General features: G+C 47.3%; 4 protein-coding genes, 1 long non-coding RNA gene and 1 pseudogene across 11 annotated transcripts in view; 1 reads left to right on the top strand and 5 right to left on the bottom strand.

The window, feature by feature from the left end:
- LOC122463409 overlaps positions 1 to 9,094 on the bottom strand; it is a 9,343-nt gene extending 249 nt beyond the window's left edge. The window contains exons 1-3 of the long non-coding RNA XR_006286768.1: positions 8,959 to 9,094; positions 7,604 to 8,264; positions 1 to 118 (exon numbers count right to left, since the gene is read on the bottom strand). The exon at positions 1 to 118 is cut by the window's left edge and continues 249 nt beyond it. This is a non-coding gene — a long non-coding RNA (uncharacterized LOC122463409). The remainder of the gene's footprint in view (positions 119 to 7,603; positions 8,265 to 8,958) is intronic.
- Positions 9,095 to 17,594: 8,500 nt separating this feature from the next.
- On the bottom strand, positions 17,595 to 30,822 carry LOC119564313 (chymotrypsin-like elastase family member 1). 2 transcript variants are annotated; one of them, XM_043533097.1, is made up of 7 exons: positions 29,369 to 30,211; positions 27,331 to 27,431; positions 25,427 to 25,552; positions 23,557 to 23,693; positions 22,213 to 22,358; positions 20,708 to 20,857; positions 17,595 to 18,597 (listed from the first exon to the last, which is right to left on the bottom strand). In XM_043533097.1, exons 1-7 carry the CDS (start codon positions 29,657 to 29,659, stop codon positions 18,586 to 18,588), a joined length of 963 nt encoding a protein of 320 aa, XP_043389032.1. In that variant the 5' UTR covers positions 29,660 to 30,211; the 3' UTR covers positions 17,595 to 18,585. The 2 variants fall into 2 exon arrangements, with proteins under 2 accessions (XP_043389032.1, XP_037740107.1); XM_037884179.2 differs by lacking the exon at positions 17,595 to 18,597 and having other exon boundaries at positions 20,388 to 20,857; positions 29,369 to 29,451; positions 30,206 to 30,822.
- Positions 30,823 to 44,922: 14,100 nt separating this feature from the next.
- Positions 44,923 to 56,604, bottom strand: LOC119564329 (polypeptide N-acetylgalactosaminyltransferase 6-like). Its single transcript, XM_043533160.1, has 4 exons — positions 56,596 to 56,604; positions 48,629 to 48,730; positions 46,052 to 46,204; positions 44,923 to 45,359 (listed from the first exon to the last, which is right to left on the bottom strand). The coding sequence occupies exons 1-4, from the start codon at positions 56,602 to 56,604 to the stop codon at positions 45,237 to 45,239; spliced, it is 387 nt and encodes a 128-aa protein (XP_043389095.1). The 3' UTR covers positions 44,923 to 45,236.
- A 958-nt stretch (positions 56,605 to 57,562) lies between these two features.
- Positions 57,563 to 72,094, bottom strand: LOC119564316 (chymotrypsin-like elastase family member 1). 3 transcript variants are annotated; one of them, XM_043533098.1, is made up of 8 exons: positions 71,274 to 72,094; positions 70,011 to 71,138; positions 68,119 to 68,219; positions 65,767 to 65,892; positions 63,866 to 64,002; positions 62,248 to 62,393; positions 60,743 to 60,892; positions 57,563 to 58,639 (listed from the first exon to the last, which is right to left on the bottom strand). In XM_043533098.1, exons 2-8 carry the CDS (start codon positions 70,299 to 70,301, stop codon positions 58,628 to 58,630), a joined length of 963 nt encoding a protein of 320 aa, XP_043389033.1. In that variant the 5' UTR covers positions 70,302 to 71,138; positions 71,274 to 72,094; the 3' UTR covers positions 57,563 to 58,627. The 3 variants fall into 3 exon arrangements, with proteins under 3 accessions (XP_043389033.1, XP_037740115.1, XP_037740113.1); XM_037884187.1 differs by having other exon boundaries at positions 70,011 to 70,093; positions 70,849 to 72,094; XM_037884185.1 differs by having other exon boundaries at positions 70,011 to 72,094.
- Positions 72,095 to 76,633: 4,539 nt separating this feature from the next.
- LOC102943232 (polypeptide N-acetylgalactosaminyltransferase 6) lies at positions 76,634 to 119,478 on the bottom strand. Of its 4 annotated transcripts, none has more exons than XM_037883935.2 (11): positions 119,295 to 119,478; positions 106,308 to 106,898; positions 101,185 to 101,357; positions 94,578 to 94,727; positions 92,890 to 93,124; positions 86,717 to 86,834; positions 85,950 to 86,150; positions 84,706 to 84,837; positions 81,639 to 81,740; positions 79,053 to 79,205; positions 76,634 to 78,357 (listed from the first exon to the last, which is right to left on the bottom strand). In XM_037883935.2, exons 2-11 carry the CDS (start codon positions 106,793 to 106,795, stop codon positions 78,235 to 78,237), a joined length of 1,875 nt encoding a protein of 624 aa, XP_037739863.1. In that variant the 5' UTR covers positions 106,796 to 106,898; positions 119,295 to 119,478; the 3' UTR covers positions 76,634 to 78,234. The 4 variants fall into 4 exon arrangements, with proteins under 4 accessions (XP_037739863.1, XP_043389019.1, XP_043389021.1 ...); XM_043533084.1 differs by lacking the exon at positions 119,295 to 119,478 and adding an exon at positions 113,410 to 113,497; XM_043533086.1 differs by lacking the exon at positions 119,295 to 119,478 and adding an exon at positions 112,901 to 113,001.
- Positions 101,998 to 104,700, top strand: LOC102943004 (annotated as a pseudogene).
- Positions 119,479 to 121,896: the final 2,418 nt, after the last annotated feature.

The following is a 121,896-nucleotide window of genomic DNA, read 5'->3' on the forward strand; positions in this document are numbered from 1 at the left end:
CTGGATTTCACAAAACAATGCACCCTGGTGTTATGTTTTAAATGCACACATCTATTCTCCTCCTTCAAGGTTAAAAATCTCATTAAACAAGAGCCTGTGCTAGAGAGCATGGATATCGCTCTTGTTGCCGGCACCCAGTGCCGGGAGGCTGAACAACAGCTTGAGTTGGTTCGTTACCCGGTGTGCTACACCCAATAATCACCAACGGGGTGGAGAAGCAGAAACGTTTATTTGAAGCTTCAAATATGTACAGTCTGACTCTGCAGCATATTGTTGCAGATCCTCAGCATACAACTGCTGTGAGTGCCTCCAGGCGGGGGGCCAAGGAACTTGGGCCTAGTACGCAGAGCTGCTGCGAGTGCCTCCAGGCGGGAGGGGGGGCCAAGGACACCTGGGCCTAGGTGTGAGGGGCTTCATCGACACTCGGTGGTCTTCCATCCCCTCGAGTTACCTAGTGGCCATGCCCCAGTGTCCCCAACAACTCCCTCCTTTGAGAACACTCAACAACCTTGGCTCTGAGTTTTCTCACTTGGGCTACTTATTTCTTTACAATAGGACTTTGCATAAGCACTCTGTGATAGCCCTGAAGAGAATGACTTATTAACTTCTGCAAAAGGGCCCTGACACATGATACTGCACAGCATAATACCAGTAATACAAGCAATACAGGAAAGAGAAGTTTCAATAACAGGCTAAATAAACCACCAAGCCAAGATGACAAACCCCAGCCTGAAAACAAGCTTTGCAACCAATCGCTCTCAGGGCAGTATAGGCAACCTGTGCTCCGGCTCGGGCATGGGCCTCAGCCTGTACACCTTTTCATAGATCTCATAACTGCTATCATTTACATATACACAACATCGGGGCCCGACGAGGGCACAAACCCCTCCTTGGGGTGCCAGAGAAAGATAGTCCAAAGCCAGCCTGTTTTGGAGGGAAAGGTCCTGAGCTGCTGTACCTCTTTATTTAATGTTTTTACTGCTGATCCTAAATCACTAACCGAGTCCTCTAACTCTAGGGCCACTTTCTCAAGTACCATCTGCAGCCTTATAGTATAGCGGCCTGTGCATGCCATGGCTGGTCCGGAAACCAGTGGCGCTATTCCCAGTACAGAGCACCCTACAAGCTTCTCGGTTGTGAGGTGAATTCTACATATTGCCCTCCAATGCCGTAGTCAGTCGCCGCAGGTCTTTTCTCGTGACTCAACAGAGGTGTCTCGGGCATTTCTAATCTTTCCTTTGGGCAGTGTGGCAGTTATGGAAAGATGAGGAACTCCATGAGCTATATAACAGCTACCTGTCCAGTTGGCTGGCAGCACCTTGTAAGCCTTTCAGCCACATACAAAATAGTGACCCTGTAGGGCCCAGTAAGGACTGTTTCTTAGGGGATTCCTGGGATATTTAAGGCTACTTTTCCAAACAGTTCATATGCCCCTAGGGGGGCATCCCATCCTCCTGACTGGGTAGAAGTGGGGCATTTCTAATTGTGCCGTTCAAATTACACTCGCCATAGGGACCACTACAAACCCACCATTGGCTTGCTACATTGGAGATGTTAACTGGACGGCAAGTTACATTTCCAAACCCTTTTTTTGTGGTAAGATTATTTGTAAGAGTTTCCCTAAAAGGGGAGGAACCATTACACCCACACTGTTGGTCTCCCCTGTTGGTCTTTATCCAATACCCATCAGCCCACTGTGTAATAACAGAGGAGCTTTTTCCCACAGGACGCCCATAGTGATCAGATTGGTTTTGGGTAAAACATAACACTCCCTCAGTGAGTACTGCAACTGAATACTCCTGTCCTGCTAGCTGCCTGCTGTAAAGAGGTCTTATTCCAGAACGGCGAGTCCATTCTTTCCTGCTCTTTGGTGGTGGCTAATTCTGCTAGGTCAGGGGCAGCATGTCAAGGGGCATTCCCGTTTGGGGGGACAGTGGAGTCGGAGCACATACCCAGCAATCAGTCTGGTTTGTTAAAGTAGCAACATGGTGCGCAAGCGAAACAAAGGAGTTATGCTCCCGATATGCACAGTTTGGAAATACCAATACAGAGAATAACAATGTTACCCAATTAATTATCACCAGAGTCTTCCCAACCCAGGGTCTCCAGTACCTGGGTGGGCCCATTTTAGCATTAAGGTGCCCGCTATTTGTGTCTTTTAAACAGTAGCTTTAGCCCGAGATCGTCACTAGATGAGAAGTCAGCAGGTTGATGGTCCACTGTTCTGCTGACGAGGGGGCGGGTACTGCCTTCAGACGAGAGTGATGGATCCAGTTCTTGTGTCCCTCGATCTTTGCCGCTGTATGGGAGATCAGCAGGATGGTATAGGGTCCTTTCCACTTTTCCTGGAGAGGCTCGTCTTTCCAGGTGCGAACAAGCACAGAGGCTGTAAGGAGTGGACGGGAGTGTCCAAGGGGAGAGGCTGGGAATCCTTGGTATACCTGTGAAGAGACAAGAGAACAGCAGACAGGGAACACATACACTGTGACAAAAACCATTACCCAATTCCCATTCCCCTGACAGAACCGGGGTGCCATTCATAGGCCATGCCCTTCCAAACATAATTTCAAAGGGACTGAGCCCTAATCTACCCTTTGGAGAACGCGGATACGGAGTAGGACGAGGGGCAAAGCATCAGGCCATCGCAGTGAGGCTTCTTGGCACACTTTTGAGAGATGCCGTTTAAGGGTCTGATTGGTATGCTCCACTACCCCACTGGCTTGCGGTCTCCAGGGTGTATGGAGTTTCCAGGGGATCTGTAAGGCATGTGAGATGCTTTGGATGATTTTTGACGTGAAATGTGTCCCGTTGTCAGATTCCATCCACTGGGGGAGTCCAAAGCGAGGACTGATCTCCTTAACAAACTTGAGGGCCACTGTTCTGGCAGTGCAATTACGGCATGGGAAGGCTTCTGGCCATCCGCTGAACCGATCCACTATGACAAGGAGATATTTGAACCCTTGGGTCCGGGGAAACTCAGTAAAGTCTATTTGCCACACTGTCCGGGGCCCGGAGTGGGTTCTAGGGCAGCTGGTGGCACAGGATGTCCCGGTCGGGGGTTATTCTTTTGGCAGACTAAGCTGTCCGCCTGTACCTGGGCAGCCAGGGGTCAGAGTCCGGAAGTGATAAAGTATTTTCCCATTAGTTGGATAAGTGCTCCCTGCCAGCATGAGTGGTTTGATGTAGTTTCTGCCGGATTAGGCCCTTTATAAGAGGACCTCCCTTCCGGGGAATGGAGCCATCCCTCCTTTTCCCAGAGACCGAGTTTGTCAGTTAGCTGTCTCTCCTCCCAGAGTACTGAGGGGTTGGAAGCTCCCCTACTGATGGGATAAGGGCATGCATATGGGCGTTCTCAGCCTGAGGGGATGGCAGGATGGCAGCATGCTTAGCCTCTCTATCTGCCAGGCATTACCTCTGGCCACATCTTGATCCTCCCTTTGATGGGCTTTACAGTGTACCACCGCCACTTCCGAGGGAAGTTGTATGGCTTCTAGGAGCCAGAGGATTTGGGGCCCGTACTTGACTGGGGAGCCTTGGGCTGTCAGCATTCCCCTTTGCTTCCATAGGCCAGCATGAGCATGCAGCACACCAAAAGCATACTTTGAATCAGTAAAAATGTTGACCCGCTTTCCTTTTGACAGTTCAAGTGCACGGGTCAGGGCTATCAGTTCGGCAAGCTGGGCAGAGGTCCCAGCAGGCAAACCTTCAGCTTCCACAGTGTCATGGAGGGTCACAACAGCATAACCCGCCCTCCTTTGCCCATCTTTTACAGTACTGCTACCATCAGTGTACCACTCATAATCTGCAATTGGGAGGGGTACATCCTTTAAATCCGGATGGCTGGAGTACTGGACATCTATGATGTCTAAACAGTCATGTTTCTGTTCCTCTGTTTTCTGGCAAGAGAGAGGCTGGGTTAAGGGAGGGGCAAGGCTGTAAGGTGACTTCAGAGTTCTCTAACAGCTTAGCCTGGTACCGAGCAATCCGAGCCTGGGTGAGCCAAAGCCCTCCCTTTGCATCCAATAAGGCTCGGACCATATGGGGAGTATAGATTTGCATAACCCCTCCCAATGTTAGCTTCTTGCCTTCCTCAAGCACTAGGGCAGTAGCTGCGACCGCCTGTAAACATGCCGGCCAGCCCTTTGCAACCTGATCCAATTGCTTAGAAAAATAAGCCACGGGATGTCTCCATGCTCCTAACAGCTGTGTGAGCACTCCTAGGGCCACCCCCCTTCATTCATGTACATACAACTGAAACGGCTTAGAGAGATCCGGCAGGCCCAGAGCCGGGGCTTCCATCAATTTCTTTTCAGGATTTTAAATGCCCTGTCAGCCTCTGGGGTCCAGTAGAAGGGGTCATGATCTGCTCCTTTTACACAGTCGTACAGGGGTTTAGCCCACAGTCCAAACTCTGGGATCCATATCCTGCAAAAGCCTGCCATACCCAGAAATGCCCTGAGCCGCTTACGGTTTACTTGGGGTAGGAACTTGACAGATAGCTTCCTTTCTTTCCCTTGAAAGCTGACGCTCCCCTTGCCGTATGTGAAACCCTAGGTACCGTACCTCTGGGAGGGCAATTTGAGCCTTCCTCCGTGCTACCCGATATCCCCGGAGTCCAATAAAATTCAGGAGGCTCATGGTGGCTTTAAGGCAGGGGGTTTGGCCCACAGTGGTAATTAACAAATCATCTACATACTGCAGAAGGAGGGCCTCCTCATTATCCCACTCCTCTAGGTTCCCTGGCCAGAGCCTGGCCAAAGAGGGTGGGGGAGTTTTTAAATCCCTGGGCCAACACTGTCCAGCAAAGTTGCTTTTTAACCCTGTTTCGGTCCTCCCACTCGAAGGAGAAGATCTCCTGTGACGGGGTGGCAACTGGATGGTAAAGAAAGCATCTTTCAGATCAAGGACTGAAAAATGGGTATACTGTCCCCCTATAGAAGCCAATGAGGTATACGGGTTAGGGACAAGAGGGTGCAGAGTCTTAACCCGTTCATTGACTGCCCTTAGGTCCTGTACCAGCCGATACGTGCCATCAGGCTTCTGTCCGGGTAGAATGGGAGTGTTCCAGGCTGACTGACATTCCCGGAGAATACCATACATTAGGAATCGATCTATAGTTTCCTGTAAACCTTCTCTGGCTTCCCTCTTGATTGGATACTGTTTTACTTGCACTGGGCCTTTCCCTGGTATGAGCTGAATAGTAATGGGGGTCTGGTGGGTGTCCTTTCCTGGAATCCCTGATGCCCACACGAGGGGGTACACCTGGTCTTCCCCCGGGCTCCATTCTGGGGCTTGCAATGGCTGAGGGCTCAACTGCAAGGGTCATGATCCATGCACTCTCAGGGGGTAAGGTAAGGGTTATTTCGTCCTCAGTAAAATGCAGGGTGGCACCGAGGCGACAAAGTAGATCCCGTCCCAGCAGAGGTGTTGGACACTCAGGGAGGTATACCAGCTTGTGGGATATAGTCCTGTTTCCCAAAGCGCATTCCACTGGGGCATACACTGGGCACTTGGTGTCCCTGCCTGTGGCTCCCACCACAGTAAGGGAATCTGCTACCGGCAACTGAAGGGGCTGATTTACGGCAGTTCGGGCCGCTCCAGAGTCCACTAAAAAATCTATTTCTGAGCTTCCCACCCGCATCTTTACTCAGGGTTCCGGGGGTAGAGTGGTCCGTCTCCCCTGACACCCCTATTCCTGCTCCACCATCGCCATCATAGGGGAACCCCCCTTTTCTTTCCTCTTTGGGCACTCATTTTTCCAGCGTCTCTCCTGTCAACACAGGGCACACTGGTTGCGACCCAGTCATCTCTCCTGCGGGCCCGGACGGTCGCGTCCACGGCCCCTTCTTCCCCGGCCACTTCTCTTAGTGCCGGCCTATACCGCTGTTACCATCAATCTCACTTGCTTTCTCTCCTTCTCTGTCTCTCTCAGACTATAAGCTCGGTTTGCAGTCTCTAAGATTTGTGCCATGGTCATGCCCATAAATCCTCCTTTTTTTGTAACTTTCTCTTAATATCAGGGGCTGCTCTGCTCGTAAAAATTCCCTTAATAATTGACTCAGTTGCCTGATCATCGGGGTCTGCATTAGTGTTCTGTAGAATGGTGTCCTGAATACGCTGTAGAAAGGCCCCTGGGATTTCTTTTAAATCCTGCATTACTTCATATGGCTTTGCCCAATTATTATGTCGGACAGCCGAGTGACGGAGTCCATGCAAAAGCAACTCCTTATAGGAGGTAAGGCGGGTCATATCCCTTTCATCATTTGGATCCCACCTGGGGTCTGCTCGGGGGACTTACAAGGTGTGGGTGTAGGGGCCGAAGGGGACACCGGCTCTGCCATTACAGTGGGGGTGGCGGTCTGGGGACTAACATTATCTGCTACCGAACAGTCGGCGTCAGATTACAGTGCTGTAAATATCTAGTCGAGTACATAAAGTCAGAAACAAATGCACATACAAATGTTCATTCCATTTACCCATTCACTGACAAAACAAAACTAATTGGAGGATCGTGTTGTAATTAATTGACCCTCCTGGTGGCCACCACTCCTGGTCCTCTAGTTGATATTGAGGCCAGTCAACTGTACAGAATCGTTTTAATTGGCTCTTAGTCATGGGATCCGCACCAAATACCTTCCAGTTTGCTAGAATGCACTCTAGGGGCGTACACCGTGCCCTAACCCCTGAGCTCTGTCCCTGTCCCAGACCTAAATGGTAACTCTGGGCATCCCCAGGTTCCAACAGAGCATACAATCCGGATTTCAAAAGGTTCCTACCTCATCCAAGGGACCAGTTCTTCACCGTTGTCCACCACAACTGCTTCTCCACTATATGAGTGCGTTGCACCATTGTGCCCTCCGGGGTCGATCAAATCGCGTCTCCTCCGAGGCCCCGGTGAACTCACCGGTGCGCACTGGGCTTCGGTTCTCGCCGCAATCCTCGACCTCCAGGAGGGGTCCGGGCAAGGCTAAATTGCAGCCTCTGGCCCACCCAGGGACGCCAAAAGCTGTTGCCGGCACCCGGTGCCGAGAGGCTGAACAACAGCTTGAGTTGGTTCGTTACCCGGTGTGCTACATCCAGTAATCACAACGGGGTGGAGAAGCAGAAAAGTTTATTTGAAGCTTCAAATAGGTACAGGGAGATTTGAATCTCAAATCCTGTACACAGAGCAGGAAGTTACACAGGCTTTTATACATCCTTTTTCCCAGCATACTTATCCAATAGCAAGCTGCCCCAAGTATCCATATAGCCAGCCAATCCAGTTCCCAGCTAATTCCCTGGTTCTCTGTATCATTTGTTAAACTATACATAAAGCTGCTTTATTCAGCACTGTTCTTCCATATCTGCCCTGTGTGGCCTTGCTTAGTTTCAGGCAGTCTGACTCTGCAGCATATTGTTGCAGATTCTCAGCATAACTGCTGTGAGTGCCTCCAGGCTGGGGGGCCAAGGACACTTGGGCCTAGTAGGCAGAGCTGCTGCGAGTGCCTCCAGGCGGGAGGGGGGGCCAAGGACACCTGGGCCTAGTGCGAGGGGGCTTCATCGACACTCGTGGTCTTCCATCCCCTCGAGTTACCTTGTGGCCATGCCCCAGTGTCCCCAACACTCTCCTGACCGTGACACTGCAATTTCTTCTTGCAGCATCCTGATCTGCCTTTGCGTGCAAGCCTATGTGATAACTAGAGGACACTGGGTACTATCTTTGGCATGGGACATATTCAAAGGCCAGCTGGCACCGCTTCTTAGTTGTATTCAGTCTCATCCCTTGCATTCTGACTGGTTGTGGTCCAATTTTCCGGGGCTTAGGAAGTGGGATTGATCATTCATGCAGTTATCGATGTAGTTGGTCCCATGTTATTTATCTTTGGATATGTTACAATATGACACTCACGTAATCTGCAAACAAGAAGTTTGCTTAGTCTCTTAGAAAAAGTGGTACAACAATCTCCACGTATTACACAGTCTTATCCCAAAGGCACAGAGTAGAATTAAAGGCAACTGTGAAATGCAGCATATTTAAGACGTTAGCTTCTTTTAAATAAAGGAGAGAGTCTTAGCTTCTGTTTTCCTGAGTGCAGTTTGGAATCAAGGTCTCAAAGTGAGATGGGCTGGCACATTTCTTGCTGACCCTGGTTTTGTCTTCACTATGTTGCTTGGGTAAAGAACCACTGTTGATAAGAATCTGAGGGGTTACAGGAAGTCATAGATGGATGCTCATCTCTTGCAGATAAACACATGTTAGAGGCTATGATTTTAATCAGACGATCCTAAAAAACAGAGATACCTTGTTCACATCATCCACCGATCTCAAAGTGCTTTACAAAGGACCACTGTTATCCCCATTGTACAGAAGGGGAAACTGAGGCACAGGGAGGCGACGTGACTTGCCCAAGGTCACCCAGCGAACCGAGGAATAAAAACCAGGTCTCCGGAGTAGATCTGGGCCAGATTTTTCAGCCAAGACTTTTTTTGGTGGGGAAAAAAAAAATACAGATTTGGATCGACTGAAACACTTCACAAATTTGTGTCAGTTTTGGCTCAATTATTTCAGTCGGAAAAATTCAAAAGTTTTGTTTTGACATTTTCAGAACAAAATGTTTAAATTTTCCAATCCAAAATGACTTTTCACTTAAAAAAAATTAAAATTGAAGGAAATTTTTTTTTTTTTTGTTAAAAAACTGCAAATTGCAACAAAACTGTTTGACCCAAATCAAAATTTTTTGATTTTTTGGAACTGCCAGAGATCCAAAATAAGGTTGGTTACTTGCATGGCTCCACTCCTGCGGCCCAGTCCAGTCCTCTCCCCAGTAGGTCCCACTGCCTCCCGAAGGAACCCTCCCAGTTTGACAGCAAAGCACAAGACAGGCTTCTGCAAGGCACCTACGAAACTCTCGTCAGAGGTGAGGAAGAGGGAAAGACACTGCTGCTTCTGAGTGCATTGAGCCCGTGTTCTTTACTTACGTGGGTCAGCTCCCATTCTTCATTTCCTGGAACACGCGAGTTCTTTCCTGTGAAGTGACAGTCTCCCAGCTCCACCGGCCCAAAGCCGGATCGGAGGCAGAGCTGCTTGCCGATATTGTGCCGCAGGTCCTTCTGGACGTGTATTCAAATACTGAGAACCAAGACCAGACAGGGGAGATTAGGCTGCTGCTATCCAACGGTCACCCATGCTACACGGAAACAGCCTGCCTTCTTCACTAATGAAGGCAGCACCAAAATTAACTCAAGGTGCTAGGAGAATTCGCTCTTATGCCAGTTGATAATCAAGCGCACACCAATGCCAGTGGGTCCCCACAAGTCTGAAGGAGCCACCCCCTGCCCTTGAGATATCTAATCCCCCAATAAGTTGCGCAGTGAGCAGCATGGATACCGGATGGACAAGGGGCAGCCCGCTCACACCACCAGTGGAGTGAATCCCATCTCCAATTGTGATGTAATGCCGACGGTCCTGTCATTGTCTTCAGCAGTCGGGACTGAAACGGAGACCTCTGAATCTTAATGCAAGAGCCTCTACCACTCAACCCGAAGATCCAGCTGTTAGACAAGGCTGTAGCAGGCTCATTGATTTCTGGGCAGTCTAGCCACCACCAGAGAGGGACAGAGTACCACACCAAGTTGAGCTGCCAGGGGACACCAAAAAAAAAAAGAAAGTGCAATTTAGTGGAGCATATTCGAAAGCAAAACGGTCAGGCACCCAATGGAGCTGGCAGAGTGGGGTGACAGATTTAGTGGTTGGAGCAGAAGACTAGAAGTCAGGTCTCCTGAGCTTAGATCAGCCACTGCTGGGCTGCGTGAACTGGGCCAGAATTATTTCCCTGTCTCACTCCTTCCCCATCCTCTACCATCAAGGTAGTTAAGACCAAAGCAAACTGTGAAGAACTTCAAAAAGATCTCACAAAACTTAGTGATTGGGCAACAAAATGGCAAATGAAATTTAATTTGCGGATAAATGTAAAGTAATGCACATTGGAAAAAATAACCCCAACTATACATACAATATGATGGGGGCTAATTTAGCTACAACTAATCAGAAGAAAGATCTTGGAGTCATCGTGGATAGTTCTCTGAAGACATCCACGCAGTGTGCAGCAGCAGTCAAAAAAGCAATCGGGATGTTAGGAATCATGAAAAAAGGGATAGAGAATAAGACGGAGAATATCTTACTGCCCATATATAAATCCATGGTATGCCCACATCTTGAATACTGCGTACAGATGTGGTCCTCTCATCTCAAAAAAGATATACAGGCATTAGAAAAGGTTCAGAAAAGGGCAACTAAAATGATTAGGGGTTTGGAATAGGTCCCTTATGAGAAGAGATTACAGAGGCTAGGACTTTTCAGCTTGGAAAAGAGGAGACTAAGCAGGGATATGATAGAAGTATATAAAATCATGAGTGGTGTGGAGAAAGTGAATAAGGAAAAGTTATTTACTTGTTCCCACAATATAAGAACTAGGGGCCACCAAATGAAATTAATGGGTAGCAGGTTTAAAACAAATAAAAGGAAGTTCGTCTTCACCCAGGCCACAGTCAACCTGTGGAACTCCTTGCCTGAGGAGGTTGTGAAGGCTAGGACTATAATAGGGTTTAAAAGAGAACTGGATAAATTCATGGAGGTTAAGTCCATTAATGGCTATTAGCCAGGATGGGTAAGGAATGGTGTCTCTAGCCTCTGTTTGTCAGAGGGTGAAGATGGATAGCAGGAGAGAGATCACTAGATCATTACCTGTTAGGTTCACTCCCTCTGGGGCACCTGGCATTGGCCACTGTCGGTAGGAGGATACTGGGCTGAATGGACCTTTGGTCTGACCCAGTATGGCCATTCTTATGTTCCCCATCCTCTACCATCGGTAGGGATAAGAACCTACTTCATGATGGAAAAAGGGAGTAGAGCTAAGGTGAATTTTTTGGATGACATTTTTACTGCCAACAATGAAGATTCAGACAGACCAAAATATTTCACGAATTCACCAAATTCTTTCGGTAAAAAAACAAAACAGAGAATCAGGAAAAAAATCTTAACGTTTGTTTCAACACTTCTAACATGCTTTTGGGATAGAATTTTACATTAAAACTGCTAAAAGTCAAACATAACATTTTGTTTCAGTTTGAATGAATTGGTTTGTTTGATCCAAAACAATTTTTTCTTCTTCAGTGGTTTGGTTCAGCCCGGAAACAAACAGAAAATTGAGACGGTTCTGAAAGGGGGCTTTAATTCACACTGTAAAGTGTTTAGAAATCCTCAGATGAAAGGCAGAGAGGCACAGTGTGTTGCTGAAGCGCCATGGACTTCAGCTGTTTGGGGCGGAGACCATTCAGGCTCAGGACTTGAATGGAGGTTATTGTCCTTACTGAAATAAAATAACTTGTTTAAATAAGAAGAGGTATGAAGGAGGGAGAATTGCCCATGTTCCGTGCATGATTCAAATCTTAACTGTGAATATGGAAAGGCTGGGTTTTCTTCCTTTTCCCAGCTCTGGGCTTTCCTATTTCAGTGGGGGTGGGATAGGGTGAAAGCAGGTGGGACACACTCGCACAGATTGCATACCTGATTGCCTCCCATCCCATGGCAAGGGTACATGATCAGCAGCTTCCCTCCGTGATTGTTCTTGCCAACATCCAGGCAATTCTTTGACCCTTCATTTTTAATCTGAAAGCAAAGAACAAAACAAAGCAAGCAAGCAGCTCAGGTTGGAGGGGACTTTGCTGCGTTTGGGTGCTCAGACAGACACAGACCCGACCCAAGCCTGTGCGCTTGGCCAGGGATTCAGGATCCACTTTTCAGCTGAAAACACAGCCCAGCAAATCCTATTACATCCTGTCGGGATCCTTGGTCAGTTTTGTTTTGTTTTTTAAATCAGGGCTTTGCTGTGGTTTGGGATCCTACCTATTTCTATTCTTTCAGCAGCGTTCAACAGTGATAATCTGTGATAATCTGGAGTGGCATCCATCATTGTGGATGCCACTCCAGATTGTTCTCACAAGGAACAGACTACTATGGTTATTTGATACGTTAAGATTGTAGACAGCTCAAAATTTTCAATTGAAGAAAGGTTTATTTTGTTTGATAGTTTCACGAGAAAAACTGGAAAAGAAATTGCTGCTCGAGTACTAGCAATTCTAGAAGGTTTTAAGTTCGATTTTCAAGTCTGCATTGGTCAAGCCTATGACAAGGGATCCAATGTGGCTGGGATATACAAAGGTGGACAAGCAGTTCTGCTTGAGCGTAATTCAAACTGTGTTTTCTCCAGCTGTGGAAACCACACACTAAACCTTGTAGGTGTTGACTGTGCTGAATCATGCAAGGAGGCAATTACTTACTTTGGAACTGTTCAGCAAACATACAATCTCTTCAGTAGCAGTCCACAGAGGTGGGAAAATTCTGAAGCAATATCTTCCTGTTTCACTGCATGGGATGTCCAAAACTAGATGGTCTGCACGGATTGACGGTGTTCAGCCAGTTGCGCAGCATTTGAATTAAGTGAAAAAGGGTTTAAATGAGCTTGAATCTCTCAATCTCACTGCACAGGCTCGAACGGAACTTCGGTCTGTTCGGAAGCACATGTCCAAATTTGAATGCATTCTGATGTCATCTTTGTGGTGGAAGCTACTTACAATGATCCATCAAACTAATCTAGCAATTGAAGCACACAATGCTACACTTGATGTTGAGAGGGATAACACTGAAAGTCTTATAAATGACATTCAACGGATTCGTGAACAATGGGATGCAATCCCGACTGAGTCCAAATTAGTAGCACAGAATATTGGCATTTCATCTGAGCTCTCCACCAATTGCAACTTACTTACAGAATCTGATGCCGAGCAACGTTATAGGGTCAATGTCTTCCTTGTCGTCATTGACTCTATTCAATCAGATCTCACATGTCGATTTGAGTCACTGCGACTAATTTATACTAATTTATTCCTTGGCAGCTCAACAGACTGAGTAATCAAGATGTGCAGCTGAACAATTTCAGCAACAGTACAACAAAGAAATCTCAAAAGAGCTCAGTAACGAGGTCATCTTCCTCAAACGAATATATTCCACAAATTTTAAATTGGATTGCAAGCCAAAGGGATTGCTTCAAGAAATACTCAAACTTGGACTCTCTGGGGTGTTTCCTAATATCAAAATTGCATTGCGTATTTTTGACAGTTTGTCTGCATCAGCGGCTTCAGGTGAACGCACCTCCAACGTGTTTTGAAGAAGGTAAAGAACTATCATCATTCAGCTATGGGAAAGAGCGTTTGAACGGGCTCGCCATGCTTAATATCAACTGTGACGCTGCATGAAAGCTAGATTTTTTTCCTCAATAATTAGTGCATTTGCACAGAAAAAGGCTAGAAAAGCATTTGTTAAATAAAAAAAAAATATTCAAATTATGTCTCACTCTTTTTTTGGTGCCTTATTTTGTTTTCATGTGTCGTCATTTATTTTTATTTTTATTATGGCTAGGGGCCTCAAAAGCTGGAAGCGGCCCTGGCCTCTCTGGACCTCTGGGAGGGCCTGTGTAGATCCACTGACTTTGCTTTAGAAAGACCCAGTGTGGATAGCTTTGAAAAGGTTTCAAATGAAATAAAAACAATTAGAGAATTTAAACAGCCCTATAAGCTTAACCAGCTTGTTGGGGAGACGATGTTGTTGGAACATTAGTGTCTCCATGTTGATTCTTTAAGTAAGCAGTCTGTGACTCAGGAACTGAGGAGAGATTGGGTTACTGGGTTACAAGGATGCAGGGGAGAGCAGGCAAACTCTCATCTCTAGATATTTTGGATCTGTCTTGTCGTCTCTTAGTGGACTTGACATTTGATTCCATGTGGAAGCAGAGGTTGGTAAGGGAAGGACAAAAGAACCTTGAGTCTAACATGCTTGTGAAAATGGATGGAATCTCTTTAAGGCAGAGTCCAGCCTTCAAATTGGTAAAGCTTGAGGATCTGAAAACTAGTAAACAAGCTAGTGTCTGTGTTGATGCAAATTACCTGACTGACTGGGGGGAGAAATACTTGCCTGTAGCTGTAACAAAAAGGACACACCGAGCCAGCCAATGAATTCTGTTAAGCAAGAGAGTTCGGATTTTGACCCTACTGGACAGGGAGGAAGGAAAGGATTAAACCTTGCAAATAAAAGCCACAGGTTAACCCTAAAATACCAAAACCGCAAGGAATTGGTTAAACTGAAAGCCTATGTTAAGGAAGACTCTGAGATCAAGAAAAAGCTACAAAGATTCAAAAGGGACGTTGAACAAGTTGACCTAAAGACTGATTTGTCTAAACCAAAGGCTTGGTGTGACAAAAACAATTGTAAATGTACACTTGTGATAGAACTGATGTTATTGCTAATGATTGTAACTAACTTGTTGCTGATACCAAGAACTGTAAAAATGTACAATGTGCAGGGTTTTTTGGAAACATGTTAGGGGGTGATACATAAGAAATCATCATGGTGTAAAAGCCTTCATGGTTAGACTGTTTCATTAAATGATAACACACACTATATGAAAAGGCCTGGTGATACGGATATTTCTCAGTTAGTGCCTGTATCTAATCTTGAAACTATACACAGCAGAAAAACCACTGCAAGCTTGAACTGCTGTGCACAAAGGGAAACTGAGGTACAACACCTCACAGCCTTCATGGCTGAATGCCAGAATAAGTGCTCTTTAAAAAACACCAGTAGCTATGTTAAGTTAACACATAGTGATTCCAGGGTTTGGTCTAAAGTGTTTCACAAAGTATGCGCTAAGTTTTTGGCTGGGGCCAAAGCATGCATCAATAATTTGGCCTTAAAAAAAATTAAATGGGAACACAGCTCATATCAACATTGGAAGGTCCTTAAGGTATATCCAGGAGCTCTAATTTCGCCCTTCCACACCAGTCTCATGTTGGGGGTATGATGCTTGGCTAGAAAGGGTTAAACATCCCACAAAATAAGTAACCCACAGAAGACATGTGGGGAGATAATGTTTGTGTTTTTGTGTATTTACATATGTCTGAGTAGGGTGGACAATGTAATCAACAGTCCCTGTCTGTGCTGTATTCTGATAATTCAGAGGTCAAAAGAACAGCTTAACATGTAAATGAATTGTAAACACGGGACATCTCAGTATTCATCTCTCTTTGAAATATATTGTGAATGGTGGAGGAACAAGCAAATGGCCTTATGTTAATTCGTATTGCTAAGTAGCAGTGATGGACCTCCTTCAAAGTCATCCTAATTACCTTTTGTTCCCTGAGAAATTCCAACTTGTCAAAAGACATGACATTGTATAAAGGAGCCTCAAGTCCTGATTCTGTCATCTCAGATCCGCTTAAACTTCATTAGGGGAAGTTTGAGTCACAAGACCGAGGTCCCAGTTATGCTGGTATGCCCTGAATATGAGATTTGGACATTGGACTGTGACCTATGAACTGAATTCTAAAGGTACTCTTTGCAGCTATGAAGCGCACCATCTCTGCTATGAATCTGCACCTCAATGAATTGAACTTATGTCTGTCTGTATATTGATCTTTTAACCATATTCTCTCTCTCTTGTTTTTTAATACATTTTAGTTTATAAGAATTGGCTGTAGCGTGTATTTGGGTAAGATCTGAAACATTCATTAACATGGGAGGTAATGTGTCTGATCCTTTGGGATTGGTAGACCCTTTTCTTTTGTATGATGAAATAAGATTTACAGAAGTGTTCATCATATTTGATGTGGGTACCTGGATGGAGGCCTGAGGCTGGATCACTTTAAAGGAACTGTGTTGTTTGGACTTCTGAGCAACCAGTAAGGTAATAAAGAAGCTGTTTCATGCTTCATGTTTCATTTCATTCTTTGCAGTTCGCCCTAATTGATTGACCACAGCTGGCTCCCCACTAGGGCCCCGGTCACAGTGGGCATTAAATTAAAGACTATAAAATGTTACCCCTGAATGAAGTTGTTTGGGTTAGATGTACTGAAGGTGGTGGGTGAAATAGTCACTAAAATGCCTGGGGGAAAAGACTTTGTTAAAAGGACAGTGAAGGCCTAAGGTGAGCTCCAATTTCCAAATTTTCATGAGGTTCTATTGTTCCCGTCACGTATGAAGTCCTACATGAACCGTGTACATTTCAAAGCCTGGTAGGTTTTGTTATCGGCATGGCTCATGTGACTTTTTAGGGTTGGTTTTCCCTCTTACAGGCCACATCTTCTATGGGTGTAAATTGGCATAACTCCATCACTCCATTGGTGCTCGGGCGATTCACACCAGCTGGGAATCCAGCCTCGTATCTGTATGACTGTACTGACCCTTGGGAAAAATAATTTTCTGAAAATTCCTTCCCTAGTTGTATTATCGTAGTGCCTGGGAGCCGCAGTCGCAGACCTGGACCTCACTGTGTGACGTGCTTCATGAAGAGAACAAAAACAGTCCCTGCCCCAAAGAGTTTGCCATTGAAGTAATCTCTTTCCCTCTTTTTTCCCCCCATCCCAGCACCTCTCCTTGCTTTTTGACAGCTATTGCAGAGTGAACCATCCACAGAGATGCTCAGAACTTTCTTGTGAGAGGTGGCAGCTAATTCAAAATCTGTGCCTCTCCGTGAGTCGTTTAGTCTCTTCCCGTGTGTGTTCGTTTCCTTCAACTTGTGCACATTCCATCTACCATTGCGCTGTCCAATTGCCAGGTTTTAAACAGGAACACAGGAAATGCCAAGTTAGATCATACCCAACGGTCCAGCTCAGGCCAATACCAGACACTTCAGAATTCGGTGCTAGAATATTTATAAATGGACAGTTACGGAATAATCTGCCCAGGTAGGAGAAGTCTTTCTAACCCCGGACTGTTATTGGCTAATTTATGCCCTGAAGCATGTGGGTTTATAACCTTACATTCCAGCCCATTTAATGTAATGAGAGATATTTGCTTTACTCATACATCTCACACCACCACCTAGCTCTAAGATAGCTCTTTTCATCCACAGATCTCAGAGTACTTCACAAAGGAGGTCAGCACTGGTATCCTGATTGCACAGAGCAGGGGCGATGGAAGCTCCCACAATGTGGAGGGGGCCACAAGCACCTGAACTGTGGCCCCGCCTCCCCTTCCCTCCCCGAGGCCCCGCCCCCTGCTCGCTCCTCTCCACTGCCTCCCTCCCATCGCTCTCCCTTACAGCCAGTAAAAAGTGGGAGGGCATAGCTCTCCCACTTTTAAAAGTGATGGGGCCATGGACCCCTAGCCACCCCTGTTCCAGCACACAGCGCGGGACACAGAGTTACAGAGAGGGGAAGTGACTTGCCCAAGCAGGCCAGTGACAAAGCCAGGAATAGACCCCAGGTCTCCTGAGTTCTAATTCTGTGCACGATTCTCTAAGATAAATGGGAGCTGAGCCCCTCTGGCCCCCATAATAACTTCATCCTCCTACTCCAACCCCCATTTTAAAGTCTTATGGATTCCATATTACAGCAAATGATAACCAAGCCTGGGCGGATATAGAAGGGAGTTAGGCAGGAAGGATTCCTGACCTGGGATTCTTTCACACCCCTCCCTATTATCTTTATGGAAGAAGTGAGGAAATCTTGGGAGCTTCCTGGCTCATTCAAAGCTTTTACATTCTGGAGGAAGTTGGCCGGCACTTTCCAGCTATGCCTGTAAGGTGGATTTTTCTGCAAGATCTTGAGGCTCAATGCTCAGGGATCTTTCCTGGTAGTTACTGTAGCAGTGAGCTGCTTGGAAAGGCCTCAAGACTAGAGCTGGGCTGGTAACTGATTTTGGGTGGCAGTTCCAAAAACGTAAATTTGGTTCAGGTCAAGCTGAAATCAGATTTTGTTTTGGTTTTTTTTGAATTTTTGGTAAATTGAACGAGTCTGTTTCAGGTCTGTTCCAGAGCAGGAATTTGAACCTGGTTCTCCTCCATCCTAGGTGAGCATCCTAACCACTGGGCTGAAGGTTACAGGGGGGAAGAGAGAAAGAAAGTTACCTCTGTCACCCATCATTCCTCCTCTTTCCCCTGTTTTTGTGAATGGTCAAAACAGCGTGTGTCAAATTTATGGAGCTCGGTTCCTGCCCTTCTCCCAACAAGCTGTTCCTTGAGGCTGGAGGTGCTTTGATACTTCAGTTAACGGGAGCCATAGAAGTAGCTATGATAGATGATTTGATTGATTTCCATGGTGCGGGAAAGCCCTCGTAAATCGCTACACAAAAGGACTTCTCATTATCACTGTAGAACGTCATTAATGCTTCAAATCAAACCGCTCCAGGGAGCGGGGACCGTTCAAAGGAGGCATCACTGCCACAACACAAACCAACACACTACACTAATCTTTGCCATAATGTTGGTGTCAGGTACAGGAGGGGAAAACGTTCCATCATGCATGTCCAAAGGAACCCTCACTGGGGACTGGAGAAGAAAGGGACTTTGTATGTGGTTTCATCACTACTGAACAGAGAAGAGAGTAATTTTAACATAGGTTTATTGGCACTAGAGTTACAGGTACAATGCTACAGAGCAAATGGGATAATTGAGCAGATGGGCAGTAGAGAAGATGAAGACGGACAGCGTGAGAGTGTATTCCGATTAGGAAAAGGGATTGTTCTTTGACCTTGAGTCCATCCTCTCAGCCTGTTCAGCTAGTTATCTGAAAGGAGGAAAAAAAATTCACATCAGGCTGTTTCTCAAGAGTTTTCAACAGAGTGGCATCAATTGAAGGCATGGAAGCGTGAATGAAATTTATACATTCTTAAATCTTTAAGCCGGAAAGGCTCCAGGTGGCCAACGCTAAAACTTCAGCTCCTGATAAAAGGTTCCAGCACATACATTCTTATGTGCAGAATTGGGAACTGGCACAGACCGGCTGGAACAGCTGCCAGTAACCTCACTGCCTCTGCAACTTTTCATCTCTTCTGATGGACTTCAAGGCCAGAAAGACCATGAGATCATTTAGTCTGACCTCCTGTATAACACAGGCTTTAGAATCTCACCGTTACCCTGACACTGAGCTCAACTTGTGTTTGGCTAAAGCACATTTACCAGAAAGGCATCCAGTCTTGATCTGAAGGCATCAAGGGATGGAGCATCCGCCACTTCTCTTGGCATTTTATTCCAATGATTTATCACCCTCACAGTTAAAAATGGGCCTTCATCTCACTCAAGTTCTTTTCTCCCTTGCAAATGCTTCCTGCTCAGCTTCCCCTATTACATACTGTATTTTGGGTATGATATATTTCTTTAACGATCAGCTATTTAATTCCATAACTATATTATTTATCTCATAAAGCCTGTGTGATACTTCTGTTAGACACGATCCAAACCATACATTGGAGAGGGTTCAGAGAAGCAAAACTCCCAACTCTAACGGTTCAACGTAGATCCCACGGCTGGAAGTTGAAACTAAACAAATTCAGACCAGAAATAAGGTGTAAATTTATGATGGAGGGTAATTAGCTGTTGGAACAATTTACCAAGGGTCATGGTGGATTCTCCATCATTGACAATTTTTAAATCAAGACTGGATGTTTTCCTAATAGATCTGCCCTAGGAATTATTCTGGGGAGGTTCTATGGCCTGTGTTATCCAGCAGGTCAGACCAGATGAACACAATGGTCCATTTTGATTCACAGATTCCAAGGCCAGAAAGAAGTATTACTCTGGCATTGCATGACCTCAGATTCATAGATTTTTAAGGGACCACTGTGATCATCTCATGCCAGTGGTTTTCAACCTGTGGCCCAATCAGCACAGCGCTCCAGTCCAGAGGACATCTTCAGGGCCATACAGGTAGTATTGGATGCAACTCACAATGGTAAATAGGTTGAAACCACATTCTTGTCGGACCTCCTGCATAACCCAGGCCAGAAAGAATCTCGTTCAGTGATTCTTGCTTCCTAGTTCAAACAGTTGAAACAGAGCATCTCTTTTACACCAAGACATTCAATTTTTGATTTAAAACACTTCATGCAATGAAGAATTCATCACATCCCTTGATGAGCTGTTCTAATGGCGAGTTGCCCTCCCTGTTAAAATATGCATTTTGATTGGTCTAGCTTCGTATTCCAGCCACTGGATTTCGTTATGCCTTTGTCTGCTAGATTAAAGAATCCTCCAGCCTCAGATATGATCTTCCTGTGTAAATATGTCTAGACCGTGATCAAGTTGCTTCCTAACTTTCTCCCTTCCTTGCTGTTTTCCATCAATGCTAGCGGGTGTGTGTGTGTGTGTGTAAGAACATCACATGGGGGAGAATTGAGAGAAGACACGGTTAGGATCCCTTCGCATTAAGGTGAGATTATACTCTCATGCAGGGTAATGATCAGATCTGGTAACCAACACCCAGATGGAAACACCTGAACATAAATGATAGCAATTCCGTAGGGATGATAATACTGCAAACTGAATCCCGAGTGGAAGAATGCTGAATGGCAATCAGTCCCACAGAGATCCCCTGAAGCAATGCCCTTAGGAGAATAGCTCTTGGCAAGTTCAGCCTCATAGAAGAGATCGTTTTGGAAAAAAACACATGCTTACTGTCATCTATCCGCCCGCTCCCATGCTGCAGCCACCATGCATGGGGAGGGTTTCTAGCCACGCTCTTCGGCATGACTGCAGAGGCCGCATTTAAGAGACACGTGTCCTGCAGCTGGCTCAGAACAGCTGATATAATTAGAACCAAACAACTACAAGCAAGAGGCCTTTGTCTGCAGCGGGGTGTTTCCTCAGTGCAGCTTCCCTTCCGTGCAAAGCCAACTTACGCTATTGATCCAGGAAATGTAGGCAGACACCCTGGTGAACACCGAGGGCTTCCGGTAGACGTTACAGCCCGAGGAGGAACCAAAACTGGTCACTCCACAGACGTAGTACTTGCTATTCACCAGGCAGTTCAGAGGGCCTCCAGAATCACCCTGCAGAGCAAAGCCAAAGGGCAACAAAACTTGGCACATATTGCAACGAACAGCAATGTTTGGCTTTCTTAGCACTTTCCAACAGACAACCTCAAAGTGCCTTCAAGACTCCACGTCTCCCCTTCCCCAGTGAAGTAGACTATCTCTGAGTGAGGTGACTGAACAGAATAGCCAGCATTAGAATACAGGCATCCTGACCTGTGGAACTCATTGCCAGGGGATGTTGGGAAGGCCAAAACTGTAACAGGGTTCATAAAAGAACTAGCTAAGTTCATGGAGGATAGATCCATCGATGGCTATTAGCCAAGATAGTCAGGGATGCAACCCCATTGCTCTGGGTGGCCCTAGCCTTTGACTGCCAGAAGCTGGGAGTGGATGACACGGGACGGATTACTCGATTGCCTGTTCTGTTCCTGCTGAAGCATCTGGCATTGGTCACCATTAGAAGGCAGGATAGTGGGCTAGATGGACCCTTGGTCTGACTCAGTATGGCTGCTCTTATGACAACTCCTCCTGGGCCATCCACTGGTCCCTACAACTCCTCTTCCCACAATATATAGGGCAATGTCCGGTGAATTCATTTCCTATCAGCACTTATAAAACCCCCGGGCGAGCGTGGTGTCTCCCTTTGTGCCCGTCCACAGAGGAGACGAGTCTGTTATATCCCCAGCTGTCACACGCTGGCTCTTCAGCGTCTGCTGCAGCACCCTGTCCCTTTAGTTCTGGAGGTTCCCCGTTCAGCTCCCAGAGTGTTGATCAAGGTGGTGGCCAGACTTGCAGCACTGCAGCCGCACATCTACCATTCATAGCCTCGTAAGGGGTTACTGCAAACTAACGCAGCAGCTGGCGAAGCACCAACGGCAGCCTGACTTCCAAAGACAGAAGGTCGAGCTGGAAAGTCAGCACAGGAGAAGAGAATGGAAAAGCGAGCGGTCACTTGGAAAATCATTTTTTTCAGCCCTAACCCCCTGGGAAGGGGACACAGCCAAGTGAACCTTGTGAGTGTATGATCTCCAGCTTCGACCCACCAACCCAAATAACATACAATACCCAAGCTTAACCCCTACACAGCACCTCCCTTCCAGGAGGTGGAGAGCCCTTCTAAAGGGCTATTCATCTGAAAGTGCTTTGGCAAGGAATTGACTGATGGGCGACACAGAGAGGGGAAATGACCGGACTGAGATCACACAGCAGCTAGGTAGCAGAGCCAGGAACAAAACCCAGGTGCCACCGGACCACAATTCGGAACAATACCCAAGTGTAAACCTTGTATAGAACACCCCCGTCCAAGGAGGCGACAAGAGCGGCTGAGATCCTGGGAATGCTCTTGCTTGGTTCACTCGCTTGGCAGTTACCTGGCACGAAGAGTGCACACCGTCACCTCCAGCACACACCATGGTGTCCTTGACCGTGGAGCCCCAGTAACTGGAACTGGAGCAGATACTGTAGGATACGATGGGAAGCGAAGCTTGCTGCAGGATTTCAGCCAGCTTCCCATTAGCTGCGCAAAATACATCAGAGACCCGGGGTTAGTTTAAAAGGAAAATGGCCCGTTTTTTCCCCAGACACCTGGGGTGAAGTTCTGAGCTGCAGGATCAAACACAACCAACTTCGGGATCTAGAATTCCTTTATATTTTCTTACTCGTTGGCCAACTTCTTATCCAATATATGAGCTTTGCTATGCTAATCTCTCCCCTGTTATGGAGTTACGGCCATAAAACTTGGCTGGGAATTTGCTTTCAATACGCTCGAAAGCAAGGGATTGGAGTCAGTCTGGACTGTTACGGGCACGTCTCGGGATCCCCAAATTATAGGTCATTGACTGGGCCTGATTCTGAGCTCATTTTTATGAGTGTAAATTACAGCTTCAACAGAGTTAGGCCCAGTGTTAAGATCAGAACGAGGCCCAGCAGTTCGTAAATTTGTTTTAGTCTAGAGCATTTTCTGGAAAAAAAAGGGAGCTTCTAAAGGCTGCACTGGTGCTGGCCACCACAGCAAAGGGAGAGGGCCGGATGACCCCACATTTCCCCGAGGTGTTCTCAGGGCTCGTGTGAATCAGTGAGCAGATCTCCAAAGGGCAGCTGACTGCAGCTCTGACGTTCCTCCGTAGCGTCTCCTCACTTAGCTGGTGCGGCCGGGAACGGCATGGTCTTGCATGTCAGGTCGTGTTGCAAAACCATCCAGGGGCAGCCGCGTAGCCAGGTGGAGGGAACAGGGGGTAGCGATCCAAAAGAAAAAAGGCACCGCCCACCCACTGCGGCGCTTTCACTCACCCAGCAGCGCTCCGGCGGCCAGCCCTCACTCGCTCCGGAGGTGCCGCCGAAGACCCGGAGCGAGCGAAGGTCCCGCCGCCGAAGACCCGGAGCGCCGCCGGGTGAGTAAAAGTGCTGAGGCAGGTGCCTTTTTCTTTTTGGATCTCTCCCCCCTGTTCCCTCAACAGGGGAAAATTTAAAAAGGTGGCAAGACATTGACAAGGCGCCACTTCTGCTCAGCGCGGGAGCGGCCTCTCCTCCCCTTAGCTGCGCCACTGTCCAGGAGGAATGAAGTGAGGCCAAGCTCCCTCTGGAAGCTCTCAGGAAGTGTGGGGCAAAGTGGGGATGCTAGTCACATCCAAGCCTCACCCACCTCCAAGTCTGTGCCCTCAATCACTGGGCCATCCCATGCCCCCTCTGGAATGTTCCTAAATTCCGGCACTTACTTTGGGTCAAGCCCCAGCCAGTGACGTAGCAAGGATTGTTGTTTGGCAGAATCTGGCCTGAACTGGGCAGCGCGGCCAGCTGCACGTTGCTGTTCAGAGATGCGCTCTGGGAGAGACGGAGCAGAGCGATGTCGTAGCTGCAGAAGAACAAAGGAAACTGCGTCAAACGGCCTTTCACGGGCAAAGGGGTTGCATTTAAGTGACCCCCGCTGTCGCCGATGGTAAAACCGAGGCTGGGGCTTTCAAAGGAGCCCCAATCAATTGAAAGCAGGGAGTGGGACCACCGTGTTGCGCGACGGTCACTTGACAAAATAACCGTACTTGGTGATGGACACTGGGGGGGGGGGGGGGGGTTATGTCATTCAATTTTTTTACCATGGGCATGTTGCTGACCCCTGATTGAAAGCCGATTGGAGCTAAGCACTGAACTCTTCGCTCTTTTGAGCTACCGAGCCCTAATGTCCCCTAAAGAAGGCACAGAAGAAGGGCCTCAGAAGTCAGCTCTCTCAGGCACATTCCCACCGAAGAACAGCACAGAGGACTGGACGAGGACCCAGCACTGGGCCTTGTATTATTAAGCAGATGCTTGATAAGGTAGAAAAATACCTGAGCCCACTGCCAGCCCAACCCAGAAGCACCCAGTACCATCAGAAACCCAGCTCCCCAGCAGCTAGTCCAGAGGTGGGCAAACTATGGCCCGGGGGCCGAATCCGGCCCTTCAGACTTTTTAATCCAGCCCTCAAGCTTCTGCTGGGGAGCAGGGTCTGGGGCTTGCCCCACTCCACGTGTGCCATGGCTCTGTGCGGCTCCCGGAAGCAGCAGCATGTCCCCCTTCCGGCTCCTACACATGGGGCAGCCAGGGGGCTCCGCACGCTGCCCCCGTCCCAAGCGCTGCCCCCGCAGCTCCCATTGGCCGGCAACCATGGCCAATGGGAGCTGCAGGGGTGATGCCTGCAGATGGGCAGCATGCAGAGCCGCCTGGCCGCACCTCCGCATAGGAGCTGGAGGGGGGACATGCCGCTGCTTCTGGGAGCTGCTTGACGTAAGTGCCCCCCGGAGCCTGCACCCCTGACCCCCTCCAGAGCCCCAACCTCCTGCCCCATCCCCGATCCCCTCCCTTCTTCCAAACCCCTCAGTCCCACCCTCCTGCACCCCAGAGCTCACACCTCCAGCTGAAGGCCTCACCCCCCCCCCCGCACCCCAATCCCTTGCCCCAGCCCAGAGCCCCCTCCCGCACCCTGAACTCCTCATTTCTGGCCCCACCCCAGAGCCCACACCCCCAGCCGGAGCCCTCACCCCCTCCTGCACCCCAACCTCCAATTTCATGAGCATTCATGGCCCGCCATACAATTTTCATACTCAGATGCGGCCCTCTCGTCAAAAAGTTTGCCCACTCCTGAGCTAGTCGGCCGGAGGATCCTGGTGGTTACCCAGGACAGTCTGTATGGAAAAAGTATGCAGACCCAAGTGCTACCCTGGTACCCATTAGAGCTGTAGGAAGACACTGGCCAAACTGGAGTCTGCTTTCCTCATTTCCAAACACTGTTTGTTCTGCCTGTGCAACTCTACCTCCTTAGGCCCTGGACCATCCGGCTCTGGTCTGAACCGATCTGTCGTACCAGCGAAGAACACTATTGAGTGAGACCTTCTCCAAGATATCCATTTGGGTTCTGGTTCCACCCAAGGGTTTTGAAAACTGTCTATACTGGGGGCCAACTCAGGCTGTACGTCACTGAGTAGCTCAGACGAAGGGAGCTCCAAGTGCAGCGCATTCTTATTTCTCCAGCGTGTAAGGAGCTCGGACTTTGTGACCTTTCACGTGAAATCCCTTATCCGAAGCCACGCAGGTGTGAAACAGGAGGTGCCTTACCCAGCAGCAACAGAGTTGCTGTTCCATTTAGGATGGATGACCTTACTCTCCACGCTCAAATACTGCTCCGTGCCATCGTTCTTATTCAGGTTGTACTCTCCGGCGACCACCCGGAAAGTCAAGGATCTGTGGAGAAGAGGAACAAGCTGTGATGTGTTGTAAGGTGCCAAGTTGGCATCAATCCCCCTTCGCCCCCAAGTCCTGACGGCATCGTGATGCGATTGGAATATGAGCCAGTTCCCCCTTTCTCTACTTCTGAGGGGAAGGGTGCTGAACATAATGTTAATAACTAACTCATCTACAGCTCTTTCTTACCAGATCTTCACAATCTTTATCCTTGCAACATCTCTGGGGGGGGGGGGGGGGTAGGCAACTGTTACTGACCCCATTTTACAGATGGGGAACGGAGACCTAGAGAGGCTAAATGATTTGCCTAACATCACACAAGAAGTCTGTGCAGAGCAGGTAACCAAACCCTGATCTCCCAAGTCCTAGACTAGTGCCTTAGCCACTTGTCCATCCTTTCCCCGAGTAGGAATCACATAGGAATCGCCATAGTGGATCAGATCCAGGAATTCACTGAAGGTTGAGTACAGGCCTCAGGACTGGGCCTTGAATTATTAAATAGCCGCATGATAAAAAGGAACCAAGTCCTGTTTGAGAAGCCAGAGCCCAGCTGCTCCAGAGGAAAATTCAAGAAACCCTATAATGGGCAATTAGTGAAATAAACTGCACAATGGACAGGTTTCTGCCTAACTCTAGAGCTGGCTGAAATTTTTCCATTGAAACATAATCTCAGAAATATCACAAAAATGTCCGGTTAAAGAGGTCATCTAGTCCAGCAGTTCTCAAACTGTGGGAGACAACCCAGTTTTCATGGGGTCACCAGGGCCGGTGTTCGACTTGCTGGGGCTCAGGCTTCACTAGCCTTAGGAGTCAAAGTCTTCCCCAATATCCCTTTGGATGAAAGGTGGCTTTTTTTGTGTGTGCCGAAAACTAAAATTTGAGGTGAACAAGGTTTCCCCAGTGAAAACCCAAGAATTTTCACTGAAAATGTGGGAAATTCTGACAAAATACGGGGGGGGGGGGGGAGAACAAGAACGGTATACATTTATTGGGAAAATAATTAGCATTTTCAGCCAGCTGTAGCTAGCACCCGCCCCGGAAACATTCAGTGGCTGGATTCTGCCCTGCGGTGGGGTGAGAGAGAGAGGAAGTGCGTGTTTTGGCACACCTAGGCCCCGCCAGGAAGGAGGGTGAGCTACTTAAGTCATGTTCGGATCTGACATGTTGAAGACTAACAACACTGCATTGTTGGTCGTTTCAGATGCTACTTGGAATGGGCAGAATTACACACAGGAGGGTGCGTATATAACACGCTGTGTCATTGTGTGCTACAGGCATAGACAGGCACTGGCTAGGGCTAGAGGAGGCTTAGGCCCCCCCCCCGCATCGCCGAAATTTCTCTGTCCAGCCATGCCAGGCAAAGGCATAGCAGGGGGAGGGCCCTGCCTACACACTAGGTGATTCCCAGCAAGTGGAGCTAGATTCCTCAGTCCCAGCAGGGATTGCCGGCTCCTGAGCAGCGCTCCCTGGGAATGGGAAAGGGGATCCTGAGGTGATTGTGGGGGAGAAAGGGAGTCCCAAAGGCAGGGGGAATCCTGAGACCCTGCATCCAACGGCGCCAGGGCCAGGAAAGGGGAGGGATGTTGTGGGGGGAGGGCCCCACCTGCGTGTGAACCCACGCCTCATGCGATGCTGGGGTGGGCTCTGAATTTGTGAGGATTGAGAGCCAACGAGTCAGAGCGGGGAGCCGGGCCCGCTCCTGCTTTAGACCCTGACCCGCATCTGATTAAAAAGTCTCTTTAATGGGTAGATAAACCAACCACTGGGGCCTCCATTACCTGTCCACGCAGTGAGCTGCAGTCATCACCCAGTTCTTCTTCACCAACGACCCACCGCAGGTGTGATACCATTTTCCACCAGAGCTATACTGGAGGGAAATCTAGATTTGGGGTGACGAAAGGGAAAGAGAGAGATAATAAGACAGCAAATATCATAATGCCACTATATAAATGCATGGTACACATCCACACCTTGAATATCGTGTGCAGTTCTGGTCGCCCCATCTCAAAAAAAGATACATTCAAAATGGAAAAGGTCCAGAGAAGGGGTAACAAAAATGATTAGGGGTACGAAACAGCTTCCACATGAGGAAAGAATAGAAAGACTGGGACTGTTCATCTTAGACAAGAGACGACTAAGGGGTGATATGACAGAGGTCTGTAAAATCACGACTGGTGTGGAGAAAGTGAAAGTGTTATTTACCCCTTCACAAAACACAAGAACTTGGGGTCACCCAATGAAATGAATAGCTGGCAGGCTTAAAAACAAACAAAAGGAAGCACTTCTTCACACAAGGCACAGTCAACCTGTGGAACTCACTGCCGGGGATGTTGTGCAGACCAAAACTATAACTGGATTTAAGAAAGAATTAGATAAAGTCATGGAGGATATTAGCCAAGATGGTCAGGGATGCAACCCCATGCTCTGGGTTTCCACTCAGTCTCACTGCCAGATGGTGGGACTGGACGACAGGAGATGGATCACTCAATAATTGCCATTCTGTTCATTCCTCTTGAAGCATCTGGCATTGGCTACTGTCAGAAGACAGGTTTCAGAGTAGCAGCCGTGTCAGTCTGTATTCGCAAAAAGAAAAGGAGGACTTGTGGCACCTTAGAGACTAACCAATTTATTTGAGCATAAGCTTTCGTGAGCTACAGCTCACTTCATCGGATGCATTCAGTGGAAAACACAGTGAGGAGATTTATATACACACAGAACATGAAAAAATGGGTGTTATCAAACACATTGTAAGGAGAGCGATCACTTAAGATGAGAACCAATTTATTTGAGCATAAGCTTTCGTGTAAGCTCATCTTAAGTGATCACTCTCGTTACAGTGTGTATGATAGAACATGAAAAAATGGGTGTTATCACACACACTGTAAGGAGAATGATCACTTAAGATGAGCTTACACGAAAGCTTATGCTCAAATAAATTGGTTAGTCTCTAAGGTGGCACAAGTCCTCCTTTTCTTTCTGTCAGCAGACAGGATACCTGGCCAGATGGACCATTGGTTTGGCACAGCATGGCCATTCTGATGTTCTCCTGGTGGAAGAGAAGAGCTGCATTTTAAAGAGGAAATATCTCACACAAAGGAGCAACAACCTCTCACCAGCCCAAAGTGAACGTGCATGAGGTGAGTGAAGAAACAGTCTTGCTTCTATATGCACCAGGCACATCACATTAGCTGGTTCGAGAATTGGGCCATGGTTTATGGACTTGGTCTGTGCAGGGTGTGCCCTATGGATAGTGGGGCTGAAGTAGCTGGTTGGCTGGGGCTCCAGACACTACCTAGTGAAACAACAAAACCACCACCACCAAACAAGAAGCTAAGGACTGACTGGTCAGGGCTGGGGTCCGCAGGGAGGCATTCTTCACAAAGCTAAACTGGCAACGTGGCCTTATGCCAAGGCAGTAACAGCAAAGAATAGAGATGCCCACTTCAGGTGCCCATCATCCCAGACAGGCACACCCCTCTCTTCCCCCACCAGGACAGGCTCAGGTGGGAGACGGGTCCAAGCCTGGAAGTTCAGATCGGTCTCCGGATTTCCCCAGGTTGGGAATTCCAGTTTGAGTCAATCCTTCCTCTTTGTTAGATGCTAAATGCTTCTCTTACAGGCAGCTTTGGTGTCGACATGCACGTTGTACAACACAGCTGGGGCTTTGGAACGGGCAAAGGCAAATCCCCCTTGGGAGCGGCTAATCTGCACTCACAGATATTCTGTAAGCCATCCTATCTCTGCGCACCCTCCGTGGGTCGTTACTGGGAGGAGAGTTAGATGGAGAAGGGACTTAGAAGTAGACATTGTACCCACCTGCGATGGCCATGCACCTTGCTTTGCATTACTCCCTCCGACAACGCGCCCATTGTCTTCCAGCGACTCTTCCAAGCAGTGTCCTTCAGGAGTAAAGAAGGAACAACATCTGGAATAGCCTCTGCGTATTGCAGGAGGAACCCCAAATCCCATCGCCTCTCTGCTGTTTCCGTTACAGGATGGGAATCTAGACTTGTTTTTACTCCCTTGCTCGCCGAGAACATTTTCCTGCTCCAACTCCTCCGAGATAGAGTGTGAGAAGGGAAATGAAGCACTCTGAGTGCCAGGCATCCCAGCTTTAATGATGAGGGGGCAGATGTTCAACCTTACTTGGCATCCACAGTGGGGGGCCAGTTTTCCAGGAGAGCTGGATACACATTGCGTGTGGACCTCTTGAAAGTCTGAAGGACCCAATGGCAAATGTTGGGAGCAGAGCAACTTTGAAACCTGTGAGGCCCAGGGGGACTAGGGAAGAGATTAAACTTCTGGAGGCAAGATGGACACAGCCTCTCTTCTGAGGTGATGGAGGATTTTCTCATGTAGATCAGTGCACAGTGGGGCAAAACCAGGCACTGCAAAGCCCATTTCCATGAAGACTTCAGTCCTAGCTTAGACTTTGGTGGATTTGCCCCTGCTAATACCTATTCTGATGTGCCCCTCCAGCTACCTCTTTGGGGTGGGGATTTTTATTTTCTATGTTCGTACAGGGCCAAGCACAACAGGTCCCTAGCCTGGCTGAAGCCTCTAAATGCTACTGCAACGTGGGTGGTAACCAATAAGTTTCTTAGCACCAGAATGCAAGACATGACCGCGTCAGAAAACCAAAAACCCACTTACCACAGAGGACAAAGACAGCGAGGAGGAGTAGTTTCAGCATCATGAGCGAATGGTAGGGACAATCTCAGTCACTCCACTTCCTATATGCTTCAGGGTCTTGTCTTTCATACCATGGCTGGTGTTAAATAGATACATGTGGGGAGGAGGGCATGGGAAGAAATGCAGGTGATTTAGAAATACAAACAGAGTCTTGGCTCCATTTCTAACAAAACACACACATTTCATTCTTGGTTCCGGCGAAGGTCAAGGCTGAGACCTGGCATTGAGGGCACCGGATACCAATAAATGCTCTGGAGAGTTTAAAAAAAAAAAAAGAAAAAAGAAAGATTGTTTTACCAATATAGAACACGCTCTGAGAAACTGGAAGTGCAGAATCAAGTGAGTTACGGGTAGGTGTGGCTGAACAAACTTGGGACCAGTTTTTCCATACCTGGACCTCCTCTTGACCTCAGCTGAAATTGTGGGTGCTCAGGATTAGGGCAAGAATTCTGTTTGCAAAAAAAAAAAAAAAAAAAGAAAAAAAATGAAGTTTTGAAATTTGTTTTTGCTCTGCATCAGGACAAAAACGAGACCTTTTGAAATTTTTCATGGAAAACAACATGAAGGCCGCCTCCTTGACTAGCCAATAGCCCAGTGGTCAGGACACGCACCTGGGATGTGGGAGACTCAGCTTTAAGCCCTTGTTCTGCCTGATTTGGATAAGCTGGGATTTTCAGAAGATTGAAGGGAGTTTGGTGCCACTTGAAATCCAGTAGGCGATGGGTGTTTTTCTCCCTTAAGATACTTTGAAAAATTCTCAGTAGTAGACCTAGGGGGAGGCATCTTCAGGGCTTGGAGAACCAGAGAGACATATACATGATCGAGCAAAAGATCAGTTGAAGAAGTCTACAAGGGGCACTTAGGAATTCTTGTCCCTTATCCCACATACCCCAACACAGAGCATACATGACTAACAAGATTCAATATATTTATTCTCTCCCTTGCTCTATTATACCCGATCTTCACGTTTCCCTTTAATAGCCAGATCTTCACTTAAAACTGTTAGAGCAGATCCTCGCAACCCAAGCGTTCCCTGACCACTTACAATATGGTCGAAGTTTCTACTGTGGATTGGCCCTATGCGTATTGACATCAAGTCACGTAACTGAGTCCGCACCTTTAACATGGACGAGGCTTTGGCCCCGTTACATAAACCCCAACTAAGATCCTGTCTATATTACACATTATACTTGTGTTATGACTGGCCTTGTGAAAGTTGTATTTGTACCACACTGGGCCTCAGAGCCTTGTTTGGCCGTTACATGAGTTATAAATATATCGTGACCGGATAACCACTTTACATGTTTCCTATTGATATGACCACCATGCTGTTTTCCTGCTATGTGTATTTATAGCCTTAAAACTTCCAGCTTCCTGTGTGTTTGGGGAGCTGTTGTGATAAACACATGTGATTGTGGCCATTGGAAAGCAGCTGTAATTGGGTCACAAAGCGTGCTGTTGGCAAAACATGTTTATGCGGCCCACTGGAGAGCATACATGACGCATCCCCAGCTATACAGGAGGGCCCTTTCGCGCCAAGCTACAGAGGCTTTCAGCTCTGGAGATCCCCGACATCAGCCACCCCACTGAGACGCCTTCCTAAAGGCGCCCAAATTCATGGTAAGTGCCTCCCAGAACAGATGAGGTCAACCCTGCTTCTGAGCGATCATGGGAAGATAATTTAGACACAACGTTTCTTCAGTATAGTTTCCATTGGATTTGGTTCTGCATAGTGGTTGGAACACACTTTCTAAATCGATAGCTTCCCGCCTGTGTCGATGTGTCTCAGTATAGTATGGGTCTCAGGCAACGTAACTCATGAGCACCCACCACTGTCTGTCTTAGGCACTTCCATAATAATAAATTAATACCTAGCTCTTCTCATCAGTAGATCTCCAAGTGTTTACCAAGGTGGTCAGTATCGTTATTACAGATGGGGAAATGGAGGCACAGAGGTGGAGCAACTTGCCCAAGGTCACCCAGCAGGCCAGTGGCAGAACCAGGAACACAACCCAGGGCTCCCGAGTCTCAGTCCCGCGTTATAGCTACTTACAGCCAACTGCCACTGTACGCCCACCACCATAGGACATATGCCTTTGCAGGCTTTGCCTACACACAAGTTGTACAATGCATGAACTATAGTTAAGCAGTACCAACCCACCAGTGTGGACACAGTTATACCAGTTTAAGTGGTGCCTTGTACTTATAACTTATTCCCATACAGCAAAGGGAAAAAGCTATGATCAATATAAGGCAAGTTCATACCGGTATAACTGCATCCATGGTAGAGATTTGTTACTGAAACAGTTCTAGATTTTGTACTTATATTTTCAGTAAAAAAATCTAGAATAGGCATTTGTTTCTTTAGGTCCAAGATGTGAGACCCCTACCATTTTCTCTAAGCTTATTTACTACCTACAAGAGGAATCTAACAAATTCCTCCTACCTATCAAATGTCCTGGTTCTTGTGAGCAGTGCTAACACATTTCATTACTACGCAGGTGCATGCTAGCGACACCGTAGTTCAGGTTGGATCTTGGTTTCTCCCATTTGACATGACGTTAATGAGAGCCGTTCAGCTCTGTTTTTAAGTAACCAATGTTTGTTCTGGAATAAGAACGGGCTCCATGGTCCCACAGCACAAATTATCCCACAGAGTGATCACTGTGTAAACTAGTTTGAGATACAGACATTCCGAATCAGCGGCTACCCAAAAATAGCAACAGGCACTTGGGTAAAATCCCAACACCCTTAGCACCTGTTGGATTTCTGCTTTTTATCTTTGTTGAAGTACAACATGCCAGGAAGTAAGGATAAGATAAAGGGGTAAGGAACTGACTGCAGAAAAGCAAGAAACCTATAGACCTGTAAGAATAGCTTAAGCAGTTAGCATAAGTACAAGGCCTGCCAGCCTGCACAGGAGTACTTGCTTAATAAGTTAGCATAAGTAAGTGAACGAATAGTAACGCTAAGTCACAAGATGACATCAGGCTTTGTTTGCTGTTTTGTAATGATCACAGGTGTTGAAAACTGCTGACAGGTAACTGCAAGAAGGCAGTTTGTAGCAGTTCAGGGTATTTTGGGAGGGGAATATCAGCAGATGCCTAACCGCAGGTAACCATATTAATCCAATTGATGTCTATGTGAATGGCTTTCATCGAATTAATAGACTAATCTCTAGGAGGACACCCCAACATTATGAGGGTACGGAAGTTAAGATATTATAGAGGGAGGAGGTAGTCATACATATGCCTGAAGGACATGGGGCTTATTCAACATTTGGCCTTAGGTAAAGCCCTTGGAGTTCTTCATTGGCACGCCCGGGTCAGACTAGGATCTGTCTCAGTCCTTAGAGCTCTCCCCAGGACAGAGTGAGTATATACATGTCATGGTCCAGGTCACCCTTACAGTGTTCTATTATCTCACTTTACTTGTTTGGATGGTTTTACTTATTGGACTAATCATGGTAGTAATAAAATTTTTACAATTGCAGGTGGTCTTTCCCGCCGCGTGCGAATGGTGTCATTGCTGGGCTCCCAAAGCAGTAACTCTGATAAATCTTGGGTCTGATCCTGGGACAAAAACATATCAAATTACAGAATGCAAATTGGGGAACCTAAACCGGTAATCTAATCAATAGACCTTCAGTAGATCAGGCAACAGAAAACTCTCTATGCAATAACTAATAAGTTGATATTTAAACCCATCACACCCAGTAGGCAGCATTATTCAGACGAAATGGGCTGTGAATATCTGTCCGTCTTCAGAGTAATTCATCAGACTCTCAAAAAGAAAAGGAGTACTTGTGGCACCTTAGAGACTAAGGTGCCACAAGTACTCCTTTTTTTTTTGCAAATACAGACTGACACGGCTGTTACTCTGAAACCTGTCATCAGACTCTGAAATTGAGAAGAAACTCAGGACGGTTGATACTGAACTTTGTGACAACAATCGAGTAGCATTTCCAGCACCATTCGATTGCATTGGTAGGTGGGGAGTTTTAATCAGAGGAAGGGACTTTATGAACAAGGATGAGATGGGATAAGCCAAACCAGTGTATGTCTGGGGTACGCCTGGGAGGGGAAACAGAATGTGGTAGGACTGCAATAACTGAAAATAGTGCACTGATTATGCAAATTGTCTCAGCCGTGCAACTTTTCTCTGACTCCGCTTCAGTGCAAAACTCATGCGATCCAAGGATGCCTCCCTCACCAACTCCAAATCAAATAGCTCAGGGCAGGTATAATCGTGCTTTGCATCTTCTACCGCTCGCTATCAAAGCTTTCGACCAACATTAGTTGAGCTCTATTACTCTGTGTAAGACCCGTTCTCCAGAGGGGAAATCTAAACCACACAGTGCAGCAAAGCGAGTTGACCAAGGCCTCAAAGCTGATCAATGGCAGAGTCCCGACAAGAACCTAACTCTCTCGACTCTCAGTTGCCTGCAACAGCCACAAAGCTAACTTCCCCATCTGTGCGATGGGGGAAAAGAGCACTGCCCAGCTCCACAGGTATTGGGAAGGTAAGTACATTTACAAATTCTGAAGTGCTCAGAGACTATGGGAATGGGTGCCATGTAAGTACATAAGATAGAGATCCATCAAATTAAGTCTGCTGGCCACTCAAACAGGACAAGGACGTGGGGACTTGCGACACCCACCGAAGACACTTGGGACAAAGGGAAACTGACAGGGCACTGGTGCCCCACTAAAATACATCCACAGTATAAAGAGGCTCCAACAGAGGACAGCTGAGCTGGCGTGGTCGAGTCAGCAATCCAGGCTGTTTTTCTAGGACACATTGAATTGGCTGGCATTTTCATGCTGAACTCAGGCCCTTTAATACTCTCAGCAGCCTCTAGGAACTACAAAGCAAGACTGCTTCCAGGAGACTGTTCTGGAGCCATCAGGGACGGAGGGGAGGCCTTCCCCAACCTGCTCCAACATGAAGGGTAGGGGCTCGTGTCTGATCCTGTTTTCCTTGCGGGACGGTGAACCTATCGAGCAGCAAAGAGGACACCCGAGTCCTTTGGAGGCAGTCACGACTCTGTAGTTTGTCTGAGACCGAGGGCTAAAGAGGTTGATGGGGTAAGAGTGCCACCTAAAGGGGCCATACCAGAGTGACAGCTCTTGCATCAGCTTTTAGAGCTGGGAGGTTTTCCTTCCCAACTGGGAAAGATCCCTCCGACTCATCAAGGTGCTCCAAAGGGCCTAGGGAGCCTGAATGTGCCGGAACGGACCCCGCCCGTCCAAATCAAGCGCCTCGCAAAGCATCTGAGCGCACCAGAGCGAACGCTTTGAGAGTCTGCCATGCCTAGAAACAAGCTGCGCCATGGGGCGACGTTGTGACTTGCCCCTGGCATCCAGGAAGGGACGGCGTTGAGGAAATGGACACAGGAGCTCAAACCCCAGAAGGCAGCCTGTAGCCCTGTCCTCCTGGGTGGACATTACCGGCAGGGCCTGGGAGTTTGCTTCCCCACCCCCGGCACTATTTTAGCAACACGTGCCTAGGGTATCATGCCGACAAAGTCTCGTTTAGATCTAACCCTTCCCCACCCCAAACCTAAAAGAAATTAAATAAATTGTGGAACTAATACGATATTTACCACCATTGCATTATTCACTCTGCTAGTGTGTTCTATCCCCTTCCTCCCCCCTCCCTGCGTCCGTCTTTTCTATTTCAATGGAGTTCTCATGGGCAGGGACGGTCTAGTACCGTGTGCAGTGCCGGCACAACCATAATGCGTGGGGTTAATAACTGAACTGAAAGGTGTGCCAACTCAGAAACAGCTGGGTGAAGTGTTTGTGCCTCTAGGGCCTGTTGCAGCAAGCTGGGAACATCTGCTCCAAAGGACCAAATCTAGACTGGATTCTTTTGTAAAATAGAACATCTCTTTATTTTTGGTTCAGGTCATATGTCCAAAGGTAGGTCTCCTCCCCCATTTCCAGGAAGATTTTTCAATTAAAATGGAAATGGAATCGATTAGAAACTAATGTAAACTACAGTATTCATGTCTCAAAGAAAGGGCTTACATTCAATCTCCTACTAGGCCATCTTTCCACAAGATGCTAAAATTTTAGAGAAACTAGCTGCACGGTTTAGTTCGGGAGGCAGGGGGATCCAACAGGGGGAACAGAATCAGAGTTTAAACTACGCCCTCCAGTAAAGAACTCCCCTCTGCCCCCCGCCCCAGATTCTGGAGTGCGCGCGTCCTGGGATTTGCACCAGTGTATCCCGTAAAAACCAGTTGCTCTGCTTGTGCACGTCCTAATTTAAACGGTCTATGGGTGGGGATGAGTCATCGGAGGTGTTCCTTGGATGCAGATTTTTATAAAGGACCAAAACCCAAGCAGGAAATTGAAGCAGACAGCCCGGGATAAAAGTGGCACTACCTATTTCCTCCGACTGGCACACGCTGTAAGTTATAGACGGTAATATTGCTTCATTGCACAAGGAAATCAAAAGCCATGAGCTTGCTGGATCTCAGGATCTGTGTTTCGTATGCACTGATCCACTGATTCAAGAACAAACAAACAATCTCCTCCTCCCATACCCTGCATGCTATTCCATAACCTTCATTCCAGCCACCAACATGATCTCGCAGGCTCATATGGTACCCGTCTCTCAGCCATAACAGGCTTTCCCCTGCTAGTCTATGCTCAGCAGCACCATCACCAGGCCACTTCCCTGCATGGGCCAAGTAAATGATGATTCATCTCTCCTTTGGGGATTAACTGCACAGAAAGTCCTTTTCATTTGCAACACAATTAGTACTACTATCTCCTTGTGCTGGCAAGAGCTCCCAAGGTAACGCACAGGTTTCATTTGGTGCAACAGGCTGGGATTTCACACAACAATGCACCCTGGTGTTATGTTTTAAATGCACACATCTATCTCCTCCTTCAAGGTTAAAAATCTCATTAAACAAGAGCCTGTGCTAGAGAGCATGGATATGCTCTTGTTGCCGGCACCCAGTGCCGGGAGGCTGAACAACAGCTTGAGTTGGTTCGTTACCCGGTGTGCTACACCCAATAATCACAACGGGGTGGAGAAGCAGAAAAGTTTATTTGAAGCTTCAAATATGTACAGTCTGACTCTGCAGCATATTGTTGCAGATCCTCAGCATAACTGCTGTGAGTGCCTCCAGGCGGGGGGGCCAAGGACACTTGGGCCTAGTACGCAGAGCTGCTGCGAGTGCCTCCAGGCGGGAGGGGGGGCCAAGGACACCTGGGCCTAGTGTGAGGGGGCTTCATCGACACTCGTGGTCTTCCATCCCCTCGAGTTACCTAGTGGCCATGCCCCAGTGTCCCCAACAACTCCCTCCTTTTGAGAACACTCAACAGCCTTGGCTCTGAGTTTTCTCACTTGGGCTACTTATTTCTTTACAATAGGACTTTGCATAAGCACTTTGTGATAGCCCTGAAGAGAATGACTTATTAACTTTTGCAAAAGGGCCCTGACACATGATACTGCACAGCATAATACCAGTAATACAAGCAATACAGGAAAGAGAAGTTTCAATAACAGGCTAAATAAACCACCAAGCCAAGATGACAAACCCCAGCCTGAAAACAAGCTTTGCAACCAATCGCTCTCAGGGGCAGTATAGGCAACCTGTGCTCCGGCTCGGGCATGGGCCTCAGCCTGTACCACCTTTTCATAGATCTCATAACTGCTATCATTTACATATACACAACATCGGGGCCCGACGAGGGCACAAACCCCTCCTTGGGGTGCCAAGAGATAGTCCAAAGCCAGCCTGTTTTGGAGGGAAAAGGTCCTGAGCTGCTGTACCTCTTTATTTAATGTTTTTACTGCTGATCCTAAATCACTAACCGAGTCCTCTAACTCTAGGGCCACTTTCTCAAGTACCATCTGCAGCCTTATAGTATAGCGGCCTGTGCATGCCATGGCTGGTCCGGAAACCAGTGGCGCTATTCCCAGTACAGAGCACCCTACAAGCTTCTCGGTTGTGAGGGAATTCTACATATTGCCCTCCAATGCCGTAGTCAGTCGCCGCAGGGTCTTTTCTCGTGACTCAACAGAGGTGTCTCGGGCATTTCTAATCTTTCCTTTGGGCAGTGTGGCAGTTATGGAAAGATGAGGAACTCCATGAGCTATATAACAGCTACCTGTCCAGTTGGCTGGCAGCACCTTGTAAGCCTTTCAGCCACATACAAAATAGTGACCCTGTAGGGCCCAGTAAGGACTGTTTCTTAAGGGGATTCCTGGGTTATTTAAGGCTACTTTTCCAAACAGTTCATATGCCCCTAGGGGGGCATCCCATCCTCCTGACTGGGTAGAAGTGGGGGCATTTCTAATTGTGCCGTTCAAATTACACTCGCCATAGGGACCACTACAAACCCACCATTGGCTTGCTACATTGGAGATGTTAACTGGACGGCAAGTTACATTTCCAAACCCTTTTTTTGTGGTAAGATTATTTGTAAGAGTTTCCCTAAAAGGGGAGGAACCATTACACCCACACTGTTGGTCTCCCCTGTTGGTCTTTATCCAATACCCATCAGCCCACTGTGTAATAACAGAGGAGCTTTTTCCCACAGGACGCCCATAGTGATCAGATTGGTTTTGGGTAAAACATAACACTCCCTCAGTGAGTACTGCAACTGAATACTCCTGGTCCTGCTAGCTGGCCTGCTGTAAAGAGGTCTTATTCCAGAACGGCGAGTCCATTCTTTCCTGCTCTTTGGTGGTGGCTAATTCTGCTAGGGTCAGGGGCAGCATGTCAAGGGGCATTCCCGTTTGGGGGGACAGTGGAGTCGGAGCACATACCCAGCAATCAGTCTGGTTTGTTAAAGTAGCAACATGGTGCGCAAGCGAAACAAAGGAGTTATGCTCCCGATATGCACAGTTTGGAAATACCAATACAGAGAATAACAATGTTACCCAATTAATTATCACCAGAGTCTTCCCAACCCAGGGTCTCCAGTACCTGGGTGGGCCCATTTTAGCATTAAGGTGCCCGCTATTTGTGTCTTTTACACAGTAGCTTTAGCCCGAGATCGTCACTAGATGAGAAGTCAGCAGGTTGGATGGTCCACTGTTCTGCTGACGAGGGGGCGGGTACTGCCTTCAGACGAGAGTGATGGATCCAGTTCTTGTGTCCCTCGATCTTTGCCGCTGTATGGGAGATCAGCAGGACGGTATAGGGTCCTTTCCACTTTTCCTGGAGAGGCTCGTCTTTCCAGGTGCGAACAAGCACAGAGGCTGTAAGGAGTGGACGGGAGTGTCCAAGGGGAGAGGCTGGGAATCCTTGGTATACCTGTGAAGAGACAAGAGAACAGCAGACAGGGAACACATACACTGTGACAAAAAACCATTACCCAATTCCCATTCCCCTGACAGAACCGGGGTGCCATTCATAGGCCATGCCCTTCCAAACATAATTTCAAAGGGACTGAGCCCTAATCTACCCTTTGGGAGAACGCGGATACGGAGTAGGACGAGGGGCAAAGCATCAGGCCATCGCAGTGAGGCTTCTTGGCACACTTTTGAGAGATGCCGTTTAAGGGTCTGATTGGTATGCTCCACTACCCCACTGGCTTGCGGTCTCCAGGGTGTATGGAGTTTCCAGGGGATCTGTAAGGCATGTGAGATGCTTTGGATGATTTTTGACGTGAAATGTGTCCCGTTGTCAGATTCCATCCACTGGGGGAGTCCAAAGCGAGGACTGATCTCCTTAACAAACTTGAGGGCCACTGTTCTGGCAGTGCAATTACGGCATGGGAAGGCTTCTGGCCATCCGCTGAACCGATCCACTATGACAAGGAGATATTTGAACCCTTGGGTCCAGGGAAACTCAGTAAAGTCTATTTGCCACACTTGTCCGGGGCCCGGAGTGGGTTCTAGGGCAGCTGGTGGCACAGGATGTCCCGGTCGGGGGTTATTCTTTTGGCAGACTAAGCTGTCCGCCTGTACCTGGGCAGCCAGGGGTCAGAGTCCGGAAGTGATAAAGTATTTTCCCATTAGTTGGATAAGTGCTTCCCTGCCAGCATGAGTGGTTTGATGTAGTTTCTGCCGGATTAGGCCCTTTATAAGAGGACCTTCCCTTCCGGGGAATGGAGCCATCCCTCCTTTTCCCGGAGACCGAGTTTGTCAGTTAGCTGTCTCTCCTCCCCAGAGTACTGAGGGGTTGGAAGCTCCCCTACTGATGGGATAAGGGCAGCATATGGGCGTTCTCAGCCTGAGGGGATGGCAGGATGGCAGCATGCTTAGCCTCTCTATCTGCCCGGGCATTACCTCTGGCCACATCTTGATCCTCCCTTTGATGGGCTTTACAGTGTACCACCGCCACTTCCGAGGGAAGTTGTATGGCTTCTAGGAGCCAGAGGATTTGGGGCCCGTACATGACTGGGGAGCCTTGGGCTGTCAGCATTCCCCTTTGCTTCCATAGGCCAGCATGAGCATGCAGAACACCAAAAGCATACTTTGAATCAGTAAAAATGTTGACCCGCTTTCCTTTTGACAGTTCAAGTGCACGGGTCAGGGCTATTAGTTCGGCAAGCTGGGCAGAGGTCCCAGCAGGAAAACCTTCAGCTTCCACAGTGTCATGGAGGGTCACAACAGCATAACCCGCCCTCCTTTGCCCATCTTTTACAGTACTGCTACCATCAGTGTACCACTCATAATCTGCAATTGGGAGGGGTACATCCTTTAAATCCGGACGGCTGGAGTACTGGACATCTATGATGTCTAAACAGTCATGTTTCTGTTCCTCTGTTTCTGGCAAGAGAGAGGCTGGGTTAAGGGAGGGGCAAGGCTATAAGGTGACTTCAGAGTTCTCTAACAGCTTAGCCTGGTACCGAGCAATCCGAGCCTGGGTGAGCCAAAGCCCTCCCTTTGCATCCAATAAGGCTCGGACCATATGGGGAGTATAGATTTGCATAACCCCTCCCAATGTTAGCTTCTTGCCTTCCTCAAGCACTAGGGCAGTAGCTGCGACCGCCTGTAAACATGCCGGCCAACCCTTTGCAACCTGATCCAGTTGCTTAGAAAAATAAGCCACAGGACGTCTCCATGCTCCTAACAGCTGTGTGAGCACTCCTAGGGCCACCCCCCTTCATTCATGTACATACAACTGAAACGGCTTAGAGAGATCCGGCAGGCCCAGAGCCGGGGCTTCCATCAATTTTCTTTTCAGGATTTTAAATGCCCTGTCAGCCTCTGGGGTCCAGTAGAAGGGGTCATGATCTGCTCCTTTTACACAGTCGTACAGGGGTTTAGCCCACAGTCCAAACTCTGGGATCCATATCCTGCAAAAGCCTGCCATACCCAGAAATGCCCTGAGCCGCTTACGGTTACTTGGGGTAGGAACTTGACAGATAGCTTCCTTTCTTTCCCTTGAAAGCTGACGCTCCCCTTGCCGTATGTGAAACCCTAGGTACCGTACCTCTGGGAGGGCAATTTGAGCCTTCCTCCGTGCTACCCGATATCCCCGGAGTCCAATAAAATTCAGGAGGCTCATGGTGGCTTTAAGGCAGGGGGTTTGGCCCACAGTGGTAATTAACAAATCATCTACATACTGCAGAAGGAGGGCCTCCTCATTATCCCACTCCTCTAGGTCCCTGGCCAGAGCCTGGCCAAAGAGGGTGGGGGAGTTTTTAAATCCCTGGGCCAACACTGTCCAGCAAAGTTGCTTTTTAACCCTGTTTCGGTCCTCCCACTCGAAGGAGAAGATCTCCTGTGATGGGGTGGCAACTGGGATGGTAAAGAAAGCATCTTTCAGATCAAGGACTGAAAAATGGGTATACTGTCCCCCTATAGAAGCCAATGAGGTATACGGGTTAGGGACAAGAGGGTGCAGAGTCTTAACCCGTTCATTGACTGCCCTTAGGTCCTGTACCAGCCGATACGTGCCATCAGGCTTCTGTCCGGGTAGAATGGGAGTGTTCCAGGCTGACTGACATTCCCGGAGAATACCATACATTAGGAATCGATCTATAGTTTCCTGTAAACCTTCTCTGGCTTCCCTCTTGATTGGATACTGTTTTACTTGCACTGGGCCTTTCCCTGGTATGAGCTGAATAGTAATGGGGGTCTGGTGGGTGTCCTTTCCTGGAATCCCTGATGCCCACACGAGGGGGTACACCTGGTCTTCCCCCGGGCTCCATTCTGGGGCTTGCAATGGCTGAGGGCTCAACTGCAAGGGTCATGATCCATGCACTCTCAGGGGGTAAGGTAAGGGTTATTTCGTCCTCAGTAAAATGCAGGGTGGCACCGAGGCGACAAAGTAGATCCCGTCCCAGCAGAGGTGTTGGACACTCAGGGAGGTATACCAGCTTGTGGGATATAGTCCTGTTTCCCAAAGCGCATTCCACTGGGGCATACACTGGGCACTTGGTGTCCCTGCCTGTGGCTCCCACCACAGTAAGGGAATCTGCTACTGGCAACTGAAGAGGCTGATTTACGGCAGTTCGGGCCGCTCCAGAGTCCACTAAAAAATCTATTTCTGAGCTTCCCACCCGCATCTTTACTCGGGGTTCCGGGGGTAGAGTGGTCCGTCTCCCCTGACACCCCTATTCCTGCTCCACCATCGCCATCATAGGGGAACCCCCCTTTTCTTTCCTCTTTGGGCACTCATTTTTCCAGCGTCTCTCCTGTCAACACAGGGCACACTGGTTGCGACCCAGTCGTCTCTCCTGCGGGCCCGGACGGTCGCGTCCACGGCCCCTTCTTCCCCGGCCACTTCTCTTAGTGCCGGCCTATACCGCTGTTACCATCAATCTCACTTGCTTTCTCTCCTTCTCTGTCTCTCTCAGACTATAAGCTCGGTTTGCAGTCTCTAAGATTTGTGCCATGGTCATGCCCATTAAATCCTCCTTTTTTTGTAACTTTCTCTTAATATCAGGGGCTGCTCTGCTCGTAAAAATTCCCTTAATAATTGACTCAGTTGCCTGATCATCGGGGTCTGCATTAGTGTTCTGTAGAATGGTGTCCTGAATACGCTGTAGAAAGGCCCCTGGGATTTCTTTTAAATCCTGCATTACTTCATATGGCTTTGCCCAATTATTATGTCGGACAGCCGAGTGACGGAGTCCATGCAAAAGCAACTCCTTATAGGAGGTAAGGCGGGTCATATCCCTTTCATCATTTGGATCCCACCTGGGGTCTGCTCGGGGGACTTACAAGGTGTGGGTGTAGGGGCCGAAGGGGACACCGGCTCTGCCATTACAGTGGGGGTGGCGGTCTGGGGACTAACATTATCTGCTACCGAACCAGTCGGCGTCAGATTACAGTGCTGTAAAATATCTGGTCGAGTACATAAAGTCAGAAACAAATGCACATACAAATGTTCATTCCATTTACCCATTCACTGACAAAACAAAACTAATTGGAGGATCGTGTTGTAATTAATTGACCCTCCTGGTGGCCACCACTCCTGGTCCTCTAGTTGATATTGAGGCCAGTCAACTGTACAGAATCGTTTTAATTGGCTCTTAGTCATCGGATCCGCACCAAATACCTTCCAGTTTGCTAGAATGCACTCTAGGGGCGTACACCGTGCCCTAACCCCCGAGCTCTGTCCCTGTCCCAGACCTACAGGGTAACTCTGGGCGTCCCCAGGTTCCAACAGAGCATACAATCCGGATTTCAAAAGGTTCCTACCTCATCCAAGGGACCAGTTCTTCACCGTTTTCCACCACAACTGCTTCTCCACTATATGAGTGCGTTGCACCATTGTGCCCTCCGGGGTCGATCAAATCGCGTCTCCTCCGAGGCCCCGGTGAACTCACCGGTGCGCACTGGGCGTCGGTTCTCGCCGCAATCCTCGACCTCCAGGAGGGGTCCGGGCAAGGCTAAATTGCAGCCTCTGGCCCACCCAGGGACGCCAAAAGCTGTTGCCGGCACCCGGTGCCGAGAGGCTGAACAACAGCTTGAGTTGGTTCGTTACCCGGTGTGCTACACCCAATAATCACAACGGGGTGGAGAAGCAGAAAAGTTTATTTGAAGCTTCAAATAGGTACAGGGAGATTTGAATCTCAAATCCTGTACACAGAGCAGGAAGTTACACAGGCTTTTATACATCCTTTTTCCCAGCATACTTATCCAATAGCAAGCTGCCCCAAGTATCCATATAGCCAGCCAATCCAGTTCCCAGCTAATTCCCTGGTTCTCTGTATCATTTGTTAAACTATACATAAAGCTGCTTTATTCAGCACTGTTCTTCCATATCTGCCCTGTGTGGCCTTGCTTAGTTTCAGGCAGTCTGACTCTGCAGCATATTGTTGCAGATTCTCAGCATAACTGCTGTGAGTGCCTCCAGGCCGGGGGGCCAAGGACACTTGGGCCTAGTAGGCAGAGCTGCTGCGAGTGCCTCCAGGCGGGAGGGGGGGCCAAGGACACCTGGGCCTAGTGCGAGGGGGCTTCATCGACACTCGTGGTCTTCCATCCCCTCGAGTTACCTTGTGGCCATGCCCCAGTGTCCCCAACACTCTCCTGACCGTGACACTGCAATTTCTTCTTGCAGCATCCTGATCTGCCTTTGCGTGCAAGCCTATGTGATAACTAGAGGACACTGGGTACTATCTTTGGCATGGGACATATTCAAAGGCCAGCTGGCACCGCTTCTTAGTTGTATTCAGTCTCATCCCTTGCATTCTGACTGGTTGTGGTCCAATTTTCCGGGGCTTAGGAAGTGGGATTGATCATTCATGCAGTTATCGATGTAGTTGGTCCCATGTTATTTATCTTTGGATATGTTACAATATGACACTCACGTAATCTGCAAACAAGAAGTTTGCTTAGTCTCTTAGAAAAAGTGGTACAACAATCTCCACGTATTACACAGTCTTATCCCAAAGGCACAGAGTAGAATTAAAGGCAACTGTGAAATGCAGCATATTTAAGACGTTAGCTTCTTTTAAATAAAAGGAGAGAGTCTTAGCTTCTGTTTTCCTGAGTGCAGTTTGGAATCAAGGTCTCAAAGTGAGATGGGCTGGCACATTTCTTGCTGACACTGGTTTTGTCTTCACTATGTTGCTTGGGTAAAGAACCACTGTTGGTAAGAATCTGAGGGGTTACAGGAAGTCATAGATGGATGCTCATCTCTTGCAGATAAACACATGTTAGAGGCTATGATTTTAATCAGACGATCCTAAAAAACAGAGATACCTTGTTCACATCATCCACCGATCTCAAAGTGCTTTACAAAGGACCACTGTTATCCCCATTGTACAGAAGGGGAAACTGAGGCACAGGGAGGCGACGTGACTTGCCCAAGGTCACCCAGCGAACCGAGGAATAAAAACCAGGTCTCCGGAGTAGATCTGGGCCCGATTTTTCAGCCAAGACTTTTTTTGGTGGGGAAAAAAAAATACAGATTTGGATCGACTGAAACACTTCACAAATTTGTGTCAGTTTTGGCTCAATTATTTCAGTCGGAAAAATTCAAAAGTTTTGTTTTGACATTTTCAGAACAAAATGTTTAAATTTTCCAATCCAAAATGACTTTTCACTTAAAAAAAATTAAAATTGAAGGAATTTTTTTTTTTTTTGTTAAAAAACTGCAAATTGCAACAAAACTGTTTGACCCAAATCAAAATTTTTTGATTTTTTGGAACTGCCAGAGATCCAAAATAAGGTTGGTTACTTGCATGGCTCCACTCCTGCGGCCCAGTCCAGTCCTCTCCCCAGTAGGTCCCACTGCCTCCCGAAGGAACCCTCCCAGTTTGACAGCAAAGCACAAGACAGGCTTCTGCAAGGCACCTACGAAACTCTCGTCAGAGGTGAGGAAGAGGGAAAGACACTGCTGCTTCTGAGTGCATTGAGCCCGTGTTCTTTACTTACGTGGGTCAGCTCCCATTCTTCATTTCCTGGAACACGCGAGTTCTTTCCTGTGAAGTGACAGTCTCCCAGCTCCACCGGCCCAAAGCCGGATCGGAGGCAGAGCTGCTTGCCGATATTGTGCCGCAGGTCCTTCTGGGACGTGTATTCAAAATACTGAGAACCAAGACCAGACAGGGGAGATTAGGCTGCTGCTATCCAACGGTCACCCATGCTACACGGAAACAGCCTGCCTTCTTCACTAATGAAGGCAGCACCAAAATTAACTCAAGGTGCTAGGAGAATTCGCTCTTATGCCAGTTGATAATCAAGCGCACACCAATGCCAGTGGGTCCCCACAAGTCTGAAGGAGCCACCCCCTGCCCTTGAGATATCTAATCCCCCAATAAGTTGCGCAGTGAGCAGCATGGATACTGGATGGACAAGGGGCAGCCTGCTCACACCACCAGTGGAGTGAATCCCATCTCCAATTGTGATGTAATGCCGACGGTCCTGTCATTGTCTTCAGCAGTCGGGACTGAAACGGAGACCTCTGAATCTTAATGCAAGAGCCTCTACCACTCAACCCGAAAGATCCAGCTGTTAGACAAGGCTGTAGCAGGCTCATTGATTTCTGGGCAGTCTAGCCACCACCAGAGAGGGACAGAGTACCACACCAAGTTGAGCTGCCAGGGGACACCAAAAAAAAAAAGTGCAATTTAGTGGAGCATATTCGAAAGCAAAACGGTCAGGCACCCAATGGAGCTGGCAGAGTGGGGTGACAGATTTAGTGGTTGGAGCAGAAGACTAGAAGACAGTTCTCCTGAGCTTAGATCAGCCACTGCTGGGCTGCGTGAACTGGGCCAGAATTATTTTCCCTGTCTCACTCCTTCCCCCTCCTCTACCATCAAGATAGTTAAGACCAAAGCAGACTGTGAAGAACTTCAAAAAGATCTCACAAAACTTAGTGATTGGGCAACAAAATGGCAAATGAAATTTAATTTGTGGATAAATGTAAAGTAATGCACATTGGAAAAAATAACCCCAACTATACATACAATATGATGGGGGCTAATTTAGCTACAACTAATCAGAAGAAAGATCTTGGAGTCATCGTGGATAGTTCTCTGAAGACATCCACGCAGTGTGCAGCAGCAGTCAAAAAAGCAATCAGGATGTTAGGAATCATGAAAAAAGGGATAGAGAATAAGACGGAGAATATCTTACTGCCCATATATAAGTTCATGGTATGCCCACATCTTGAATACTGCGTACAGATGTGGTCCTCTCATCTCAAAAAAGATATACTGGCATTAGAAAAGGTTCAGAAAAGGGCAACTAAAATGATTAGGGGTTTGGAATAATGAGGAGAGATTACAGAGGCTAGGACTTTTCAGCTTGGACAAGAGGAGACTAAGCGGGGATATGATAGAAGTATATAAAATCATGAGTGGTGTGGAGAAAGTGAATAAGGAAAAGTTATTTACTTGTTCCCACAATATAAGAACTAGGGGCCACCAAATGAAATTAATGGGTAGCAGGTTTAAAACAAATAAAAGGAAGTTTGTCTTCACTCAGCCCACAGTCAATCTGTGCAACTCCTTGCCTGAGGAGGTTGTGAAGGCTAGGACTATGACAGGGTTTAAAAGAGAACTGGATAAATTCATGGAGGTTAAGTCCATTAATGGCTATTAGCCAGGATGGGTAAGGAATAGTGTCTCTAGCCTCTGTTTGTCAGAGGGTGAAGATGGATAGCAGGAGAGAGATCACTAGATCATTACCTGTTAGGTTCACTCCCTCTGGGGCACCTGGCATTGGCCACTGTCAGTAGACAGGATACTGGGCTGAATGGACCTTTGGTCTGACCCCGTATGGCCATTCTTATGTTCCCCATCCTCTACCATCGGTAGGGATAACCTACTTCATGATGGAAAAAGGGAGTAGAGCTAAAGTGAATTTTTTGGATGACATTTTTACTGCCAACAATGAAGATTCAGACAGACCAAAATATTTCACGAATTCACCATATTCTTTCGGTAAAAAAACAAAACAGAGAATCAGGAAAAAAATCTTAACGTTTGTTTCAACACTTCTAACATGCTTTTGGGATAGAATTTTACATTAAAACTGCTAAAAGTCAAACATAACATTTTGTTTCAGTTTGAATGAATTGGTTTGTTTGATCCAAAACAATCTTTTTTTCTTCAGTGGTTTGGTTCAGCCCGGAAACAAACAGAAAATTGAGACGGTTCTGAAAGGGGGCTTTAATTCACACTGTAAAGTGTTTAGAAATCCTCAGATGAAAGGCAGAGAGGCACAGTGTGTCGCTGGAGCGCCATGGACTTCAGCTGTTTGGGGCGGAGACCATTCAGGCTCAGGACTTGAATGGAGGTTATTGTCCTTACTGAAATAAAATAACTTGTTTAAATAAGAAGAGGTATGAAGGAGGGAGAATTGCCCATGTTCCGTGCATGATTCAAATCTTAACTGTGAATATGGAAAGGCTGGGTTTTCTTCCTTCTCCCAGCTCTGGGCTTTCCTATTTCAGTGGGGGTGGGATAGGGTGAAAGCAGGTGGGACACACTCGCACAGATTGCATACCTGATTGCCTCCCATCCCATGGAAAGGGTACATGATCAGCGGCTTCCCTCCGTGATTGTTCTCGCCAACATCCAGGCAATTCTTTGACCCTTCATTTTTAATCTGAAAGCAAAGAACAAAACTGTCATAAATAGAAAGGGAAGGGTAAACCCCTTTAAAATCCCTCCTGGCCAGAGGAAATCTCCTCTCACCTGTAAAGGGTTAAGAAGCTAAAGGTAACCTCGCTGGCACCTGACCAAAATGACCAATGAGGAGACAAGATAATTTCAAAAGCTGGGAGGAGGGAGAGAAACAAAGGGTATGTGTGTCTGTCTATATTTTGTCTTTGCCGGGGATAGACCAGGAATGAAGCCTTAGAACTTTTAGTAAGTAATCTAGCTAGGTACGTGTTAGATTATGATTTCTTTAAATGGCTGAGAAAAGAATTGTGCTGAATAGAATAACTATTTCTGTCTGTGTATCTTTTTTGTAACTTAAGGTTTTTGCCTAGAGGGGTTCTCTATGTTTTGAATCTAATTACCCTGTAAGGTATCTACCATCCTGACTTTACAAGGGGGATCTTTTTTTTATTTCTATTTACTTCTATTTCTATTAAAAGTCTTTTTGTAAGAAAACTGAATGCTTTTTCATTGTTCTCAGATCCAAGGGTTTGGGTCTGTGGTCACCTATGCAAATTGGTGAGGCTTTTTACCAAACCTTGTCCAGGAAGTGGGTGCAAGGTTTTGGGAAGTATTTTGGGGGGAAAGACGTGTCCAAACAGCTCTTCCCCAGTAACCAGTATTTGTTTGGTGGTGGTAGCGGCCAATCCAAGGACAAAAGGGTGGAATATTTTGTACCTTGGGGAAGTTTTGACCTAAGCTGGTAAAGATAAGCTTAGGAGGTTTTTCATGCAGGTCCCCACATCTGTACCCTAGAGTTCAGAGTGGGGGAGGAACCTTGACATGGTGGCATAGTGGTGGGATTAACCTGAAATCATTTTGAGATCCAGTTGAGATTTTGTTGAACTAGAAATACAGATTTTTAAAAAGGAAGTCCAGAAGCAGCTGAAACTGAAAGCAGCTTGTTTTTTTCTCTGCTTTGTGGCCAAGCAGAGACAAAAGGGGATTATCTTTGTGAATTGCAGGTTTTCTTTGCCTGGAGGCAGGGTACTTAACTCCTGCAGGGAAATTCACAGTCTTCCAACCCAGAGTTTTTTTTTCCCTAAAAGTAAATAGAAGGGGGGGTGTTCTACCCATTTGCCTGGAGACAAAAGGGGCAGGGTTGTTTTTTTTTTTGGATTTTGATTTTTTACAAGGAGCACAAGTTTAAAAAGGAAACTTGGTTTTTCTTTGGGCTGGGTAAACAGGTTTCAAAGTAGCTGGAAGTTTTTGCTTTGATTTGAGCCCAGAGCAGAGACAAGGGAATTGTCTTTTTTTTTTTGTAGGCTGACAATCACTATCAGAGAATAGGTATTCTATTCCAGCACAGCAAAATTTTACAGCCAAGTTTTGTTTGTTTATTTCTAAACCTCGGGTGTAAAGTTAGTTAAAAACAGAGAGTTTAGGATGACAGAATCCACGGCACAACAAAAGATGGAATTAGCCAGATTTCAGGCTGAGGAAAAACAAAAGGAACATGAAAGACAGATAGAACTCATGCGGCTGGAGAAGGAGGTACAGGAGGCTGCCCACAGGAGGGAAATGGAGGCAAGGAAGCATGAGGAGGAGGAGAAGGAAAAAGAGAGGAAGCATGAGGAGGAGGAGAAGGAAAAAGAGAGGAAGCATGTGGAGGAGGAGAAGGAAAAAGAGAGGAAGCATGTGGAGGAGGAGAAGGAAAAAGAGAGGAAGCATGCACTGGAGATGGAGAAGATAAAGGCTCAGCAGAATATCCCAACAAACCCTAGCAATCCTTCTCCAAGTACCACTTCCCATCCCAGAAAGTTCCCCACCTACAAGGCAGGCGATGATACTGAGGCCTTCCTAGAAAACTTCGAAAGGGCCTGCCTTGGGTACAACATCTCTACTGACCAATACATGGTAGAGCTGAGGCCGCAGCTCAGTGGACCCTTAGCTGAGGTGGCAGCTGAAATGCCTAAAGAACACATGAACAAGTATGAACTGTTTAAATCCAAGGCAAGAGTCAGAATGGGGATAACACCCGAGCAGTCTCGTCGGAGGTTCAGAGCCCTAAGGTGGAAACCAGATGTGTCATTTACCCGACATGCCTACCACATTGTGAAGCATTGGGAGGCCTGGATATCCGGAGCAAGTGTTGAATCTCCAGTAAATTTGCCCTTCCTAATGCAAATGGAACAATTCTTAGAGGGTGTTCCTGAGGAAATAGAAAGATACATCCTAGATGGGAAGCCCAAAACTGTAATCGAGGCAGGAGAGATTGGAGCCAGATGGGTGGAGGTGGCAGAGAAGAAGAAAACTGGTCGCAGTTGGAGCGGAGACCAGAAGGGACAACCCCAGACCACACCCTATTACCGGGGGCCGCCCAAAGCCCCACCTACCTCCCAAAGAACCCTCCAGACCCCTTATCGTCCCTCCACCCCGTTCTCCAGCAACCCTCCTCGCCCCAGTGACCAGTCAGCTGGACGATGTTTTAAATGTAACGAGCTGGGGCATGTAAAGGCCAACTGCCCCAAGAACCCCAACAGATTACAGTTCATTGCACCGGAATCGCACCAGAGGTCCACAGGCCCAGATACCTCCCAGATACCCTTGGAGCGGAGGGAAACTGTGAGTGTGGGCGGGAAGAAGGTCACCGCGTGGAGGGACACCGGAGCACAAGTGTCAGCTATCCATGCTTCCTTAGTGGACCCCAATTTAATCAACCCAGAGATCCAAGTGACGATTCAACCCTTCAAGTCCAACTCTTTCGATTTGCCTACAGCCAAGTTGCCTGTCCAGTACAAGGGCTGGTCAGGAATGTGGACTTTTGCAGTCTATGATGATTATCCCATCCCCATGCTGTTGGGGGAAGACTTGGCCAATCATGTGAAGCAGGCCAAGAGGGTGGCAACGGTCACCCGCAGCCAGGCTAAACAAGCCGTGAGGCCTAGCTCTGTTCCGGAAACTTCTATCAGGACCCGGTCAGAGGTGATGGACCTGGACCCCAGACCAATGTCTGCAACAGCAGTAGTGGATCCAGTCCCAGAGACCCAGATGGAACCAGTCCCAGAACCGGAACCAGCTGAACAACCAACACCAGACCCATTGTCAGCCCTGAATCCAGTACTTGCAACCTCAACACTAGAGGGCCCCACCGACCCTGAACCGGCAGCAGCCGATAACCCGACACAAGAGGCTCAGCCGGAGCCTGAATCCCAACATAGTGCACCAGCAGAGAGCGGTTCACAGTCAACAGAAACAGCTCCATCCCCTATATCGCTTCCAGAGGGACCAAGCCTAGGTCCACAATCCAATGAGGAACTGATGTCTCCAGCATCAAGGGAACAGTTCCAGACCGAACAGGAAGCAGATGAAAGCCTCCAGAGAGCTTGGACGGCGGCACGGAGCAACCCACCGCCTCTCAGCTCTTCTAATCGATCCAGGTTTGTTGTAGAAAGAGGACTTTTATACAAGGAAACTCTTTCTGGTGGACACCAGGAAGACTGGCATCCTCAGAGACAGTTGGTAGTTCCAACTAAATACCGGGCCAAGCTCTTGAGCTTAGCCCATGATCACCCTAGTGGCCATGCTGGGGTGAACAGGACCAAAGACCGTTTGTGGGGGTCATTCCACTGGGAGGGAATGGGCAAGGATGTTTCTACCTATGTCCAGTCTTGTGAGGTGTGCCAAAGAGTGGGAAAGCCCCAAGACCAGGTCAAAGCCCCTCTCCAGCCACTCCCCATCATTGAAGTTCCATTTCAGCGAGTAGCTGTGGATATTCTGGGTCCTTTTCCGAAAAAGACACCCAGAGGAAAGCAGTACATACTGACTTTCATGGATTTTGCCACCCGATGGCCGGAAGCAGTAGCTCTAAGCAACACCAGGGCTAAAAGTGTGTGCCAGGCACTAGCAGACATTTTTGCCAGGGTAGGTTGGCCCTCCGACATCCTCACAGATGCAGGGACTAATTTCCTGGCAGGAACTATGAAAAACCTTTGGGAAGCTCATGGGGTAAATCACTTGGTTGCCACTCCTTACCACCATCAAACAAATGGCATGGTGGAGAAGTTTAATGGAACTTTGGGGGCCATGATACGTAAATTCGTAAATGAGCACTCCAATGATTGGGACCTAGTGTTGCAGCAGTTGCTCTTTGCCTACAGAGCTGTACCACACCCCAGTTTAGGGTTTTCCCCATTTGAACTTGTATATGGCCGTGAGGTTAAGGGGCCATTGCAGTTGGTGAAGCAGCAATGGGAGGGATTTACACCTTCTCCAGGAACTAACATTCTGGACTTTGTAACCAACCTACAAAACACCCTCCGAACCTCTTTAGCCCTTGCTAAAGAAAACTTACAGGATACTCAAAAAGAACAAAAAGCCTGGTATGATAAACATGCCAGAGAGCGTTCCTTCAAAGTAGGGGACCAGGTCATGGTCTTAAAGGCGCTCCAGGCCCATAAAATGGAAGCATCGTGGGAAGGGCCATTCACGGTCCAGGAGCGCCTGGGAGCTGTTAATTATCTCATAGCATTCCCCACCTCCAATCGAAAGCCTAAGGTGTACCATATTAATTCTCTAAAGCCCTTTTATTCCAGAGAATTAAAGGTTTGTCAGTTTACAGCCCAGGGAGGAGACGACGCTGAGTGGCCTGAAGGTGTCTACTACGAAGGGAAATGTGCTGGTGGTGTGGAAGAGGTGAACCTCTCCATGACCCTTGGGCGTATGCAGCGACAGCAGATCCAGGAGCTGTGCACTAGCTACGCGCCAACGTTCTCAGCCACCCCAGGACTGACTGAACGGGCATACCACTCCATTGACACAGGTAATGCTCGCCCAATTAGAGTCCAACCTTACCGGGTGTCTCCTCAAGCTAAAACTGCTATAGAACGGGAGATCCAGGATATGTTACAGATGGGTGTAATCCGCCCCTCTGAAAGTGCATGGGCATCTCCAGTGGTTCTAGTTCCCAAACCAGATGGGGAAATACGTTTTTGCGTGGACTACCGTAAGCTAAATGCTGTAACTCGCCCAGACAACTATCCAATGCCACGCACAGATGAACTATTAGAGAAACTGGGACGGGCCCAGTTCATCTCTACCTTGGACTTAACCAAGGGGTACTGGCAGGTACCGCTAGATGAATCTGCCAAGGAAAGGTCAGCCTTCACCACACATCTCGGGCTGTATGAATTTAATGTACTCCCTTTCGGGCTGCGAAATGCACCCGCCACCTTCCAAAGACTTGTAGATGGTCTCCTAGCGGGATTAGGAGAATATGCAGTCGCCTACCTTGACGATGTGGCCATATTTTCGGACTCCTGGGCAGACCACCTGGAACATCTACAAAAAGTCCTTGAGCGCATAAGGGAGGCAGGACTAACTGTTAAGGCTAAGAAGTGTCAAATAGGCCTAAACAGAGTGACTTACCTTGGACACCAGGTGGGTCAAGGAACTATCAGCCCCCTACAGGCCAAAGTGGATGCTATCCAAAAGTGGCCTGTCCCAAAGTCAAAGAAACAGGTTCAATCCTTCTTAGGCTTGGCCGGTTATTACAGACGATTTGTACCGCACTACAGCCAAATCGCCGCCCCACTGACAGACCTAACCAAAAAGAAACAGCCAAATGCTGTTCAGTGGACCGAAAAGTGTCAGAAGGCCTTTAACAAGCTTAAAGCGACACTCATGTCTGACCCTGTACTAAGGGCCCCAGACTTTGACAAACCGTTCCTAGTAACCACAGATGCGTCCGAGCGTGGTGTGGGAGCAGTTTTAATGCAGAAAGGACCTGATCAAGAATTCCACCCTGTAGTGTTCCTCAGCAAAAAACTGTCTGAGAGGGAAAGCAACTGGTCAATCACTGAAAAAGAATGTTACGCCATTGTCTACGCTCTGGAAAAGCTACGCCCATATGTTTGGGGACGGCGTTTCCACCTGCAAACCGACCATGCTGCACTGAAGTGGCTTCACACCGTCAAAGAAAATAACAAAAAACTTCTTCGGTGGAGTTTAGCTCTCCAAGATTTTGATTTCGACATCCAACACATCTCAGGAGCTTCTAACAAAGTGGCTGATGCACTCTCACGTGAAAGTTTCCCAGACTCAACTGGTTAAAATCGTCCTTGAGATGTGGAAAATATTGTTAGTCTTTATGTACTTGGTAGCATATTTAGAGATGCATGTGTCTTATTAACTCTGTTTTCCTAGAGCTCCAGGAAGAAATCCCAGCCAGTGTTTCACCCTAGCTGAGATTTGGGGGGCGTGTCATAAATAGAAAGGGAAGGGTAAACCCCTTTAAAATCCCTCCTGGCCAGAGGAAATCTCCTCTCACCTGTAAAGGGTTAAGAAGCTAAAGGTAACCTCGCTGGCACCTGACCAAAATGACCAATGAGGAGACAAGATAATTTCAAAAGCTGGGAGGAGGGAGAGAAACAAAGGGTATGTGTGTCTGTCTATATTTTGTCTTTGCCGGGGATAGACCAGGAATGAAGCCTTAGAACTTTTAGTAAGTAATCTAGCTAGGTACGTGTTAGATTATGATTTCTTTAAATGGCTGAGAAAAGAATTGTGCTGAATAGAATAACTATTTCTGTCTGTGTATCTTTTTTGTAACTTAAGGTTTTTGCCTAGAGGGGTTCTCTATGTTTTGAATCTAATTACCCTGTAAGGTATCTACCATCCTGACTTTACAAGGGGGATCTTTTTTTTTATTTCTATTTACTTCTATTTCTATTAAAAGTCTTTTTGTAAGAAAACTGAATGCTTTTTCATTGTTCTCAGATCCAAGGGTTTGGGTCTGTGGTCACCTATGCAAATTGGTGAGGCTTTTTACCAAACCTTGTCCAGGAAGTGGGTGCAAGGTTTTGGGAAGTATTTTGGGGGGAAAGACGTGTCCAAACAGCTCTTCCCCAGTAACCAGTATTTGTTTGGTGGTGGTAGCGGCCAATCCAAGGACAAAAGGGTGGAATATTTTGTACCTTGGGGAAGTTTTGACCTAAGCTGGTAAAGATAAGCTTAGGAGGTTTTTCATGCAGGTCCCCACATCTGTACCCTAGAGTTCAGAGTGGGGGAGGAACCTTGACAAAAACAAAGCAAGCAAGCAGCTCAGGTTGGAGGGGACTTTGCTGCGTTTGGGTGCTCAGACAGACACAGACCCGACCCAAGCCTGTGCACTTGGCCAGGGATTCAGGATCCACTTTTCAGCTGAAAACACAGCCCAGCAAATCCTATTACATCCTGTCGGGATCCTTGGCCAGTTTTGTTTTTTTTTTTAAAAATCAGGGCTTTGCTGTGGTTTGGGATTGGTAGACCCTTTTCTTTTGTATGGTGAAATAAGATTTACAGAAGTGTTCATCATATGTGATGTGGGTACCTGGATGGAGGCCTGAGGCTGGATCACTTTAAGGGAACTGTGTTGTTTGGACTTCTGAGCAACCAGTAAGGTAATAAAGAAGCTGTTTCATGCTGGCTTGGTAAATGTAAGTACTGGAATATCCACCAGCTTTATGGGGATTGTCTGCCCCATTCTTTGCAGTTCGCCCTAATTGATTGACCACAGCTGGCTCCCCACTATGGCCCCGGTCACAGTGGGCATTAAAATTAAAGACTATAAAATGTTACCCCTGAATGAAGTTGTTTGGGTTAGATGTACTGAAGGTGGTGGGTGAAACAGTCACTAAAATGCCTGGGGGAAAAGACTTTGTTAAAAGGACAGTGAAGGCCTAAGGTGAGCTCCAATTTCCAAATTTTCATGAGGTTCTATTGTTCCCGTCACGTATGAAGTCCTACATGAACCGTGTACATTTCAAAGCCTGGTAGGTTTTGTTATCGGCATGGCTCATGTGACTTTTTAGGGTTGGTTTTCCCTCTTACAGGCCACATCTTCTAGGGGTATAAATTGGCATAACTCCATCACTCCATTGGTGCTCGGGCGATTCACACCAGCTGGGAATCCAGCCTCGTATCTGTATGACTGTACTGACCCTTGGGAAAAATAATTTTCTGAAAATTCCTTCCCTAGTTGTATTATCGTAGTGCCTGGGAGCCGCAGTCGCAGACCTGGACCTCACTGTGTGACGTGCTTCATGAAGAGAACAAAAACAGTCCCTGCCCCAAAGAGTTTGCCATTGAAGTAATCTCTTTCCCTCTTTTTTCCCCCCATCCCAGCACCTCTCCTTGCTTTTTGACAGCTATTGCAGAGCGAACCATCCACAGAGATGCTCAGAACTTTCTTGTGAGAGGTGGCAGCTAATTCAAAATCTCTGCCTCTCCATGAGTCGTTTAGTCTCTTCCCGTGTGTGTTCGTTTCCTTCGACTTGTGCACATTCCATCTACCATTGCGCTGTCCAATTGCCAGGTTTTAAACAGGAACACAGGAAATGCCAAGTTAGATCATACCCAACGGTCCAGCTCAGGCCAATACCAGACACTTCAGAATTCGGTGCTAGAACATTTATAAATGGACAGTTACGGAATAATCTGCCCAGGTAGAAGTCTTTCTAACCCCGACTGTTATTGGCTAATTTATGCCCTGAAGCATGTGGGTTTATAACCTTACATTCCAGCCCATTTAATGTAATGAGAGATATTTGCTTTACTCATACATCTCACACCACCACCTAGCTCTAAGATAGCTCTTTTCATCCACAGATCTCAGAGTACTTCACAAAGGAGGTCAGCACTGGTATCCTGATTGCACAGAGCAGGGGCGATGGAAGCTCCCACAATGTGGAGGGGGCCACAAGCACCTGAACTGTGGCCCCGCCTCCCCTTCCCTCCCCGAGGCCCCGCCCCCTGCTCGCTCCTCTCCACTGCCTCCCTCCCATCACTCTCCCTTACAGCCAGTAAAAAGTGGGAGGGCATAGCTTCCTGGCTCCTTCAAAGCTTTTACATTCTGGAGGAAGTTGGCCGGCACTTTCCAGCTATGCCTGTAAGGTGGATTTTTCTGCAAGATCTTGAGGCTCAATGCTCAGGGATCTTTCCTGGTAGTTACTGTAGCAGTGAGCTGCTTGGAAAGGCCTCAAGACTAGAGCTGGGCTGGTAACTGATTTTGGGTGGCAGTTCCAAAAACGTAAATTTGGTTCAGGTCAAGCTGAAATCAGATTTGGTTTTGTTTTTTTTTGAATTTTTGGTAAATTGAACGAGTCCGTTTCAGGTCTGTTCCAGAGCAGGAATTTGAACCTGGTTCTCCTCCATCCTAGGTGAGCATCCTAACCATTGGGCTGAAGGTTACAGGGGGGAAGAGAGGAAGAAAGTTACATCTGTCACCCATCATTCCTCCTCTTTCCCCTGTTTTTGTGAATGGTCAAAACAGCGTGTGTCAAATTTATGGAGCTCGGTTCCTGCCCTTCTCCCAACAAGCTGTTCCTTGAGGCTGGAGGTGCTTTGATACTTCAGTTAACGGGAGCCATAGAAGTAGCTATGATAGATGATTTGATTGATTTCCATGGTGCGGGAAAGCCCTCGTAAATCGCTACACAAAAGGACTTCTCATTATCACTGTAGAACGTCATTAATGCTTCAAATCAAACCGCTCCAGGGTGCGGGGACCGTTCAAAGGAGGCATCACTGCCACAACACAAACCAACACACTACACTAATCTTTGCCATAATGTTGGTGTCAGGTACAGGAGGGGAAAACGTTCCATCATGCATGTCCAAAGGAACCCTCATTGGGGACTGGAGAAGAAAGGGACTTTGTATGTGGTTTCGTCACTACTGAACAGAGAAGAGAGTAATTTTAACATAGGTTTATTGGCACTAGAGTTACAGGTAAAATGCTGCAGAGCAAATGGGATAATTGAGCAGATGGGCAGTAGAGAAGATGAAGACGGACAGCGTGAGAGTGTATTCCGATTAGGAAAAGGGATTGTTCTTCGACCTTGAGTCCATCCTCTCAGCCTGTTCAGCTAGTTATCTGAAAGGAGGAAAAAAAATTCACATCAGGCTGTTTCTCAAGAGTTTTCAACAGAGTGGCATCAATTGAAGGCATGAAAGCGTGAATGAAATTTATACATTATTAAATCTTTAAGCCGGAAAGGCTCCAGGTGGCCAACGCTAAAACTTCAGCTCCTGATAAAAGGTTCCAGCACATACATTCTTACGTGCAGAATTGGGAACTGGCACAGACCGGCTGGAACAGCTGCCAGTAACCTCACTGCCTCTGCAACTTTTAATCTCTTCTGATGGACTTCAAGGCCAGAAAGACCATGAGATCATTTAGTCTGACCTCCTGTATAACACAGGCTTTAGAATCTCACCGTTACCCTGACACTGAGCTCAACTTGTGTTTGGCTAAAGCACATTTACCAGAAAGGCATCCAGTCTTGATCTGAAGGCATCAAGGGATGGAGCATCCACCACTTCTCTTGGCATTTTATTCCAATGATTTATCACCCTCACAGTTAAAAATGGGCCTTCATCTCACTCAAGTTCTTTTCTCCCTTGCAAATGCTTCCTGCTCAGCTTCCCCTATTACATACTGTATTTTGGGTATGATATATTTCTTTAACGATCAGCTATTTAATTCCATAACTATATTATTTATCTCATAAAGCCTGTGTGATACTTCTGTTAGACACGATCCAAACCATACATTGGAGAGGGTTCAGAGAAGCAAAACTCCCAACTCTAACGGTTCAACGTAGATCCCACGGCTGGAAGTTGAAACTAAACAAATTCAGACCAGAAATAAGGTGTAAATTTATGATGGAGGGTAATTAGCTGTTGGAACAATTTACCAAGGGTCATGGTGGATTCTCCATCATTGACAATTTTTAAATCAAGACTGGATGTTTTCCTAATAGATCTGCCCTAGGAATTATTCTGGGGAGGTTCTATGGCCTGTGTTATCCAGCAGGTCAGACCAGATGAACACAATGGTCCATTTTGATTCATAGATTCCAAGGCCAGAAAGAAGTATTACTCTGGCATTGCATGACCTCAGATTCATAGATTTTTAAGGGACCACTGTGATCATCTCATGCCAGTGGTTTTCAACCTGTGGCCCAATCAGCACAGCGCTCCAGTCCAGAGGACATCTTCAGGGCCATACATGGATGCGACCCACAATGGGAAATAGGTTGAGAACCACATTCTTGTCGGACCTCCTGCATAACCCAGGCCAGAAAGAATCTCGTTCAGTGATTCTTGCTTCCTAGTTCAAACAGTTGAAACAGAGCATCTCTTTTATACCAAGACATTCAATTTTTGATTTAAAACACTTCATGCAATGAAGAATTCACCACATCCCTTGATGAGCTGTTCTAATGGCGAGTTGCCCTCCCTGTTAAAATATGCATTTTGATTGGTCTAGCTTCGTATTCCAGCCACTGGATTTCGTTATGCCTTTGTCTGCTAGATTAAAGAATCCTCCAGCCTCAGATATGATCTTCCTGTGTAAATATGTCTAGACCGTGATCAAGTTGCTTCCTAACTTTCTCCCTTCCTTGCTGTTTTCCATCAATGCTAGCGGGTGTGTGTGTGTGTGTGTAAGAACATCACATGGGGGAGAATTGAGAGAAGACACGGTTAGGATCCCTTCGCATTAAGGTGAGATTATACTCTCATGCAGGGTAATGATCAGATCTGGTAACCAACACCCAGATGGAAACACCTGAACATAAACGATAGCAATTCCGTAGGGATGATAATACTGCAAACTGAATCCCGAGTGGAAGAATGCTGAATGGCAATCAGTCCCACAGAGATCCCCTGAAGCAATGCCCTTAGGAGAATAGCTCTTGGCAAGTTCAGCCTCATAGAAGAGATCGTTTTGGAAAAAAACACATGCTTACTGTCATCTATCCGCCGGCTCCCATGCTGCAGCCACCATGCATGGGGAGGGTTTCTAGCCACGCTCTTCGGCATGACTGCAGAGGCCGCATTTAAGAGACACGTGTCCTGCAGCTGGCTCAGAACAGCTGATATAATTAGAACCAAACAACTACAAGCAAGAGGCCTTTGTCTGCAGCGGGGTGTTTCCTCAGTGCAGCTTCCCTTCCGTGCAAAGCCAACTTACGCTATTGATCCAGGAAATGTAGGCAGACACCCTGGTGAACACCGTGGGCTTCCGGTAGACGTTACAGCCCGAGGAGGAAACAAAACTGGTCACTCCACAGACGTAGTACTTGCTATTCACCAGGCAGTTCAGAGGGCCTCCAGAATCACCCTGCAGAGCAAAGCCAAAGGGCAACAAAACTTGGCACATATTGCAACGAACAGCAATGTTTGGCTTTCTTAGCTCTTTCCAACAGACAACCTCAAAGTGCCTTCAAGACTCCATGTCTCCCCTTCCCCAGTGAAGTAGACTATCTCTGAGTGAGGTGACTGAACAGAATAGCCAGCATTAGAATACAGGCATCCTGACCTGTGGAACTCATTGCCAGGGGATGTTGGGAAGGCCAAAACTGTAACAGGGTTCATAAAAGAACTAGCTAAGTTCATGGAGGATAGATCCATTGATGGCTATTAGCCAAGATAGTCAGGGATGCAACCCCATTGCTCTGGGTGGCCCTAGCCTTTGACTGCCAGAAGCTGGGAGTGGATGACACGGGACGGATTACTCGATTGCCTGTTCTGTTCCTGCTGAAGCATCTGGCATTGGTCACCATTAGAAGGCAGGATAGTGGGCTAGATGGACCCTTGGTCTGACTCAGTATGGCTGCTCTTATGACAACTCCTCCTGGGCCATCCACTGGTCCCTACAACTCCTCTTCCCACAATATATAGGGCAATGTCCGGTGAATTCATTTCCTATCAGCACTTATAAAACCCCCGGGCGAGCGTGGTGTCTCCCTTTGTGCCCGTCCACAGAGGAGACGAGTCTGTTATATCCCCAGCTGTCACACGCTGGCTCTTCAGCGTCTGCTGCAGCACCCTATCCCTTTAGTTCTGGAGGTTCCCCGTTCAGTTCCCAGAGTGTTGATCAAGGTGGTGGCCAGACTTGCAGCACTGCAGCCGCACATCTACCATTCATAGCCTCGTAAGGGGTTACTGCAAACTAACGCAGCAGCTGGCGAAGCACCAACGGCAGCCTGACTTCCAAAGACAGAAGGTCGAGCTGGAAAGTCAGCACAGGAGAAGAGAATGGAAAAGCGAGCGGTCACTTGGAAAATCATTTTTTTCAGCCCTAACCCCCTGGGAAGGGGACACAGCCAAGTGAACCTTGTGAGTGTATGATCTCCAGCTTTGACCCACCAACCCAAATAACATACAATACCCAAGCTTAACCCCTACACAGCACCTCCCTTCCAGGAGGTGGAGAGCCCTTCTAAAGGGCTATTCATCTGAAAGTGCTTTGGCAAGGAATTGACTGATGGGCGACACAGAGAGGGGAAATGACCGGACTGAGATCACACAACAGCTAGGTAGCAGAGCCAGGAACAAAACCCAGGTGCCACCGGACCACAATTCGGAACAATACCCAAGTGTAAACCTTCTATAGAACACCCCCGTCCAAGGAGGCGACAAGAGCGGCTGAGATCCTGGGAATGCTCTTGCTTGGTTCACTCGCTCGGCAGTTACCTGGCACCCAGAGCGCACACCGTCACCTCCAGCACACACCATGGTGTCCTTGACCGTGGAGCCCCAGTAACTGGAACTGGAGCAGATACTGTAGGATACGATGGGAAGCGAAGCTTGCTGCAGGATTTCAGCCAGCTTCCCATTAGCTGCGCAAAATACATCAGAGACCTGGGGTTAGTTTAAAAGGAAAATGGCCCGTTTTTCCCCAGACACCTGGGGTGAAGTTCTGAGCTGCAGGATCAAACACAACCAACTTCGGGATCTAGAATTCCTTTATATTTTCTTACTCGTTGGCCAACTTCTTATCCAATATATGAGCTTTGCTATGCTAATCTCTCCCCTGTTATGGAGTTACGGCCATAAAACTTGGCTGGGAATTTGCTTTCAATACGCTCGAAAGCAAGGGATTGGAGTCAGTCTGGACTGTTACGGGCACGTCTCGGGATCCCCAAATTATAGGTCATTGACTGGGCCTGATTCTGAGCTCATTTTTATGAGTGTAAATTACAACTTCAATAGAGTTACGCCCAGTGTTAAGATCAGAACGAGGCCCAGCAGTTCGTAAATTTGTTTTAGTCTAGAGCATTTTCTGGAAAAAAAAAAGGGAGCTTCTAAAGGCTGCACTGGTGCTGGCCACCACAGCAAAGGGAGAGTGCCGGATGACCCCACATTTCCCCGAGGTGTTCTCAGGGCTCGTGTGAATCAGTGAGCAGATCTCCAAAGGGCAGCTGACTGCAGCTCTGACGTTCCTCCGTAGCGTCTCCTCACTTAGCTGGTGCGGCCGGGAGCGGCATGGTCTTGCATGTCAGGTCGTGTTGCAAAACCATCCAGGGGCAGCCGCGTAGCCAGGTGGAGGGAACAGGGGGGAGCGATCCAAAAGAAAAAAGGCACCGCCCACCCACTGCGGCGCTTTCACTCACCCAGCAGCGCTCCGGCGGCCGGCCCTCACTCGCTCCGGAGGTGCCGCCGAAGACCCGGAGCGAGCGAAGGTCCCGCCGCCGAAGACCCGGAGCGTCGCCAGGTGAGTAAAAGTGCTGAGGCAGGTGCCTTTTTCTTTTTGGATCTCTCCCCCTGTTCCCTCAACAGGGGAAAATTTAAAAAGGCGGCAAGACATTGACAAGGCGCCACTTCTGCTCAGCGCGGGAGCGGCCTCTCCTCCCCTTAGCTGCGCCACTGTCCAGGAGGAATGAAGTGAGGCCAAGCTCCCTCTGGAGGGGGAGCAAACAGGGTTTAGATCTTATGCACCAAACTACAGACCAGGGTGGAATCCTGATCCCGTCGAATGGCAAAAGTCCCAATAGGGCCGGAATTTCCCACAGGTCTTGTGTAACAAGTGATACGTTGGCTCTTCTATAGCACATTCATTGGGAGGGTTTTAAAGGGCTTTGCAAACCATTAACAAAGCCATGGGTCGCAACAAGTCTGAGTGATCACCACTGTTTTATACAGGGGGAAACTGAGGCACGGAACGGTCCGGGGTTTGTTCAAACTCTCAGGAAGTGTGGGGCAAAGTGGGGATGCTAGTCACATCCAAGCCTCACCCACCTCCAAGTCTGTGCCCTCAATCACTGGGCCATCCCATGCCCCCTCTGGAATGTTCCTAAATTCCGGCACTTACTTTGGGTCAAGCCCCAGCCAGTGATGTAGCAAGGATTGTCGTTTGGCAGAATCTGGCCTGAACTGGGCAGCGCGGCCAGCTGCACATTGCTGTTCAGAGATGCGCTCTGGGAGAGACGGAGCAGAGCGATGTCGTAGCTGCAGAAGAACAAAGGAAACCGCGTCAAACGGCCTTTCACGGGCAAAGGGGTTGCATTTAAGTGACCTCCGCTGTCGCCGATGGTAAAACCGAGGCTGGGGCTTTCAAAGGAGCCCCAATCAATTGAAAGCAGGGGGTGGGACCACCGTGTTGCGCGACGGTCACTTGACAAAATGACCGTACTTGGTGATGGACACTGGGGGCGGGGGTGGTGGTTATGTCATTCAATTTTTTGAAAAATTACCATGGACCTCAAAATTTTTTACCATGGGCATGTTGCTGACCCCTGATTGAAAGCCGATTGGAGCTAAGCACTGAACTCTTCGCTCTTTTGAGCAACCGAGCCGTAATGTCCCCTAAAGAAGGCACAGAAGAAGGGCCTCAGAAGTCAGCTCTCTCAGGCACATTCCCACCGAAGGACAGCACAGAGGACTGGACGAGGACCCAGCACTGGGCCTTGTATTATTAAGCAGATGCTTGATAAGGTAGAAAAATACCTGGGCCCACTGCCAGCCCAACCCAGAAGCACCCAGTACCATCAGAAACCCAGCTCCCCAGCAGCTAGTCCAGAGGTGGGCAAACTATGGCCCGGGGGCCGAATCCGGCCCTTCAGACTTTTTAATCCAGCCCTCAAGCTTCTGCTGGGGAGCAGGGTCCGGGGCTTGCCCCACTCCACGTGTGCCATGGCTCTGTGCGGCTCCCGGAAGCAGCAGCGTGTCCCCCTTCCAGCTCCTACACATGGGGCAGCCAGGGGGCTCCGCACGCTGCCCCCGTCCCAAGCGCTGCCCTCGCAGCTCCCATTGGCCGGCAAGCATGGCCAATGGGAGCTGCAGGGGTGATGCCTGTGGATGGGCAGCATGCAGAGCCGCCTGGCCGTACCTCCACATAGGAGCTGGAGGGGGGACATGCCGCTGCTTCTGGGAGCTGCTTGACGTAAGTGCCACCCGGAGCCTGCACCCCTGACCCCCTCCAGAGCCCCAACCCCCTGCCCCATCCCCGATCCCCTCCCTTCTTCCAAACCCCTCAGTCCCACCCTCCTGCACCCCAGAGCTCACACCTCCAGCTGAAGGCCTCACCCCCACCCCCCCGCACCCCAATCCCTTGCCCCAGCCCAGAGCCCCCTCCCGCACCCTGAACTCCTCATTTCTGGCCCCACCCCAGAGCCCACACCCCCAGCCGGAGCCCTCACCCCCTCCTGCACCCCAACCTCCAATTTCATGAGCATTCATGGCCCGCCATAAAATTTCCATACTCAGATTCGGCCCTCTCGTCAAAAAGTTTGCCCACTCCTGAGCTAGTCGGCCGGAGGATCCTGGTGGTTACCCAGGACAGTCTGTATGGAAAAAGTATGCAGACCCAAGTGCTACCCTGGTACCCATTAGAGCTGTAGGAAGACACTGGCCAAACTGGAGTCTGCTTTCCTCATTTCCAAACACTGTTTGTTCTGCCTGTGCAACTCTACCTCCTTAGGCCCTGGACCATCCAGCTCTGGTCTGAACCGACCTGTCGTACCAGTGAAGAACACTATTGAGTGGGACCTTCTCCAAGATATCCATTTGGGTTCTGGTTCCACCCAAGGGTTTTGAAAACTGTCTATACTGGGGGCCAACTCAGGCTGTACGTCACTGAGTAGCTCAGACGAAGGGAGCTCCAAGTGCAGCGCATTCTTATTTCTCCAGCGTGTAAGGAGCTCGGACTTTGTGACCTTTCACGTGAAATCCCTTATCCGAAGCCACGCAGGTGTGAAACAGGAGGTGCCTTACCCAGCAGCAACAGAGTTGCTGTTCCATTTAGGATGGATGACCTTACTCGCCACGCTCAAATACTGCTCCGTGCCATCGTTCTTATTCAGGTTGTACTCTCCGGCGACCACCCGGAAAGTCAAGGAACTGTGGAGAAGAGGAACAAGCTGTGATGTGTTGTAAGGTGCCAAGTTGGCATCAATCCCCCTTCGCCCCCAAGTCCTGACGGCATCGTGATGCGATTGGAATATGAGCCAGTCCCCCCTTTCTCTACTTCTGAGGGGAAGGGTGCTGAACATAATGTTAATAACTAACTCATCTACAGCTCTTTCTTACCAGATCTTCACAATCTTTATCCTTACAACATCTCTGGGGGGCGGGGTAGGCAACTATTACTGACCCCATTTTACAGATGGGGAACGGAGACCTAGAGAGGCTAAATGATTTGCCTAACGTCACACAAGAAGTCTGTGCAGAGCAGGTAACCAAACCCTGATCTCCCAAGTCCTAGACTAATTTCTTAGCCACTTGTCCATCCTTTCCCCGAGTAGGAATCACATAGGAATCGCCATAGTGGATCAGATCCAGGAATTCACTGAAGGTTGAGTACAGGCCTCAGGACTAGGCCTTGAATTATTAAATAGCCGCATGATAAAAAGGAACCAAGTCCTGTCTGAGAAGCCAGAGCCCAGCTGCTCCAGAGGAAAATTCAAGAAACCCTATAATGGGCAATTAGTGAAATAAACTGCACAATGGACAGGTTTCTGCCTAACTCTAGAGCTGGCTGAAATTTTTCCATTGAAACATAATCTCAGAAAAATCACAAAAATGTCCGGTTTAAGAGATCATCTAGTCCAGCAGTTCTCAAACTGTGGGAGACAACCCAGTTTTCATGGGGTCACCAGGGCCGGTGTTCGACTTGCTGGGGCTCAGGCTTCACTAGCCTTAGGAGTCAAAGTCTTCCCCAATATCCCTTTGGATGAAAGGTGGCTTTTTTTGTGTGTGCCAAAAACTAAAATTTGAGGTGAACAAGGTTTCCCCAGTGAAAACCCAAGAATTTTCATTGAAAATGTGGGAAATTCTGACAAAATACGGGGCGGGGGGGGGGGGGAGAGAACAAGAACGGTATACATTTATTGGGAAAATAATTAGCATTTTCAGCCAGCTGTAGCTAGCACCCGCCCCGGAAACATTCAGTGGTTGGATTCTGCCCTGCGGTGGGGTGAGAGAGAGAGGAAGTGCGTGTTTTGGCACACCTAGGCCCCGCCAGGAAGGAGGGTGAGCTACTTAAGTCATGTTCGGATCTGACATGTTCAAGACTAACAACACTGCATTGTTGGTCGTTTCAGATGCTACTTGGAATGGGCAGAATTACACACAGGAGGGTGCGTATATAACACGCTGTGTCATTGTGTGCTACAGGCATAGACAGGCACTGGCTAGGGCTAGAGGAGGCTTAGGCCCCCCCCCCCGCATCGCCGAAATTTCTCTGTCCAGCCATGCCAGGCAAAGGCATAGCAGGGGGAGGGCCCTGCCTACACACTAGATGATTCCCGGCAAGCGGAGCTAGATTCCTCAGTCCCAGCAGGGATTGCCGGCTCCTGAGCAGCGCTCCCTGGGAATGGGAAAGGGGATCCTGAGGTGATTGTGGGGGAGAAAGGGAGTCCCAAAGGCAGGGGGAATCCTGAGACCCTGCATCCAACGGCGCCAGGGCCAGGAAAGGGGAGGGATTTTGTGGGGGGAGGGCCCCACCTGCGTGTGAACCCACGCCTCATGCGATGCTGGGGTGGGCTCTGAATTTGTGAGGATTGAGAGCCAACGGGTCAGAGCGGGGAGCCGGGCCCAGCCCTGCGGGACAGGCTCCACCATGGCGGGGTGAGAGTGGGGCGGGCAGGCTCACCTTCCCCCCCACCCCAGTATTTTCACCAGCCACCTATGGCTACAGGTTCCCCCCTCTGTGCTGATCCCCAGAGGTAGGAGTTGTTACAGCCCCTAGCTACAGAGCCTTGAGTCTTTCACTCAAGCTGTAGCAGTTCCCGCTTTCAGTTCTGGAGGACTCTGGTTTAATCCCCGGTGTGTTGGCCATCATACATGCTCAAGCAATGGCTGCCTGTCATGCCTCCTCATGGGTGGACAAGAAAGCTGCAGGCGTACAACAGACGTCCCGCTCAAGGGTTAAGAGAAGGGGGAGCCCAACTCATCCTCTGCTCAAAGCACCCCCCCACCCCCGCATCTTCTCCTTTGCTTCAGAGAGCAACTCCCCTCCTTGCTTGGTGCATTGCCATTGCCCGCTCCTGCTTTAGACCCTGACCCGCATCTGATTAAAAAGTCTCTTTAATGGGTAGATAAACCAACCACTGGGGCCTCCATTACCTGTCCACGCAGTGAGCTGCAGTCATCACCCAGTTCTTCTTCACCAACGACCCACCGCAGGTGTGATACCATTTTCCACCAGAGCTATACTGGAGGGAAATCTAGATTTGGGGTGACGAAAGGGAAAGAGAGAGATAGTAAGACAGCAAATATCATAATGCCACTATATAAATGCATGGTACACATCCACACCTTGAATATCGTGTGCAGTTCTGGTCGCCCCATCTCAAAAAAAGATACATTCAAAATGGAAAAGGTCCAGAGAAGGGGTAACAAAAATGATTAGGGGTATGAAACAGCTTCCACATGAGGAAAGAATAGAAAGACTGGGACTGTTCATCTTAGACAAGAGACGACTAAGGGGTGATATGACAGAGGTCTGTAAAATCATGACTGGTGTGGAGAAAGTGAAAGTGTTATTTACCCCTTCACATAACACAAGAACTTGGGGTCACCCAATGAAATGAATAGCTGGCAGGCTTAAAAACAAACAAAAGGGAGCACTTCTTCACACAAGGCACAGTCAGTCAATCTGTGGAACTCACTGCCGGGGATGTTGTGCAGACCAAAACTATAACTGGATTTAAGAAAGAATTAGATAAAGTCATGGAGGATATTAGCCAAGATGGTCAGGGATGCAATCCCATGCTCTGGGTTTCCGCTCAGTCTCACTGCCAGATGGTGGGACTGGACGACAGGAAATGGATCACTCAATAATTGCCATTCTGTTCATCTGGCATTGGCTACTGTCAGAAGACAGGTTTCAGAGTAGCAGCCGTGTTAGTCTGTATTCGCAAAAAGAAAAGGAGGACTTGTGGCACCTTAGAGACTAACCAATTTATTTGAGCATAAGCTTTCGTGAGCTACAGCTCACTTCATCGGATGCATTCAGTGGAAAACACAGTGAGGAGATTTATATACACGCAGAACATGAAAAAATGGGTGTTATCAAACACATTGTAAGGAGAGCGATCACTTAAGATGAGCTTACACGAAAGCTTATGCTCAAATAAATTGGTTAGTCTCTAAGGTGCCACAAGTCCTCCTTTTCTTTCTGTCAGCAGACAGGATACCTGGCCAGATGGACCATTGGTTTGGCACAGCATGGCCATTCCGATGTTCTCCTGGTAGAAGAGAAGAGCTGCATTTTAAAGAGGAAATCTCACACAAAGGAGCAACAACCTCTCACCAGCCCAAAGTGAACGTGCATGAGGTGAGTGAAGAAACAGTCTTGCTTCTATATGCACCAAGCACATCACATTAGCTGGTTCGAGCATTGGGCCATGATTTATGGACTTGGTCTGTGCAGGGTGTGCCCTATGGATAGTGGGACTGAAGTAGCTGGTTGGCTGGGGCTCCAGACACTACCTAGTGAAACAAAAAAACCACCACCACCAAACAAGAAGCTAAGGACTGACTGGTCAGGGCTGGGGTCCGCAGAGAGGCATTCTTCACAAAGCTAAACTGGCAACGTGGCCTTATGCCAAGGCAGTAACAGCAAAGAATAGAGATGCCCACTTCAGGTGCCCATCATCCCAGACAGGCACACCCCTCTCTTCCCCCACCAGGACAGGCTCAGGTGGGAGATGGGTCCAAGCCTGGAAGTTCAGATCGGTCTCCGGATTTCCCCAGGTTGGGAATTCCAGTTTGAGTCAATCCTTCCTCTTTGTTAGATGCTAAATGCTTCTCTTACAGGCAGCTTTGGCGTCGACATGCACGTTGTACAACACAGCTGGGGCTTTGGAACTGGCAAAGGCAAATCCCCCCTGGGAGCGGCTAATCTGCACTCACAGGTATTCTGTGAGCCATCCTATCTCTGTGCACCCTCCGTGGGTCGTTACTGGGAGGAGAGTTAGATGGAGAAGGGACTTAGAAGTAGACATTGTACCCACCTGCGATGGCCATGCACCTTGCTTTGCATTACTCCCTCCGACAACGCGCCCATTGTCTTCCAGCGACTCTTCCAAGCAGTGTCCTTCAGGAGTAAAGAAGGAACAACATCTGGAATAGCCTCTGCGTATTGCAGGAGGAACCCCAAATCCCATCGCCTCTCTGCTGTTTCCGTTACAGGATGGGAATCTAGACTTGTTTTTACTCCCTTTCTCGCCGAGAACATTTTCCTGCTCCAACTCCTCCGAGATAGAGTGTGAGAAGGGAAATGAAGCACTCTGAGTGCCAGGCATCCCAGCTTTAATGATGAGGGGGCAGATGTTCAACCTTACTTGGCATCCACAGTGGGGGGCCAGTTTTCCAGGAGAACTGGATACACATTGCGTGTGGACCTCTTGAAAGTCTGAAGGACCCAATGGCAAATGTTGGGAGCAGAGCAACTTTGAAACCTGTGAGGCCCAGGGGGACTAGGGAAGAGATTAAACTTCTGGAGGCAAGATGGACACAGCCTCTCTTCTGAGGTGATGGAGGATTTTCTCATGTAGATCAGTGCACAGTGGGGCAAAACCAGGCGCTGCAAAGCCCATTTCCATGAAGACTTCAGTCCTAGCTTAGACTTTGGTGGATTTGCCCCTGCTAATACCTATTCTGGATGTGCCCCTCCAGCTACCTCTTTGGGGTGGGGATTTTTATTTTCTATGTTCGTACAGGGCCAAGCACAACAGGTCCCTAGCCTGGCTGAGGCCTCTAAATGCTACTGCAACGTGGGTGGTAACCAATAATTTTCTTAGCACCAGAATGCAAGACATCACCGCGTCAGAAAACCAAAAACCCACTTACCACAGAGGACAAAGACAGCGAGGAGGAGTAGTTTCAGCATCATGAGCGAATGGTAGGGACAGTCTCAGTCACTCCACTTCCTATATGCTTCAGGGTCTTGTCTTTCATACCATGGCTGGTGTTAAATAGATACATGTGGGGAGGAGGGCATGGGAAGAAATGCAGGTGATTTAGAAATACAAACAGAGTCTTGGCTCCATTTCTAACAAAACACACACATTTCATTCTTGGTTCCGGCGAAGGTCAAGGCTGAGACCTGGCATTGAGGGCACCGGATACCAATAAATGCTCTGGAGAGTTTTAAAAAAAAAAAGAAAAAAGATTGTTTTACCAATATAGAACACGCTCTGAGAAACTGGAAGTGCAGAATCAAGTGAGTTACGGGTAGGTGTGGCTGAACAAACTTGGGACCAGTTTTTCCATACCTGGACCTCCTCTTGACCTCAGCTGAAATTGTGGGTGCTCAGGATTAGGGCAAGAATTCCGTTTGCAAAAAAAAAAAAGAAAAAAAATGAAGTTTTGAAATTTGTTTTTGCTCTGCATCAGGACAAAAACGAGACCTTTTGAAATTTTTCATGGAAAACAACATGAAGGCCTTCTCCTTGACTAGCCAATAGCCCAGTGGTCAGGACACGCACCTGGGATGTGGGAAACTCAGCTTTAAGCCCTTGTTCTGCCTGATTTGGATAAGCTGGGATTTTCAGAAGATTGAAGGGAGTTTGGTGCCACTTGAAATCCAGTAGGCGATGGGTGTTTTTCTCCCTTAAGATACTTTGAAAAATTCTCAGTAGTAGACCTAGGGGGAGGCATCTTCAGGGCTTGGAGAACCAGAGAGACATATACACGATCAAGCAAAAGATCAGTTGAAGAAGTCTACAAGGGGCACTTAGGAATTCTTGTCCCTTATCCCACATACCCCAACACAGAGCATACATGACTAACAAGATTCAATATATTTATTCTCTCCCTTGCTCTCTGATACCCGATCTTCCCGTTTCCCTTTAATAGCCAGATCTGCACTTAAAACTGTTAGAGCAGATCCTCGCAACCCAAGCGTTCCCTGACCACTTACAATATGGTCGAAGTTTCTACTGTGGATTGGACCGATGCGTATTGACATCAGGTCACGTAACTGAGTCCGCACCTTTAACATGGACGAGGCTTTGGCCCCGTTACATAAACCCCAACTAAGATCCTGTCTATATTACACATTATACTTGTGTTATGACTGGCCTTGTGAAAGTTGTATTTGTACCACACTGGGCCTCAGAGCCTTGCTTGGCCGTTACATGAGTTATAAATATATCGTGACCGGATAACCACTTTACATGTTTCCTATTGATATGACCACCATGCTGTTTTCCAGCTATGTGTATTTATAGCCTTAAAACTTCCAGCTTCCTGTGTGTTTGGGGAGCTGTTGTGATAAACACATGTGATTGTGGCCATTGGAAAGCAGCTGTAATTGGGTCACAAAGTGTGCTGTTGGCAAAACGTGTTTATGCGGCCCACTGGAGAGCTTACATGACGCATCCCCAGCTATACAGGAGGGCCCTTTCGCGCCAAGCTACAGAGGCTTTCAGCTCTGGAGATCCCCGACATCAGCCACCCCACTGAGACGCCTTCCTAAAGGCACCCAAATTCATGGTAAGTGCCTCCCAGAACAGACGAGGTCAACCCTGCTTCTGAGCGATCGGGGGAAGATAATTTAGACACGACGTTTCTTCAGTATAGTTTCCATTGGATTTGGTTCTGCATAGTGGTTTTAACACACTTTCTAAATCGATAGCTTCCCACCTGTATCGATGTGTCTCAGTATAGTATGGGTCTCAGGCAACGTAACTCATGAGCACCCACCACTGTCTGTCTTAGGCACTTCCATAATAATAAATTAATACCTAGCTCTTCTCATCAGTAGATCTCCAAGTGTTTACCAAGGTGGTCAGTATCGTTATTACAGATGGGGAAATGGAGGCACAGAGGTGGAGCAACTTGCCCAAGGTCACCCAGCAGGCCAGTGGCAGAACCAGGAACACAACCCAGGGCTCCCGAGTCCCAGTCCCGCGTTATAGCTACTTACAGCCAACTGCCACTGTACGCCCACCACCATAGGACATATGCCTTTGCAGGCTTTGCCTACACACAAGTTGTACAATGCATGAACTATAGTTAAGCAGTACCAACCCACCAGTGTGGACACAGTTATACCAGTTTAAGTGGTGCCTTGTACTTATAACTTATTCCCATACAGCAAAGGGAAAAAGCTATGATCAATATAAGGCAAGTTCATACCGGTATAACTGCATCCATGGTAGAGATTTGTTACTGAAACAGTTCTAGATTTTGTACTTATATTTTCAGTAAAAAAATCTAGAATAGGCATTTGTGTCTTTAGGTCCAAGATGTGAGACCCCCGCCATTTTCTCTAAGCTTATTTACTACCTACAAGAGGAATCTAACAAATTCCTCCTACCTATCAAATGTCCTGGTTCTTGTGAGCAGTGCTAACACATTTCATTACTACGGAGGCGCATGCTAGCGACACCGTAGTTCAGGTTGGATCTGGGTTTCTCCCATTTGACATGACGTTAACGAGAGCCGTTCAACTGTGTTTTTAAGTAACCAATGTTTGTTCTGGAATAAGAACAGGCTCCATGGTCCCACAGCACAAATTATCCCACAGAGTGATCACTGTGTAAACTAGTTTGAGATACAGACATTCCGAATCAGCGGCTACCCAAAAATAGCAACAGGCACTTGGGTAAAATCCCAACACCCTTAGCACCTGTTGGATTGCTGCTTTTTATCTTTGTTGAAGTACAACATGCCAGGAAGTAAGGATAAGATAAAGGGGAAAGGAACTGACTGCAGAAAAGCAAGAAACCTATAGACCTGTAAGAATAGCTTAAGCAGTTAGCATAAGTACAAGGCCTGCCAGCCTGCACAGGAGTACTTGCTTAACAAGTTAGCATAAGTAAGTGACCGAATAGTAACGCTAAGGCACAAGATGACATCAGGCTTTGTTTGCTGTTTTGTAATGATCACAGGTGTTGAAAACTGCTGACAGGTAACTGCAAGAAGGCAGTTTGTAGCAGTTCAGGGTATTTTGGGAGGGGAATATCAGCAGATGCCTAACCGCAGGTAACCATATTAATCCAATTGATGTCTATGTGAATGGCTTTCATCGAATTAATAGACTAATCTCTAGGAGGACACCCCAACATTATGAGGGTATGGAAGTTAAGATATTATAGAGGGAGGAGGTAGTCATACATATGCATGAAGGACATGGGGCTTATTCAACATTTGGCCTTAGGTAAAGCCCTTGGAGTTCTTCATTGGCACGCCCAGGTCAGACTAGGATCTGTCTCAGTCCTCAGAGCTCTCCCCAGGACAGAGTGAGTATATACACACGTCATGGTCCAGGTCACCCTTACAGTGTTCTATTATCTCACTTTACTTGTTTGGATGGTTTTACTTATTGGACTAATCATGGTAGTAATAAAACTTTTACAATTGCAGGTGGTCTTTCCCGCCGCGTGCGAATGGTGTCATTGCTGGGCTCCCAAAGCAGTAACTCGGATAAATCTTGGGTCTGATCCTGGGACAAGAACATATCAAATTACAGAATGCAAATTGGGGAACCTAAACCGGTAATCTAATCAATAGACCTTCAGTAGATCAGGCAACAGAAAACTCTCTATGCAATAACTAATAAATTGAGATTTAAAAACACCACACCCAGTAGGCAGCATTATTCAGACGAAATGGGCTGTGAATATCTGTCCGTCTTCAGAGTAATTCATCAGACTCTGAAATTGAGAAGACAAACTCAAGACGGTTGATAGTGAACTTTGTGACAACAATCGAGTAGCATTTCCAGCACCATTCGATTGCATTGGTAGGTGGGGAGTTTTAATCAGAGGAAGGGACTTTATGAACAGGGATGAGATGGGATAAGCCAAACCAGTGTATGCCTGGGGTACGCCTGGGAGGGGAAACAGAATGTGGTAGGACTGCAATAACTGAAAATAGTGCACTGATTATGCAAATTGTCTCAGCCGTGCAACTTTTCTCTGACTCCGCTTCAGTGCAAAACTCATGCGATCCAAGGATGCCTCCCTCACCAACTCCAAATCAAATAGCTCAGGGCAGGTATAATCATGCTTTGCATCTTCTACCGCTGGCTATCAAAGCTTTCGACCAACATTAGCTGAGCTCTAAAACTCTGTGTAAGACCCGTTCTCCAGAGGGGAAATCTAAACCACACAGTGCAGCAAAGCGAGTTGACCAAGGCCTCAAAGCTGATCAATGGCAGAGTCCCGACAAGAACCTAACTCTCTCGACTCTCAGTTGCCTGCAATAGCCACAAAGCTAACTTCCCCATCCGTACGATGGGGGAAAAGAGCACTGCCCAGCTCCACAGGTATTGGGAAGGTAAGTACATTTACAAATTCTGAAGTGCTCAGAGACTATGGGAATGGGTGCCATGTAAGTACATAAGATAGAGATCCATCAAATTAAGTCTGCTGGCCACTCAAACAGGACAAGGACGTGGGGACTTGCGACACCCACCGAAGACACTTGGGACAAAGGGAAACTGACAGGGCACTGGTGCCCCACTAAAATACATCCACAGTATAAAGAGGCTCCAACAGAGGACAGCTGAGCTGGCGTGGTCGAGTCAGCAATCCAGGCTGTTTTTCTAGGACACAGTGAATTGGCTGGCATTTTCATGCTGAACTCAGGCCCTTTAATACTCTCAGCAGCCTCTAGGAACTACAAAGCAAGACTGCTTCCAGGAGACTGTTCTGGAGCCATCAGGGACGGAGGGGAGGCCTTCCCCAACCTGCTCCAACATGAAGGGTTAGGGGCTCGTGTCTGATCCTGTTTTCCTTGCGGGACGGTGAACCTATCGAGCAGCAAAGAGGACACCCGAGTCCTTTGGAGGCAGTCACGACTCTGTAGTTTGTCTGAGACCGAGGGCTAAAGAGGTTGATGGGGTAAGAGTGCCACCTAAAGGGGCCATACCAGAGTGACAGCTCTAGCATCAGCTTTTAGAGCTGGGAGGTTTTCCTTCCCAACTGGGAAAGATCCCCCCGACTCATCAAGGTGCTCCAAAGGGCCTAGGGAGCCTGAATGTGCCCGAACAGACCCCGCCCGTCCAAATCAAGCGCCTGCAAAGCATCTGAGCGCACCAGAGCGAATGCTTTGAGAGTCTGCCATGCCCAGAAACAAGCTGCGCCATGGGGCGACGTTGTGACTTGCCCCTGGCATCCAGGAAGGGATGGCGTTGAGGAAATGGACACAGGAGCTCAAACCCCAGAAGGCAGCCTGTAGCCCTGTCCTCCTGGGTGGACATTACCGGCAGGGCCTGGGAGTTTGCTTCCCCACCCCCGGCACTATTTTAGCAACATGTGTCTAGGGTATCATGCCGACAAAGTCTCGTTTAGATCTAACCCTTCCCCACCCCAAACCTAAAAGAAATTAAATAAATTATGGAACTAATACGATATTTACCACCACTGCATTATTCACTCTGCTAGTGTGTTCTATCCCCTTCCTCCCCCCTCCCTGTGTCCGTCTTTTCTATTTCGATGGAGTTTTCTGGGGCAGGGACGGTCTAGTACCGTGTGCAGTGCCGGCACAACCATAATGCGTGGGGTTAATAACTGAACTGAAAGGTGTGCCAACTCAGAAACAGCTGGGTGAAGTGTTTGTGCCTCTAGGGCCTGTTGCAGCAAGCTGGGAACATCTGCTCCAAAGGAACCAAATCTAGACTGGATTCTTTTGTAAAATAGAACATCTCTTTATTTTTGGTTCAGGTCATATGTCCAAAGGTAGGTCTCCTCCCCCATTTCCAGGAAGATTTTTCAATTAAAATGGAAATGGAATCGATTAGAAACTAATGTAAACGACAGTATTCAAGTCTCAAAGAAAGGGCTTACATTCAATCTCCTACTAGGCCATCTTTCCACAAGATGCTAAAATTTTAGAGAAACTAGCTGCACGGTTTAGTTCGGGAGGCAGGGGGATCCAACAGGGGGAATAGAATCAGAGTTTAAACTACGCCCTCCAGTAAAGAACTCCCCTCTGCCCCCCGCCCCAGATTCTGGAGCGCGCGCGTCCTGGGATTTGCACCAGTGTATCCCGTAAAAACCAGTTGCTCTGCTTGTGCACGTCCTAATTTAAACGGTCTATGGGTGGGGATGAGTCATCGGAGGTGTTCCTTGGATGCAGATTTTTATAAAGGACCAAAACCCAAGCAGGAAATTGAAGCAGACAGCCCAGGATAAAAGTGGCACTACATATTTCCTCCGACTGGCACACGCTGTAAGTTATAGACGGTAATATTGCTTCATTGCACAAGGAAATCAAAAGCCATGAGCTTGCTGGATCTCAGGATCTGTGTTTCATATGCACTGATCTCCTCCTCCCATACCCTGCATGCTATTCCATAACCTTCATTCCAGCCACCAACATGATCTCGCAGGCTCATATGGTACCCGTCTCTCAACCATATCAGGCTTTCCCCTGCGAGTCTATGCTCAGCAGCACCATCACCAGGCCACTTCCCTGCATGGGCCAAGTAAATGATGATTCATCTCTCCTTTGGGGATTAACTGCACAGAAAGTCCTTTTTATTTGCAACACAATTAGTACTACTATCTCCTTGTGCTGGCAAGAGCTCCCAAGGTAACGCACAGGTTTCATTTGGTGCAACAGGCTGGGATTTCACACAACAATGCACCTTGGTGTTATGTTTTAAATGCACACATCTATCTCCTCCTTCAAGGTTAAAAATCTCATTAAACAAGAGCCTGTGCTAGAGAGCATGGATATGCTCTCCTGACCGTGACACTGCAATTTCTTCTTGCAGCATCCTGATCTGCCTTTGCGTGCAAGCCTATGTGATAACTAGAGGACACTGGGTACTATCTTTGGCATGAGACATATTCAAAGGCCAGCTGGCACCGCTTCTTAGTTGTATTCAGTCTCATCCCTTGCATTCTGACCAGCTGTGGTCCAATTTTCTGGGGCTTAGGAAGTGGGATTGACCATTCATGCAATTATTGATGTAGTTGGTCCCATGTTATTTATCTTTGGATATGTTACAATATGACACTCACGTAGGCTGCAAACAAGAAGTTTGCTTAGTCTCTTAGAAAAAAAGTGGTACAACAATCTCCATGTATTACACAGTCTTATCCCAAAGGCACAGAGTAGAATTAAAGGCAACTGTGAAATGCAGCATATTTAAGACGTTATCTTCTTTTAAATAAACGGAGAGAGTCTTAGCTTCTGTTTTCCTGAGTGCAGTTTGGAATCAAGGTCTCAAAGTGAGATGGGCTGGCACATTTCTTGCTGACACTGGTTTTGTCTTCACTATGTTGCTTGGGTAAAGAACCACTGTTGATAAGAATCCGAGGGGTTACAGGAAGTCATAGATGGATGCTCATCTCTTGCAGATAAACACATGTTAGAGGCTATGTTTTTAATCAGACGATCCTAAAAAACAAATAGAGATACCTTGCTCACATCATCCACCGATCTCAAAGTGCTTTACAAAGGACCATTGTTATCCCCATTGTACAGAAGGGGAAACTGAGGCACAGGGAGGCGACGTGACTTGCCCAAGGTCACCCAGCGAACCGAGGAATAAAAACCAGGTCTCCAGAGTAGATCTGGGCCCGATTTTTTCAGCCAAGACTTTTTTCGGTGGGGGAAAAAAAAATGCAGATTTGGATCGACTGAAACGCTTCACATATTTGTGTCAGTTTTGGCTCAATTATTTCAGTTGGAAAAATTCAAAAGTTTTGTTTTGACATTTTCAGAACAAAATGTTTAAATTTTCCAATCCAAAATGACTTTTCACTTAAAAAAATTAAAATTGAAGGAATTTTTTTTTTTTGTTAAAAAACTGAAAATTGCAACAACACTGTTTGACCCAAACCAAAATTTTTTGATTTTTTGGAACTGCCAGAGATCCAAAATAAGGTTGGTTACTTGCATGGCTCCACTCCTGCGGCCCAGTCCAATCCTCTCCCCAGTAGGTCCCACTGCCTCCCGAAGGAACCCTCCCAGTTTGACAGCAAAGCACAAGACAGGCTTCTGCAAGGCACCTAAGAAACTCTCATCAGAGGTGAGGAAGAGGGAAAGACACTGCTGCTTCTGAGTGCATTGAACCCGTGTTCTTTACTTACGTGGGTCAGTTCCCATTCTTCATTTCCTGGAACACGCGAGTTCTTTCCTGTGAAGTGACAGTCTCCCAGCTCCACCGGCCCAAAGCCGGATCGGAGGCAGAGCTGCTTGCCGATATTGTGCCGCAGGTCCTTCTGGGACGTGTATTCAAAATACTGAGAACCAAGACCAGACAGGGGAGATTAGGCTGCTGCTATCCAACGGTCACCCATGCTACACGGAAACAGCCTGCCTTCTTCACTAATGAAGGCAGCACCAAAATTAACTCAAGGTGCTAGGAGAATTCGCTCTTATGCCAGTTGATAATCAAGCGCACACCAATGCCAGTGGGTCCCCACAAGTCTGAAGGAGCCACCCCCTGCCCTTGAGATATCTAATCCCCCAATAAGTTGCGCAGTGAGCAGCGTGGATACCGGATGGACAAGGGGCAGCCCGCTCACACCACCAGTGGAGTGAATCCCATCTCCAATTGTGATGTAATGCCAACGGCCCTGTCACAGTCTTCAGCAGTCGGCACTGAAACGGAGACCTCTGAATCTTAATGCAAGAGCCTCTACCACTCAACCCGAAAGATCCAGCTGTTAGACAAAGCTGTAGCAGGCTCATTGATTTCTGGGCAGTCTAGTCACCACCAGAGAGGGACAGAGTACCACACCAAGTTGCGCTGCCAGGGGACACCAAAAAAAAAAAGTGCAATTTAGTGGAGCATATTCGAAAGCAAAACAGTCAGGCACCCAATGGAGCTGGCAGAGTGGGGTGACAGATTTAGTGGTTGGAGCAGTAGACTAGAAGTCAGGTCTCCTGAGCTTAGATCAGCCACTGCTGGGCTGCGTGAACTGGGCCAGAATTATTTTCCCTGTCTCACTCCTTCCCCATCCTCTACCATCAAGATAGTTAAGACCAAAGCAGACTGAAGAACTTCAAAAAGATCTCACAAAACTTAGTGACTGGGCAACAAAATGGCAAATGAAATTTAATTTGCGGATAAATGTAAAGTAATGCACATTGGAAAAAATAACCCCAACTATACATACAATATGATGGGGGCTAATTTAGCTACAACTAATCAGAAGAAAGATCTTGGAGTCATCGTGGATAATTCTCTGAAGACATCCACGCAGTGTGCAGCAGCAGTCAAAAAAGCAATCGGGATGTTAGGAATCATGAAAAAAGGGATAGAGAATAAGATGGAGAATATCTTACTGCCCATATATAAATCCATGGTACGCCCACATCTTGAATACTGCGTACAGATGTGGTCCTCTCATCTCAAAAAAGATATACTGGCATTAGAAAAGGTTCAGAAAAGGGCAACTAAAATGATTAGGGGTTTGGAACAGGTCCCTTATGAGGAGAGATTACAGAGGCTAGGACTTTTCAGCTTGGACAAGAGGAGACTAAGCGGGGATATGATAGAAGTATATAAACTCATGAGTGGTGTGGAGAAAGTGAATAAGGAAAAGTTATTTAGTTGTTCCCACAATATAAGAACTAGGGGCCACCAAATGAAATTAATGGGTAGCAGGTTTAAAACAAATAAAAGGAAGTTTGTCTTCACCCAGCCCATACTCAACCTGTGGAACTCCTTGCCTGAGGAGGTTGTGAAGGCTAGGACTATAACAGGGTTTAAAAGAGAACTGGATAAATTCATGGAGGTTAAGTCCATTAATGGCTATTAGCCAGGATGGGTAAGGAATGGTGTCTCTAGCCTCTGTTTGTCAGAGGGTGAAGATGGATAGCAGAGAGATCACTAGATCATTACCTGTTAGGTTCACTCCCTCTGGGGCACCTGGCATTGGCCACTGTCGGTAGGCAGGATACTGGGCTGAATAGACCTTTGGTCTGACCCAGTATGGCCATTCTTATGCTCCCCATCCTCTACCATCGGTAGGGATAACAACCTACTTCATGACGGAAAAAGGGAGTAGAGCTAAGGTGAATTTTTTCGATGACATTTTTACTGCCAACAATGAAGATTCAGACAGACCAAAATATTTCACGAATTCACCAAATTCTTTCGGTAAAAAAACAAAACAGAGAATCAGGAAAAAAATCTTAACGTTTGTTTCAACACTTCTAACATGCTTTTGGGATAGAATTTTACATTAAAAACTGCTAAAAGTCAAACATAACATTTTGTTTCGGTTTGAATGAATTGGTTTGTTTGATCCAAAACAATTTTTTTTTTTCTTCAGTGGTTTGGTTCAGCCCGGAAACAAACAGAAAATTGAGACGGTTCTGAAAGGGGGCTTTAATTCACACTGTAAAGTGTTTAGAAATCCTCAGATGAAAGGCAGAGAGGCACAGTGTGTCGCTGGAGCGCCATGGACTTCAGCTGTTTGGGGCGGAGACCATTCAGGCTCAGGACTTGAATGGAGGTTATTGTCCTTACTGAAATAAAATAACTTGTTTAAATAAGAAGAGGTATGAAGGAGGGAGAATTGCCCATGTTCCGTGCATGATTCAAATCTTAACTGTGAATATGCAAAGGCTGGGTTTTCTTCCTTCTCCCAGCTCTGGGCTTTCCTATTTCAGTGGGGGTGGGATAGGGTGAAAGCAGGTGGGACACACTCGCACAGATTGCATACCTGATTGCCTCCCATCCCATGGCAAGGGTACATGATCAGCGGCTTCCCTCCGTGATTGTTCTCGCCAACATCCAGGCAATTCTTTGACCCTTCATTTTTAATCTGAAAGCAAAGAACAAAACAAAGCAAGCAAGCAGCTCAGGTTGGAGGGGACTTTGCTGCGTTTGGGTGCTCAGACAGACACAGACCCGACCCAACCCTGTGCGCTTGGCCAGGGATTCAGGATCCACTTTTCAGCTGAAAACACAGCCCAGCAAATCCTATTACATCCTGTCGGGATCCTTGGCCAGTTTTTTTTTTTTTTTTAAATCAGGGCTTTGCTGTGGTTTGGGGGTTGGGATCCTACCTATTTCTATTCTTTCAGCAGCGTTTCATTTAATACTCAGTATATTTGAGCTGAAATTTTCAAAGCCACTGCAGATGGAACACTAGACAGAGAAGGCTCTGAGTTTCTATAGTGAATTCTTACCTCAGGTGTCCAGCTGGTGGGTTTCTCCAACATGCACAGGGTCTGATCACTGTTTGGGGTCTGGAAGGAATTTCCCCCCAGGTCAGATTGGCAAAGACCTTGAGGGTTTTTCCCCTCCTTTCATTTGCAGTGTGGGGCATGGGACACTTGTTGGTTTGAACAAGAGCACATGGTGGATTCTCTGTAATTGAAGTCTTTCAATCATAATTCGAGGACTTCAGTAACTCAGCCAGAGGTTAGGGGATGAGGTAGAGGAGGTTCTGTGGCTGTGATGTGCAGGAGGTCAGACTAGATGACCAAGATGGTCCCTTCTGGCCTTAAAGTCTATGATTGTAGCAACCAATTCACATTAAAATTAATGAGTATTGGACATCCAAATTGCCTCAATCTCTGCCTTGGAGCTCTAAGTCTTAAGAGGCTGGGACCTTTCGTAAGGCACTAACTTTCCAGGGATGATTATTTTTTGGAGATGGGAAGACAAAGCATTCTGGGGAAATAATGATGAGAACTCCACAAACTGAAAACTACCCAGAGCAGGCGTCAAGTAATCGGCTATGGACAGATAGCTGTAAAACTGCCTTCGATACAACAACTTCAGGGAGCAGCCCTGCAAATTAATAAATCTGCCATGCTGACTTCTGGCTGCACCTTCTGGAATGCAAGCAAGGGCGGGGTGCGCAGGAGGGTTCAACCAGGATTAGGATCCTATGCACGATCGGCTTATATCTGGTCACTCTTCTGCTGCCTACGTATCACTAGATAGCTGGATCAGAGACTTGGAGCTGAAAGTTTTTACTATGCAAAGCAACATCCTTTCTGCAGTTGGCATTTGACTCCATTTCTGTGAATTGGAATGAGCTCAGCTGCGTGATCTGACTTCCCAGGACAAACCCAAAGTGTGTATTTTCCTTGAGGCACCTGACCTTGAATCGCCGGAGAAGCCAACAACAACAATCTTTAGTGGCCATAAGAGATAAACAGTGCTCTGCACAGAACTGATTTTTCTGTTTGGGGCTGACAGCACTGCTGTGTCTCAAGGGGTGCATGGGAGTTATATATTTAAGTTTGCTTGCATATTTATACCCGCCTCTGGAAATTTCCACGACATGCATTTGAAGAAGTGAGTATTCACCCATGAACGCTTATGCTCCAGTACATCTGTTAGTCCATAAGGTGACCCAGGACTCTCTGCAGCTTTTACAGATCCAGACTAACGCGGCAACCCCTCTGATATTTAAGATTGTGAGGCACTCAGATATTATGGTAACACAAGCCAGATAAATACCTAAGAGATGCTATTTTTCCTGACTCACTGGGAAGGTGGGAGTCAAACTCCTTTGTCCATTGCTGGCATCACTATGTTTCAGCCCCACTTTAAACTCCCCAACTCTCAGAACCCTGCACGGATACCAGTATCCCTTCAGCCAAGAACTTGATTGGCCACTTAGAAGCCTATTACTTGGCCAGCAGTACAGTTCTTCAGCAATATGAGGTGTGCCCAGCCCTCAGGCAGTGAGTCATCTTTGCTGCACTCCCCTTCCCGGCTGGCCTGGGTGAAAGAGCAAAACCTGCTAAATCACAGACCAGCCTTCCTCAGCGCTGACAGCCCCCCCACCCCACCGCTTAACCTCCACTGTTCCATTCTTGAGCATAAGCTGCCAATCACGTAGCTAGCTGGGGAGGAAGATAAGGGGAGAAGTCTTAGAAAAAAATTCGCTCCTTTCCATTTTAACATTTTCTATGAAGCTTTTAGTCCTGGTGTAAGATTGTTTCAGTAGGAATAAAAGCCCACTTTAAAAAAAAAACCCAAATGCTTTTTCCACGGGGGGGGGGGGGGGGGGGAGGAGAGAAGAGGGGAGGTTCTGTGTGTAAATAAAGGGAAAATGGGTTCTCTATCTCACAACCAGCTAGTGTAGACGAGCCCTGAGACAAAGGGGAATGGGATGGGGGCAGGTGGGGGCGGGGAGGAGAAAGAGCAGGGGACTGAACAGAAGTTTCCCAAGTCTGACAGAGGTGCTCATGAATAAACAGGGAGGATTCCAAGTGCCTGGGCACTGTTTAAGGCTATGTCTATCCTATGAGGTAGGGGTGCAATTCCCCTGCTCGTGTACACATGCTCACCGAGCCAGCCGTGACTATAATTAGCAGCGATGTTGCTGCAGAAGTGCCGATAAGCATACGAAAGGCATTCCTGGCTCCTGCTGGGACGCCTTCATTTGTAGGTTCCAAACTCAGAAGGGACCCAGCGTGATCGGACCTTCTGTATAGCACAGACCGCAGAACTCCCCCAAAATAATTTCTACAGCGGATCTTTTAGAAAAACATCTAGGTCTGGGGCAAAGTCATTTCCCTTTTCGGTGTCTGCGTTTCTCATCTCCAAGATTTGTCTTGGACATTTAGACTGTAAGCTGTTTGGGGCAGGGACCGTCACGTCGGGAGTCTGCTCAGTGCAATGGCAACCTGATCTTCATTGGAGCCTCTATACCATACGAACCGCTGCTACCGTCTCCGTTTGTTTCTAGAGAAGGAGGGAATTGCGGGGGTGGGTGGGGTTAACCAAAAGGAAACAGGACAACACAGACGCACTCCTGTACTTACTGCTCCATAGAAAGTTGGAGTCAAGTCTGGGATGAAGATCTCTGGGTAGATAGTTTGTAGATACCAGGTGAAGTTTTTACAGTGCAGTTGCTCCTTCAGTTTGAGCCGTTCTGTAATGTCGCCGTACGTTTTCTATCAAAATCATGCAAGAAAAATTAAACTAGCCTCAACAGGGCAGCAACAGAATCCAGAACCCGGTGTTCCCTTTAATAGGTTTGCCTTAAAGCATCACAGAGAGGCAGTTTCCATTTGTAATTCACCTTAGAACCTTATGGGATTAAGTTACGACACACCTTCCCTTCTTATCACAGGTAGGAGGATGTTTCCCAGGATGCTTGTCACTGGAAGGAGGGAGGGAGGGAGGGAGGGAGAGAGAGAGAGAAAACCTGTTTTTCCCTCCAGCGAATCTTTGAGAGTTTGAAATTTCTCCCCCCCCCATCCCGAATCAGGACAAAGTCAAACATTTTTGAGATTTCCACTTTAAAAGAAAACCATTCGATTAACCCAAGCTGAACTTTCTGGGTTTTTTTTTTTTAAGCTCTGTTTTTAAAATCTAATTAGAAATTTAAACTAATGATGTTTTGACCCAGAAAACCTGATTTTTTTTTGTTCAGAAAAATGGCAAAATGAAACATGGATAGTTCTGAAGCTTTTCCATGGTGGGTTTTTTTGGGGAGTCAGGAGGTTTGTCCAAAGCTACCCTGTTTTGCAAACAAATTTCAATTAATCAGCATTTTTTGACGAAAAACTTTATGTTGAAATATTCTCCGACTGGTTCTAATCGGAAGGCTCATCTCAGAGAGCACAAGGCATTTGGGAGCCATCCTCACTTTGGGTTCTGAACAGTGGCAGAGCTAATAGGGAGGGGCGTGTGTGCGCGCGCGCCCTCCGGTGGCCTTTACGTGTACTTGTGGCACCTTTTTAAGCCAATAGCTATAGCTGAAGGTTGTACTACCAATAACCCATCGCCCCCCCAGCTCTACAGCCTAGCTCTGCTACTGATCCAGATCCCACATGGGTTGGCCACTGACTCTGCACAGAGTCTAGTTGACTTCTATGGAGTTCTGCACAGGCAGATGGGTCCATCCATGTGCTTCTCTTCATAGGACCAGCGCCTTAAGCATGACACTACAAGAAGCCCGGCACTGCCAAGAGGAATCAACCAACTAGTTTCCCTGCATACAGAAACACATCAAAGATGCTTTGATTACTTGTGAGATGCTTTATGGAACTGGGGTCGGTACCTCTCTGGCCATCTTCGAGGCCTGCTGGTTTCTTCTGTAGAAGATTTCCTTATAGTCATCCATCCAGACCTCTGCCAGGCGCACTTGGTTCCTGGAGATGACCTGAGTTCCCTTTGGGAAGGTGTGTGGACTTTTGGAGCGGAACACGTGCCCAACCACCGAGCAAGGGATGATCTCCAGCTGACCACCACATTGCCAAACCTACACAAGGGGGAAGCAGCCCATCCAGTGGATTTCAAAGGGAGCTTTAGTCAGACAAACCCAGACATGTCAATCAAAGGGGAAAAAGAATGTTTCCTATGTCCAAAGTGTTTTCTTCCATAGTTTGAAGTTCAGAACTGGACTGGGTTGAGATCTGGCATAATGTACTTTGAGCTTCATTATTTGTATTGCAGTAGTCCAAAGCCCACAGTTAAGGGATTTTGTTGGCCAAGGTTATGAGGCCTTATACTCAACTCACTGGCATTTCTCCGTAACGTGATAACTTTTGAATGCTACATCTGATCAATGCCAGAATTTCAGGGAATGTTTTAGGCATCAGTGGGCACAATCCTATTGATTGGGGGGGGGGCGGGGGGGAATTTCAGAAAATCAGAAGAGGGGAAAAATAGGAAACACACAGGGACCATATGTGTTTGTGGGGGAACTCTTGGTATAACTCTTGCAATACGATGGGCCTACAGAAGCAACAAAGTGTGTGGGCCCCCTAGTTTTAATCCTGCTAGAAGTTAACTGTCCCCCCCCACGCTGCTTCACTTGGCTCTTACCCTAAAGGACATTTCCACATTCTCCCCGCCCCAGATCTCCATCTGGTCATCGTAGGAACCAATGTGTTCAAAATAGGACTTGGAGATCGCAAAGAGGCCGCCAGCAAACGTGGGAGACCTGAGGGGAGTCAGAAGCAGAGTCAAGAGACCATACTTGGTGCATCACAAACGTTAATTTAGCAATCTGGGCAAACCCCACCATTCATCCTGCTGCAAGACAAATATCCATAGGAAGTGGCAGGACAAGATCAGAAATGAGGATATTCAAAGCTGAACCCAGCAACTACCTCCATCAGCATTGGTTTGGTATTGGCACGGGCACCTTTCTTGGTATGGACATATTAGGACAGAAGACCAAGGAACACGTTTACCAAGGAAGGCTGCTATACAGCCAGCATCCCAAAAGCTTCAGTAGGGCAATAAGGTCACCAGGATGGACAAACTGAACACACAGCCAGACTGTCTTAGGGATCTGGCTAGAGATCGATACAGGTGGCACTCAAATCTGTAGGGAGGCCAGGGGTGACTGAAGGTCCCTAAAAGTGTGGGGGACCCCCCACTGGTGCCTGAAACGTGGTCCCGCCCCTGTGCTGCCCCTGCCCCACAAGGCTCCACCCCCCAGTCACTCGCCCTTACAGCTGGTAAAAAGTGATGGGGCCATGACCTCCTGGCCCCCAACCCCATTCCAGGGACCCTCTGGGATTTGCCACGATGATGCAAATATCCCCAGTTTGCAGATGGGGATAGCTACACTGAGATGTTAAATAATCTTCACATTCACAACTCTGAGCCCTGGTATTGCGGTGTCCTCCTACGATCAGGAAAAATGTCTCTACGCTTGTGACTGGCCTGCTCAAGATATTAGGATAACAAAGAAACCCTTAGAACAGACGTCAGAAGCCTCTTGCTAAATACTTCAGATAAGGGATTATCGTCCAGACAAGGAGGAGGATCCAGTGGATAGCACGCTCACCTGGAGACTCTGAAGACCTGGGTTCAATTCCCCACCCTGCCACTGTCTCCCTATCTGACCTTAGGCAAGTCACTTGATCTTTGCGCCTCAGTTCCCCATCCACAAATGAGGATAATGGTGCTACCCTGCCTCACAGGTGTGTTGGGAGGGAAAAATACATGGGACTGTGAGGCCCTCAGATCGTCCGGTAACGAGGGTCATGTAAGTACCTAAGACAGAGAGAAGTCAAGGGAGCATCTAGTAGCTGCGACACCGAGTGGATGCAGGACCCAGGGGCTGATCTGATTCAGGAGGAAGAGAAGCAGCCTTGAGTATCATTACTGAATGTCAGAGCAGAAAGGAAATCCAGGTACTCAGGACTAAGCGTCTCCTTCTGTCTCCCTTTATAATCTGTTACATCTCAACTTTACATGGGGGGTGGGGTGGAACCGAAACTGGCTTTTATAAAACTTACTGAACTGCTGTGTTCTCGCCGAGAGGAGCCGGCGGAGATTAGAGGCAGCTGGAAGCCAAGTTACCAGTCCACAGGAAAAAAAGGGACCTTTATTGAGAAAGAAACTTCTCCCGTCTGACCTTTCCACAAAGCGGAGCCGTACTCCAGGCCAGAGGCCAGGCTTTGTCTCGCTATCGCGGAAAGGGCCAAGAGCAGGCATTGAATGTCTTCACTTGGGAATTCAAGGTTATTCTGTTTCTGAAGGGGCAGAGACAGGTGACTATCGTCTACAGTTGCTTGTGCCAACTGGGCAGCAGGCTGGCTGGGTTTGAAGGAGACAAAAGACTTTTCTACGGAGCTTCAGGAGCAATGCACTTTAAAACGTCAAAGGTAAGTTACCAAAAACAAAGAAAAAACCCCATCTCAGGAACTTATCTGGCCCCTGTCACTGTTGTATCTTTATTGTATTTATCCTTGCAGCACTTCAGTGCTGTTCCCCTCCCTTTTACAAATGGGGAACGGAGGCAGGGGACAGGTCTACATGAGAAAAGGTTTGCCGGTATACTATGCTAGCACCGTGGACGGACCTCATGCTGGCAAAACTGTGCTTTGGGCAAGATAGACTATTCCAACCCTTCTGAACAAAATGAGTTATATCAGCAACACTGTGATTTTACCAGTACATCAGTCACAAATCACACTTCCTCACGTCCCAGACTGAAACAGCTATGCCAGCATAAGTTTAAGGTGTAGAACTGATACTAGTTTATATTAGAAAAGGTTTGCTGGTATAGGTTTTAGAGTGGTAGCTGTGTTAGTCTGTATCAGCAAAAACAACAAGGAGTCCTTGTGGCACCTTAGAGACTAAAATGTATTTGGGCAGAAGCTTTTATGGGCTAGAACGCACTTCATCAGGTGCAAGGAGTGAATTTTCCATTCCATGCATCTGATGAAGTGAGTTCTAGCTCCTGAAAGCTTCTGCCCAAATAAATTTGTTAGTCTCTAAGGTGCCACAAGGACTCCTCGTCGTTTTTGCTTGTATAGTTATGCTGCAAACCGTCCTAGTCTAGACGCAGGCTACGCTGACCAAAGGAGATCTTTTGCGGTATAGTTAAATCTCCTCCCCGAATGACAGCAACTATACTGGTAAAATACCTCTTCTGCCGGTATAAGCTACTTCTCTGCTAGATCTTTTACAGGCAAATCTTTTCTAGTGTAAACAAGGCCTAAGTGGTTTGTCCAAGATCGCACAGGTAGTCAGTGGCAGAGCAAGGATTTGAACCCAAGTCTCCTAGACCTGTGCTCTAGCCACTAGACCATGCTGCCTCCAGCCTACTAGAATTAATTGGAAATTGACCAATACCATCTCACTGGCAAAGAAATAAAACAATAAGTTGTAAGTCTAGTCTCCGTATCACAATAAGCAGGTTCTCCTGTTTTGTGCGGGACAGCAATTCCTACTAATCTTTAATGCTCCCTCTGTTCAAACAGGAAAAGGGCCTTTTCATAAGACTGAACGGGCAGATCGCCCCCTTTTCCCAACTCAGGTACCGACAGTGCGTTCAGATGACAGGGTTTTTTGAGGTAAGTGGAAAGATGAAAAAGACACAGCAATTACACTCTTAATGAGAGACTTTGCCAGAAAGCAAGGTCTGTCTGGAGCCTGAGGTGATTAAGAGCTCCTTTTGTAAAACGCTGACAGACCCTGGTCTTTGGTGGGCAGGATCAAATCCGGGACCTCCAGAGCTTAATGCACAAGCCTCTACCACATGAGCTAAAAGCCAACTGGCTCTTAGCTAAGGGTGTAGAGCAGGAGCAAACTTTTCCTCTCCCCCTCCCCACCGATGGGACAGAACACCCCACCCAGGAGGTGTGTGGGTGACACTTTCATTTGTAGAAATTAAGTTCATAATGGCTCTCTCTCATTCAAACCCAACTAGAGATATCCTCCTAACCAGCCACCCCACTCCTTTCAGCTAACCCAAACAGAACACACACCAGTGTCTGATGTAGCTGCATTACGCTGGGAAGGGGAAGCTATTCAAGTCCTAACAGCCAAGCACCCTAAGGGGACATCCTGACACTCTGTTAGAGGCTGTACACGGTATATGAACAAAAAGCCAAGCTGCCAGGGGCTGCCACTGGCTTTGGAGGTTTGTTTTCAGGCCTGATTTTCAGATAATTCAAGGCCCTGCAGGGCCAAGCCAGTCCAAAGCATCTCAGCATTAGATCTGAGCTAGAAGACAAGAATTCTGTTTTGTGAAAATCTGAGGTTCTGAAACGTGCTTTAGTTTTGCATTGGAACGATGAAGCTCTTTGAAATTTTCCATCAAAAAACATGAGCTAACAGCTCTGTGGTTAGGTCACTCACCTGGGATGTGGGAGATCCAGGTTTAAGTCACTGCTCTGAATCAGGCTATTGGCTGTTCTGGGGTAGGAGCCCCCCCAACCCCTCAAAAAAATTCCATATTGGATATTAGATACCTTCCTGGCTAATGTTTCATCAAAACTACCGTGTTTCCATTAGAAGTTTTGGTTTTGACAGATCAGATTTCTCAGACAGAAAAGTGTTTCATTGAAAAACTGCTGGCTAGCTTTGCTGGCACCTCTCAAAGTCAGCCCTGAGGTACCTTGAGCTAGGCATTCAGCATCTGACACATTCGAAACATGACATGCCAAAACTCAGCAGCCTTCTATGAGAGCTTGGCTGTAGGGCGTGTTAGGAAGGGTGGGGTCGAGGGGCTACCCCTCCCCACAGAGATACATGTTGGATGGTAGACGGTGTTTGTCTTTGCCTCTTTTCTCCCCAAGAAAAAAGGACAAATTCCATCTAGAGCTAGTTGGGTAAAAAAAGATCAAAAAAACCAAACAATTTGGTAAAAAAAGCTTCTTAATTAAAATTTCATTTTGCAGGGTGCAACCCTCCCGTAATTTTTAATTGGTTGTTTTCTCCTTCCCTGCCTTTTTTTTTTTGCGCGCAGGGGGGGCACCTGATTTTAAAAATTCACTGGAAAAAAGAAAGGAGAAATCAAAAAATGAAAATAACCCCACAAATATTTTAAAAATCGTGAATAAATTTTAATGGGTATTTTTTTTTTTAAAAAACAAAGATTTTCCAAATTCAGAAAAAGGCTGACAAAAAACCGAGAGAGAAAAAACAAACCCCCAAAGCCCCGCAAAAAGCCACCACCACACGTTATCTGTCAAAAAGAGTTTGGTCCACTCCAATACCTGCCAATATCCAGGACAATATTTGCCCTCTCCTAACAAAACAGGCCACACCACTGAATGAACCTCAGACAGACCCGAGGGCTTGTCTGCACTAGAAAGTTGCACCACTTTCACTATCCCAGCATAATACCACCTAGCTCTTTTCACCAGTAGATCTCAACGCGCTTCACAAACTTTAATATACTGATTCTCACAACACTCCTGTGAGGTAGGGCAATACCATTATCCCTATTGCACAGATGGAGAACTGAGACACAGAGAGGCTAAGTGACTTGCCCAAGGTCACGCAGGAAACCTTTGGAGGAGCAGGGAATTGAAACTAGGTCACGCATCTCTCAGGCTACCGCCGTCATCACTGGACCAAGCGATATAACCGCTCGAGTGTGGATGCTGTTACTGATATATAAGCACCTTTATACCAGTGTATAGCTTATTCCTACAGGGGAAAGGGAATAATCTATACTGGTATTTAAGCACCTTTGTGTCAACATTACTGTATCCATTAGGGGTTGTACCTGTAGTCTGCCAAACCTAGTTATTAGATTTAAAAAAAAAAATTCTATGGATAATATAGATGTTTATTGCTACGCATCCCCTCCGATTTTTATCAATTTAAATTTTCACAGTTCTGCAAAATTCCGGGGAGCGGGACCATGGGGGTGCGTGTCACACAATTATTTAATGACAGTAGATGCCGAGATTCAGAAAGTTAAAGCTTTATAACAGTAACACACACAATTGTCACCACCACACGTCAAAAATACTAAAGTTTGATTTAAGGATATTGAGTGTCTAAGTTCAAGCAGCACTTTGTTTTTTTATTTCTGTAAATTTCAGTTTTTATTGAGGGAAATATTTTTTCCGTATGTATGGTGAAATTGACATTTACTGACATTTGCCGACAAAAAACTAACCCTTCCAAGCCTAAGCATAACTCTAAGTGATAAATCAAAAATCACATTCCTGACTGGACGGATATATCTGTGCTTAGACCAGCCCTAAGAAGAAAACCTTGCAGCCTGAAGAAAAAACAAAACTGCTCCTCGCATAGAATTATTCTAGTATTTGTTAACTACACCCTTAGACTGACAAGTAGGACCAAACACTCTTTTCCATGACTGCCTATTGCTAAGGTGACCAGGTGTCCTGTTTTTAAAGGGACAGTCCTGTTTTGGGGGATTTTTTCTTATATAGGCGCCTCTTACCCTCCACCCAGTCCCGGTTTTTTTACGGTTGCTATCTGGTCACCCTAGCTATTGCGTGCGGTACTGTATCACGTACCCACAAAGACAAATAGTGTGTTAGCATAACACCCAGAAGCTCCAGTCACGGACAGGGCCTCGTTGTGTCAGGCGCTGTATAAACACAGAACAAAAGTCCCTGCCCGGAGGAGTTTACAGTCTAAGACAAGAGACAACAGATGGCTGCTGACAGACGGGGGAGCATATAGAACCAGTGAGACAATATTGGCCAGCACGATAAGCAGTGGTCTCAGAAGACAGCAATATACCACAGGCATATTCATTTTGCACTTACTTGATAGGGGAAGTCTCATCTTTTCTTCTCTGCTTCTCCTTAGGAGGAATGGCCTCCCACCCAAAGGTCAAACTCCAGTCAAAATTTCCCCGACTGTGTTGCTTCCCATATTGGATTGGTTTGGAAAACTCAAAGGTATTCAGGTCAATGGTGGTGATGTCTGGACTCACCACGGCCGTGGGTTCCTCTGCAATCCGGGATAAGAGAGGCTCCAGCCAGCCATGGAAACACTCGCCTAAGAAGCAGCGAGGAAGAGGACCATAAAGGTGGGATTTCATCACTACTGGTTAGATTGCAAGCTCTTAAGGCAGGCCACGTCTCCCCCTATGGTCCCAGATTCAACGAAAGAATGAAGCATGCGCTTAATAGGAATGGCCTACGGTGTTTACCTAGCTCTCGACACAATGGCCCCCCATTTCTGGTGGGGCATCTAGACACCAATGTAATACAAATGATGAATGAAATCTTCTGGTGAGACCTGTCTCACCCTGGTTGGAGAGAAATAAGATTCTCAAGCCTCTTAAGAAGGGGGCAGAAAACAGCCAGAACACACTGTATTTTCAGGAAAATGCTGTCATTTCATGGTGGTCCAGATATTGCTGGCCTTACGTGCAGAGAACAGCACTTTACGCTGCAAGAAATCCCATTCAAATACAATTGAAAAAAGGGTTCACGTAGGAACAGCTTTTGGTTTCGGCTTGCATTGCAACTGACTGGCTGTCTTGCAGAATAAACCACTGCTCAGTCTGCGTGAGGCCCTGTGTGACTATCGATTATCTACAGGAAAACAGGCAAAAACAATCAACCCCCCTCCCCAGTAACCCAGGCCGCTTCCAAACACAAATGCCTTGTTACAAGGAGAAAAAAGAAAAAACCCACAAAAACACAAACCTCCAGTTTTGATGTAAGTAACTATCCAACTGGCATGACCGAAAACAGGGCTGGATTTAGGGACAGGTGATCCAGGCGGTCGCCTGGTGCTGGGCTTGGCGTTCTGTTTTTCTTGTTAGTGACAAAGGGGAAAATAGAACGTTTGAAGTAAGATGTTTCAGGTATTCTGTATGTGCACCTTCGTAGAACCTTCCAGATTTTCTGAGAACTACATTTTCCTTGAACCTCCTAAAATGTCAGCCACGCCCATGCGGCTATATAAGGGGCAGGGTGTTGCCAGTCAGTGAGATACAGAACAAAGGGAAGTGAAGCAAGAGCCCAGCTGTGATATTGCGAACTTTGTTTTATTGTGTAATTGTGAAAGCGTACCTGTGTTTTAAAATGTGGAGAGTGTCAGTAGCGACGAATAATGGACATATTTAATGAGATGCCAGACGTATCAACTGAACCCCTATCTATGCAACACGCTTCTTTTCCCATACTTAACATGTAATGTTTGATGACTTTCTAAGACTGCGGAACTGAAACCAGGTACCAATACAATAAAAAAATATGGCATTCAAAAGTTTAACAAACGGGGGAGGGGGGCATGTGCCAAAGATGCTCCTTGCCTGGTGCGCAATTTGGCCTCGGGCTGGGCCTGACTGAAAAGAACCCAAAAAGCGGGGGGAATGTAAGTTGCATGGTTTCTTTCTAGGAAAGAAATTAAATTTCTAAGTAACATTTTCAAAAGCAGCTAAAAGCCACACCTGGGGTCCTGAAGCTGACTCAAGGCAGAAAGGCCCAGCTATACTTACAGTGAGCATCCAGGAAAGTAAGCACCTCTCCGCTCGCGACACCGGCGCCGAGTAGTCGTGCTGTTATTAACCCTTTCCTCTCCTGCTGCCGCACAACTCTCACGATCTGCAGCTGCTTCACGTAGAGATCCAGTTGGTCTTTTAAATAGTCTGAAAGGGAGAGTTTATCGCATGCACAGAAAGTGAGCAGGGGTCATAATTCAGAAGGTCTGCAGATCTCAAAGCACTTTGCAAAGGCAGCAAGTGATACTCCCATTTTACAGATGAAGACAGTGGCGGAGGCAGGAATAAAAATCAGGTCTTCCAAGTCCCAGTCCTGTTCCCTATCCACTGAGCAACACTGCCTCTCCAGAGCAGAAGGACTGCCCACCATCCTAAGGTATCTCCTCACCTCATCCCCGTGTGCCTCTTGCCCAAAGCAAAGTTATTAACTCTGCTGATGATCGTGAAAACGTGGCAGTATCATAGTTCTAAATACGCAGAACACACTGTGGGGTTGACGCATACAGCACTTGCATCAACACAACTTGAAGCTCTGAAAACCCCCAAATACGTATTAATTGACCAGGCTGATCCTAGGTCTGAGCCTCACAGAGAGGACTAAATCCATGACAAACGCCAACTTCTTAAAAGTTGATTTTCCCCCACAGCTGAGACTCTTTCCCACCTCCTCAGGAAGAAAAAAAAAAAAAAAGTTAAATCTTTTCTGCAGAACCCACTGACTCAAGACAATTTCCTTGATTTTCTCCCACCTCCCCACTAAGATTCATGACTAGCTTGAGACTAAACATGGAAAAAAAAAAAGACATTCCTCCATCAAAAAAGGATTTTTTATCTGTTAAAATGAAAGCGGGCCTTGCAAAAAAATGCACTCTGCAATCTGAACTATGGAGCTCTTCCTGCAGCTATAATCTCTCCAGCTTTCTCCCATCAAAGAGATTAGTCTGGGACTTAACAATACAACTAAAAAATTCTCTTGACCTGTAGTTAAAACTTCATCATGACCAAGCAGATTGGGGATGGGAGGAGTGTGACTTGCTTAGAGAACAGGCTCAGGTTCAGAGTCCAGTGCACAAAAGGGAAAGAATTAGGTTTTACCCTCCAGCCAGATGCTACTATGACACAAAAGGCACCAGAGGATGAGCTCAGCAAAGAAAAGGAAAGGGATTAAGGAGAAAGAGGAACGTTGTGAAATATCTTGGCTTACTCGGTGAGAGGCAGGTCTAAGAAATGCAGGTGCACAAAGCTACTCCCACCCCCAACAGAAAGAAAGAAAAAAAGAAAGATCAGGTCACCCAAGCCTCTTCAACATGCAGCCAGGAAACATTCCCCAGTTAACATTTCAGGGGATAATATCTACCTTAGATATTTACATGGCCTCCATCCCTGAAGAATCTGGATACCTCATAACCTTTAATGTATTTAATTATCCCAGTATAACAACAATGCCTGTCTTTTATATAGTGTTTTTCATCAGGAGATCTCAAATGGTGTTGCAGTCGGTAATGTATTTATTCTCCCACACCCGTGTGAAGCAAGGCAGTGCTGTTAGCCTCAGTTCCCTATCTGTACAATGGGGATAAGGAACTTGCCCAAGGTCACACAAGGCAGCCTACGACAGAGGAAAGAATTGAACCCAGGTATCCTAGAATCTCAGACTACAGACCTTACTGCTGGATCATCTTCCGCAATGATTGCGGAAAGGAAATGATTAGATCGAATCTAGGCATTTGCAGAGTGAAAATGGAATCTCAGATCCAGTCACATTATGGAACAAAGCAGGGAATTACACTCTTCCAGCACCTCTAACTTCTGACCTTGGCACATTGGCTCCCTCAAGGACATTCAAGCTCACGTGAGTGTGAGTGGCGACAAGAGAGTCTGCTGCTGCTGCGAGGCTAGACAGGAAGTGGTGAAGCACCGTTTGCTCTGACATTTACAGAAGAGCAAAGCAGCTGTGGAAAAGGCACTCAAGTTACTGGTTACGACGGAGTCCACAGCTCCAGCGCCTGGGCCACAACAGGAAACGGTGGCAGAACAGAAAGCACAATCCACATTCAAGCAGGTTTTGCAAAGTTCATTGGCCTGCCGGTCAGGATTCCTTCCCCAGCTTTTGTGGCCAGCCGGGAGAGTCGCTTCCCTGCTCTGCGCCTTTTTTGTTTCTCCTCCAGTCCTTTCACTAGTCTATTTAGACTAAGCTCTGTGGGGCAGGGCCTTTTTCACGGTTTGTACAGCACCTAATGCCATGGGGAAGCCGCTTGGTGCTCCTGTAATAAATAACAATTGCTGCTAAAATGCAGGAAGCTAACCCAGCTGGTAAAAACCATCCGCAACAGAATTAGGCTGTAAAGTGGGCGATGCAGTTGGGGGTGGGGGAAATGTAGTCCTACTTGGTGCTGAAAGAAAATAAAGCCTTCGCCATCCTATCAACATCCTTTTCCCCAGGATAAAAAAGACACCAGCACAATAGAGGCCATCGAGCTAGCAAGGCGACTGGATAGCACATAAAAACTGCACACGAGACATGATATTTCACAGGACAGTCTACAGCGCTCTTTTAAACAGGCTGGGTGGTGAGCGGGAAAGGAGATCCACCGATAAAGAAGAGTTGGAAGCTTTATAACCAAGTGCTAAAGTGTCAAATGCCAGGTCTGTCTTTAGGGAGATCCAGTTTTTCACCCATTAAATTAAGAGTGTAGAGAGGTCATTGGAGGCTGGAAACATCTCTGGATTAGCAGGGGACATGCATCAGCCAACTGACTTGATTTTGTTTGCATTGTCAGCACGAGGGGTCCATTATTGGTGCATGGAGGAACACTTCCCTGAAGAGTGTAACAACAAGAAGAGCATCCCATGTTGCAAAATTTAAACTTCTTCTGAGCACCCGAGCGGGAATCACCACACATGGCACATACCTGTCCTCTCGCCAAACTTTTTAACCAGGCTTCCTGCTGGTGGACATGGGGGTGGTAACGTTCAGCTAGGACATTGGACAGAGTCATTCAGCAGACCTAGGTTCTATTTCTGGCCCTGCCATGGGTGATTCGCTTCCTACCTCAGTTTCCCCACTCACCCTTTGTTTTATGCTTTTCGACGATAAGGTCTTCGTCTGTGTCTTACTATGGATCTAGCTACACTGTAGTCAGAGGTGCGATTGCAGCATGCGTATCCATAACTTGTGCTCGCTTTAATGTAGCGCTCTTGGTACCAACGGCAGAGAATGGCCGCAGTCCAAGCACGCACTCAGGATCCCAGGCAGGCTTGTACAGCCTCAGCTTCACTATTATCGGTGTGCAAGGTAGATCAATTAAAGCCACCTCGGGTATGTTTATATGTGCTACAGTCACATCCCCACATGCCCCGGGTCTGTCTACACAGCATTTAGCATAGTGGGGCTTGGAGCTTCTAGGTCCTACCATAATACAAATGAAAACAATGCAATAAAGCCACCCCACAAACAGAGTAAAGCAAATCATAATATAAACTTCACCTCCTCTCTGTCTATGCCCACATGGTGTTCATATAAACACAGATCCCCAAACTAAGGACCCCTCAGCCCTATATGATGCTCAAAAGGGAGTTAGGGTTGTCACCTGTCTGGGTTTTATCCCGACAGTCCTGTTTTTGGTTTCTGTGTCTGGGTGCCATTTAGGGTTGCCATGTGCCTGTTTTTTAAACTGGAAAGTCCAGTCGAAAAGGGGACCTGGCAGCGTCTGGTCAGATGTCCTGACTGGACACCCAAAGTCCAGTTACCGTGGGGCTGGGGAGGCGCTGTGTCATTAATCCACCTCGCTCAGCTGGGCCCAGCTCCTACCTGCAGCAGCTCCTGGCCCAGCCCGGGAGATGAGGGAGCCCAGCCAGGGGTGGGGAGGGAAGTAGAGGTGATCCGGTGAGCGAGGGGGGAAAAGAGAGGAGCAAGTGATGGGGGCAGTGCCTCTTAGAAGAGGTGGAGCAAGGGGCAGGGCCTCAGGGATCCAGTTACTAGCAATTAGAAAGGTGGCAACCCTCGCTTCCACACTGGCTTTGCACTGTGTGGAGGTCTCTGTGGCTGCCCATTCACATGCAGCAAACTGAAGATATTTGTTTATCCCCAACCCCACCACTTGGTCAAAGCTTGATCTTCTCTGAGATCTAAGCTGCAGGCAGATCTGATGCTGAACCATGTGATTAGTTTGCCTTGGTTGCAACTACTTTAGATCACTAAATGGCAGCTTGCCTTGCAAGTGAGTAATTGCCAAGGATGGAAAGCATAATGTGTTCTGTTTACAGGATGTGGGAGGGGTTCCCAGGTTGTTACTTGCAGACAGGTATGTGCAGAGACCAGATTTAAAAAAAAACAACAAAAAACAAACAAACAAACAAACAAACCCAGAATTCAGTGCAACCAAGGGGAAGAATCAAGGAATCTGCCACATATACAAAGGGGATCATCTGAATGTTACCAACTCTTTGGAATTGCACCTCCCCTACATGTGGAAATTGAAAGCGGCATTTAACCTAAAATAAGGCCTGGTCAGGATTTCTAGGCCAAAAATAGGACCTTCACTCCCTAGCCCCTGCCTCCACAATCATAGGTAGGAACCTGTGACTCATTTCACCTGCCCAAAAGAAAAATGAAGTTTGCAAGTCTCCGTTCCAGGGAGCATTACATAGCCTAGCTCATTTGCCAATTGCTGAGCAGACTTCATCAGTGGAATATGCCATCCATAATTAACCCAGCATTCCACAGACATTTGGGAACTAAGCTTCCTTTGAGGAAAGTGGAACTAACCCCCTTCAAAATCTGGCACTTCTTATTAAAGGCCCAAAATAGACAGAATAGATTCTGTAGCTCTTCCGAATAGAATACTTCCTCTCCTTTCATGCTTTGGCAAGCAGCAAAGCGCTTAACAGCATTGATATTTCAAGTATCACCCAAGTCAGCACCAGCTGAAGCGAATGGGGCAGTTCACACGTCTGAGTTATTGTTTCAGGCTCTCTGCAATCTCAGGCAGACGCTACTGCGTCTGTTACAGATGGGTCAAGTTAGGTTGCAATAAAGCCCTGAAAACAGCTACAGAAAAAAAATTAAAGGGCTGAGACTGGAGAACAATCGGGAGGCCTGCCCCCTCTCCCTTCCTGCCCCCTCAGGGATGCATGCCTTAATGAGGCTTGCTGTGCATGCATGTTGCAGTAACATGCAGAACAGGACCCCCAGGGACAGTGGGAAGCAGCTCTTCTGGGGTAACCTTATTGGAAGCTTTCCCTGGCTGAACCACTAGGAACTCCAGCACTCTTGTTTTAGCCGAGTCCCCTCTGGTGGGCTGGGTCTTGTCTGGGAATCAACTCTTTGCAGCCCAGCTTGGAAAAAAGCTGGCACCTTGGGAACAATTTTGTTGCTGCTGGGTGGAAATTAGCTCACTATTATTGGAGTCATCTCTCACCATTTCTTTAATACTGTCAGCTGCACGCGCTGAGTTGTTTTCCCCCCTTTTTGCTGGCCGATCAAAAATTCCAGCCTCACCGCCCCGAGGGAACGTCCTTGTAGTTTAATGGGAATTATTTGCAATTGTGCTGGAAGGCTTTTAGGGACAGAGCTCTCTTTGGCCCTTTGATGACCAGTTTCACTTGAGTTTGGTGCAATAGACGGTGCTGTATGGTTAAGTTTCCTTGAGTACCCTACTGCAGGTGGACTTGTCTCATTTTCACACCCAGCTGTGCATCACAGAAGCTGAAAGAGAAGCCACTTGAGACTAACTAGAGGCCAGCATCAGAGGTTAGAGCTCTTAATGTAACTTGGAATCAGGCCCATAAAGTAAATCCCTTTTTGGGCGGCTATGGCTTTTAAGCGGGTGCAGAACAGCCCCGCTAAGAGCGTCCTTTGCACAGGCAGCTTCTCTAGCCAATAGAGCTAATAAGAGCTCTACACCAATGCTGCTGACAGCCCCCAGTATAGGGGCACATGTACAGTGCATGCACCATGGCTATTCTATATGCTCTACTTCCCAGGGCTGCTCTAGCTTACACCAGGAACTGGGTTGGCTCCTGCACAGTCCTGGAATAAAGGGAGTTTCCCCCCATGCCAATCCTATTTAAGCCCTGCTCCACATGCAGGAAAAGTAACTGAGAAACCAGGCCCCAGCCTTCCAGTGGGAGGGAAGGGGCCTTTTAGCAGCCAGGGATCTAAGAGACTGCTGTGTAGAATCATAGAATACCACGGTTGGAAGGGACCTCAGGAGGTCATCTAGTCCAACCCCCTGCTCAAAGCAAGGCCAATCCCTAATTTTTGCCCCCGATCCCTAAATGGCCCCCTCAAGGATTGAACTTACAACCCTGGGTTTAGCAGGCCAGTGCTCAGGAAGGAGGCTTCGTAGACAGAGCACTGCACTGAGACTCCAGAGACCTGGTTTCAATACTGGGCTCAGACACAGACTGTGCGCGTGACCTTGGGCAAGTCACTTAATCTCTCAGAGGGCTGCTGCAAGGGTTAAATCCTTTAATGTCCATGAGATATGGTGATGAGGTACCTAAATTACAATGCTACTGGGGAGAGGGAGCAGGAGACCCCCAGAGACTCTTCCCATTTCAGACTCTGCTTCCCTCAACTAGTTCCAAGGCCCTAACTCACCATCTGTGCTGGCGTCGTCCACCAAAATGATCTCCTTTAGTAAGATGGCAGGGGAGGAGTGCAGGACGCTGTACACAGTGCGGAGCAAGGTGGACCAGGCCTCGTTATGAAACACGATGATGACACTGGTGGTGGGCAACAGCGGGCAGCGCTTGAACTTCTGATCAATGCACCTACGAGAGAAATTGAGCCTAGTTAGTGAGTGCGTTTGCAATCCCCTGGCTGCCCTTGGCTTAGTCGCCCTCGAGAGCCTGGACCTCACCGCTTTATGGGTCTGCTACTGTCTACAAGCTTGCAGGCCTGATCTTTTAGCTCAAGCAGCCTGTGTGGTTAGATTCAGAGGACCCAGATAGAGCTGGGCAGGTTTTCCTGTCCTGCAAAGATTCAAGAGTTCAAAAAAGTTCTCCTTCTACAACCGGGGAAAAAAAGAGACCTTTTGCTAAGTTTCTCAAAAGATGAGACCTGCCTCAGGACAGCCCAGTGGTTAGTGCTCCCCTGGGATATGGGACAACCAGGTTCATATCACTGTTCTAAACCAGGCAAAGCAGGGATCCATGTTCCCCCAGGCCCAAGTCCCTGATTCAGAGCAGGGATTTGAAGCTAGGTCTCCCAAACCCTAGCTGGGTGCCCTAACCAAAGGGTCATCAAGATGGATGCATTTCTGCAAAAAAGGGGGTGTCAATGCATTGACATTTTCTGACGAAAAGTCGTTTAGTCAAAGAGATTCCCAACCAATTCTATTGCCCCACTCACTCCCGGCAGTGGACCCAGTCAGGACATCTTCACATGCATATTTGCAGTGCATAATCCAACATGGGTGATGCTCCCCAGTGGCAAGTTGAACATCTCCTGATATTTCTTTACCGAGATGTTTAATCCCCAATGTTCAGAGACAATATCCAGCCCTCATCACGCCTTATACTTAGATTGCCAAGCTTTTGGGGACAGAGACCATGAGTGGGGCTCCCAGGAACGACTGCAATGTAAGTAATTAATAGAAGGGCATCTTTTCTCATTAATGTGCAAGGCCACTTAGCAGCCATGACGGGAGCTGAGCTCTGAAAGTGTGTGTGTGTGTGTGTGGGGGGGGGGAACAGGTGCAGTGGGAGGAGAAGCTTGCACTGAAGAATCACTCCGGACTGAGAGGGGACCTCATTTTTCAGTGGTTCACTCAATTCACAGCTTCTCCAACACAACCAGAGGGGACGGTTCAGTGACAAACACGGTGGCGGTTTTTGCCAAACAGACAGAGACTCCTTCCCTTCCTGTAGGCCGTCCTATAGCCATCCCATTTCATCTGTATCTGCTCTCAACGTGGGCTTGGCTCTATATCCTGTTTCCAACCCCCCTCCTCCAGTGGGAAAGGTTTACAAACCCCCTTAACAATCACTGCGAAGTGAGTTAATGTGTTTAAACCAGGTTCCTAAAGCACTTAGACAGCCAGGCTGCAACCTCCAAGGTTTAAGCTTTGCCAAAGTGCCCATCCTCCATGCCCTCTGTTACTTTAGCATTGGAGCACCTCTGTCTTTTAGTCTGTTTAGCCTGCCAACACTCCACTGTACAGATGGGAACTGAGGTACAAACATACTAAGTGACTTGCCCAAGGTCACACAGGAAGTCTCTGACAAAGCAGGGACTAGAACCCAGCTCTCCTGAGTCCTAGGCTAGTACCCTCACCACCCCTCCTCCCACATGTCTAGAGCTTTTGGGCGCCTAAGAGGAAACCTTTTAAAGTGGCCTGATTTTCCGATAGCAAGTGCTCAACATTGTTTGAAGGGGGGTGGGAAGAATCTGGTCCCTTTAAGGTTCCACTTCAGGTATCCCAAAGTTACTATACACCTGACAATCTTTCACTGTTCAGTCAATACAATGCATATGTAAATAGTATACGTATGAGAATATGTAAATAGAATTGTACTCTTTTTGGAATAAGAAAATAGTTAGCTCCTAGCGACAGCCAGTTCAATATCCATGACATTTGGGATAGGCTGCTCTTAAGGATGGCACCAAAACAAGTCTTGAAATACTTTGGGGCTAGCGTGGGAAAAAAAAACCCCAAAAAACCAAAAACCCAACCCCCTCTTTTGATTCAACTGCATGCGAGCCCCGTTCTGAACTTTCTGGAGGGCGTGTGAACGGCCCTCTTACATCCTACATACTTCAGCTGCACATCAAAAGGGGAAGTGTTCCACATGGCAGATCAGGCTCTGCGTCGGCCTTGAAATCAAACAATGACGGCCCCTTCCAGCTGAGCAGCAGAGCCAATTTCTCTAGCTAGCCGATTTATGTTTCGGTTCTGGAGTGCTTTTCACATTCATTTAAATTGGTTTATTCCTTTTCGGTTGACTGAATACCGTTCCTGTGCTTTTCCCTTCCAGAACTCAGCGACCTTCCATTGTCATAGCCACACCTGCTAGGCAAAGATAATTACCTGCTGGGAAACAGTCTGCAAACCGGGTCTGGGCTTCGAACCACTATTCAAAGCTGTTTTCTTGGATGCCCTCCCTATAAAGCCTTTCCTAACCCGCCTCCCGGCAATGGGGCAGGCTGAAGTCTCAGAGTGCCTGGCTTGAGACCACAGGAAGGTCAAGCCAAGTCTGGCACATTTGACTCCTTTAGCCATAGCAGGAAGGTAGGGGGCTGTTCCACTCAGCTAAGAAAGAAAAATTAGGGCAGGGCTTCCAAGGAATAAAGGGAAAAATCGATCAAAGCCAAGGGCAGTCTGAGAACAGGGAATTAAATGTTTTTGAAGTAGGCAGACTTCTTTTTCTTTAATGGGAGGTCTATATCTGCACTGGGAGACTTATGTTGGCTGGTTTTTAACAAAGGGCAGCAGGAGGAAGGAGGGTAGGAGAGAGTGTAAGAGACAGAAGAGGAGGGCGGAAGGAAAGAATTAGTGCCCTAGGCTTTCACTTTAAGTCTGCTGTAGGGAGATTTCTTGTGATCTCCCTTTGTCCCAATGGTGCCTACTAATCAGAGTTGGTAGTCAAACTATGGCCACAGTCTCTCAGTTTCCCTGGATGTTGGCACCTTCTCTTGGGGCTCTGAATGCTGCACCCATAAGACCAGAATCATTGATGTGGTCTACAATGGTTCCAACAATGAGCTGGTGCGGACAAAGACCCTGGTGAAGAACTGCATTGTTCTCACTGACAGCACCCCATACCACAGTGGTATGAAGCCCACTATGCCTTGCCCCTTGGACGCAAGAAGGGTGCTAAACTGACTCCTGAAGAGGAGGAAATCTTAAACAAGAAGCGTTCAAAGAAGATCCAGAAGAAATATGACGAGCGGAAGACCACCACCAAGATCAGCAGCAAGCCTGGAGGAGCAATTCCAGCAGGGAAAGCTGCTTGCTTGCCTTGCCTCCAGACCTGGACAGTGTGGCCGAGCAGATGGCTATATTCTGGAAGGCAAGGAACTAGAATTCTACCCGAGGAAGATCAAGGCCTGGAAAGGCAAATGAATGTATGATACACAACTAAAAGACCGAATAAAAACCCCAGAGTCTTGTTATAAAAAAACCCCTCCATAAAACTCAGTCAAGCAATCATGTGGATAGGGACTATTTCACATCAGTAACTGGCCAGTCCTAGATAAGGCAGTTAGCTAAATCAGCGTTCTCCCTGACTTTAATGCTTGTTGGGCATAGACCTAGTCTACGCTGCAAAAGTTGCACTGGGGTAACAAATGGAAAAAAGAAAAAGACCAATCTAGATATACGAGTGCAAGCCACTTATATAGAGGCACTGAAACTGATTTAAACCTAGATTAAACCGCTTTCGATTCATTCAAATTCGGGTACAGTTGATTTAGTTGCACAAGTGTAACTTCTGTAATCGAGACAGGCCCCTGGAAATCTCTCGCACACCTGGCTCTACCCACATATACCAAGCTGGACTGGTGCCTGCGGGCTAAACTCTGCCCTCCAGCGTATGTGTGCAACTGCCACAGGTCAATGGGAGGATGCTGGATGTCTCAGAGTGTGGAATTTAGCCGAGATACTCAGCTGCAGATCTGGGAGTTGCAATGACTCTGCATCTAGGGGAGTTTGTTTCAGTAACTAAATTCACCTCATGCACAATAGAACTTTTCTGAAACAATGCCATGAGTTAGGGCGTGTGTCCATTCAGAACCTCGTCTACCCTGGCAAATATTTACGGCTTGCAGTAGCAACTTTAGCATTCAAATGAGAAGTAGAGATGCAGCTGTCTGTGAAAGGAACGTGCAAGTTCTATATACATGGGTTTAACATAAAAAAAACCCCTTTTCAGAAAAACATTTTGGTGGCGTTTGTGATTGATTATCTAAGAAGGAAGGGAATGCCAGGCTACACCTAAAATCAAAACTGAAAAGCAAATGAAATGTCAATGAGACTCAAACTAGCTGCCCGGACCCTGTAATAGCTACAGTAAAAACCCTAGCGATGGCCTAAGAAAGGAAAGATGCTAGATAAAGCGTGAGTTTTCTGAAGCTTAGAGAACTTAAAAAAAACCCTATTGTGTCACTGCTGTAATGCAGAGAACACTCAGACTGCAGAGATGGGGGTGAGACTTTTTAATGCAGTCCACACATCTTCCATGCTCTTAAATTGGAAGATGTGAGGTTAATTTCTCTGGCTTGCTTTGAAAAAAGAAACCTCAACTATAACTCTCCCTTGCCTTGCATTCGTGTCATCATTTACACCTGGGCGAAACGGGTGTAACATTTTTCACATTCATTGTACACAAATGATAAAATGCAAGGCAGCGAAGAATCAGGCTCTGGAGAGGACAGCAATCAAAGACTTCCCCTCTCCACTGGATCTAGAGCTGGTCTCCATCAGTTGAAACCAGTGCAACTTTCAGGTGTTACTTTAAAGCGATTTAGTTAAGCAGGTGCAGAGGGCCACATGGCCATTCTTATTTTAGTTTAACTTAAATCAGTTAGGAACAGATTAATGATGAACCCAAATTAAAGTTTACATGGGTTTAAAAAGCAGATTTAAGTTATAGTGGTGCAACTTGTGTGTGTAGATGTGGCCTCAGTCCAAGACTTGGTTTACAGATCCCATCTCTCCTGCGGTACTGATTTTTGTGCTGCTTTTTACAGCAGGCATCAGAGGAGGAAAGGGGAGTTCTTACTCTGGAGGTCGGCTGTCAGGTCCCAACGCCCTTTGGAGAGAGATCTGGTCGCTGGCAAAGGCATTAAAGCAGTGCTTCTCATAGCCGCGCTCCTTCTCCTTGGTCTCCTGCTGTGTCCACTGGTCCTTTTTAAAAGCTTTGCCCTCAGCTCCTGGGCTGTTGGGGTCTTGGGACGGTCGCTCCATCAGTGGTTTCAGTTCAGCTGGGGTATAGTAGCCTGGAAGGCAGGACTTGCTGCTCTGCAAAGGCACCTCTTGCTGAGCCGGAGCCCGGATCTGTAGCTTTGGCATCGAGTCGCGAATGTTATTTACTGCCCCCATCATCATGTCAATCACTTGGTCTTTCTTCTCGACAATGTTTTTCAGCCAGGGCTCCTCGGTGTGGTCCCCATTCCCAACATCCTTCTGTATTATGAAGAGGAAGATCACAAAGACCACACCCACCAAAGCCAGCTTCAATGGGCCATAATTTCGCCGGAATAACCTCATCTTCAGGGATGTTTCCAAAGTCCCCACTAAGTTAGAGTTATGTGCATTTCAGGGTCTTACGTTCTTTGGCTATTCCACGGCCATTTGATGTCCTTTTCCAAACCTGGGGGAAAACAAAGAAATATGTATGAACTCTATTACTATAAACTCATGATCACCTCACTAACATGCCACTGATAAAGAACCCAGCAGATGGAATTTATTCTCGGTACAATGTGAATAGATCATTTCATTTGAGATGTAAGAGAGGAGACATGACTCCTTGGAATTGTTGTGATCCACTGGCAGTGTGTGTGTGTGGGGTAATCATTGGGGGAACAGGGCCTTCCACTTCCTGGGAAATTCTACTAATTTTCAAATGTGTTTTCATTCCCAATCAGAACAAAACCATGAATTTAGAAATTTCCAGCCAAATGAAATTTTGGGGGGGAAAAAAGAGCTTCAGGTCAATTGAAATATTTTGTTTCAACTTTGACTTTTGAAAAAGTGATATTGTAATTTAGAACATAACATATATTTTGAAATGAAAAGTAGTTTTAAAGTAAAAAATCAAAATGTTATCAAAATGCTTTGTTTTGGTTTTTTTTTTTTAAAAAACCACACAAAATCAACATGTTCTCACAGAATGTTTCGCTTTTCACTAATTGGCATTTTCCAGACGGGAAAATGTTCTGTTGCAAAACATTCAGTCAGCTCCAGTGTGGAATATTAGTTCCAATATCTTGGACACATTCTACATGTGGAGATTTTGGTTGTTTCTCTGGACTATCCAAATCTCTTGGGTCTGCAAAGCCTGGGCAGAAATCTCACGAGCTTGTTCTTATGAGATTTTCCAGTATTTTCTGCTTCGGATCATGCTGGATAGACCATGACAGCAGCCCATCTCGGAGTATTTTAGCAATTTCTTGTCCAGTCCTGTACTTAAAACAGCAGCTTCAGTAAATATTAAAAACGGAAACAAAAAACGTTATCCAAACTTTTTTGAATCTCACCATCAGGTTTGAAGACCCACTCCCTAATTTAATGACAGAATTCCAAAGCAGACTATTTTGCTTGATCATAGAATCATAGAACTGGAAGGGACCCCGAGAGGTCATCTAGTCTAGTCCCCAGCGCTTGTGGCAGGACTAATTATCTAGACCACCCCTGACAGGCGTTTGTCTAATCTGCTCCTAAAAATCTCCAATGATGGAGATTCCACAGCTTCCCTAGGCAATTTATTACAGTGCTTAACCACCTTGACAGTTAGAAAGTTTTTCCTGATGTCCAACCTAAACCACCCTTGCTGCAATTTAAGCCCATTGCTTCTTGTCCTATCCTCAGAGGTTAAGAAAAAATGTTTTTCTTTCTCCTCCTTGTAACAACCTTCTACATACTTGAAAATTGTTACATCCCCTCTCAGTTTTCCCCAGATCTAAGAGTCATGGATAAAGATCAAAACTAATTTCATGCTGGCCTCAAGGTAACTGAAAGACTTTATATTTTCAGATCCATTTACGGAAGATGTACAATACTATATAATACACACACTGTTTTATTATGTACTACAGAACCCTGATATTTATTTCCCACTACAACAAAGATGAGGGAGGATTGAAAGACACTATGGAGACTGGAATAAAGTTACATGTATGGAGGCTAGCTGACACACACCTTAAATTCCAGGTTGGTTAAATAGGTAAGTAGTCGTAGTTCGATAGGTAATGATCTGATGCAGCCAACCATGGGACATAAGGCTGGCTATATTAGTTTGGAGGTCTCAGTAGAACTCATTCCTACACAACCGGTAGGACGAAATTCAACCTCAGCCTGAATGCACAGGATTCCTGGTGCTTTCACCAGGAGTTGGGTCTATTTGCACCAAGGATTCATTTGGACTTTTAAGAGAGACAGGTGTATCTGCAGGTTAGGAGTGATGGGCATTCATAGGAATGTGATATGTGCTTTACTTCAATCCAGAAGGGAGTAAGTGTCAAACTTACACACACACACACCCCATTTAGATATGAATATATTTCTGGCACTGGCAGTACGGTTCAGTGGTTAGAACCCTAACCTAGGACTCTGGAGACTCAGAGTCAATTCCAGGCTCTGCCATAGGCATCCTTTATAACCTTGGGCATGTCACTTAATTTATGTGCCTCTGTTTTCCCATCTGTACAAAGAGGTCTACAGTCCTGCCTCACGGTGATATGATGAGGATAAACATTAAAGATTATGAGGTGCTCACATACTATGGAAATGGGGCCCTGATAAGTACTTAAGATAAACAGGAACCTGTACGCTTTGAGAGCATCATTCACCAGATTCTACCACTTTCTACTCACCTTAGCTTTTCAGATATTTTAGCCTTTTTTTAGCTTGTGTAATTACACAGACGCAGGCGGTTAATGTCCTGAAGTGGAACTGGACACCTGCTATTAGCTCAGAGGGCTGAATAAGGTTATCTCTAGCTTTCTTGTTCTTTCTTGGCTGCGTGAGGTTTTACGTGCAAAGAGAGAAGTGGCCGCATCTCTAAAGGCAAGGGAAAATTCAAATCACTGTCCCAGGGATGTAGAGGTCATTGCTTTTAGCTAGAAAGAGGACTGTGGGATCAAGGACACCTTAGCAGGAGAGCTGTAAGCAAGCAAGCGTTGACTTTCAAGAGTATGCACTGTGCAGAAAACAATCTGGGGACTGAAATCTGGCACTATGAGCCGTGACAGATTTAAAGCTGACAAATACCCATTTATGTTAATGCAAAGAAATCAGTTTTATGTTAATCTCCCTACTGATTTTATTTAGATTTAAAATGATACAAGACTCCTCTCCAGGGCTCTAGGTCCCCTAACACATTCGCTAGATAATAGAATTAAGTACCAGCAGCATTAAAACAATCATTCCAACAGGAACTCAGTCAACCAGCCACCAACAAAAACTCCTTTGAGCCTCTTCATTGTTATAGCAAATCCTCAGCCCTTTCCAGAAGCCCTCTCAAAGCAGAGATCTTTTGCAGCGTGCCCGAAAGGTCACTTAATTTGGATTATTTTGGCCCGTCATGGTGGATGGAGCATGTTCAAAAGTCTGGGAACTCTCAGACAGGCTTGGATTCTTGAGTCTGATTGTAAGTTCTTTGGGGACAGAGACAGTCTTTCTGTCCTGTGTTTGTATAGTGCCTAGCACCACTGGGGCTCGTAGGTGCTACAATAATGCAAATAAATAATAAAATTGATGCTGAATATGCCCCTAGATGGGTACTGCCTCCACTAATGAGCGACGTTAGGCAGTTTCAAGGAATTCTCTCCTTCTTGCTAAAATATCAATGGGAAGCTTTTCTTCTCTACTGATAAGCCATTTCCAAGCCATTTCTCCAATTCCATGGCCTCATCGAATCAAAATAATCTGTGTGTTACTGTAATGCTCAAAGTGATAATGGCATACAGAGTACACTTATAATGTTTTTGGATGGTTTCGAGCTAGGAGGATTGCAAGTGCTTTGGAGGACAGGATTAGAATTCAGAATGATCTTGACAAGCTGGAGAAATAGTCTGAATTAAACAGAATGAAATCAACCCTGACAAATGCAAAGCACTACACTTAGGAAGGAATAACCAACTGCACAAATACAAAATGGGAAGTGACTACCTCGGAAAGAGTACTGCAAAAAAGGATCTGGGGGATATAGCAGATCACAAACTAAATATAAGTCAACAATGAAATACCTTTGCAAAAAAAAACAAAACAAAAAAAAACACTACACCCCAACCATCATTCTGGGATGTACTAGCAGGAGTGTTGTAAGCAAGACCTGAGAGGTAATTCTTCCGCTCTACTCAGCACTGATAAGGCCTCCACTGGAGTATTGTGTCCAGTTCTGGGCACCACATTTCAGGAAAGATATGGACAAACTGGCGAAAAGCAACAAAAATGATTAAAGGTCTAGAAAACACGACCTACGAGGAAAGATTGAAAAAATTGAGTTTGTTTAGTCTGGAGAAGAGAAGACTGGAGGGGGGAAATTATAACTCTTCAAGTTCATAAAAGGTTGTTATAAAGAGAAAGGTGAGAAATTGGTCTCCATATCTACTTAGGACAGGACAAGAAGCGATGGGCTGAAATTGCAGCAAGGGAGATTTAGGTTAAACATTAGGAAAAACTTCTCAACTGTAATGCACTAGAACAAGTTCCCTAGGGATGATGTGGAATCTCAGTCATTGGAGATGTTTAAGAACAGGTTAGACAAACACCTGTCAGGGATGGTCTAGATAATGCTTAGTCCTGCCTCAGTGTAGGAGACTGGATTAGGTGACCTATCGAGGTCCCTTCCAGGTCTACATTTCTATGGTTCTATGAACATGGCCCATGGGCCACATGAGGCAGCAAGGTTCAGCAGGGGTGTCTGTTTTGGTCACTTTTGTGGGACACTGAGAAAATGCCCAAAAATTTTTAAAAGGGCACCCGAGACTGTAGCAGCCTGACATAATTCTGAGACAATCAAGCAAAAATACAGCTGCTAACTCCCCCTTCTCCAAAAATCCCATCCTTCAACAATTCTCCATGTCTCTATCTGAACCTCAGCTCTGATCAAACACCTTCCCCTCCAAAGCGCTCAATAAATAAGAGCCTTGCGGAATGATCTGAAGGGCAGATCCAGGCGACTCAGGACTAGCAAGAAAGGATGGTCCAGTGGTTTGGATACTAGCCTACGACTTGGGAGACCAGGGTTCCATCCCTTGCTCCTTTCCTGCACCTACTGAATGGACACTGTTTATACTACCTGTCTTCACTGTAACCCACAGCAGAGTCCCCACTTTGACAGCACACACCAGTAGTTTCTTCCTGTTAGCCCAAGAAGCTGACAAAAGAAACCAGGATTAAAGAGATTTCTTTCAGGGTGGCAACTCCATCCACGGAAGGGTTTGCCTCAGCAGCCACGTCAGCAAACTGCATGAACTGGATTCTTTAGCAAACTTCACCTGACGCAAACAAAAGAGCCTCTGCAGTCCCTATGCTAAGAAGCAGAGGTATTTTAACACCGTTTCCAGTTCACACACTTGGGACTCCACTTGAAACGTAATCAGAAGTGTTGGCTTTCATAAAGCTCAATGAACTCCACAGCAGCTCAGAGCTTTGCCTCATGCCGTAGTTATTTTCTCCTTATAACCTGCACCTTACAAAGCCTATACATGGCCAGGAAGAGTTTGCCGCTAAAAGACCAAGTTGTTGGCAGAAGCACTACTCCCAGGAACACTGAACAGGTAAATTAAGTCTTGCAATAATGCAGACTTAAGATACATTCCGTAATGAATCCTTCCTACTGCTATGAAAATAAGACTGCTTTCGCTGAGAGAAACAAGAGGGCTGTGTAATCAGAGAAACTCTTCTACCAGAAGATTACAAGATTGATTTTTCCAGCAAAAGTCTTATGGCCAGATTCCCTGGGGGAAAATGACATTATTGGCCCAAACTTACTTTTACTTTGAGGAATTATTAAAAAAAAAATATTTAAAAAATTCACTTCCCATTTAAAATCCTGAATATTGTTGCTATAGGGTAACATTTTCAGAAGCGTTTAAGTGACTTAAGCACTTAGGACCAGATTTTTGTACAAGGTCTATAGGTACCTAGTGGAATTTGGGGATTTAGGAGCCTAAGTGCTCTGGAAAATCCCTTTAGGTGCTTATCCGCATCTTTAGGCACCTATGTACCTTTAAAAATCTGGTCCTTAGGAGCCTAAAATTACATTGAAAGTTAATGGGATTTAGGCTCCTAAATACCCTCAAATTAGATTTAGACCATGAATAACATTTTCAAAAGTGCCTATGTAACATGAACTTTTACTAGTTAATTTTTGCAAAGTATCAAGAAATCCCCCCCCCCCACACAAAAGACCACACTTCTCAGGACATGAGAAGGAATTAGATACTCCTCATCTTACCTTAGCAGTGAGATCTTGTCTAAGCAACAAAAACCCACCACACTGATATTTGGTCAAAATGAAATACCTGCTCCACCCATGTCAAACAGGAAGCCCTTTTTCTCGGTTTCAGATGGATCATAACCTGAGTATTAGTTAATGCAGTGGCTTGTTGATTTTATAATCCAACAAAAGACACACACACCAACCTGTTAGAGACATTTCAGCCTGAAAAAGAAGCCAGTTACTACCACTGGTAGTGTAACAGACAGCTCATATCCTGTCTGAAATAAAATGACATCTTAAATGCTCTACGAGAGCTGAGTCATTACGTCTAAACCTGGAGCAGAGAGAGAGAGAGAGATTGATTTGCCAGGGTGGATTTTACGGCTATTACTTCAATTCATACTTTCAGCACCAAGCACTTACTTCCCACACCCTCCACAAAAAAACACCCCACCCTCTTCGCTCGTCCGGTTTCATGTGTTGGGTAAGCTGGACTAATATAGATGAAGGCCTGAGAGGACCAAGTGATAATTTAGTGATCTGACCTTCTGTATAACACAGACCACGGAATTTCCCAAGACCCACGTATTGAGCACTTCGCATTCGTCATACAAAATTTTTTAAACCCAAAATGTTCTTTATGTCTCCATTGCATTTCAGAAGCTACTATGCTAGGGACAGGCAACGAGATTCAGATCAAATAAAGACTGACCAGAACATTATCTTCTGAAGCTGAGGCATCCAGTGAGACATTACACATACACACATGCTAGTGTCTCTCACATACAGTATATCTGCACTTCCTCATTGAAGCAGGAGGTGGAAACAGTATGAGATAGCCTATTCTTGCAACATTTCCGAACCAGCTGAATCAAAGATGCACTAGACACCTTGCAAGAAAAGAAAATGGTTCTCAGGATCTCCCTACTTTCCCAGATATGACACCCCCACCCCTCCAAAAAGCAACCAACACAGCCTTCTTTCTATTCTACGTGGCATGCAGGAAGCAGCCAGTTTTATCCACTTACATATTTGCACAGTAGTGCAGAGATTAGCAGCACACATAACTACAACATTCACTTGGGGAAACATGCCACAGGACAGCGCTACAATGCAAAGTGTGTGGTCACTTTAATACCAAGATACTCCTGTGTGAATTAATTTTGCCTCTCTCCTAAGTTGAGCTGGAACAGGTTTTGTATTACTAAGTACAGGAGATCCTTCTTTCCTATCCCTTGAGGTTCTTTAGATAAACCAAGACTGGGCAGAGTTGTTTAGACCCAAGAGATTTTCCCATTTTCCATGGTGTATTGTTACCAAATGCATTAGAGGGCTCAAAAATAAGTTTTCCCATCTACTAGCTGGAGGCTGATGTCAAAGAAGGACTAGTTTCAATTTCACTCTCCCACAGCTTGAGAAAGTTGTTTATTCTCATGTATTGGCTTTCCTAGAGCATTTGCCACTGCAGCATCTGAGCTCAAAGGTCAATCCACTCACAACAACCCTTAAGAAAAGGAAGTTTTATTAGCCATGTGCCATGCCAAGAACAGACCCCAAAAGTCAGCTGAGTTCTCTCTCTCTATGGCCCCGATTCAGCAAAGCACAGGAGTATAATTCAATCTCTATCGAAAAGGACACTTGAGCATGTTTGTAATGTTAAGCACATGCTTAAATCCCACAGAAGTCAATGGGGATTTAAGTGTTTTGCTGAGCAGGGATTGGATTACATGTGTGCTTAAAGCTAAGCATGTGCTGAAGTGCTTTATTGAATACGGTGCTATGAACAGAAGCAGACGCACTGGAGTTATATGAATGCAGATGATGGGGGGGAAAAGAAACCACACTGTATTGGGGTTACATTTGGAAGGCTTCACACAACCACAAAGGGTTGAACTATAGTTTTTAATTATATATAATTTTTTTAAAGGAAAACTAGAGACCTGCAGATATTGGTCATTTAGCCCAACTAAGCCATGATCATCAGTTGCTAATTTCAAGTATTTCCATTCTCTATGTCTTGATGCTTTTCAATGGAATTCCCATAGATCAACAGTCTTTCATTCTGGCAGTTCCAAAGCACTGGAGAAAACACTGAGTTCCATTAATGACACCAAGGCAGGTTGAAAAGGCTCAGGGATGTACTAGCCATCCAAAAGCACTTCCAGTTACTGCAGGAAGCAGACTAGACAATCCATATAGGTAACTGAGATTGGACAGGTGCACGGGATGCCTCTGTCATCGAGGTCACAAATACTAGCCCCTAGAAAGCAAATCCGCCATTGCATCTCATCCTGAACACCATTACACCTTTACTTAGCAGCATCACTTTCCTTTGTACCCTGTCCTATTCTATATGCCATCTCCTCTCAGTTCTTTTCCTGGACAGCAGTTTTGTATGTAACTCTTATGCCACTCAGTCTCCCTGAGGAAAGGTTACATTCCTCAGCTCAGGTGTTCAAGCGTCCTTTGGTTTAACTCACTAACCACACATTGTTGCATAAAAGAAAGTGACATCAGATTAGCCTGGGTTTGGCTACACGCAGGGAGTGACATAATAGCCATATATTTTCCAAGAGAAAGACTTTCTCCCCACACGCTTCCCATTATGCTCACTAAGCTACATTAACGCAGATTTAACTCAGCAGCAGAGTTTCCATTTGGCTTTGTATCTGATGGGAAACAAGTACCTGGAAAAGCCCACAGTGCATTATTTATTATTTAAGTGCTGATAGCATGCTTGGTGCTGAATAAAAACACAATCAGAAAGACTAAGAATAAATATATTACTACTATTGTATTGGTATCACCATTTTGATTCAGGACAAAAAAAACTAACAATACTGTAAAATTAATTAGAAGGTGAGTAAAGGATAGCAACACAAAAGACTAAACTGATAACTTCCACCAAGATTAGGAGTTTGAAGTCTTCTGACAGTACAGCGTTGTTAGTAATCACGGAGGACTAGGAAGAGAGGACTAAAAAAAAAGAAAAAAAATCCTGTCAAGGAACTAAAAACATCTGTTGGCCACTGCCGTGAAGACCAAAATCAAGCTCTAGGAATCTTCAACCAACTTCAAGCTAGGTGTAAGCAGGTGCAACTTTGTTTGAACTCAGAACTAAATTGCAACTGCTTCCACCCAGTCTGCATTTGACACTTCATTATGGATTTCCTGAACGTGTGCGCGTTTTAAAGTCTTCCCCCTTACATTGCACTAATACTGGGTTTCATTTAACTTCCTGATGAGGGTGTGATATTGGCCTAGAGAGCCATGAAGCGGTCATGCCCTGGATGGATATGACAGGCCAAAGACTATGCGAGTACAGATCCAGGTGCCCATTTGCAGCAGAAAAACTGATCTTGCACTGAGTGTTGATATAAAAAAAACTAGAGCTGAAGATGCCTGGGTGAGAGGCAACATGTAATAGCTAGGGTTAATTAGCCACTGGGACAGTTATTAAGGGAAATAACAAATTAGTCATCACTTGGAGTCTTTAAAAATCAAGACTGGGTGTTGGTCTAAATATATGCTCAAGTTCAATCACAAATTATTGGGCTCAATAGCAATCACTTACATTAACAGGCAAAGAATAATTTCCTCCACGGCAGAAATCACTGGCTGACGTTCAAAGGCAGACTAGCTGATCATAGCTGTACTTTCTAGCTTTCAAAGCCTAGGCATGGACAAGCTTATTCTGTGCCCCTTTAGAAGACAGCGTTCAAGAAACTTCACAAAGAAACTCGGCAGACCTAGACAGGGGTCATTCATAACTGCCATGACGCTCACACCAGCTCAGGGATTGATTGCAGAACCACAATGTACTTGGCTACTTTTAGGAGGGAACTGAGCCTTTCCCCTGTGACTTTAAAAGCTAGGTTTGTCCCTCGCTGTACAACGCAGTCAGGTACAGTTATCTAGTAATTAGTTTGTTAGCCTACGCCCTTTACATCAAGTCTATTCTGCCCCTTTTGCATACTCTAATTGTAAGAAGATAAACAAAGGTGAGCTTGTGGGACTATTGCATACAATAGTTATTTTGTTATTCTACAGATACTCCAAACATTTCATATATTGTGAGTTCTGCATTGCTACACCTCATGATTATGTTGCAAGTGTCACAACATTTAGTAAAAAGAAAAGGAGGACTTGTGGCGCCACAAGTCCTCCTTTTCTTTTTGCGAATACAGATTAACACGGCTGCTACTCTGAAACCTAACAATATTTAGTGTTATTCTTAAAGCGCGCAGCACCTGGAGTCATGTGGTTGTGTGAAGAAACCTCAGTTTTCATTAAAATAATAGAAAGGAATTAAAAAATAGCCCTCCAACTTGAAGAGAAAGCCTGGGAAGGTAACCAGAGTGCACCCGAAGAGCTCAGAAACCAAATAAAAGAACCCAAGAAATATTGTTTAATTAAAAAAAAATCTCATGATTTTTAAGCCAATCGTGATTTTTTAATATGAGGTTGGCAAGATCAGGAGTATAATGATACGTCAAACTTTAGCACTGAGTACTCCCCAAATCCAGCCAGCATTCACAAGTGTGCTTGGTGCCATTCCAGCTCCTGGCTCCAAATGCACATCCACATCCCCTGGGGCACCAAGAGCACCCTGGTTAGGAGCAGGGAGGGTGCAGTCATGGGAACCCATCACACTCCTCCAGAGGCTCCACCTGGGAGAAGCTGTTGGCAGAAACTGAATGTTCAGGGAGAAAAGCAGGCCAGGCTGGGGAGAAGCAGCCTAAAGCCCCCCCATGAAGAGAGTCCTTGACCCACCGGAATAGGGAGGTCTAGCCTCATTGCACACTACTCAGTGCGGCCCCCAGCTCGCTTGGCCCTCTTCTGCTCGCAACTTCTACTGGGATATGGAACCGAATTCATCATACAGGACAATCAGAGGCACGCACAACACCCGTCCAGCCAGGAACTTTCCTGTCCCCAATCTTTCCCAGAGCCAGCCCCCTCTGCCACCAACGTGAGACTTGCTGCCCCCCCAATGCCCCTCTTCTCTCCAGGGTATCATAGCCACCCCTAACTGAAGGGGGAAACCGTTCCGCTCAGCCAAGAGAATACCTCCACCCAGAGCCCTGTCTGCTCCCAAGAGAGCCCCTCCAGTGCCCTCTACCCCAGCCAGAGCCATCTGCTCCCCCAGCCACAGATCTGTCCCCAACGGAGGTGCTCATTCCTGCCGCAAACCTATTTGCCCCCTCAACACCTCCCTCCCTTCCCTCCAGTGATTCACCTCCACCCATAGCTAGGGGGATACCACACCCCACAAACAAGGGGACATCACCCCAAGCCCTGTCTGTCCCTCAGCAAAATCTTCATTACTCTCTATCCCAGCCAGGGACCTGACGGTCTCCCTCCTCCCAGCAACCCCCTTCTTCAAGAGCCACCCCTAATCTCTAGCTGGGAGGATACGGCTCCCCACAGCCAGTGGGCTACCACCATACAGAGCCCCCAGCAAGTCCCTCCAGCCCCCCCACCTCAGCCAGAGCGCCCCCCCTTTCCTCCAGGGATACACACCCATCCCTAGCTGGGGGGGGGGGTACCACACTCCACAGCCAGGGGGATACTTCCACCCAGAGCCCTACCCACTCTCACAACAAGCCCCTCCAGCACCCCCCACCCCAGCCAGAGCCCCCCCTTCCTCTAGAGCACTGACACCCCCACAGCAGGGGGATACCGCCCCTCAGAAACGCCCCCACCCCTTTCCTCCAAGGAGCCGACACCCCCACCCATAGGGGATATCATCCCCCCTCCAACACCCCCCCACCCGAGACCCCCCCCTCCAGGGAGCCGACCCCCCCACCCATGGGGAATACCATCCCCCCTCCAACACTCCCTCTGAGACCCCCCCTCCAGGGAGCCGACCCCCCCACTCAGGGGATCCACCCCCACCAGAGACCCCCCCACCCCTTTCCTCCAAGGAGCCGACGCCCCCACCCATAGGAGATACCCCCCCCTCTGGGGAGCCGACACCCCCACCCATGGGGGATCCCAGGGAGCCGACACCCCCACCCATGGGGGATCCCATCCCCCCTCCAACACTCCCTCTGAGACCCCCCCGCCAAGGAGCCGACACCCCCACCCGAGGGATCCCCCCCCCGCCAGGGAGCCGACCCATGGGGGATCCCATCCCCCCTCCAACACGCGAGCCCCCCGCCAGGAAGCCGACCCCCCACCCATGGGGGATCCCAGGGAGCCGACCCCCCCACCCATGGGGGATCCCATCCCCCCTCCAACACGCGAGCCCCCCGCCAGGAAGCCGACCCCCCACCCATGGGGGATCCCAGGGAGCCGACCCCCCCACTCATGGGGGATCCCATCCCCCCTCCAACACCCCCACCCGGGGGATACCACCCCCGCCAGGGAGCCGACCCCCCCACCCATGGGGGATCCCATCCCCCCTCGAACACGCGAGCCCCCCCCCGCCAGGGAGCCGACCCCCCACCCATGGGGGATCCCAGGGAGCCGACCCCCCCACCCATGGGGGATCCCATCCCCCCTCCAAAACCCGAGCCCCCCCCGCCAGGGAGCCGACCCCCCACCCATGGGGGATCCCGCCCCCGCCGGAGACCCCCCGGGAGCCGGACTCACCTGGGTGGGGAGGTTCCGAGCCCCGGGACGCGGCTGCAGCAGCCGGGACACGTCAGGTGGCCCGGCCCCGGCTCGGGGGCGGGGCCAGGCCCTTCACCTGCCCGGGCGCGGGCTCGGGGGAGGGCGGCGGGGAAACGCCGCCGCCGCCGGGCACAGGTGTATCCCAGCCGCCGCGCCCCGGCCGCCGCCGGGTCCTAGCGCCGCCGGCTTCCGCCCTGCCGGCCGCCGCGGGGTCCTAGCGCCTGCCGTGTGTCAGGCTCCTCCTGCCGGGGCTGCTGCAGGGCGCGATAAGATCCCGGCGCCTATAGGCTCCGAAAGCCCCTGATGCTGCAGGGTGTAGGGGCTCCTACAGGTTCCTAATGCCCCCGGCTGCTGCAGGGTGCTATAGGGTCCAGGGGCTCCTTTAGGCTCCTAATACTGGGGCTGTGTGGCAGATTGCTATAGGGTCCTGGGACCTGAGGCTCCTATAAGCTTCTAATGCTGGGTGCTGGCTGCTGCAGGGTGCTAGAAGCTCCGGGGATCCTATAGGCTCCTAATGCTGGGGCTGCCACATGCTCCTGGAGGTTCTGGTGTCAGTAGCTCCCATAGGGTCCCAATGCTGGGGCTGGTGCAAGGTGCTACAGGGGCCCTAATGCCTGGGGCTCCTAGAGGTTCCTGATTCTGGGTTTGATGCAGGGTGCTATAGCGTCCTAATGTCTGGGGTTCCTAATGCTGGGACTGCTCCTAGGTCCTAGTGTTGGGGGCTCCGGTGGGGTCCTACTGAGGGGGCTGCTGCAAGGTGCTACAGGGTCCCGAGTGCCTGTAGTTTCCTAGTGCTTAAGAGTTCCTGACTGGGCCTTCAGGGAGTGTCACTGCCCATGGGTACTGCTGAGGGAGGTCAGGGAATGTGCTCCTTCAACGTGCCAGGTTTAACATTCAGACTCTCATGAAAAGGGTCAGAGGATCCCAAAGCACAAGGGCCCAGGCCCCTCCATTTCTCTAGCACACCACAGCACTACATGACAGTCTTATCTTCATAATAATTCAGAGGGAAGAATGTCACAGCTGAATTATCAGCTCCTCCTTGAAGCATCAAAGTATTTCCCTGGAGGTCTCCTATTCAACTACTTTCCTGAGCTAAAACGATTTATTATGTGAGAGCTGGTAGGCTCGCAGCTGAAGGTGTAATGGCTGTAAACAGTAAAGATGCTGGTGGAGGGATATGGAGAGATGTCATAGCAAATTTGCCGTGGCAGCTTCTCCCTGTCTGTCCTCCACTCTTTCCTAGTTCGCCTGGTAAACTGTTCTTTGGATTCTGCATTGAAATCAATGGAGCTGCTCTAGTCAGCATTTCTCATTTAGTGGGTTGTGGCCCCCAGGGGGGTAATGAAAAGCAACTGTCGGGCACAAGTCATTGAAAATGTTACTACAATCTAAAGCAAAGAAAATCTCACTCCGACATCCTTACCCGTCGAGGTCAAATATTCTCTGCTAGCCTTTCAAGACACACATGCACACACTATCGAACAGGGGTTCTCAAACTGGGGGGTTGCGAGGCTATTACATGCGGGGTCGTGAGCTGTCAGCCTCCACCCCGAACCCCGCTTTGCCTCCAGTATTTATAAGGGTGTTAAATATATTTAAAAGTGTTTTCAATTTATAAAGGGGGGGGGGTCACACTCAGAGATTTGCTATGTGAAAGGGATCACCAGTACAGAAGTTTGAGAACCACTGCTATAGAAAGATGTGGACAAATTGGAGAGAGTCCAAAGGAGAGCAACAGAATGATAAAAGGTTTAGAAAACTTGACCTGTGATGAAAGGTTAAAAAAACTGGGCAAGGTTAGTCTTGAGAAAAGAAGACAGAGGGGGAACCTGAGTGTTGTCTTCAAATCTGTTAATGGCTGTTACAGAGAGGACTGTAATCAGTTCTTCTCCATATCCCCTGAAGGTAGGACAAGAAGTAATGAACTTAATCTGCAACAAGGGAAATTAAGGTCAGATATTAGGGAAACCTTTCTAATTCTAAGAGCATTTAAGCTCTGGGATAGGTTTCCAAGGGGCTCCCTATCACTGGAGGTTTTTAAGAACAGGTTGGACCACAGGTGCTGATGGTCATTTTTCTGGGTGGGTGCTCCACCCCTGCTGTGCCCTGAGGCCCTGTCCCTTCCCCAAGGTCCCACCCTTGCTCCACCTCTCCCTGCCCCTCCCCAACCCTGAGTGCCCTGCCCTCACTCTGCCTACCGCTGCTCCACCCCCTCCCCACAGCTCCTCCCACCTGCTGCCAAACAGCTGATTGGCAGGGGCCACCGAACAGCTGATCGGCTGTGGCTTCTGAGTACCCACTATATTTTTTCCATGGGTGCTCCAGTTCTGGAGCACCCACAGAGTCGGCTCCTATGATTTGGACAAACACTTGTCAGAGATGGTCTAGGTTTATTTGGTCCTGCCTCGACATAGAGGGCTGGACCTGATGACTTCTCAGTGTTCCTTCCAGCCCTACATTTCTATGATATAGACTTATCATTGTTATTGTTGAAGTTTTTTCACTCTGACTTTTACAGTAAATGTCTACACTGAGGTTTAGGTTGGTATAGGGACCAAGCCCCAGTCAGACAAATGAC

This window comes from Chelonia mydas, chromosome 20, assembly GCF_015237465.2.
Source record: "Chelonia mydas isolate rCheMyd1 chromosome 20, rCheMyd1.pri.v2, whole genome shotgun sequence".
Taxonomy (NCBI): domain Eukaryota; kingdom Metazoa; phylum Chordata; order Testudines; family Cheloniidae; genus Chelonia; species Chelonia mydas.

Excerpts from the sequence above, each read along its gene's own strand:
- LOC119564313 (XM_043533097.1), bottom strand. The coding sequence starts at position 29,659 with ATGCCTGGCACTCAGAGTGCTTCATTTCCCTTCTCACACTCTATCTCG. Across the intron at positions 25,553-27,330 it reads GCAGCTCACTGCGTGGACAG|ATCCTTGACTTTCCGGGTGG; the intron begins GTAATGGAGGCC and ends TCTTCTCCACAG. Across the intron at positions 23,694-25,426 it reads AGCAACTCTGTTGCTGCTGG|CTACGACATCGCTCTGCTCC; the intron begins GTAAGGCACCTC and ends GTTCTTCTGCAG.
- LOC119564329 (XM_043533160.1), bottom strand. Across the intron at positions 46,205-48,628 it reads ATGGGATGGGAGGCAATCAG|TATTTTGAATACACGTCCCA; the intron begins GTATGCAATCTG and ends CTTGGTTCTCAG. Across the intron at positions 45,360-46,051 it reads AAGAATGGGAGCTGACCCAC|GATCGTCTGATTAAAATCAT; the intron begins GTAAGTAAAGAA and ends TCTGTTTTTTAG.
- LOC119564316 (XM_043533098.1), bottom strand. The coding sequence starts at position 70,301 with ATGCCTGGCACTCAGAGTGCTTCATTTCCCTTCTCACACTCTATCTCG. Across the intron at positions 68,220-70,010 it reads AAGGTGCATGGCCATCGCAG|ATTTCCCTCCAGTATAGCTC; the intron begins GTGGGTACAATG and ends CCCCAAATCTAG. Across the intron at positions 60,893-62,247 it reads GTGTGCGCTCTGGGTGCCAG|GGTGATTCTGGAGGCCCTCT; the intron begins GTAACTGCCGAG and ends TTTGCTCTGCAG.
- LOC102943232 (XM_037883935.2), bottom strand. The coding sequence starts at position 106,795 with ATGAGGTTATTCCGGCGAAATTATGGCCCATTGAAGCTGGCTTTGGTG. Across the intron at positions 94,728-101,184 it reads GGACGACGCCAGCACAGATG|ACTATTTAAAAGACCAACTG; the intron begins GTGAGTTAGGGC and ends TCTCCCTTTCAG. Across the intron at positions 93,125-94,577 it reads TACTTTCCTGGATGCTCACT|GCGAGTGTTTCCATGGCTGG; the intron begins GTAAGTATAGCT and ends GCTGCTTCTTAG.